At 37.3% G+C, this 103,987-nt stretch overlaps 14 protein-coding genes and 1 pseudogene across 15 annotated transcripts; 9 read left to right on the top strand and 6 right to left on the bottom strand.

The window, feature by feature from the left end:
* The first annotated feature begins 4,363 nt into the window (after positions 1 to 4,363).
* On the top strand, positions 4,364 to 9,378 carry LOC140758534 (uncharacterized). Its single transcript, XM_073094737.1, has 3 exons — positions 4,364 to 4,956; positions 6,410 to 6,825; positions 8,257 to 9,378. The coding sequence occupies exons 1-2, from the start codon at positions 4,436 to 4,438 to the stop codon at positions 6,675 to 6,677; spliced, it is 789 nt and encodes a 262-aa protein (XP_072950838.1). The 5' UTR covers positions 4,364 to 4,435; the 3' UTR covers positions 6,678 to 6,825; positions 8,257 to 9,378.
* A 960-nt stretch (positions 9,379 to 10,338) lies between these two features.
* LOC140758387 (uncharacterized) lies at positions 10,339 to 13,962 on the bottom strand. Its single transcript, XM_073094521.1, has 2 exons — positions 13,781 to 13,962; positions 10,339 to 12,976 (listed from the first exon to the last, which is right to left on the bottom strand). Exon 2 carries the CDS (start codon positions 12,900 to 12,902, stop codon positions 10,983 to 10,985), a length of 1,920 nt encoding a protein of 639 aa, XP_072950622.1. The 5' UTR covers positions 12,903 to 12,976; positions 13,781 to 13,962; the 3' UTR covers positions 10,339 to 10,982.
* Positions 13,963 to 17,850: 3,888 nt separating this feature from the next.
* Positions 17,851 to 19,652, top strand: LOC140758519 (ribonuclease 3-like). The gene is made up of 4 exons (XM_073094720.1): positions 17,851 to 18,023; positions 18,175 to 18,336; positions 18,908 to 19,100; positions 19,226 to 19,652. The coding sequence occupies exons 1-4, from the start codon at positions 17,916 to 17,918 to the stop codon at positions 19,534 to 19,536; spliced, it is 774 nt and encodes a 257-aa protein (XP_072950821.1). The 5' UTR covers positions 17,851 to 17,915; the 3' UTR covers positions 19,537 to 19,652.
* Positions 19,653 to 19,703: 51 nt separating this feature from the next.
* Positions 19,704 to 27,666, bottom strand: LOC140758517 (uncharacterized). The gene is made up of 4 exons (XM_073094719.1): positions 27,296 to 27,666; positions 24,137 to 24,395; positions 21,173 to 21,350; positions 19,704 to 20,320 (listed from the first exon to the last, which is right to left on the bottom strand). Exons 1-4 carry the CDS (start codon positions 27,618 to 27,620, stop codon positions 19,925 to 19,927), a joined length of 1,158 nt encoding a protein of 385 aa, XP_072950820.1. The 5' UTR covers positions 27,621 to 27,666; the 3' UTR covers positions 19,704 to 19,924.
* Positions 27,667 to 34,995: 7,329 nt separating this feature from the next.
* Positions 34,996 to 38,528, top strand: LOC140758159 (protein FLOWERING LOCUS T-like). The gene is made up of 5 exons (XM_073094236.1): positions 34,996 to 35,241; positions 36,021 to 36,082; positions 36,251 to 36,291; positions 36,543 to 36,759; positions 37,308 to 38,528. The coding sequence occupies exons 1-5, from the start codon at positions 35,050 to 35,052 to the stop codon at positions 37,333 to 37,335; spliced, it is 540 nt and encodes a 179-aa protein (XP_072950337.1). The 5' UTR covers positions 34,996 to 35,049; the 3' UTR covers positions 37,336 to 38,528.
* Positions 38,529 to 38,551: 23 nt separating this feature from the next.
* Positions 38,552 to 40,429, bottom strand: LOC140758158 (pentatricopeptide repeat-containing protein At4g38010). Its single transcript, XM_073094235.1, has one exon. The coding sequence runs from the start codon at positions 40,330 to 40,332 to the stop codon at positions 38,554 to 38,556; it is 1,779 nt and encodes a 592-aa protein (XP_072950336.1). The 5' UTR covers positions 40,333 to 40,429; the 3' UTR covers positions 38,552 to 38,553.
* A 2,692-nt stretch (positions 40,430 to 43,121) lies between these two features.
* LOC140758249 (uncharacterized) lies at positions 43,122 to 44,094 on the top strand. The gene is made up of 2 exons (XM_073094345.1): positions 43,122 to 43,340; positions 43,447 to 44,094. Exons 1-2 carry the CDS (start codon positions 43,122 to 43,124, stop codon positions 44,092 to 44,094), a joined length of 867 nt encoding a protein of 288 aa, XP_072950446.1.
* Positions 44,095 to 49,759: 5,665 nt separating this feature from the next.
* LOC140780227 (plant UBX domain-containing protein 11) lies at positions 49,760 to 57,721 on the top strand. The gene is made up of 10 exons (XM_073125639.1): positions 49,760 to 49,916; positions 52,666 to 52,765; positions 53,494 to 53,546; positions 53,645 to 53,726; positions 55,049 to 55,114; positions 55,204 to 55,271; positions 55,386 to 55,595; positions 55,678 to 56,182; positions 56,791 to 57,063; positions 57,233 to 57,721. The coding sequence occupies exons 2-10, from the start codon at positions 52,666 to 52,668 to the stop codon at positions 57,475 to 57,477; spliced, it is 1,602 nt and encodes a 533-aa protein (XP_072981740.1). The 5' UTR covers positions 49,760 to 49,916; the 3' UTR covers positions 57,478 to 57,721.
* Positions 57,722 to 58,179: 458 nt separating this feature from the next.
* Positions 58,180 to 63,855, bottom strand: LOC140780232 (uncharacterized). Its single transcript, XM_073125645.1, has 4 exons — positions 60,708 to 63,855; positions 59,151 to 59,361; positions 58,847 to 59,072; positions 58,180 to 58,735 (listed from the first exon to the last, which is right to left on the bottom strand). The coding sequence occupies exons 1-2, from the start codon at positions 63,687 to 63,689 to the stop codon at positions 59,320 to 59,322; spliced, it is 3,024 nt and encodes a 1,007-aa protein (XP_072981746.1). The 5' UTR covers positions 63,690 to 63,855; the 3' UTR covers positions 58,180 to 58,735; positions 58,847 to 59,072; positions 59,151 to 59,319.
* Positions 63,856 to 64,796: 941 nt separating this feature from the next.
* LOC140758506 (uncharacterized) lies at positions 64,797 to 74,049 on the top strand. 2 transcript variants are annotated; one of them, XM_073094700.1, is made up of 12 exons: positions 64,798 to 65,191; positions 65,368 to 65,462; positions 66,028 to 66,085; positions 66,717 to 66,911; positions 67,015 to 67,091; positions 68,030 to 68,112; positions 68,560 to 68,611; positions 72,539 to 72,607; positions 73,162 to 73,248; positions 73,353 to 73,414; positions 73,498 to 73,619; positions 73,728 to 74,049. In XM_073094700.1, exons 1-12 carry the CDS (start codon positions 65,074 to 65,076, stop codon positions 73,793 to 73,795), a joined length of 1,086 nt encoding a protein of 361 aa, XP_072950801.1. In that variant the 5' UTR covers positions 64,798 to 65,073; the 3' UTR covers positions 73,796 to 74,049. The 2 variants fall into 2 exon arrangements, with proteins under 2 accessions (XP_072950802.1, XP_072950801.1); XM_073094701.1 differs by lacking the exon at positions 66,717 to 66,911 and having other exon boundaries at positions 64,797 to 65,191.
* Positions 74,050 to 74,675: 626 nt separating this feature from the next.
* On the top strand, positions 74,676 to 76,473 carry LOC140780221 (uncharacterized protein ycf20). The gene is made up of 2 exons (XM_073125630.1): positions 74,676 to 74,966; positions 75,823 to 76,473. Exon 2 carries the CDS (start codon positions 75,831 to 75,833, stop codon positions 76,284 to 76,286), a length of 456 nt encoding a protein of 151 aa, XP_072981731.1. The 5' UTR covers positions 74,676 to 74,966; positions 75,823 to 75,830; the 3' UTR covers positions 76,287 to 76,473.
* A 6,284-nt stretch (positions 76,474 to 82,757) lies between these two features.
* On the bottom strand, positions 82,758 to 92,378 carry LOC140780219 (pentatricopeptide repeat-containing protein At2g22410, mitochondrial-like; annotated as a pseudogene).
* Positions 83,399 to 88,757, top strand: LOC140780220 (uncharacterized). The gene is made up of 2 exons (XM_073125629.1): positions 83,399 to 87,067; positions 87,462 to 88,757. The coding sequence occupies exons 1-2, from the start codon at positions 86,780 to 86,782 to the stop codon at positions 87,801 to 87,803; spliced, it is 630 nt and encodes a 209-aa protein (XP_072981730.1). The 5' UTR covers positions 83,399 to 86,779; the 3' UTR covers positions 87,804 to 88,757.
* Positions 92,379 to 93,357: 979 nt separating the features above from the next.
* On the top strand, positions 93,358 to 96,908 carry LOC140780255 (uncharacterized). The gene is made up of 4 exons (XM_073125674.1): positions 93,358 to 93,541; positions 93,680 to 93,837; positions 94,477 to 94,543; positions 96,559 to 96,908. The coding sequence occupies exons 1-4, from the start codon at positions 93,407 to 93,409 to the stop codon at positions 96,655 to 96,657; spliced, it is 459 nt and encodes a 152-aa protein (XP_072981775.1). The 5' UTR covers positions 93,358 to 93,406; the 3' UTR covers positions 96,658 to 96,908.
* Positions 96,909 to 100,221: 3,313 nt separating this feature from the next.
* On the bottom strand, positions 100,222 to 103,692 carry LOC140758184 (AP2-like ethylene-responsive transcription factor BBM2). Its single transcript, XM_073094270.1, has 9 exons — positions 103,277 to 103,692; positions 102,588 to 103,176; positions 102,347 to 102,429; positions 102,194 to 102,202; positions 102,018 to 102,106; positions 101,829 to 101,902; positions 101,674 to 101,724; positions 101,488 to 101,564; positions 100,222 to 101,411 (listed from the first exon to the last, which is right to left on the bottom strand). Exons 1-9 carry the CDS (start codon positions 103,536 to 103,538, stop codon positions 100,573 to 100,575), a joined length of 2,073 nt encoding a protein of 690 aa, XP_072950371.1. The 5' UTR covers positions 103,539 to 103,692; the 3' UTR covers positions 100,222 to 100,572.
* Between the last annotated feature and the right edge of the window lie 295 nt (positions 103,693 to 103,987).

Below are 103,987 nucleotides of genomic sequence, written 5' to 3'. Positions count from 1 at the left end.
CGTTTCACCCTAATTAGAGTTGTTTGTTGTGACTCATTTTTAAGTAAGAGTTGATCAAAGTTATCAAACCTAACATAATTATGGAGGAGGGTTGACTTTCACGGTGTAAATATATATATAGTTAAAATCAATCTCTTTTATCTTTTGAAATTTGTATCAAAAGTCCATCAATACAGCCATAAAGTATAAAATTACAATTTCCCGATGGCCAAAAAGCAAATGATTTCGCTATACTCGTTTCAAAATAATCTAAACGTTTTCAATCCAACGGTCGGCAACCGCCGTCCCCAACTATAACCGCCTCTCTTCCCGCCACTATCGCATCCTTCCAATGCCCCTCTCTCTCTCTCTCTCTCTCTCTCTCTCTCTCTCTCTCTCATACACAAACTGTGGCTTCTTCTCTACTATCTCCACCACACTCGGCTTGCCCTCTGTGTCCACAGGGCCGGCCTGGTGTTCCTCAATCCAACGGTCGAGGTCGAGCCGTCGATCCCCATTCCGGCGCCCTCGATGGATGACATTCAACCGTTGGATTTCCCCTCGCAAAACGACGGCGCCGACAATGACGTCCTCCAATATCTCGAGTTCTCCAATTTCGAATTCAATCAATCTCTTGCTCCCCCGGACTTCTCTAACATAATCCAAGACTCGTCCTTTTGGGACTTTGATCCCATTAATTGCGCAAACACGCAGTTGGTCATCTCCGATGAAGGAAAATGCGATGTCGGAGTACCAGTATCGAACATTAGTGAGGTTCCGGTGAATGGTCCATCGTACATGCCACCGGATAGATTAGATTGCGGTAGATGCCATGTTTTGAGAGAAGTGGTTCATAGTAATGGTATGTTGACTTGATGTTATTTTATTTCTTTTTTCCCCCTAATTTTGCTCGATGAAAAAGTGAAAAAAAAAAAGATGATGTCTATGTTGTTAGGATTGCAGAACATTAAGCTTTCGATTCATGGAGGGCCTGGTGTTTTCTATCACGCAACATTGGAGTTATACGATAGCATTGACGTCTTCGCAGTAGCCACGCATCAATCCTACATAGAGTATGCATTTCATATGTTCATGTAACATCCAATTGTTCAACAAAACTGCATTTTTCACTGTTTTCCCCCAATTTTTATGATTGTAGTTTAAGCACACAAGACCTGGAGTGGGTGAAGCAGTTTCTTGTAGATTATGGCATTATGCGAGTTCGCGATAATTATGTCATTGTACAGGATTCAGTCTCTTTGTTCTACGATGTTCTGTGTACGAGAATGAGCTGCAATGATCCGGCAAATGCCGATACTACAGTTGGATCGGATTTACCGGAATCAGGTTGATTAATTTTCAGAGCGATAACTAGTTGAACATGAACAAGTAAACAAAAATATATCACTAATTCTGTGCTTCCTTAGTTAATGGGTTACTATGAGCTTCTTCTTTGCTTATTTGATAATAGGATTATGTCCATCCAGGCATGTACATGTAGAAGTGGATCAAAGTCTTCATATCAGAACTACTAGAGGTGGAATTGCAGCACAGGTACGCATTAGCAAATGTGAGGAACACTTGAACGATAAAGATTGTTAAATGTCTCTTTTTAACATCTATAAAGGAAGAAGACAAATATGACCATTGCAAGCATAATGCAACTGCAATAACTTATCTGAATACTTGCGAATAGTTTATGAAGTTGTTCATCAATTAATGATATACTTATGAGTTTGCTTCACTGTATTTGTCTGCAATTTTGGTGTATCAGAGGGAAAGGACCGGAAAAGTGCGTCTCAGTGACCTAACTGGATTCTTTCATCTGCCGATAGCAGTAGCAGCAAAGGAGCTCAACATATGTTCTACAGCCTTGAAGAAGATCTGTCGAAAATATGGGATCGCTCGGTGGCCACACCGAAAGGTTTCTCTCACTGTCTCAGTTGATCTATTATAAATTGTACTACAAGATTACCTCTCAAATTCAAATAGCATTATTAACTAAAAGCCTCCTTTGATAACATGCCCCAGATCAAAAGTATAGATAGGAGGATTTCAAGCTTACAACGAGATTTGCATGCTGAAGTTGGCGAAGGAGCTGCACAAATCCAAGCTGAGATTGAAAGGCTCAAAGTTGAAAGGAGCAAAACATGTGCAGGCTTACCACCAAAGAGCTCAGAGAGTGGCTTAATTTAGTTCTTTTGCATCCATATGTCACACTTAAAGTAAATTGTTGATGGAATAATCTTGGCATTGATTTTAGTATGAAACTTGGGAGGGTTTTTAGGGTTAAATTTGCTTATTTAGCTGTACTATCTATTCTGTACTAATTAAACCAAGGTTTAGTAGTCAAAATAGGTGTTCATAAAATTACCTTCAAATCCCCATAAAAAAAAATTAATAAAAACTTAAAGTATTTCCATCTAGACTAAAGTGGTATTAACACTTTAATTTACTGAATATTAGTTGATAGAATCAGAAAATCACTAGCTCCTTTTTAATTCATAAATTCTATATCCAATACAGAGAAGATTTCAATAGCCAAAGGATGAAGAGTAGATCAATCCTGGGCATCAATGAGGATTGATTCATATAATGCATTTTATAATCCAAATCTAACCTGATCTTGGACTAGAACAACTTAATCAGAAATTAAAACTGCAGTTCATCATAATTTGCATAATGCTTTCATCATACCATGTTAGATTTACTACAAGAGAATCTGTTCTGAGACAGAGCTACACAGAAGCCCATTTTATAAACCCAAGTGGCAGAAATCCTTATTAATAGCTTAGGATGTAACATATATTATTCGCATAGTACATATGCTTAGATTCTTTTAGAAAGCTGGAAAACTTCTAGCAGTTGACTCAGCTGGATATCCATTCATGTATCTGAAAATGATTTGTTTTCTCTCCTATGCATCTTGTTTAGGGAGTATGGTATCAAACAAGATCCATTTTCTTTGGTTTGATTCTAAGAAGTCATAACTTATTAAGTAATGAGTCTCTGATATTAAGGTGAGAAGAAGGAAGCACAGTTTCTTTATGAGTTGCGACGTTAACTTTTCGAGTAAAAAGAACTATTGTGTCAATTTATTGGCCTCTTATTTCAATCCTGATGCGGTAATGACTATCCCTGATTTGCATCAATTGAGAGAGAGAGAGGGGCTAGCGAAAGAAACAGCTTTCATGGTATTTGTTGTCTTACATCATAGTATAAAGTTTTTTTCAGCCAGAGAGGATGACAGGAGAAGATAAAGATAAGAGAGTGAACGCCGTTAAGACTTTACAGGGCGGTTAGAACAGAGAACTCATCAAAGCTTATCTTAAGTAACCGAGAAAATAGAGCTTTCAAAGCTTTCAAATCCCCGAGAGAGATCCGAAGACAGAAATAGTAAAAGCTTTCCTCCTAAACACTCTTGCGTTCTCTCAAGAAAACCACCATAGTAATAAATATAAATAGATGGCCACCTTATCTACTACTATTTATATATATATATATATATATACTTCAATTAATGCAAGGAAAGCTGTGTGCTGAGATATTCCAAAGTAGTTACTCCTCCACAATCCTTCTTATAATATTCCAGAGTTGAAAAGATCTAGGCATCATATTTCTCACAAGACAGACGCATGTAGATTGTAGAGGAGGTAGAATGGGTTGGATAGTATCTCTTCTATCCAACTTTAGTATCCAAGGTTTGCTGATTAGGATCTAGATTTATCTATCCAACTTGAATCTGAATCTTTATTCCTATCCTACAGTCTGGTACGGACAAAATTACCATTAAAGTAGTTTATCTGAATCTGGACCTATTCATCTACTAATATTTTTATTTAGGGAATAAAATAGATAATTCTTTTTTAATCTGTTTACAATAAATAAATAAATAAATAAATAAAACGTTGCCTTTTAACTAATTATTAGAATAATATAAATGACTTCTTAATAAAGTGATTCATTTTGATCATCGCTTTCAATGATTTAAATTCGATTATTCTCTTTTAGGCGAATTTGGAAGCATGATCGAACCTATTATTGTAAATAATTACGACTACCATATTCTCTCTTCGGTAAATTTAAAAAACAAACCTAATTTGCGAAAAGTCCACCGGCCCGGACCTAATGCGACGGTCTCCTGCCGCTCACGTGGCTTACTTGGAAAGCAACCACTTGACACGGAACGAACCATCACCGTACCCGAGAAAAAGGAAAGTTTACATTAAAAACCCAGTAAGATTACAATTTCACAACTTAATCTCTCTCTCATATCCACCGTCCGATTTACTTCGTCTTTCTATGACTCTCCTCCATCGCCCTCACCTCTGACCTCTATAAAACTACCATTATTAATTACCCAAGAAGAAAGAAGGAGAAAGAGAGAGAGAGAGAGAGAGAGAGAGAGAGAGAGAGAGAGAGAGAGGGAAAGAGAGAGGGAGAGAGAGAGGAAGGAATGGGATTCAAACCTTCGAAGAGGGAAACCCTCCTCCCACCACCATCCGATTTGAACCCTAACCATAATCTGGTATCCGGCGAGGAGTCGGCCGCGCCGGCGGCGGTGGAGGTGGAGAGTGAGAAAGAAGACCAGTCGCTGCGGGATGCGGCGGCCCTTACCCGGGAGGAGGTGATCCGGCGGCGATCTCAGCGGCTGCGGAAGCTCGTCGCGTGCTACCGGAGGCAGTACTGGGCGCTGATGGAGGAGGTGAGGGTGAAGCATCGGGATTACTATTGGGAGAATGGCAAGAGCCCCTTCGAGGAGGAGGAGGGAGAGGGGGAAGCGGAAGGGGATGGAGGAAGGGTGGCTGAGGGTAATGGGGTGGGTTTAGGGTTAGGGTTAGCGTTAGGGGAGAGGAAACGATGCAGTTTCTCTGGGTGTAAATCGAAGGCGATGCCGTTGACGAGGTATTGCCATCCGCATATACTCTCGGATCCTAAGCAGACGCTGTATAAAGCTTGCAACTTTGTGATTAAGAGGTATTGATTCTTAACCTTTGTTTTTTTTTTTTTTTCAAATTTGGATCACTAACTCCGTGGATTCTGTCTCTTTGGACTTAATTTTTGGTCCCTAGCATATGATTCTTTTTTGGGTTTGGTTTGCAAGATTCTTTTACTATCTATTATTAGGAAAAATAATTAGTTTGTCATTATCTGATGTGAAGCATGGTACCGTTGAAGCTTAGATTTTGGTCATGTGCTTTGTTTGAACGTTTTAATGTTGTAGGTAAAATTTATGACAATGCAGATGCTCAGCTGAGTTTTAAATTTCATTAATGTTGACCTAAATAAAGTATTCTGATGGGGATTGTAACATTGCTTACTGCTCTCATGCCGCGATGGACTTGGTCAAACTTGGAGGAAGGCATCAAGCTACGAGTTTATGTTAGATCTGACTTTTCTTTATCCTGTGGCACTACCATGATTCCTGCCTTATCTAAGGATAAACCATAGAATATGGTTCAGCTTAGGAAAATTATAGAATAGGAGGAAAATAATTGTCTTGCTTGTTATTGCTTTGGATATTTTTAGTGTTCCATTATCTCTTGCATTTCTGATACATAAAATCACTCTTTTGTGGCAAGGGTGTGCCACCATCTATTGGAATAAGTCAGCTGTTGGCTATTCTTGTCGAGGGACTAAATGAGATATATCTGTTATAGGCGTATGTTTCCTGCTCTTTCTTTTCTTTCTTCTACTTGATATTTCTTTCTGTTCCTTTCCTTTGGCTACCTTTTCCCAGCTCATAGTTCTTTGCTTCACTTCCATTCTAGCTCTATCATTTTCTTATTTTTTCTCCCTGTAAGTCAGTTTTTTCCTCGTTCTCAGGTCCAAAGACCCCATCTTTCAGGTTTTCTTTGCATACCGGAGGTCATTTTTTTTTAAATTCTTAAGGATTGTGGCTCCCTTTCCATAGTTGAGAGCAGTTGATGTTGTCTATTTTGATTTACTGTTGGGCCAAGAAACAATGCACTGCTTAAAGGAAAGATTATCAAACAATTTAACTTATCCATCAAAACCATGGTTCACCTGGTGCAGATCCTCAACATAACAAGGCTTTACATTGTCAAATTTTGGACTAAAGTATATGGAAGAGTACAGTCTTAATGGCCCAACGAAACTTAACTTGGAAAGTGCAACTTAATTTGATGAACAATTTGATAAACCTAAAGGTGACTAAATTTGACAATAATGCAGGCCATGCCTAAAATGCATGAGATGTCTTCTTTTGATTTAGAAACCCTCTTTCTAGATTTTAGAATACAGCAGGTTTCATCAGCTGGTGGACTAACATAGTAACATTTATTTAATTACAACCAAATTCTCCTATTGTAGATTAATTAGAATTGGTAATCATGCTCCCTTCGAAAATTCTCTCTTATGACTGGTTACTTTTTTTTAATTACTGATTAGTTCTGTGGTTGTATTTCAGTAATGCACAAACTGGGCAAATTATTTGCGGGAGGCCTGTTTTAACTGCTGCATCGCCATCCCTCTGCCATGTGCACTTCCAGAGGTATCAGAGGAACATTTCACAAGCTTTAAGAAAGGCAGGCCTTAACATGCCCTCTTTAAGCAAGTCTATCCCAAGGCTTAGTGTCTTCATCACTGAATGTGTGCGTCAAATTCAAGCAAAAAGAAGGGAAAGACTGAATGCTTCAATGGATGAGATAGCTCATAAAGACAAAAAAATTGGCTGAGCTTCACTTGTTGAGAAGTGGACTTACTCTGTTGTTGTCTGAACTTTTGAAACCTTGGACATCAATTGTAAGAAAGCATTGGAGTCAATAGAGCTGGACACCAACTGAATGCACGCTTGCAATGACCAGTTGGAACCATTACTGCAATGTAAGGCATTCCTAGAAACCTTCACCATTTATATATTGTGCAAATTTCTATTATTGCAATATTTTGGTCAGCTTGCATTCTTGTCTTCCTTTTTGAGTTCTTTGTTTGTTATCCTTTTCGTTTGTCTGCCAGCGGATAGGCCTTTCCTGCAAGAGTTATCTTCATCATTTTACTTGTATTTGAACTAATCAATAGGTGGGCCTCATAGACTATAAGGAAACTTTAATGGGCCATTTGGTTTCATGTGTTTCAAGATGTAATATTTATAGTGTTAAATGAGAAATCAGTGCAAACAAAGTTTTTCTTCTTCCCTCTTTTCTTCCCAATTAAAGTTCGAGAGAATATGTTTTAACATCCACTGAATGAAAGTGGATGTCAATATACTGCACATGAGCCCATCTTTGCTATTGGAAAGAATATTTTATAGAATTCATAAACTAAAAACTGACTTTCGTGTTACACTTTATATATGTAGATATAGTTTTTCTAAATACATGAAGCCAAATAGCCCCTAATTTGATCATCCATTTAGGAAGCTTTTGAGCAACTTGAATAGTATTGCTCAAAGAACCACTGTTGAGCAACATGGCTATCTAATTTGAGTAATTTCGATACCTAGTCAATTCTAGTATGTGGAACAATATGATCCACTTTACCAAGATTACATCCTGTTCTTTCAAGTATGAAACATGTTATACTTTTTTATTGATGAAGTACACATGTTAGAATTAAGAGGGTTTTTAATAGAAGCCGCCATCTTCCTGTATGTTATATTCTCCAGTCTCCTCAAGAAAATTCAGCCAGAACTAGCACCAGCTGCAAGATCAATAACTTAAAAAGTCATTGATTTGCTTGTATGTAAAACTACTAGTTGCCAGTCAGTTCCATCTTTCTAGTTGTTCTGTTGTTGAGTGACTCATTGGTCGCCATAGTTTCTTCTCTGTTCTTATTGCTGCTCACTGTGTGGATTTTGTTGTGCCTTTCAAATTCTCCAAGCTCATTTCGCATTGCTGTTTTATATTCACACATACACAGACTCACACAGACTCATTCTGGCATCTACCATGATTATGTAAAATAATCAGAGGAACAAGAGGCTGCATCATTGTTTTGATGATTTTTAATTGCAATGTGCAAGTAATATGCAACATATTGGTATAAAAGAAATGAGTTTCCAGATCGTATTTTACCAACTTGACTTTTAATCTTCACGCCACATATTTTACACTGGCTTGAAGAAGATAACTTGACATATTTACTTCCCTTAGACCCTTACCTATTGCCTGCTGAGACTGTAATTTTCTTCTTATGCTTGTACCTATGAGCATCAAATATACTCCATTTGAGTTTTCATGACTAGTGAATAGCCTTGTCATTGCTTCCTATGGTTTATCAATGGCTAACTTCTTTCAATACAAATACATGCTACAGGTTTTCACATGCTTGTGTCCCTCTAAAGATGACAGTCAGTCCACCTAAATAGTGTCGGGTTATATATTGCCATAACATCTGCTCCTTGGTGTATTAGAATGTCATGGTTGCGCAAGTCCTGATCTCTTTGGTATTGGGTGTGTCGGCTGCAATTCACCGTCATATCTGAAACTAAGTTATTCTTTTTGAAACCCTCTCTGTGACTACTGGATACAGAAGATCGCTTGCTGCAGTTAAGTCCAATGCAACGCAATCATAGCGATGCCATTTACTTGGATCAAGAACTAGACAACTGCCATTTAGCAGGTCTTACTTCCAAAGTGTTGCTCGAGTATTTGTGCTCTTTGGTATAAGGCACGGCCACTGCAATTCACCAGTCATATTTGTAACCAAGTTATTCTTCTTGAAGTTTCTCGGTGATTGGTGGATAGAGGAGATCACTTGTTGCAGTTGAGTCCAATGCAACACAATCATAGCAATGCCATTTACTTCGATCAAGAACTAGACAACTCTCATTTAACCGGTCTTACTTCCACGGTGTTGCTCAAGTATCTGAGCTCGCTCTTTGGTACAGGGCTTAGTTACTGCAATTCACCATCATATCTGTAACCAAGTTATTCTTCTTGAAACCTTCTCGGTGACTGCTGGATATAGAAGATCGCTTGGTGCAGTAAAGTCCGATGCAACACAATAATGGCGATGCCATTTACTTTGATCAAGAACTAGACAACTGCCACTTATCGGGTCTCACCTTCCAAGATTCTGCTGTATCTGAAACAATCTTGTGAATTTTCTGACACTATCATGAAGCCCAAAGTTCTACACTGTTTTCTTCAAGTCTGAATTCCACAATGAGATTGCTCTGATCCCCAGAAACAAATGGTGTACAACACACGTAGTTGTACTGAGTCATTTGATATATTTACTAAATGCCAAATCATAGGCTGCAATTTTGATAATCTCAAAGCAATGCAGTTCATTCTCTTATATGGTGTGACATTGTATGTAAAGTGTACAACTGGAGCCGTGGGATTCTTAACTTTTTCTGAAATAATTTTATCTACTGTAACGGCTATCACTGTATATATTTCTGAAAATTGAGATCAATGATAATAATCATGTTTTATCTTCTGTATAAATTTGTTTAGTTTGTCAGTCGGACGGGGCTTTTGCAATTTACTTTCCTCAGCTGCGGACTTTGGGATGTTGAGAGTGGACCATGTCTTACGTTAGGGAATCCGAATCTTTTATTTGATTTTTTTAATTTGTAATAATAAACTAGTACTTATCATATATATTTTTACTGTAACAAAATGTTATATATATATCTTTGAACTAAAAAATAAAAAAACTATATGAAGTTCTAAATCAACCCTTTTTTTTTTTTGGATCAGACGAAGTATGTGATAGAATAACGTTAGAGTATACAGAAAAGGATGATAGTTTAGTGTGCAGAAAATAATGATAGTTTGGACAGTATAAGTGAAACTGTTTCTTATAGAAATTAGAAAATATATATACTTACTTTTATATGCTAAATTAAAAAAATTAAATACAAGTAAATTACAAAAACTGTGGGTAGACAGACTAAGAATCTGCCAATATTAGAAACTAATTTCATGGTATTATCTCCCTCAAAGCCTATATAATGATTGTTGACATACCAACCAATCCACCGCGAACTTTCATTTTTTGACATTTGAACAATTCTCCTTACAGAATGGCAAAGAAGAACTACTGCGTCACAAGTAACAATCTTAAGTTCTAAGTGAAACATATGTGAAAGACAGTACAGATGCCATGCGATCATCTTGTAATAAGCTGCACAGTTTTAAAAGGGAACTGGATATTGGAGGAATGTTTCAGAGAAAAGCACTTCAAACTGAAATAAGCTTAACATTTTATCACTAACTTTCCTGGCCAACAAATCTTGAAGGTAACAATGGAGTACCACATTACCTTTGTAAGACATGTTCCATAAGTCTGAATACTAGCAGATCAACATCTCAAGCATAGATGTGTTGGAAATTTGAACTGTTGCCTCAAAATGTTGAAACCCAGCTTCTTGGTGCTATTGCTTGAAATACATACACTACTAATTACCAACCTGCCGGATGAGTGAAGGTTGAACAAAATAATATCTCGAGAAGTTCAAAAGATTTGCACAGATTGTTGAAGATCAGTCTAACAGTCGGAAGTAATTAACAATCATTTTCCTTTTCTTCATTCTTTTTTTAAGAAAACAGCTAGACAATAAGAACTGATTAATTGTAGTAATACAGGGGGCAGATAAGTAAAAGCTAAGAATTATATTAATTGTAATAACAAATGGCTGGCAATTCATTGATGTCAGAATCACTTCAGCGAACTATCAGCCCTATGTGCACAAAAGGGGATGTACAGCAGAAATGAAATCAAGGATAATCTTGTGGCAAAGTTGTCATGAATTGCAACGGGTACACTTCTTTGACAATCAGCATTTATAACCATAAGCATTCTCTAGTATCAAATATCCCCAAGCTGTAATTAAGCTACCACTGTATCAATCAAATGTAAAAAGTTTGTCTTTCTTCCATCATGCCTGTTCTGGCCTGAGTTGAAGGGTCAGGAGGTAACTCTTAGCCACAAACTCTTTCTTGACAATAGATCATGACCTCCTCCATAAATAAGAATAGAAATACTAATGAACAGTTTCCGATTACAAATCAGCAGGATGGCATGACGCATTACTGAACATTCATTTTCCTTATATTGTACATCAGAGAGTGTAAGGCTTCCTTTATCCTTGTGCCATTTGTGTGACTCACTTCCTGAGATGTGTGGTGCAAGCTCTGAAGACCACGACCCAAAGAGGCAATCATTGTAACCGCTGGCATCGACTCAGCTGCACATTCAATTCCATCTCCATGAACTACAAGGCCAGCGCATGCAGCCATACTGCAGCTAAATGCGACCCATGGTGTGAACCTAACTGGTTGCGTATGTTTCCTCTGCATTATCTCATAGAATGCTGTCCGCATCGCTAACAAGCTAGTCCTCTCTGCTGAAGCTATGGCAGTATGAACCACTGCACGAATTTTCTCAGCAGCTGCAAACTTCAAACTGGATGTCTTCGCCCCAGCACTTGCAATCCCAGGAGAGAGAAGTTTTGATTGGGCAAGGATCTTACTTAGTCCAATAACAGTTGTTCTTTGAAATTGTGCTAAAACACATTGAAGGGCAATAGGGACTTTGTAAGTAGCAAGCTTTAAAATGGTAGATGCATGGACAGCTTTTGACAGAGAAGATGCACCAAGAATTGCTGTTGCACCTGCACCAACCGCAACCATAGGCTTATCAGTTAATAACCCCTTTTTGTCCATGCTTTCCATGAGAGTTTCTTCATCAGTATCAAGATCATCACCACTATCATAATGTGTGAAACAATGAGCAGCCAAATCTGCAACCTCCAGAGGCACCATTGTGTTCCAGTGTCTCCTGATACCAGCTAAGCAACCTGCATCAACTATAGCCACCACAGATCCAAATTTTTCTGCTTGGGTTCTAAGTGCTTGAGCAAAAAGAACATGACACTTCTCTTCAGAAGGGAGCTTAGAGAAGTCGACCTTCATAGAGCTGTCATTATCCATCTTATCAATGGGACATTGAGCAACATTGTTTAAAGCTACTCTGAGACCTTCAATTGCAATTCTGAACATGTGCACATCAGATAAAATTTCAATGCTGACTGGTTGTCCTTCACTGATACAAGCTAGCATTTTCTGAGCAGAAACCAGAGCTTTTCCCATAGATGGAAGATCGATGAATATATCATACAGATCAGCAAGTAAAGAATAAACTGTCTGTCCAAAAGGTGGAGCCTGATAGTTACTTATTAGTTTGCATTCATCGGGTTTGGATTCTGAGACCGTGTCAGACAAGCTTGTTTTTGATACTAATGAATTAAGAGATGGAGTAAGTGACTTTGCCATTTGCAATTGCAGTGTGTCAGTTAGGTAAAACCTCCTAAAATTTGCGTAGATACCTGAAGTGGCTTTTCCAGGAAAATAGCTCGCCTGGAGGTGCAATCCTGGGCTTCCCTTCCCAATTTTAGCATCATCATGTGGAGTTGCACTACTAGAATTTTCATATGGAGATTCAAGTAAGAAAAAATGTGAATCAATCTCCTCTGCAGCTCCCTTGGCTGCCAAATAATGACCATAAAATCCAATCCCAAAAATTTCTTGCAAGACCTGGCAACCAGCTAGTTTTTCATATTGCTCTTTATTCATCTTATCTCTAAAGCACCTTTTAAGCACCCCAAACGGTGATGTTGGTACACTGTTTGCTTGACCATCTTTTAAGCACTTCTCCTCAGCCTGAATATCATGTAGTGCTGATGGAGCAATCTGAGCTACCACAGCTTTAGGCTTAACTTCTCTTATCAGATATACTGCGTCTAATGCAGACTGCTCAGATAAGTTCTGAGCAGCTAAAATATAGACCACAGCATGAGAGTCAGCATCACGGATGGCAAAAACAAAATGCTTTGTGTCTTCTGGGATTGAAAGCCTCCGAACCAATTGTGCTGAAATCCTCAAGTCATCAGGCTTAAAAATGGAAAAGGGCCATAAGTTTTGCAAGTGGGAAAAGAATGAAGCTGCCATAAGTGTAACATCTGCACTACCACATAAGCCAATCCACCCATGAAAAATCGAAGTAACCTACATAGCAACGAACTCTGCAAAAAGCCAATAAATTATTTTTAAGCCTATGAAAAACAAATGGGACCACTTTGATGGATAAGAAGACGGGAAATATCTCCACCTCCAATTATGACAAAGAAGTGAACCAAGCTACAAAAGACTCCACATGAAAAGCAAAAAAGTTCTACACCTTAAAAAAGAAAGAAATTTGTTTCTTCGATTGCAGGCTTCCAATCCAACATCAATTTCATGGGTCAAAAACCAAAAGAAATTCCGTTGACTGCTTGATTACCTTACAGCCCAAGGTGATAATATACAAAGCAAAGATCTCAATTTTCTGTAATCACCTTATAAACTGATCTCTTCTCAGTGGATTTAGCCATTTTCTTCTATCAAATAAACTATGTAATCCTCTTTAAGCCTCATCAGCCATTCATTATCTAGTTATTGTTTAAATGACATAGACCTAACCTACTTCTTATAATCTCAGTCACTATCCAAATTGGGATTCTCCCACGACTAATTACGACCAGTAATTAAGATTATCTCTGCACATACTCATCTAAAACTTTTCACATATATTTCTAAGTACAAACCCTAATCTTTTATTATCCCGCCTCAAGAATTACACCTAAAGGTTCCAGTTTTAATTACATCAACTCCTTTTAATTCGACAACACGACGAATAAATCGAATTCAATTCACTTACTCTCGAATCCCCATCAATACCAAAGGAACAAAAGAGATGGAGCAATCACAAACTTCGAACAGACATTTGAGATTGACGCAAGAAAAAGAGGAGAAGGACGTACTACATCAAATTTCAAATCAAACCATACCAGATCGAGGAAGCCGATCGCGTAATGCCGATGCGAGAGCGAGGGGAGGAGTAGATTTGGATCGGAGACGAAGAGAATCGAGAAGGTTCTGGCGATCAAGGCGCCACTTTTCTATTCCGCTCGTCTTACGTCTTGGAGGAGGCCGGAATACGCTACAAGCATTTTCCCATTTCGCACCCTACCATTTCATTTATTGCGGTTTGTACCCTATATTTTCCTATCTTTCTTATAATATTCTAAAGGGTAATTATAAATTGCCCCTTCGGTTTGCCTAAAATCAAACTACCACGTCCCCCACTGTGGTTTAGAATAATAAAAAACTGTTTAACTATTTTTAAGTACAAAAAAAATTAGAAAATTATTAGAGAAGATTCATAATGTAATGTATAATCTATTTTTTAAATTTAAAAAAAAATATCTAAGATTACAAATATTAAATCTTAGTTATTGTCAAGCTATCACAATTTACACATTACCCCTTTAAATATATGATCATAAAAATAAAAAAAATTAATCATCTTAAAAATATAGAGAAAAGTTTCATACTTACTTAAATAATAGGATTATTAACATCATAAGAGTAATAGGACAATTTAAATTTTTTTATTAAATTTGGGTGGAAAAGTTAATAGATAGTCTAAATAATAAGGTAAAGCTCATGGGTAATTTGATTTTAGACATAACTACTGGAGGTAACTTGAAATTTATCGTAAAACAACCTATATCATCATTAAATTCCAAAACAAAAGGAAAAAAACACGGTGAATTAAGTATTTTAGTTTTTTTAATATTAGAGAAATTTGTATATAATACCTTATCTTTGAATGAAATTACAATTTACATATATATTTTTACTATTTATAAATTGAGCCCTATAATTTAATAAATATACACAAAAATTATCTTCGGTAAGATTTAAACTAACACTATTCGGACATATGACATAAAATGAGAATATTATGTTAATTAAAGATATTTTATTTTAAGAATGACTAAACTGTCATTTTCTTTCTCTTTCTTACTTTTATGGCACAACTGGAACGACGATCTTCTTTGCTTGGGGCATCCCTCCTCATACTTAAGCTGGCGGCATCTGCTCACCCACTAGGACCACCACTCTGTCATTCCCTCTTAGATTCCGACATGGGATCCTCTAGAGGTGGCTGTTTGAGCACTACGTAGATGTCGAGCGAGTCAGCTAATGGTTCCCCACCTCATGTAGAGCAATTACTCTACCCTCCCCTTAAATTTCTTCGTAGAATTCTAACCCCATAAGATCAATGCACCTAATAGCCATGACCTAGATAATATTTTAAAGAACGATGTCTTCTTTGAAGAGGACGGTGATGAATTAGACGACCTTCCTTTCATTCTTGACCGCAATGGTGCAAAAGGGGCCGAGAAAGGGTCCGACATCTTCAACCTTCCTACCTCAATCATTGGTGCAAGGATCATGGTGCTTAGGTTCTCCACCCTTTGTAAGTCCTTTTCACCCTTAGTCAGATTATTCGCCTTTACAAGTCTTATTCTGATACAATTCGATCCATATTGGCTCCATGCGTGGCATTAGGTTCATTGTGATGAGTCTATTTATCTAGTTGAGTTTGTTAGAAGTAATAAAAGCATTTTTGTTGGGGCGCGTTCAAACGTAGGGACCGCGTTCGAACGGGGATGCGAACGCCTGCACATGTTCGCAAAAACAGAGAACACAAATTGCGCATTCGAACGGAATCGGACTGTTCGAATGCCTGCATAGTTCTCATTGACAAAGAACGAAAAATTTCGCGTTTGAACGCGATCGGGCGCATTCAAATGTATTGTAGCGAAAGTGTGGATTTTGTTAGGATTGTTTAGAGTTGTTATTCAGTTGAGGAGTTCTTAGGATGAGCCTTTATAAATATATGGAGGAAATCCTAATTTGAGTTTATCTTAGATAATTGAATTAGCATTGGCCTTTATCTCTCTCTCTCTCTCAACTTGTCTCTAGCTATTGGCGCCTTCTCCTACATCTTTTCTTCCACCGCCTAAGTATTTGGTTGGCCACTTCCAGTTTCTAACCACCCTCTTCTACATCAACTTTTTCTCCTTCACACCAAGGAGTAAACCTAGCATCTATCTAGCCACCGGAGGGCTATCAAGTTAGGATTTAATTAACCTTCACCACTGTTGGGTCGATAACTTGAGATCTAACCGTCTAAATCTTGTGATCTTGGATTCGTTGGAAAGCTTTCTCCAAAAGCAACAACATATCCAAAATTTAGGAGGATCCATTGGTTAGATTGTTCACAAATCTCCTCAAAAATTGTAGGCTTCATCGAGTGCAGAACCATTGCGGATCGGATTAGGCCAATTTGTAACATATTCTTATATGGATGTTGTTCAATAGTTAACTTAACCTAGAAGTTTAGTTAAGTTTAGCTAACAAATCTAACAATATAATGTTTTCCACACATATTCGTTAAGTTATATGACTCAATTTGCAGATAATAAAAATATAGAGTATAAATTATAATTTCATTAAAATACAAGGTGTTATGTACACATTTTTCTTAATATTAAAATCAATAATATTAGAAAGCTACTATGTTACATGTACAACTCCACTTAAAAAATCTATTATTTATGTATATATTATCTAAAGTTGATATTTATATGTATACATCCCAATACGCTAGGAGATTGTTTTATTTTATATATTTTAAGAAGTTAAATAAGAAACAAAAATCTTGTTTTTTTTTATCTATTAGAAATTAAGAGAATATGTTATAATATCCATTTAATTAAAGTGGATGTTAAGATGCTGCAAAGAAGCTCATTTTAGCCCTGCACATATATATATAGTCTTAGAATAATCGAAGTTTTACATTTGTAACCCTTAAAACCTTTGTTCTTTGGACAGTCCACACTTTAATAAAATTAAATTAATCATGTAACCAAATTAACTTAAATTTTAATAAATATAAATTAAGTTTTATCAACCGAGTTTGATCGAGTCAGTCTATGCTCAAGCTCGACTTAAAATTAATTTTAAACATGATCAAATTAATCGAGCTTAAATTGAGCCTTATCTAACTGAGCTGACCTTTGATATGTTCTACTACCTGCTACATCCAAAAATCAATAGTGGCATGATCCAAAATCCTTACCCTTCCAACGATACAGTGTTGTTGTCCATGCCATGATGGTAGGTAGCTTCATAGAAAGATAAGACATTATATTTTATGTCAATCCCATCATCTGAATCTCGTGTCCTAGCAGTTAGCATACACCCAGAATAATTGATCACCAAGGTGGGTGGAATAGTGGGACAAGCTCTCAGAGAAGTCATGAGTTAAAAAGAGTAACGATGCTGTCAATCTCTATACAAAAAAAAGTTGCGAGATAGAACTCACTGAAACTTACGGGCTCAAATCAATTAGAAAAAGAAGAAGTTGAAGTGAAGGTGATCATCAGATGGGAAGAAAGGATGCCCACTCACTATCTTGGATGTGGCAGCTCTGGAAGGCTCGGAATGAACTGGTGTTCACTAGCAAACACCCTACTGTAAATAAGGCCGGGGACTAATTAGCCAACCTAGGGGAGTCCCAAGGGTTCTCTTCTGTCTGTGGCTCTTATCAATCATTTCTCATCTTCTAGCTGTACTGTATAAGAAAACACAGGATATCATTCTAGATACTTGATACAATCCTCCTCCTTTTACCCCACAAAAAAAGGCTTTTGTTCTTGAAGTTGGTATCCATGGTCTATGGTGGTTGGTAGCGTTATAAATACCATTATGTGCCAATCATATCATGGGATAGGAGAGAGTTCACAGGGTTTTCTTACTATATTCACAACAATGTGAACCTCATGCCTACCGTACACCAAAATAATTGATCACCAAAGATGGGTAAACCTACGGCCTGTCAAATGAATGTATATCTACATATATACCTAAAAGTTATAGACGTGGGGACTAGATGTATCTCCCATCTAATAGGGTAGAGGAAAATGGTAATTAAAAACCATGGTACCTTTTAATAGGGTGGGTTGGTAGCTCATTCACATATAAAAAGCCCCTCCCTCCCAGTTCATTAAACCCACCAAAGCAAAGAAACAAGGATACACACCTTCAACCAGAGAGAGTTGTTTGGGAATGGTTACATCCAAAGTTGTTCCTCTCATCTGCTGTCTTGCCTTCTTCTGCCTCTCCTCCTCCCTTATCTCAGCAGCCGAATCCGACTTCTTTTACTTGACCCTCCTGGTACTTTCCTACAAAATGTTCTATAACTTCCAGATTAAACAAAATATAAAAGAAAAGGAGAGGTTAACTGTATAAGTGTAAGCTAGAAGCACTTGTAGAATAGAGATACTATGACAGGAAGGATTCATGATGTTGTCTTGCTTCACTGCAGTGGCCAGGAGCTTCCTGCAATGGTTTCCACAAAGACTGCTGCACCCCCACCACTGGTGAGCCGGCGGAGGACTTCTTCGTGCAGGCTCTGGAGACCTATGACAGCGCCACCGGCAAGATTGTCACAAACTGCAACAGCACATGCCCATTCTTCATCAATCAGGTCTGTCTCTTGTAAACAACTCTCTTGATTCTTGTTTTTTTTTTGTTTGAACATAGTTATTACTACCACAAGTTCACCATACTAAGGGATTCTTTCCACATTTCTCAGAGGTACTACAAGTTACTCACTGATAAGATTGTACTCCAAAGAGTGGTATCTAGTCAACACTGCTTGCAACAACCAACATGCATGCTGTTTTCTTCCAGTTCTTTCACATAGTCTACAGTCATTTAACTGGCATAAGTTTCTATAAATAGCTTAGATTAATGCCTGCAAAGAGTGTTTGCAGAAACAGGAAGAAAAAATTTCAAACAAGAACAGAAGCATTCTACTTGTACCCCTATAACCATATTGATATATAGATAGAACACTCCTATAATCACAACCTGGTTTTCTTTTTCTTTTCTCCCTGGCAACAACACAGGCCAAATCTAATAAATTTGTATCACTGACATCCACACCTACCAAAGTTTAGCAGAATAAGCTATGCATATTGTGTAAGACTTCAAAATCTCTAACCTGATACTCCTATTCTAATGTGGTCTGAATTGGAACATGAACACTTGAGCAGCTGAGAGAGCTGATAGACGATCTGTTTGCCTACTGGCCCGACATCAAGTGCCCCAGCAACAACGGGATGAACCAGTGGAAGTCCGTCTGGTGCACCTATGGCTCCTGCTCCAACCTCACAGAGGTCCAATATTTCCAACAGGCCCTTGCCCTCAGGGGCAAAGTTGACCTACTCAACACACTCACCTCCAATGGTCAGTAAGCTTACTTCATTTGCTAAAACTTTCCCACAGCCCACCAGAAAAAGAAAATAAAAACAAAGAACAGCTACTAGTGATGTGCTAAATATAAACTTTCATGCTATCATCTCATTTTGAAGGTGTCGTGCCATCTGAAACTACACAATACAACCTAGAGGACATCCAGAGAATACTCATAGCATACCTTGGGTTCTCAACGGAGGTGGAGTGCAGAAGGAGCCTGCTGAGAAGGGACTATGAGCTCTACAAGATCCGCATCTGTGTGTCTAGTGACGGGCAGAGGATCATCAGCTGCCCCATCAGCATGAGTAAAACCTGTGGCTCCAAGATCAAGTTCTTACCCTTCTCCACCAACATGCTCCATGATGAGGGGGCAGACGACAAGGCCAACCCACTCAAGATGCCATCTGATAAAAGTTTGGTCATGTAATCGTTAGCCTTTTGCAGAATGGTGTGCTCCTGATGTATCTAGTGAATAAACTTTGTTGCTAGATGTGGTGACTTTGAATGTCACGGAATAAAAGTTGTCGACTAATCTCGGTACAAGACCTGTTTATTCTAAGAAATGAGACTCTCAAAAGTCAAAACAATTAGATGGATCTGAAAAATGATGATCTTTCATAGGCAACCTGTTAATAACATACAGAGATCATCCCTGCTTTACTTCTCTAAGCTTTCTCCTAATCAAGGTATCAAAAACGTTTTCAGGCTATATTACATACAAGGTACAAGCATATACTTAAGAATTAAGATCATGCTGCTTCAAAGAAGTTACAACGCATAGTTCAATTGAGAACAAATAGGAGGCCTAGTTGACCCTATGCATTCTCATACTGTCCAAAATACTTCCCAGAAATTGTGATAAGAATGTTCAACATTGCAACTTCATTATCTGGTTCTGATTTTTCTGAAAGGATGATCGAGCACTTGCGCAGCAAGCACCTTAGAGAAGCGCATGTCTCTGCATCTGGTGGCATATCCACTGCCACGCATAGTGCAAACAACCATAAGCAGTCATTCCTTGACAACGAGCTCATACTCTCAAGCATATCTATATAATTCCTCAGTGTTGCTGCTCGCGAAACAGCATCCATTGCACGAACTATTGACAGTGTTGGAATGCTCTTAGGCTGCTCCTTACAGTTGGGCTGTTTGGAAGAGTTCCCACTACTGAGGGATGGTTCGTCACATGAGCTTTCAAGGCATGAAAATGCCTGCAACAATCAGCTCGTTATAGTCACACATCATTACATTAAGAAAAAAAAGAAAATCTGTATATAACACCCTGTCTTTTAAACAAAATTATAATTTACACCCTACATTGCAAATCTAATCCTATAATTTAGTGAATATTTGCAGAAAATATCTTGCTATTAGATTTATTAGTTAAATTTAACTAAACATCTTTGTTAAATTAACTATACTAAAAAAATTACAAAATATCCTCAATCAAATCATACTAATGACACAACTAAGAGTAATTGCCAATGATCAAATCATACTAATGACCACAACTAAGAGTAATTGCCAATGAGAAAAGATAATATATAATTTCCAAAAAACTTAGTTTAAAGTTCAAATAAAGAACTTAATTCTCACTTAACTATAGATGTTGCACAAGGCCCATAACCTTTTTCTTTTGGTCTTCTTGAGGAAGAAATGTAGAAGTACCATGCACCATCACATTCAGAAATGAAATGTTATGACTAATCCCTCAAATGGAAAATGGAATCATATATTATACGTAGTTCAGAATGCATAAAATAGATCTTTGAAGTCCATAGAACTTAAAAAAACATTCAACCAAAACGGCTAGTAAGATTGAAGATGCCGAGGTAGCATCATTTTATTTTTATCATGAAGATGTATTGTATCTATTTCATTACCAAAAATCCAATATCTATATTTCATTAAGTATATATCATGGGCAAATTTGACAGGCTTATCTTGGTTTCAAAGGAACAAGCACAAGGAACTAGTATAAATTTATCAAGTTCCATACCAAGTATTATTTCAACTAGTAAACATGAATAATAATCTCTAAAATGTCATTAAAAAATAGTTACCTTTCTTATCTCGGAGAACTCAGCAAGAAAAAATTCCTCCCACTTTTTTGATGGCATCAAGTTTGGTGGACATTTTGGTATTTCTGGTATCCTGGGAATATAAGGTGTTTGTTCACTGCCAAATTTACTCAAGTTGAGCTTCGCTACGTTCACTTTTGGAATTTGAGCAGCTTCCCACCTATATTATGTAAAGAAAATAGGTAAGTGTATGATTCAAACTATATTATGGAATAGCCATTCTATAACGTACTCAGGAATATAAGTGACAGTTCCAGGGTTATGTCCTTGAACATCAAAGAGTAGAACAAAAGAAAAGGGTGGTAAATGGTAATAGTATCTATTTGATTAAAGATAAGGTGCTTTGACTATGGGTTAATCACATCAAACTATCAAAGGTAATAGTATCTATTTGATTAAAGATAAGGTGCTTTGACTATGGGCTAATCACATCAAACTATCAAAGGCCTTGTAGTTAGAGTAACAACCTTTAGAATCCAGATATTCATAAACTTGGTCATTCATATATCAAAAAACTTGCAATAGGAGTAACCTAAATCAAGATTAGTTATCATTTAAAGGAGAAACTACATTCACAAAAATAAGATTTGAAACTAAGATATTTATCCATTTGGAGAGACCTTGAACGAATATGGATTTCTCCCATATTTTCTGCACCCCAAAAATGTAATAAGACCGACCCTCAGGTGTGATTGACTGTCTTACATCTTAGTTGTAATCTGTTAAGCAAACTGTCACACTTCACAGATTTATTTTTCACAAATTAGAGTTAAAAACACAACCCAAGGAAATAAATTCAATTTCAGGCTCTTAGCCATTCATCATAGCAATCATGACCATTAGGTTTAACATCATAGAACTTCCAAAGGATTAATCCACATAAGTAGTTAGACAGTTAGATGACATCAGCAGTAGGACAATGCATTGTCTTCTTTTTTTGTACATTTCATAACTAGAAGCTTATTAGCTGCAGCTCAAACTAGCAATCATGAGGAACTACTAACTATTTGAAAAAAGTTGCTTACATAAATCTTTTTAAATTGTCCAAAGCTAAAGAAGGAAATAGAAATGTCGCTCCATAACGAGGGCATAACAAGACCTGATTGAATTAATTCTACAAAGGGAAATGCAGCAAAGCAGCATTATGGTATGCTGTGCCAAGTCATTATAGTATCAAGTAAAGATTTGCATATCATAGCTGACCGTCCTAAGTTGTTAGCATGCTGTAGACAAGATAAATGTAGATCAGTTAATGTCTACCAGATATCTGAGAAGAGCTCTAATGGTAAAACTTGATGGGTTCGCTTCCAGTAAGGAATTTTTTTCATCAGAAACTACTTACAGGAAAATATTATTAGCATTCACATATGCAATTTTTATTCATGTACATTGTACTTAATGCCCAAATATTCAAAACAACGTCAAAGAATGAGATTCCGTGAAGCTAAGCTCACACTGCAATGTTTATGGGTGTAGAACTTAGGGCTGTCAAAATAATCGAGCCGGCTCGAGCTCAGCTCAATAAGGCTCAATCAAGCTTGGCTTGAAAATAAGCCAAGCCGATCTTGATCTTGAAGTTTAGGCTCGAAATTAAATTTGAATTGAGCTTGATCACAAGCCGGCTCGATCAAGTTGGCTCGATAAGGCTCGATATATATATATAACATGAGTGATATGAACTTTTAGATTTTTTGATCTAACGGCTTAGCTTCTCTCTCTTTATAGTTGAATTAGGCTTTATTTCAAGTTTGATTTAAACTTGATTCAAATCTAAATTAATTTAAGCTTGCTTAGGCTAGAAAATGGCTTGAATTGATAAGGCTTGAAATTGCTAATTGAACAGCTCAAATTTAAAATATGCTTGAATTGAAATGATTTCAATTCAAACTTGATCACAAATCTAGGCTCGAAATAAATTTCAATTCAAGCTTGTCAAAGCCAAGGTCGATCAAGCTCAATTCATTTACACCCATAGTAGAACTTAAAAGCATATTATCCTCAATCCACTCCAAATAACTGTTCAAATGCTATGAAGTGAAGAAAATATAATCCTCAGATCAATCAACTTTATAATTAGAGAAAGAAACCTCGAGTTAAGAACCAAGCATAAAAAAAGCCTCAAAGGTAGAGATCTAGCCATTAAAGCAAACAATTATGGAAATAGTACTTCTAGTGGTTTTCAGTCAAGCTTGTACTTCCTCGTTAAATTTTCCATTGTTAAGAAAAAAGAGGAAATGAATCTCACATTTCACAATCCTCTAGTTTCCAAAAGAAAGTCTTCAATCAGGCACAACTTGAATTCTGAACAAGATGATTGATATCTCTTTTATGTAGATTCTTCATCGATAAAATGTGTCTGAAAAATATATCAGCATGCTTGATATGACAAACATTTCTTACACACACACACACACACACACATATATATATATATATATATATGACAAACATTCATAGAAGGAATCAAAAATTTCATTCAAGACTCTAGGAAAGAAATATTTAACATAAGCCAACTCAATTACTGAAAAGTACCCACATAGCAAAAACCATCACTTAAGGTGGCCAACTGTGCACCTCAGTCATTTCAAATTTCAATTATATTATCATATGGACTAAAAAAAAGAACATGAAAATCCTGTCCTGCAAAAAAGACTACATGGCTATGAATATGCTTATTAGATCACTATCCTTTAATGAGCCGTCACTCAAGTTTGTCTCGTTCCAACTTCCAAGGAACACCTTATGTGAAAATGCAAGACAAGGATATAACAAAAAAGATATGAGTACAATTGAAAAATATTTGACATGCTAAGGTAATCTATACTTGGATATAAGCACACTTAAAACATGCAGAGCAGGATTATACATGCATATGAATTCAAATATATATAGATGTAAATATATAGAACAACACATGCATCACAGAAGTAGATATTGATAGGCTACCTGACACGCCTAAGGTATTCCAAACCATCAAGTGGTGGGCCAGAATCAAAATCCGGTTCTCCTTCCACTACAAAAGCAGGCTTCCGGATGCTGTCATACTCATCATCACTACTGTCTTCTTCATTTTTTATGCTTTCATATTCATCAACCAGTTCTGTTACCAAGTAATTATCACTAATTTTATAAGCCTCACTGCAAAGAACTTCATGGAGATTTGGCACATCTAACATCTTTGAAGTACTTTCTGCAAATACTTCACCTGAAATGCATAGAAAAATACAACAAATTTTTAAATTTTTATCACTCTGTCAGATAACTTCATGATAAGACAGTCTTCCTTACAGTATAAATATATGCAACATGATTTGCAAGCTTCTAGCCCATATTCCCTCTGCCATGCATGCCTGTCAGATGAATAATTATGAAATAATGTTTTAAACATTCTCCAGTTTATCCATGGAACATTATCATCAGATTCACGAGAGGGTTCTCTGCATCTTGATGACGTTCAGATAAATGCAACTTAACCAAGGGATCATAATTCAGAACCTGATGCATATTTAAATATCTTTCATAACAGATAGTTTACTAGGAACATACTAACGACTGACTAAGTTTATATGCAGACAATTTTTACAAATAGAACATGTGGGTATTGCTTCATGCATTGCAAGAGTTTTTATGATCATGATGCTTGATCACGATATCAAAAGTCAAAACTCCTCATCTACTCAATCAGATCATCAATATCTAACCACCAAGTGAACTCCTATCAAAACAATCACCGTACAAAGGGTCTAGTCTATCTTTTTATTTTAAAACAAATCATCCAGCTTACCCTCGATGGACAATGGACAATTCTTCTTCTTGTAGTCACTCAATACAAACTAAAATAAGATTTCATGTTCAACCGAGTCATTTCTTGTTTGACTGCAGGAGTCTTAACTTTTTTTTGACAGTAATATGCAGACTTCTTCCTTGTCTCCAAATATTCCATTCTCTCGCGCCTTCTATTACAGCTTTCATCCCCAAAATTTCATCAAAATATTAATAAAATTTAGCCTTTTCACATGTGCATCATTTTATTGTGATACCTACCCAGCAAACTGCTTCCTTTCTCTTTAAGCACTCAATATAGATGCATATAAAGAAAATAAAGACAAAACAGAAAAATATACTATATGCCACAAAACTAGCAAGTCCAAGAGGCAACCCAGTCCATTTGAGATCCATAGGCAATGTCTTTCCATAGGGTTAAAAACTGGCCAAAAGTCTATATTATAGCATGGTTTTAGCCTTTGCTATTTATCCACTGTACTAGATATGTACACAAACGAAAAGGCAAGACAAGAATTTTCTAGGTTTAATATGCTTACAAGATACCCAATTAGTAAAATGATCCAAAAATATATATTCCAGATTTTAATTTTTAACATGTTGCCTTTGTTATTGTTGATTCCACAGTTTTTTTTTTTTCCCACTCAGGACTTTCTTTCTACTATTTCCATTATGTCTTCTCATCTTCAATGCCACTTCCTAAGTTCAAAATTATTCCTTAAACACCAATTGAACTTATAGAGTTCTAGTAGAATTAGGCCTTTTAAGTCAAAGGAAATATAACTGTTGTTTAAGGTTCTAAGTATCGGAATCGAGATCGCGATTGGCCATCCAAAAAAATGATACTTATGAGTCATATCAGAGGTATTGGTATTGGACTGTATTTTAAAAATAAAATAAAATAAAATCTAAAATTTTAAGAAAAATTAATAATAAGATAAATATAAATTATTCATATATAAAATCTAAAATTAAAAAATAAATATTATTTTCTCAATCTCAATCTCAATTTCTCTCCCTTTCTGTCACTCACACACTCTCTCCCTCTCTCACTTACATAAAAAAATCTTACCCTCTCATACTAACTCTCTCTTTCGAACTCTCTCTCCCCCATTAACTCTCTATCTTTCTTAAGAAAAACTCTCTTCCTCATCCTCTTCGACTCCCTCCTCTATCCCTCTCTAATCCCTGCACTCTGTCTCTTTCTGATTCCTTGCTCTCTCTCTCTCTCTTTCTCTCTCATTTTCTCTCACCCAAATCGATGCTTCTTTGACATAGTTTCAGCCTCCATAAATGTCTGGCTAAATCTTGTGATGCAGATCCAACTCTGTCAACCTCCGACGACCTTAGATACACTATATTCTTTCTTCATTCTCTCTCCTTTCGACGAGCTTTCTTTCTCTATCTCACTCCTCTCTCTTTTTGCCTTTCGTTCTTACTATCCTCTCTCTTTCTCCCTTTCTCTCTCCCGATTTCAGTCTATTTCGGGCGATATCAGGCTGAAATCCTAGATCCATTTTGGCAAATCCCATTCAGGATTGGCAAAACTAGCTTCCATGCTGTTGTTATTCACCTTAGACAACTTGCTGTAATTATTAAAGGTCACATAGTACATTTCCAAGACTGGCCAAAACCAAAGTGAAATGAAATTCTAAAAAGTATCAAAAAACAATTTTCCTAAAGCACCACTTGAACTTACAGAATTCCAGTAGAATCAGGCCTTTCAAGTCAAAGGAAATATAACCATTGTTATTCATCTTAGACGACTTGTGTAATTATTAAAAGCCACAGAGTACATTTCCAAGACTGGCCAAAAGCGAAGTTAAATGAAATTCTGAAAAGTATCAAATGACAATTTTCAAATAGTTGTTCAAGGCCCTAAAATCACTTCAAAAGGCCATTATGGCTATACAAGGATGCAACATTATAAACTTTTGTTCAAGAATCAACTCTGTACCAGATTTCGCACACAATCTCGGAATCTCCTATTAGCCCATAAAACTTTAGACCATATCTCTTTCACCATTATCGATAATCATCTTCGAATAGCAGAATATGGGGAAAAAGAGTTAAAGTTACATATTGACCTTCGAGTCAACTTAAGAATACAAACAGATAATGATCTTCGAATAGCAGAATATGGGGAAAAAGGTTAAGAGTTACATATTGACCTTCGAGTCAACGTAAGAATACAAACATATAATTGTGTCACTCATATCTACTTTCTTGAAATCCTCAGCAATTAAAGATTGTAGCATTTGAACCCCATAAAACAAATTAAAAATCCAATCTTGTGCAGAGCTAAATAGAGAAGAGACATACCCACTGTAACGGAGGGCTCTTTCTTCTTTCCGCCACGTCCGCCGCCCTTGTTCTTCTTGTTCTTCTTCGACTCCACAGCACTTAGCCCATCAAGCTCTCTGGAAACACCGGAATCAAGACCCCGGTACACCTCTTCCCACTTCTCCCGCTGCTCCCCAACGCCCACGAATCTTAGGGCTTCCATCTCGCTCCTCGAATACCTCTTCTTGAACCCCATCTCCGAGGTAACCCCACATGCCAACTCCTCATTGCAAGATTTGAAGCTCGTTTCCTCGTTCTCCTCCACGGGTGGTTCTTGCTCGAACCTTTCGATGGTCTCCTCCATGGAAGAAGAGAAAGCGGAGGGTTTTGAACTCGCTAAAAGGGTTTTGTTGCGACGCTTCAGGACTCGAAACAAGCATTAGTCTGCAACTAACACCATTTCAATTAAGATACGGCGACGTTTTGCACGTAAAACTGAAGTCAACGCCGACTATCTTAATTGCCCTTTTTTTGCAAATAAATTTCACTTTATTTTAGATTTGGTAGTTTGCATCCACAACAAAGATGGACTTATAAAGACATATTAATTTGGAGAAATATTATATGTCCAAAAAGTATTTATAACTTCTTATAGTAGTGTAAAAGCATAAAAAAGTTTTTTTTAGAAAAGGAAAAATAAATTAATGTTGCCAATAACATTTGTTAGATTGGAAGATAAATTGGAGGATTATATATAATACATTTAAAAAACAAATCAAGTTGCATTAGTGTCATTATCTAGTTCTATATCTTGGTATTTATTCTTATAGCCCTATCATTTATGGGCTTCAATCCTAATGGGCCATGGGTGTGATGGGCATGGGCCGGATCAAAATTCTCTAGGCCTTCGGCAATATTTTGACGGAGATAACAAGCTAATTATGAGCATAAATTCGATGTAGATTGGACTCCGATCGAGTTTATCTACGAACATGTTGCGCCAACTCATTGGTCGCATGCATTAGATAGTCGTGATCACTCACGTTGTAATCTATGGGTCCCTCTTTATCTTATCTCAAATGTTGATACGCATCTGAGAGTCATTATCAAACGAATCCGAACAAATCCACTTGCATCGGAGACCCTTATTAATTTGCTTGCCTACTAATCAGGTTAACATTTGATTCGATTCTATTAACTATGCTTCAATCAATTATTATTTCAATCTTTATCTCTCATCGCAAACATTTTAATCATATCTCCTAGAAATAGTACTTTTAGTGGTAAAAAAGAGTGTTAATATTTGTTAACCATGATTTAGATTAAAAAAAAGGGTAATAGATGTCATAACCAAGTTTATAGTGGGGGTCATTAATTTTAGCAATCAAAGCGAGTGGTAATATTGGGTTAAACAACAAAATAAGACAAATATTGATAACATGGGTAATGGATGTCAAAACTATGTTTAAAGGGAAACATTAATTTTAGCGATTAAAATGAGTGTTAATCTTGGGGTTAAACTTAAAAAAAAGTTAAATAAGAGACATATTGCATACAAATAAGTCTGCAATGCGAATTAACAAGTCCAAATTTTCCATAACCATAATTTAGAAAAATTGGTATTAAAGCATAAAATAGTAACTTTAGTGATTAAAATGGGTGTTAATGTTAGTTAACATCATTTTAGGGAAAATGAGTGCTAGATGACAAAACCAAGCTTAAAGCGTAAAATAGTAATTTTATCAATTAAAGCAGGTGTTAAAGTTAGGTAACCTCGTCTTAGGAAAAATGAGTATTAGATGACAAAACTGCTCTTAAAAGGTAAAATAGTAATTTTGACGGTTACAACAAGTGTTAACATTCGGTAACCTCATTTTAAGAGAATGAGAACTAGATGACAAAATCAGGTTTAAGGGCAAAAATATTATATTACCATATTAAACTAACCGTTAACATTATAGTCGGTTCACCTCTCATACCACTCTGTCAATTCATGTTCTGATAACTATATCGAACACCTATCACATTAAATATAATTACTATACCCTGTATACTAGTTTACAATCAAGCACAAGAATAACCTGAACCGGTATAATCAAACATATATACCTCATTGGATATGGCTTCTTACATAAAAACCTACTTCTACTAGGGTTAATAATTTCATTAGCATATATAAAACAGTAGCCCTCTAAAGTGAATAAACTTTTACTAGAAGCTTTATATATACTCATTTTTGAATCTGATTCCTTCATATTATTGCCCTAGCTTAGACATAGCTATATAAGTTTATTCCAAAGCTTACTCAATCAAATCAAAAATATACTACCTAAAATAAAGAGTTAATTAATATATTTATTTTCATGAGGACCACATCAATGACCTAATCATATGCATGCACATCTACAATCACTCCACTTTATAGAACTAAACAGTGCCTCGATATGCGTGCTAGAACTCGGATAAATGGACAGGATAGAATGAAAGATTGTGAATAAAAACCTAGGATACATCTTTAGAGCTAGCTCTAAAGTGAATGAGCTTTTCTTTGCTTTCATTCTCATCATTAGTTTGTGAATCCGATTCGTTCATATCATTGTCCTACGTACAGTTAGCATGGCTTTGTTATCCTTATAATTAATTGTAGGATTTTTTTTTTAATTTTAATTTTTAATTTTTGCATGTATAGAGATCTCTTAATTTATTTGTATTTAGTTGCATGAATGTCTTTCAATATTGATTCTTGTTACTCTCTGGTGACTATATATTAAATACCATTCGACTAAGGTGACATTTATATGCCAATAATTATAATATCTTGATAAATAGTTTAGAAACTAAAACAAAAATAGTGACATTTTTTTGCCACAACCTCATCAAAGTTTTGCTTGTGGTTTACATGAGGGCAGAATGAAGATGCTCATGGAATACTCATGGAAAGTTTATATTCTCTTGTCTAATTTGGTTTTGATCAGCTATCTTTAGAGGATTTACGGGACAATAAAAACCAATTTTATTAAGTTTAATTTTTAAATTTTTTGGTTTGTGCATAAATCCCTCTTACTAAAATTTTCTTATCGCCTCTATCACAATTTTCTTATAAGATTTGGCCATCAGAATGGTAATCTTAACAAAATTAGTTTAACCGGTACATTATTAAATTCTTACACATAAAAAACAAAAACAAAAACTCTTATATGATTGGAAAACATGTATAAAGTATGTCGTGCAATTTATTAAATAGAATATTAATTTATAACTACGAATTGCTCATTTTATCTATCATTCTCTTATCATGTAATCAAACTCTGTGGTTATTTCAAGGACTTCGAATTTAAACCTATCTTGATCGTCGAAATTTTCCTTCGGTAACCAATATCTCAGTGGTTATATTATCGACAATCTTACATACTCCAATTGGATCGATCGGCGATCGGATAGTTAGGGTTAGAGAGACTCATGTCGACTTAGAATATTTTTCTATGGCCTATAAATAACAAGCACATATAGCAACTCTTCCACTTAAAAAGTTTTGTGAAGTCATCCAAATGTCATCTTCTCCCCCCAAAAATGGAGCTGTACGGATTATTTGGTGGAGTTTCTTTCCATGGAGAATTAATCCCCCCCTCATTGCATCTGTATGACTAGGATTGTGGTCCTTTTCTGCATATAAAAAGAGCAGTGGTTGGAAGAAGAATAGTCATTGGAGAATAATTTAGGCCCACCTTTGCCAAAAGTTCTATCCAGTTCTGCAATCCTCATCCCCTTTTTGACTACCCCCCCTTATTCTTAATTGAATGCAATTCTTGTACTATTGGATATATGACTTAGTGACAAAAGTTGGTGCAAAAAAGATTTTGAGTCAACAACTTTTTGGGTCTTTATCCACAACCCCTTTATCAACATCAAATATTTGTTAGTAAATGGGTGAATAAATATATATCATGCCTTTTTAAAAAAAATTATTAAAGTTTATAAACAGAATTCATTCTACAAAGAACTAAGTACTAGATAATCTAAAAGTGGATCTACTTGTATATCATCCGTTGATCAATATATCATTTCTTTAACATGCCAACTTATGGGCCGACAAAGTTAAATCGTATGACCTATGAAAACATTGGCTCTGCTACTTTGTTATATATCGAATTGACCTAAAAGCTTAAAGGTATTATCGTTTCTCTTGCATAGCTTGAGATTATACCAATGAGCTTGTTCAAAAAGATGGTGTAAGTTTATTCATAGTGGTTGGGAGGGGGCCTAGGGCAAGACTTCTCATAATTGATCACTTAGGTTATGCCCAATGGCATATCTCTATAGATTTTGGATGAGGTTGATAAATTATTTATGAATAAAGGGATGCCTAATTAGCTTTCAGAACTTGGTTGGGATTCTATACTTGGGTAGTTGACTTGAGAGAAAAGCAATATATGCAGCATTAGCACATATTAAAACCACAATATTTGTATAGGGCTGGTCAGTGTGGGGTTAGTTTAAAGGTGTTTTGTGGTAATTCTATGTTTTATTCATGGAGTTTAATGAACTATACATAGTTCAGGGTTACAGGCTGATAGTCAAAATAACAATTGAGTATCATATGCAAACTCTTGAAATAAAGGGTAACAATTTTTTATCTGACTAGCTGAATTCTGAATACTTTAAATGAGTTTTGGGTTTTAGTATAATTGGGTTGGGTGGTTCAAAATGGTCGTGCTTGTGTTTTTATCTCAACCCATTAATGACCCGCCAACTTGTTTTATAATCCGATAACTCATTTATGATATCATAACTAGATTATAATCTGAATAATTTATTTATCCTTCAAATAACTCATATAAAAACTTGTGTAACATGATAATCTGTTTATGACCCACCAATCTGATTTCCAATATCACAACGATTATAATTCGAATAACTCATACAAAAGCTCGTGTAATCTGATAATCTATTTTATAACTCATATAACCGGTTTAATAAACAAGTCTATGATGTTCGCATTTTATGACTTATATAACTAATATTGTCGTCGTGTAAAATAGGGGGATCTAATTATAAATAGCTCAAGAGTGAAATGACAATCACAAAATTACTAGGGTGTTGTTTGAAACTTTCCCTCATAAAAAAACACAAACAAAATGATGTCACTCCATTATAATCATTCCTCAATCTTTACATCTTTCTATGACTCTAATTTCTCCACCTATGCCATGCCCATGTGATGAACCACTTTATTCTCAACCAATATCCATATCCATAAAGCAATTGGTAGATTCCTCTCCTTTACTTTGCACCCATGTAACATCTTTCACATCTCATCTCATATGCCCTCTTAGCCATTTTTTTTCAATAAAAAATTATTTTTTAATCATTAAAAAAAAAAACTATGTTGTTTGATGTAACTTACCAATATTAGAGTTGAATAAACCTTTCTTTTGTTTTCATCTTTGCCTCCTCTCTCTTGACATGAAGTTTCTTTCACTCTACTCTCCTTTGCTGTTTATCTAAACATACTACATCTCTATTTTTTCATAACAAATTATATTCCATATGATAAAAAGCTCTAGTGCTCAGTTGGTCCTCAAGCACTACATTGTTCCTATATCAAAGAATGTTCAACTTAAATTTGCACAACTAAATCTATGGCATCATCAATTGTTGTTAAAAAAACAGCAAATTTCTTTTGTAATTAGGCCTTAGGTTGAGGGCAAGTATATAATGATGATGATGGAGGTATCCAAATATTTGGTATTAGTGATCACATTCAATTTGAGAATATATTTGCTAACTTTTGGTAGGAATGATTCTAGAAAGGGTTATTATGTTGTATATTTAGTTCTAGCCATGCATATGAGCAAATCTCAATAAAATTCTGGCAGGAGAATCCAATGGCTTTCCAAAGTAGTCCAGAGAGGGACAGGAACCAGAAGAATGAAGGCCAATGGCTATTAATTAAGTGGCAAATCCAACCATCCAGTAAATGTATTTGGATTTTTTTTCTCTTTTCTTTTAACAGGAGATCCAAACTTTTAACATCACTTCCTTTTCAGTGCCATCAATTATAAGTTAACATCATTGGCACAACACTGTCAGTACATAGCTAGTACAATGCAGGAAAGAAAGCGAGTTATTAGAAGCTAAAACTCTCATATGATCACTAGATTAAAAGCTTGGAAGTGTTCTCAGGAGGCAGAAATGTGAATTTGAGCAGAAAGGAGCTTTTGTTGGAGAATTCTTGATTTGAAGATGTGAAAAAGGAGTTGCTTAACAAGATGATAAATCCTCATATTTAATCCTCCTATTTGTCATTATATGTATCCGTCACCGGTGTACATGTATACCGAGAAGCTAATCAGACTAATTTGCCAATACACGAGAAAAAGTTTAGAATTTAGGGTTTAAGATTTAGAGAGAGATGTTGGAGGAGATTTTGGTCGATCTTCAATGTCAGTGGAGCGCGCTACGTAATCGAGACAATTAATTTATAAAAATTATTTCTTTTCTTAAAAAAAAAAATATGCTTGCCATTAAGCTTTATTTAGGTTAGTTTGCTGCATCCCAAGCTTATCACATCACAATATTATATTTGGTTGGATATAAAGCTACCCAACATCAAGTATTTGACATTTGATTCACATGCACTCTTCTAGTAGTAACAGGTGGAGGAATTTTTACCTCCACCACCGAAAGCAATTTGAGTTAATTAAAAGGACCAAAGAAGAAGTTCCAAAAAGTTGGGAAAAAGAAAAAAAAATAAACACACACACACACACACACACACATATATATATATGTATATATACACACACACACACAGAGGCAGAGAAACACACACAGAAGAGGAAGTGGGTTTTAACAAATGTCATCTTCAAACAATCTATGCTAGACTAAGAACAATTTATGCATCATTCAAAGGAGACAAAGATAGTTGTATCTCGAATGAATGAAAGAAAACTAACAACTCCATACACGTGTCCTCAGGAATCACATATTAATTCAAATCTCTTTTCTAACTCCACCTTCTTAGTCCAAATGGTTGGAAGACAAGCCAAAGGGATCAACAAACAGCTTATTATAAGTTTATCCTCGTATTCCAGTGGTTGAGACATCTAATTCGCTGTCGAATTTGAGATTTTCTTTAAAAAGAAACGAATTAATTTGAGCTCGTTGTATATATATATATATATATATTATTGGTTCGCTATCTAACATAATGTCACCGAGGAAACTTTGATAACTCCTAATCAAACAAGGGCGGCCCCTAAAAGAAAGAGAGAATCTAATAGGCTCAAAAAGCCATTGTAGTTGTGGTTGCTTGCCCCCATGAGCTAAAAACTCTGGTAATTTAATGGGCAGGCCCTCGTGCTCATAAGACTTGTGAGGCATCATCACTGGGTCAAAAAGTGGCTGCTATACGTATCATTCATTCAATGGTTTGTAGATTTAGAGAATATGTGGCATGTTACATTAGATTTTATTCACCATTGGTGGAATTAATGGCCAATGCCCACTATCCCTTGTGGAGGCCCAAGGAGTGGAGAGAGCCTTCACACAAATTTCTTAAGTGTGTGATAGCTACCAAAATCTTTCTATACACATGAGAAGAGGAAAAAAAGTTAAGATTCCCAATCCTTGGGAGAACTTACTCACGGTGTTCTTTTTGATGACTTAGCTATGTGTGTCTGGTGTCTATATATAGAAGGGTCCTGCCTTCTATCATTTTCATCCAAAGCTCACACCTAAGTCCACATTGTAGTTTCTTTGGCTATCTACTAGAAGTGTTTCTATTGGTGAGCATGTCGAGGGATCCTCTCGTCGTCGGGCAAGTCGTCGGCGATGTCTTGGATGCTTTTGCAAAGTCTGCGTCAATGAGGGTTCTATACAATAATAAGGATCTGACAAACGGGTCCGAGCTCAAGCCCTCGCAGGTCGCAAATGAGCCGAGGATTGAGATTGGAGGGAGGGACATGAGGACCCTTTACACTCTTGTAAGTGTTAATTACTTTGGTTCTCAAACAGCTTAAACGTTTAGAGTAGTATGCGAGTTATAACACTTTATAAGAAATATAAATTTGGCCAGTCTAGCTAAACCTTTCATCAATGCCAAGTGCTAACTAGGCTAAGTCTCCAATTCAATACAAATGTAACTAAAGTTGTTTCTCCACTCAGAACTACTGGCATGAAAAATAGAATCTTAGACTACTAATTTTGGAGTCCCTACACATACCTTTTGGCTTTATTTCAATTAAGACCCTTTGACCTTCTATTTTTTGAGCACTTGCATCATGTATTTAATTGAAAAGTTTAATCTTCTTTTGCTATCAAAAGAGCAGGCACAGCATCAGGTCCAGATGATGAACATATTGCATATCAAAAAGGTGCATTTATTTCCAAACCTTGTGGGCTCCCTGTTGATTATAATGATAAATCCAATTGAAAAAAAAATGGAATGAAAAAAAGAAGAAATTTTCCCCATCAGCAAACTCTTTGTTCACCCTCTTAACATATGTACTGAAAATTAGATAACTATCCTAAAAGTAGCATTATTCATCTGAGAACAGCACACAACTAATTGGTGACTCTTTCTGTAACTCCTGTACATATAGCCTTTAGTATCTCTTTCCAGAAAGGAAATAGGTTCAACTTTGTAGGATGACATGGCTCTGCAAGAGCCTTTACAACATATTCTATGACCCATGGCAATATCATCTATCAGTCTAAAGCTCAAGAATTGCTAAGAACAGTAGCATGATTATCTTCTCACCAGGTAATGGTGGACCCTGACGCACCAAGCCCAAGCAATCCAACCAAAAGGGAGTACCTTCATTGGTAAGCTTTAACTTTCTTGTCAAATCTAAAAAGAGAACAGCCACCTCTTTATTATGCGACTTAATGAACATTCCTAATGTTTCTTTCCTTTTATTACTCGAAAGGTTGCTCACTCCTGCAAAGAGAATTATATCAGAGAATAACTAATCAATTTTCAATGTCATATAGGTTGGTGACAGACATTCCAGAAACAACTAATGCCACTTTTGGTGAGAGATCCTGTTTCATTATGGCCACCTTTTTATTCATTGAAATTTGTTAATCTGTACAAAAAAAAAAATCCTTTCTTTTTTTAAAATAACAAAGAACATGTTAATATGTTAAACAAATTTTCAATTATGAAAACAATGCTCAGTAGTATGTTCAACAAGTTCAAAACTTTTAAAGTTTAAACACATACCCATGTATGAAATAAGGTCTCTTCTTCTTTATTGTGTTTCATTTTGATCATCTGGTTCAGGAAATGAAATTGTCTGCTATGAGAGTCCAAAACCAACGGCTGGAATTCATCGTTTTGTGTTCGTGCTGTTTCGCCAGTCCATACGACAGACCATTTATGCACCCGGATGGAGACCAAACTTCAACACAAGGGATTTTGCAGCACTTTACAACCTCGGCTCACCTGTCGCTGCTGTCTACTTCAACTGCCAGAGGGAGAATGGTTGTGGAGGTAGAAGGTATGTTAGACAATAATTGAAACTATTCATGTTTTTCCTCCATAGAGCAAGAGGCAGTAATGCAGTAACAAAACATATGCATAGTCAAATGCATCAGACTGAACATTAGTAAATACCAGGTGCTCAGATAACTTTGGTCATAATCAATCTTATACAACTTATGTTAAGAATCTTGAATCTTAAGATACATTAATCATTTAGGACTTTTGTAGTTCTCCGATCATGATTCAAGATGCTACAAAAGCCCATTGTCTACAAGCCATTACTTGTACTTATGTCCTAGGTTTCATGCTTCCTCACAGCAAACTAAATTCTAAATATGATTAAGTGACTAGTAATGGATTTTGAGAAATCTTCTGTAAAGATGTTAACAGTGAAAAATGAACTTACAGATAAATATATTCATGTAAATCTCAACTTTTTTTATTGCAGAAACTAGAATGAAGCGAATAATGCTTTCCCTCATACATATACATGAAATTTGTTAAATATACAAGTTACAAACAAACTTTACATAATGTCTGAAGAAAATGTTTGTTGCATGAAAGGTACCAAGCTGCCAACGGATGGACTTGATGACTGCTCACAGCATGACTAAAGATCTAGTCTTCTAGAGGTTGGTAACAGTTATATGGGATGACTGAAATACGTGGCATGGCATAGACTCCAATTTCAGGATCACTTGTCATGCAACAAACAAGAAATGTTTATAAGAAGCAGTTTCTCTAATTTCATTTTCTGCATGTACAAGTTTCTTCTGTTTATCTGAAGTGAGTTTGCAAGTGCACATTTGCTTCTCAACTAAGTGAAAGATAAAATGTTGTTGGTTCCTTCCTTCACATATGCCAATTAAACTTGTGATGTGAGGGATTGCTTTCAGAAATAAAGATCAAGATTGCCTTGAGCATGGGTTGGCATCATGTTAACTGTTTCAACTAGATTCTGATCATATGTTTGAGAATGTGAAAGCAATGAAAATTAATCCAGATCAAACAGGCTAGTAATGTATGATACATATAAATATAACTGTAGTCAACTCTCACATCAAAGAAATGAGGAAAGTGTAATTAGAAAGTAAGAAACCATATGAGAACAAATATGAAGACGTTCTGATAATATTATGTAATGTAACTTGTACTTATGCAAATTCAGAACTTCTAATGACATTAGGAAAAACAGCACAATTGGAACCTTGAAGTTGGACAACTGAGAAAAAGTAAACATGAACCAGACAGATGCAATCAGAAGTACGCAAGATGCAAAATGCAATCAGAAGTATATATATAGCCTAATCTTGCTCTCCCTAGGAAAAACTTGTCACAGAGCTGTCGATGAAGTCATGAAATATGATTGTCAAATACATTGAGAAGCAAAAATTTCCACTTGTCAGATTTCTACAAGGTAATTATTTGGACGATCATCAGAAGAAATATTTCCTAATATATAGCCAAGTATAGCAAGTGTAATGGTCCACAAAAAGATGAAATCATCAAATAGCTAATCAGCTGCAGCAGTATTCCATTATGTTTCAAACTTTTCACCAAGATCTCAGTTGTGATGGGACATTTCCAGTTTCTCAACTTCTTTGCTGCTTGTGTTGCTATCTTTTATGGAAAAAGTAGAATTTTGTTATAATAACAGCTGCCCTTGAAAACTTAATAGTCAAAATATTACCTCAGCCTAGTTTTGTTCTACCGATGATAAAGTGTGTCAAGAATTGATTATGTGAACCATATTAGGAGTGTATACAGCAGCCTGATTGTAACTCCCCAAGGGATAGTGGATTGGATCTCGTTAGAGCCCATCAAGAGGAACTTGCTTTGCTAGTACGCCTAGCACCAGAAAAATCTCTTCCTTTTGGGGATGATCATAGTCTCCAACTAAGAACTCATGAGTCTTGCCATTCACCTCTATGACACTGGACCCTGGTTCCTTCTTTACACCCTTCTTCCTCATCAACTTCCTCAGTGCTGTGACATCTCCCCACCTATCATTCGTAGCATATATGTTGGAGAGGAGCACATAAACTCCACTATCAATTGGCTTCAGCTCAAGAAGATGGCCTATGATCTGCTGGGAGAGATCCACATTCCCATGAGCCTTGCATGCACTAAGCATAGCACCCCATATAAGCATGTCAGCTGCCATTGGCATGACTCTGATGAGTTCATAGGCTTCTACTAATAGCCCAGCTCTGCCAAGAAGATCAACCATGCAACCATAATGCTCTATCCATGGTGTGAGATTATAGAACTTGGTCATGTAGTCAAAAAGATAACGGCCTTCTTCGACTAGGCCAGAGTGACAACATGCACTAAGGATAGCAATAAATGTAACCTCATTAGGCGTAATACCAACATGAACCATCTGACCAAAGTACACAAGGGCTTCTTTACCATAACCATGTATTGCTAGTCCACCAAGTAGTGCATTCCATGAAGAAACATTCTTGTGAGGCATCTTACGGAAGATAAGCATAGCAGCATCCAAGCACCCACATTTTCCATACATGTCAACCATTGAAGTCCCTATATGTACATCCCACTCAATGCCTTTACGGTCGATGTACTCATGGACCCATCTCCCTGAATCTAATGCTCCCAAGCTCGCACAAGCTGACAGAACACTAGATAGAGTTACCTTGTCAGGCTCCATCCCTGTAGCTTGCATTGCATAAAATACCTCTATAGCATCATTTGGTTTCTTGCATTGCACCAACCCACTAATCATACTAGTCCACGAAACAACATCCTTCTCGTGAAGCTCTTCAAAAACCTTCTTTGCGTCATCCAGACATTCACACTTTGCATACATATCCAAAAGTGCATTGCAGACAATCACGGCCACCTCAGCTTCACGCTTAAAAATCATGCAATGAATTCCCTTACCCATACCCAAATTCCCTAATCTCCCACATGTGACAAGAACATTAACCAAAGTTGCCATGTTTGGTTCCACATCCATCAAACCAAACAATTCCAATGCCTTGCTGAACATTCCACCTTTAACATAAGCCGATATCAACCCAGTCCATGACACAACATCTCTTGCACCCATTTCATCAAACATGCTACCCGCATCCGAGTACCTGCCGCAAATTCCATACAGATGAACAAGAGCATTCTGAACATAGAGGCGGCAAGCAAAACCTATCTTAATGGAGACACCATGAAGCTGTCTACCTTCATTAAAGCCTAAAAATTTGACGCAAGATTTGAGAACTATTGGATAAGTGTACTTATCAGGACGAATGTTATCGCAAAACATATGGTTGTAGACAGCGAAAGCCCATCTTGGTTTCTTGCTTCGGGCGTATTCAGAGATCAAAGAATTGAAGGGGAAGGCATTTGGATAGTGGTGGTGGATTTGGTGGAGAGATTTGTACGCAAAGGAGGGGTGGGAGAGCGTGGCTAAGTATTTGACGAAATTGATCAGCACAAAGTAGTCTTGCGTGATGCCGGAGGTGAGAAGCAAAGCATGGATTTGATTGAAGGAGTTGATGCTTATGCGCTCATTGAGTAGGGTTAGAATTGCTGACTTAAAGTGATGATGGGTGGAAGCTACACTCAGCATGTAGAAAGAAGCTAAACGTGCACAAGAAGAGCAGTACGAACTGTTTGACGAAATGGGTTAGTAAAGTTTCGGAGTTCACAGGAGTGTATGCTATATTTGACTGAAGTTTGGATAACATAAATATTAACCGAAGTTTTGGAAAACTAAATATATCAAATCAACCATGTTAAAAACTTTTTGTTTACTTGAGAACATCATGATTAAATTCCTAATATCTATTAATCCTCTCCACCTATTCAAATGTGTCGTTATGTCCGCTGCTAGGCAGGGTAGCTCCTTGGAGATTTGGATCATGTAGGCCAAGTGCGGCCACCTCCACCCTTGGGCCTTGGTCTCCAGCGGCAAAGCAAGATGTGTCGTGAATATGGAGGGCTTTCTACCAAACGGTCATTGATCTGAGAAGTATTCGCTTAAAAAAAAAATGTTTCGAAGGTTGTAAAGAAGAGCAGTATCTGAAAGGAAAAATCCCCCGGGGACGACGATGGAGCCGCCACTAGTGAAGACGGGAGGGGAAGACGTACACCAAAGAAAGGCGTCCTCCTCGAAGGCGTCGGAGCCGGAGCAGGCGGAGCTGGACAGAGGAAAGGATCAACAAAAGAGACCTGAAAGGACTTGGGCCTCGGTAGCGGCTGGCAGCAAGAGAGCCGCAACACGCACAGGAAGCATTCCGGCGGAGATTCTAGGAAAACTGAGGAACCAGTTGGTGGACAGTGTGGTGATAGACCCTGAAATACTTGAGAAATGTCGTGCAAGATGGAAACTCTCACTGTTTGGAAGATTCCTAGGGAAAGGCATACCGCTGTTTCGACTGAATGTTAGCCAGGCTATGGGTCGGAATAGATGGTTTTTCGATTGCGGACATGGCTGATGGATACTATGTTTTCAGGTTCAAGAATGAGGATGACCTTAACCATGTTCTGACGAACGGGCTGTGGACTATCCAAGGACAGGTTGTCAACCTGATACCATGGCGCAACAATTTCAGGCCTTCTCCGGAAGCTTTCACTACTGCTCCGGTGTGGATACAACTGCATAACTTACCACAGGAATACTGGGAACTTGAAGCGTTGATTCTTGTAGCAGCATTCTTTGGCAGGCCACTGAGAGTGGATGAGACCACCTTAGATCACACCAGAAGCATATTCGCCCGGGTGTGCATAGAAGTGGACCTAAGCAAGCCACTGAAAACGGCAGTCTGGCTAGGGCCAAAAGAAGAGCAAGTAGACCAAAGAGTTATGTACGAAAGCATCCCTAAATTCTGCTTCAAGTGCGGCAGGATAGGTCACAAGGTGGAAGCTTGTGACTACACGCCCAAAGATGCCGAGGAGGAGCCGCCGGAGGTCAAGGATGGTGGAGGGGAGGGTGCTCCCCAAGGGACAAACCCTATCCCGCCAGCGGAGGAAGATACCTCGTACTACGGGCCATGGTGTACGGTCCAAAGGAAGCCTAGGAGGCAGGCTACAAAGGGAGGCCAGGGAGCTAGCGCGCCCAACCGAAGCAATACAGGGGCTTGGAAAGGAAAAGGGACAGTCTTAATGGAGGATGGAAGGACGTCCAACATGTCGGACTGGGAGCTTAAACAGAAGGGCCAAAAGGTAAAGGACAAAAAGAAGATCTATGGCCAAAGTGGCAAAGATCATCAGCTGAGAACGGAGTTCAGGAGAGCAGATGGAAGCAGTAACATGGAAAATACTAACCTACGTCATACGTCCCATCCCTATGCAAAAGGAGTGCAGGGCGAGAATAGAAAGGAGGCTACGGAAGGAAACTATGGAGAGTGGGTGGCTAGGCAATCCACCTCGAAACAAAAGCCTATCAAGCTTGGGGAAAGATAATAGGAGAGCAGGATGAGGGGCCGGTGCTCAAGTGGCAACCCAACGAAGGGAGGCAGGAGGAAGCGCGGATGGCGGTGCGAGATGGTGACACAATGGGAGAGCAATTAATGCATGACGAGACTGGGCAGAAGGAGGTGGCCAACCAAAAGACGTCGAGAGGAGATCCCACGCTCACGAGACATGCCGTGATACAAGGGATAACAGTGCTGTTGGGTACCGGTAACCAGCGTGTTAACCGGTCTGCGTACGTCAAAACATTAAGACGACAAGATGACATGCGAGGGACCACCGGAGCCTACCCTGCGCACATCACACATGAGGGGATAGCCACAGTTGGCCATGTACCCACCTCAGCTCAGGAGAAGAACCCGCCGGACAAGCACGGGGAAACGGCAGACAAGATCAAGCGAATACTTCTCCAGGCAAAGCGGGATGAGAAGAAGGCCAAGAAAGGGGAAGAGGAGATGATGCAGTTGGCTATGGTGGAGTACAATGGAACTGCCACACCTGAAAATGAAGATATGGACTTGGAATGTCCAAGAGAAGACCTCACTGGAGGTAGCAAGGATATGCCAGCCTCCAAGAGAGGACGGAACCAATGACAGGCCGTCCTCTCCGCTAGCTATCAGTTATAAAATGATCAAAGCCGTAGTGTGGAACTGCAGAGGTGCCTGAAAGAAGGAGCCACTGGACAGATGTAGAGTTATGATAAAAGAGCTAAAGATGGATATGCTAGCCCTGTTGGAGACGCATACAAGCTGGGATGAAGCCGAGCAAGTGACAAGGTCGCTAGGCCGCTGTTGGGCTTGATTTGCCATCCCAGCCCAGGGCAGATCAGGAGGGATCCTGGTTCTCTGGAAGAAGGAAATCGGGTGGGTTGATGTGGCTGCAATATCTAGATACGCGGCGCATCTCACCGTCACCCTACAGACCGGGCAAACATGGATCTGGTCAATGGTATATGCCAGCAACCACCTCGACGCACAGAAGGAGCTGTGGGAGGAGCTATTATCCATGGCTACGATAGATACGCCGTGGATATTGACAGGAGACTTCAATGCTTTTCTTTCTCCACAAGAGAGATGCAGTGGAGGTGTGGAACTAGGGCCTAAGTGCAAAGCATTTGCGAAGTTCGTCGACGACGCGGGGTTGTGCGACTTGGAGTATGAAGGAGTACCCTACACCTGGTGCAACGGGCGAAGGTCGCATGTGGATTCACCTTGACAGAGCACTAGGGAACACGGAGTGGTTAAGTGCTAACCCGACATGCAATGTTCAGCACTTGGATAGAGCTGCCTCGGACCACGCATCGCTCCTCCTCAATGTGTCGCTAACCAAAGCAAAAGTGAGAAGGTCATTCAGGTTTGAACTCTACTGGATGGAGTACGAGAAATGTCATAAGATCGTTGAAGACACTTGGAAGAGTCGGGCCGGGGGCAATCCTATGCAAGCCTTCATGCACCACATCTGTGATATGAGGCGAAGCCTGCGGGAGTGGAGCCGTACGGCAATAGGGAGTGTTGAACGAAGACTGAAGGATACCAACGCTCAGCTGGCGGACCTAGAAGATCTAGACGCTAATGGGCAACTGACAGAGGATGGACTACAGATGCTGAGAAGCGCTTACAACCGACAAGCTGCTCTCAACCGGCAGCTAAACATCAAGTGGTTACAGAGATCTCGCCTCAGGTGGGCGACCGAAGGGGATCGTAACACCAAGTTTTTCCACATATCTGCAACCACTAGAAGACAGCGCAATCAGATTCCTGGAATAACGGGCGAGGGTGAAAGATGGATGCAGGACCCGGTAGAAGTTTGTCAAGCTTTCACTGCCTTCTACCAAGGGCTCTGGGGCACAGAGGAAGAGCATAGCCACACTAGACAAGAGTGGCCCACGCTACCAAGTATCTCAACCGCAGAAGTATAAATGCTGGTTAGGCCTATCACGCCGGAGGAGATCAAAGAAGCAGTATGGAAACTATCGAGGGGCAAGGCGCCTGGCCCGGACGGGATGCAGGCGGAAGTATACATCAAGTATTGGGACACCATAGGGGATAGCCTATGCAAAGCCATCAACCATTTCTTTACTTCTTCGACCATGCCAAGATCCTAGGGTGAAACCTTCGTAACACTAATACCAAAGAAGGAGCACCCTACCATGGTGGCAGACTATAGACCCATTGCTCTGTGCAATGTGGTGTATAAGATCATTGCCAAGGTAATGGTCAGCCGACTTAAACCAGTGCTTCCCAAACTCATAGGTCCAGAACAAGCGGTGTTTGTCGCTGGGAGAAGCATCGCCGATAATACCTTAGCGGCGCAAGAGGTGGCTCACTCCATGGAGTCGGAAAAAGGTGGGCAGGCGACCATGATGATCAAGATGGACATGGAAAAGGCGTACGATCGAGTCAGGTGGTCGGCGGTTGTAGGCTCACTCCAGCGGATGGGTTTTCCGCCGGCATGGTGCAAGTGGGTGTATGCGTGCATCTCGTCTCCTCGCTTTGCACTGCTCATCAACAGGAACCCATCAAACTGGATTACACCGCATAGTGGACTTCGGCAAGGGGATCCACTGTCTCCCTACCTCTTCATAATAGTCACCCAAATTCTATCGAGGATGCTAAACGAGAAAGTGGACAAAGGGCAGCTGCAGGGATACAGGGTGGGAGATGTCCAACTGTCGCACCTGCTGTACGCAGATGATCTGCTCCTGATGACCAAGGCTGCTGTTGATAACGCTCAGTGCATTCTGGAAAGCCTAAACCAATATGGGAAGATCACCAACCAAAGAGTTAACTTTGGCAAGTCAGAGATGTACCTGCCAAGGAGGGTCGGAGTGGATGCCAGCAAACAACTCAACGATAAGCTTGGGTTGAAGGTGGCTACCATGCCGTTCAAATACCTCGGAGTACTAATCTCGAGTAAGAGGGTGAAGGTAAAGGAGCACCAAACCATGGCGGAACGCATCGACAGGAGACTAGCAGGCTGGAAAAGGAAACTTCTCTCCCAAGTAGGCAAGCTAACCGTGATAAATGCAACGTTAATGGCGATATCAACATACTAGATGGGCAGTACCTAGCTGCCGAACACAGTTCTGGAGGAGATGAACAAAAAAGCTTGCGCCTTCCTTTGGGAAAATAGCACCGGCCGCGGACTGCACCTGATAAACTGGGATCAGGTCACAACTGCTAAGAGACAAGAGGGACTTGGGGTTAGGAGGCTTACAGATTCGAGAACGGCACATTTAGGTAAGCTGGTCTTCAAGGTTCTCAACAAGGAACAGGTGCCCTGGGTTAATCTCATGCATGCTAAATACGGAAGCCTGCACCCGTGGGAGACTAAGGCCGCTTCTAATGCATCTTGGGTGTGGAAAGTATTAACTCGCATAGCCAACCAACTAAAGATGGGATGCCGGGTGATGGTGGGGAATGGCAGAAACACGAGAGCTGCCTACGACCCCTGGACTCATGAGGTCCCGTGGAGGAGACAACCCAGGGAGATAGCCGAGTCCCTAATGGTGGACAAACTAATGGTGGCGGACATCATTGGCAATCATCAATGGTCCTCGGAGAGACTCTATAGGGAGGCGGGTGCAAACATGGCCTATGAGATATCTACCTTTCTCAGGGGTGCAGCCACCATGGAGGATAGGTGGATCTGGTGGCCACACCCAAGGGGAATACCTTATGTAAAGGCTATCTACTCCTCCATGCAGCCTAAGCAAGAGCAACAATAGGAAGGGTGGAAGATCTTTTGGCAGCTACCGGTGGCCCCGAGGATCAGAATATTCTGCTGGAAACTAATCTGGGGTAGGCTGCCAACGAAAGCCTATCTTCAATATATCCACCTTGGAAACGACGATAGATATGTCATGTGCGGGCTATTCCGAGAGACGGCAGATCATCTATTATTTGCATGCAGATATAGCCTGGAGGTGTGGCAGCTACTAAGCGACAGCGAGGGGATTGAGAGCGCTTGGATGGACTAGGACTGGATAATGAGAGGATGGGATATGAACAAGGAGGAAGACTTGAAGATCAAAGGAATGATTGCTTGCACCCTGTGGTCAATATGGAGACAGAGGAATGCGGTTGCTTTCGGTGAGAAGAAGACGTCAGAGCGAGTGGTGGTAAGAATTGCAGTAGCTTTAGCCAAAGAGCACAGGAAGACCAGTAAGGAAAGGCAGATGAAAGGAAGAAGAATCAGTAAGAGGTGGGAACCACCTCCGAAAGGGTGGATAAAAGCTAACACTGATGGGGCGTGGCTAGCAGGAGCGAGCCAAGGCGGTGCAGCGGCAGTCTTCCGGGACAAAAATGGTGACCTTATTCAGGCATTGTGGGAATCATGCCCGGGGAACTCGGCGCTGGAAACAGAACCGTGGGCGATCCGACTGGGCTTGAGGGCGGCCTACCGAGAATGGAGAGTGGTCATAGAGTCGGACTGTCTGGAGGCCATAAAATGCCTGCAGAGCATGGAAAATAGTCCTTGTCGCACTAGAAACATGGTGCATGAATGCCTTAGGCTAGGAGAGGAATGTTTGGAAGTTAAGTTCGTACACGTAGGAAGAGAGTGTAATGCTGTAGCTGACTGGGCAACGGCTAGGGCCAGTGTATCCTCCGATTCTGTTTGTATCAACCGAATAGGACACGCCCTCCCAGAGTTCTGTAATCTCATTGAGTCCGATGCAGCTAATGGGTCGGTAGCGTAGCAATACCAAGCTGGAAACAGCTCCTTGACTTCAAAAAAAAAATTGCTTCTAAATCATGGGCCTCCACGGTGTCGTGGAACCGGCAAGAAAGAGTGCTTCATGCCTCCCTTCTCCATGAATACCTCCTTGTTGCGGATCTCATGTATGATCTGACATGGAAAATTCCTCGCATACTCAAGGAAAGGGATGCTGATCTGGCCTTCGTTGTAGCCTCTCTCTCTCTCTCTCCCTCTAAGGGATGCCACCAAAGCTAGCATGTGGATTTAATGGACTCATATGAGGAGAGCCGATTGCTAGAGCGATTTACACCTTTCTAAACCCGTCCCTCCTTGGTAGGTGGAATGGGTGGAAGTGATTGTGGTCATTGTCGGTTGCACCTCGGGTGCACACTTTCTGTTGGAAGCTGCTGTTGAATAGAATTCCAACCCTTTCTTGCACAGCCTGCATATCAAGCTTGATGATCCATGCTGCCTCTACAGTTGGCACCCTAGAACCTAGCCAATCTCTTCTTCACTTGCAAGTATGCCTCGAAAGTATAGGTTGCCTTGCTAGTAGGCTCGACAGGTGTTTTAAGCCTTGCTAGGAGTGTAAACGAGCTGAGTCTGAGCTTGAGCAAGCTGGCTCCAGCTCAGGCATGGCTCGAAATTAATTTCGAGCCTCAATTTTAGGCTCAGAGACTCAGCTCAACTCAATTCAAGCCGAGCTCGAGTTGAGCCAGATCGAGCCTGAGCCAAGCTCGAGCTTAAATTGAGCCTATTATCAAGTCTTATTCAAGTCAAGTTGAATCGAGCCCGAGCCAAGCCAAAAATTAGTTAAGCTAAATTAGCTAATCCCTTCCTCCTTCCCGTTGGTCTCCTCGCCTCCTCTCATCATTCTCAAGGACGTCGTCCACCGTCGTGTCCACCTCTCCGACAAATACTTCCTCGACTTCGAGCTCGATGGCAGCGAGTTCAGTGTTACCCACCTCTGCACCGACAAGCAGATCTCTGAGGTTTCGAAACCCTAGCATGCAAATCTATCCCCAAGTAGAAGCTTCGAACAGCCGTTGACGTCGACAATGTTCATCGCGAGGGGAGATCAAGAGGTTAAGTAAGGCCGTTGTTGGAGAGGAGGTGGTCCACGAGGGGTGGCACGGCCCCGGCATCACCCCAACCTCATCCTCCTTATGGTCGCGTACGAGGACACCAATGTAGTGCACCTTGTCATGGACAAGGCGACGCCCCGAAGGAGGACTCAGAGACGCGGGCCTACGGCTTGACAAGGAGGAGGAGGATTGAAAGGGATTGGGATTTGGGAATTAGGGTTTCAGTATATATATCGAGCCTATTGAGCCAAGCCTAAGCGAACTGGCTTCAGCTCAGGCTCAACTCAATATTAATTTTGAGCTGGTTTTAATGACTCAAGCTTGGCTCATCTCTAACCAAGTCGAGCCTGAGCCAAGCTCGAGCTGCTCGTTTATTTTGATAGCCTTAAGCCTTTGTAGACAACTTGGGTCATAATTAGGTCATGACTATCTGGGCTGTGGACCAAGTTCAAAGCTTGAACATTAAAGCCCTTGTATCCTCTACTCTGTAGCTCATCTAGAAACAACATAAACAAGTTGCATTCAGAGGTGAACCAAACCATCTACATCAAGCCCTTCGTAGGGTAGTCCACTATGCCAACAGCTATGCCATCCTAGCAAAGCCTTCGTCTATGCAGAGATCATCGGCCCCATGCAACCTAGAAGCCTCCTCTATGGCTAGCTCAAGCTTAACACTGATAGGCTTTTTGTGCCTCACAATCGCTAGGGAGGCACTAGAGCCATTTTATAAGCGAGCCATGGAGAAATGCTTTCGTCAACCTAGAACCTACTCCCAGCGCTTCTACATTGCTCTCTAAAATCTGGGTTGTCAGGCTGGGTCTCAAAGCAATTACAGCTCATTGCAAGCTCATCCTAGATCGACTGCCTTTAGCTGGTCAAAATCCTTTGCAAAGAGACAACCAGTTCTTGGCAGCTTAAGAACTTGGTAGATGAATGTCTTTCTCTACTTCAGTCTTGTGAGGCTATAAAGATCTCCCACATGTTTGGGGAAGAAAATCGCATAGCCGATTGAGCGGCTAAGCATGATAGAGGTTCCTCCCGTGACTATTTTTTAGGGATTCGTGACCCCCTCCCCTAGAATTGTATAACTTGTTACTTTTTGACATGTCGTCGGCATCAACTAGTTGACATGCCTTGTAGCTGAGCTCTGTGCTCTTTCGCTCCAAAAAAAAAAAAAAATCTAGTAATCACCAAAATAGAAAATAAAAGGAACTTTCTTAAGGTTAATTTAGTAGTAAATGAAATCTAGATCATTTCTGGCATTGTGATCTAAATCCGATCTGATAGCTTAGCAGTAGAGATAATCATCGGGAGGGCTAAGCCGAGTTTGGGCCAAGACTTTTTAGGCTGACCAGGCTTAAATATTTGGTCATGACTCAACCCACCAATTACTCAGGCCGGGCCGGACTCGAGCAGGACTAGAATACTATAGCCTGTTATCGCGCACTAGCCCATTGTATATCGAGCTTAAGTCGGGCATAATGAGCCTAACATAACATGCCAAATTTAAAATTGTATTATATTCTATCGGGCCAAGTACAATGGGTTTCTATGAAGATATTTTAGTTATCTTTCATAAAAACATATATATATATTAATATCTAGTTTATTAAATATGTGACGTGTGATTAACAATCATGGGAATGAATATATATAATGGGCCGGGCCATGGATGGGCATAGCAGGTCAGGCCGGACCGGATGGGCAAAGATGTAGTCCATGTTGCTTACTATCATCTCGGGATCGGATCGGGCCGAGCTTGGCTCAGTTAAAACTGGACTGGTTCGGACTCTAGGTTGGGCTACATAGAACATGATAAATTGGAGGTATCATACACGTGCACTGCACGTGTAAACTGTGCTGTCGTCGGCGCTCGGAGGACCGCGCTCTGGTGAAGGATTCGAGGTTTTGAGGCCTCTCCTTTCTCGAAGTAAACCCTAATTGATTGCTTTCGAAGGTGCGATTTCTCTCCTCTCATCGCGAAATTTGTTCGTTGAGTTAAAGATTATATCGAGGTTTAGGATCTTGTTCTCGTATCTTGAGATCTCTGGCGTTCTCCTTGCAAATTTGAAGCCAAAGAGGGGTGTTTGTTGTAAAGGAATTGGACAGGGGGCGTATAATTCTTATCACAGCTTGATAATTGCGTGTTGATTCGTTTGATGCGTGGAAAAGCTTCTGCGTTTGCTCTTCTCTTTACTGACAGATTCGTCTTTTTCCTGCTTTATATGACGCCGCCCTGCATGAAAATTTGCTTCTTTTGGATCTCGTGTTTTGTTACTCTTTTCATTTGTTACAATTTTACTTATAGGTTAGATGATGATAAAATGAATCAAGAACATGGATTATCTTACCCACTAATTCGAACTTGTAAGTATCATGGCAAAGCAGAAGGTCTCACTTGCCTAATTTGCTTTAATCAGCCACTCAGATCAGGTCAGGTTGTAGACGGAATAATAGAAGTTTAATAATTCTTCTTTGAAACCTTCTCGATATTGGATTTTGCACTAGGCGAAATAAAAGAAATGTTAGTTGAAAATTCCTGTTTTTACGTAATCTATTCTACTGCAATAAAGAAAAGAAATGAGAAATTTATGGGTGTGATGGAGTCATTAACAAGGATATCCCTAGTCGAGTTTGCTTGGCCCGAAAACTATAAGAGATACATCCCAGAGAAAAAAGAAAAGGAAAAGAGAAAAAAAGGAAAATTATGATACATACTAGCATGTATAATAGTTCACTTCCTATATTGCTCCCTATATTGAAATACGAGTACTAGCTAAGAAGTACGGATATGAGATACGGGATATGGATATGACACGATAATGGATGCAGGGATACGATAATATCTTGAAAAATTAGGTCACGATACTTTTAGGACACAGAATAAATAAATAAAACATTATATATAGTATTGATACATTTAAAGAAATATATTTTTTAACTTATAATATAAATACACATGCATACATAAATTATTTATAAAAGAAAAATAAAATGTACACAATACCATAAAGTCAAAAAAATGATAATGCTTATATGTGGCAATACAATCCAAGTATTATGAGAATAAATAACTAACTAACATTACTTATCTATAGTTGATGGCATAGGCGAATCCGATTTTACAATAATATGCATTTGTATTAATTTTCTTGGATGCACCAACTTGTGATTGCTGTATTATATTTCTATAGCATACACAGGAAATTTCAGTAATAGATAATTTCTATTATAAACTTTATAGCATATGATAAATTTTATATCCAAAGGTATCTCAAGAGTGTTCAAAAGTGTCCAAGGAGTGTTCAAAAGTGTCTAAGGAGTGTTCAAATTTATTCTATAGTTTATTAAATATTAGATGCGTTGTAGAAGTGTCTGACACGTATCCAACAAATATCTGATGAGTGTTAGACGAGGTATGGTGTTTAAAGTGTCCATGCTTCATAGAGTACTAATTTACTACATGTGCTACGGGTTAAGAAGTACATGTAAATATTTGCACTCATGAAATTCCTTGTGCAAAATTCATTTCTATGAGAGCTCTATTGAATTGTTTATATATAAGTTGTATTCCTCCTACTCAAGTTGATTATTGATCCACTCCTGTTTCTTTTAGCATATGCATGATTTCTAGTCTCGGCCAATCTTATCCCACCCCGAAACTAGTCTATTAACTAATTTCAATGGGGTATCAATCGTTACTTGATTTGGATTGAGCAAGTTTTGGTCGAAATTGGGAGAGAGAAAGGGAGAAAAAGAGGGAGGATAGTAAGAAAGAAAGGGAGAAAAAGAAGAGAGAGAGAGAAAAGAGATGATAGGGAGCTTATTGGAGAGAGATAGAGTAAAGCAAAAAATTATATATCTAAGGTCGACGAAGTCGGATCTATGTCGAAGGTTGATGGAGCCGAATCTATGTCGGAGAAGTTCCTCGTACGTTGATGGAGGTTGGATCTACGTCAGAGATGCCGGTCGAACAAATCAAGGATGGATGGGGTACTTGTTCTTGACGGTCACCTTCTTTCAGACGTTGATGGAGGTTGGATATACATCAGAGAAGCATTACTTAGGAGAGAGAGGGAGTAGGAGAGGAAGAGTGAGAGTGCATGGGGGAGAGGGGGGAGTCTGAGAGTGAGAGGGAGATTGGTTTTTTTTTTTTTCTAGAATGAGAGTGAGAGTGCGAATAGATATAAGAAGGAGATGGGAGAGAGAGTTAGTGGGAGTGAGAATTAGAAAAGGTTCTTTATATGTGTGAGAGGGGGAGGGAGAGAAAGTGTATGTGAGTGGTAGAAAGGGAGAGAGAAATTGAGATAAACAAAATAGTATTTATTTTTATTTTGTAGACTTCATATATAAATAATTTATATTTATATCTTATTATTAGTTTTTCTAAAACTTTTAAGAATTTTTATGTATTTTAAAAATTATTTGAAAAGGCCGATTCCGATCCTAATCCTAATACTTGGAATCTTGTTCTCTTCTCTTTTTTCTTGTGATGCACTTGTCAATTTGTTTGGTGGAGCTTTCTCGTTTTGTATATTTATATGAAAGAATTATTTCCTATTATCTATTATGTGTATACTCGTGTGAGAAAACCTCTTTGGCATTGTAGTTTGCTCAAAGTGAGATTTAACTGTAGTTGAAAAATGTTACTTCTCGTATTCTCCTGAATCAATTCTTTTTTCCCATTGTTTGTCTGATCAATTCAGATGGAGAGATCCACTCATGCTTTGACGTATAAAGGTTCCATTCCTGATGCAATTAATGAAGCAAGAAAGCAAAAAAAGCTCTTTGTAGTCTATATGTCAGGTGAATTCACTGATTATGATTTTACATTTTGCAAGTATTTTAAGTTTTCTGTGTGGTTGCCAAGCTGTAGAGAACAGAGGCTTTTTAGTGTATTGGCTGTTTGCGGGGTGAACAGATTAACACATTCTGTAGGCCATATCTTGCAATTGGGCTTTGACTTGATACGGCCAAAACTTTTGCTTGGAAGATGGTTATAGTAAAGAACATCAAATGTAACCTTTTTTTTTTTTTTGGTAACTAACTGTTTTCTTCTTTTTTTGCTTTGATTCTGGTAATTATTCAAGTAGTTCTTGACAGTAAAATAGTACTTTGGGCTGATGTTTAAAGGAGCAGAAACTAAATTATGTTTCCAGATAAAAAGAAAATCCAACTACAGCCTTGAAAACTTAATATATGGTACAGGGGTTTGTTTTCATTAATAGACAACTGTCAATTGGCTGACACTGAAGCATTCTTATTGGTGTATTTATGTGGAACAGTAATATTTGTATTTCTGTGCTGCCCTACTATTATAAAGCAGAAGAAGAAAAGAGAGAATATGTGCTCCAATCTCCTATTAAACTATTTCACTAAAGTATTAAACAGTCCTAACAAACTCCTTTTGTTTTGAAACAATTCTGAACTAAATGAGTTTGATTTACACACGATGACAATTTATATTATATTATTATGTGCTCCAATCTCCTATCTCCTATTATAACTGGTATGCCTTGTTGCTCCATTTTCAGGTGAAGACGAAAATTCAGTTCTTCTGGAACAGTCAATGTGGGTGGATCAAAGTGTAAGTTCACTTTTAATGCCTGAGGGACTTGGCTGATCTTTGCCCATATTATATCAATTATCCTATGGTTGCTACAAGGTTGATGGTTTCAAATGTAGGTGGCAGAAGTGATATCAAAATGCTGCATCTTCCTTCATCTCATGCAGGGAAATGTTGATGCATCCCAATTTTCAGCCATCTGTATCCTTTATTAGCTGACTTTTATTCACTATGATTATAAATTCATAATAACAAGAGAATGAACAGTGCAGAATTATTGAAGTTTAAAAGGTGTTACTCTATGCATGAGTGAAGGCTTGACTTGTTGATGCCTTTGACCAGTGACCATAGGTTCTGTACTGGCTTGCCTGAGAATTAGCTAAACAGATGTCTTACGGTTAAAAAAATCAACATGTGTGATTAGTATTATTGCATGCTTAGATTCAATGATCTTGTAGCCTGTTGCTTTAGTCAGTTATGCAAATTATTCAGTCAAGACATACTTACCCACATTGCAGCATAATGAAGTGCTCTGTGCAGCTCCTGCAGCATAATAAATTTCAACTTGAAATGTTGGATATTACTCTTTGGTCTTTATAGAGTTAAGTTATTTAAACGTAATAGACTGAATTAGAGTGCATATTGTGAACAGGGAAAAAAGAATCTCAATTTGAGAATCAGGATTTTGTTTTTTCATCCATTCTTAATGTAAATAGAATCTCACAGTTATGACTGTACTGGTAATAGAACAATCTGCACAAAAGCATGCTGAAGAATCAGAGTCTCGGAGACCCCTCTCTGCCCTGGTTGCATTCGGATAGGATATGCAATTTCTCTATAGTAATGATTGTTCATTGGGAACAATGGTACCACATCTGGAGTTCATCAGTCAAGGGACATGATAACAAGGAGAACTGGAAAGTTCAACAAACATATTAGAAAGAATATAAGGTCGTGCCAATTATGCATTGTTATGTTTTTCAAACTCTTCTGCAGCTTTATCTATTAATAAATGAAAGATTCTCTAAGCAACTTCTCGGCGCAAATTTTCTCCAGTCATGTTTTCTTGTCTGCACCATTTTTAGTAGAATGGAATGGCACTATGCATCATATTATTTATCATGTTTTATTGAGTTTCCATGGTTTGTGATGCTCAATTTGTGCATGGGGAAGATAGATCTGGATAACCATTTGATTTGATTCAGTTGCATATCACAGTGTTATTAAACACTTGCGGTCTGATATAACCTCAGAGAATGCTTAGGTTGCTTGACTTGCTTATTTTGACATGTTTATTAGTTAACTTCTATGCATGGGGAAGATAGATCTGGATAACCATTTGATTTGGTACAGTTGCATATCGCAGTGTTATTAAACATTTGTGGTCTGATATAACCTCAGAGAATGCTTAGGTTGCTTGACTTGCTTATTTTTACATGTTTATTAGTTAACTTCTATGCTTTAGGATTTGGTGTCAAAGATTATACCAATTTCCGGTGTTGCCTTTACATGACCTTGGTCAGACCCACAGAATTCCATCCCAAGTATCTCTGTTATCGGAATAAATGGTGTTATGCTATGGCATCATGGTATGAATACATCAAATTAATTCTTTCACAGCAAAACCTTTCTTTTTGCTACTTCTAATTATCACTTGCCACACATTTGATTTTTGTAGAAGGGTACATCAGTGCTGAAATTCTTAAAGAAAGTATTGAGAAAGCTTGGGCTGCTCTCCATCTACAGGTGCTGTACCATTCTAGGCTCGGCCATATTTGCTTTTCTTTTTCTGGTATCATCTGGATGACTTTTTGTCATACTAGTATGCTCTGCACATTTGAAATGATTGAACCATTGCAGGAAATAGCTGCTCTGTTAACAGCAGCAGTTGATTCAAAAGAACCTCAACCTGTCGGTTATCCCTCTAATATCACTCCATCTAGTCAAGGAGGTTCATCTAGCTCCATTACTCCGTCATCTTCATCTGATAGAACTGCTGAAGATACAAAAGTTGAACAACTAACTGATTCTGAAAACTTAGTGAAGCAGAGACTTGAATCAAGTGATGATGTAAGCTTTCTGCATCTTCCCATTTACGTGATTCCATTTCTGTGCTTTCCTCTTTATGCTTGACATGCTTGTTATATGGCAGAAAGATCTAAAACCCATGGAACAAGCATGCTCACAGTTAGGTGATGTCAAAGATGTTGAGAATAGTGCAGATGAACAGTCACATTCAACAAGTAACAGAGGTAAAAAAGTCTTGCATGAAATATCCAGCGATGTTAACGACTCAGCACTTTGCAGTGAAGCAGATAAACCACAAGAAAAGTCTAAATGGGTCGACAGTAGCATCACAGCTTCTCCTGAGTCGGCTGCTTGTATTACTTCAAGTAGTGAAATTTCCTCAGTGACTCCCATTGAAACAGAGAAAAAACCTCATGCTAAATCAATTGATGGATCAACTACCCATTCAAGTATTGCAAAGCTAAATGAGGTTCATCTTAACATCCGAATGCCAAATGGGACCAGTCTCCAGATGAAACTTCTGAAATCAGATAAATTAAGATCTGTGAAAATTTTTGTAGATGAAAATGGAAATAGTGGGACTTATGATTTGGCTGTTCCTTATCCACGAAAGGTGTTTGTTGATCAAGGTATTTGAACCTTTCACCTCGATTAGCCTTGATCCTTCATTAGTACCTGCATTCGCTAGGGATGCTACTCTGGATCTAGCTTTTTATGATTTTAGTAGTTCATTGTGAAGACAACTTTTCATTTCATTTTGACATTCTATTTATGTATTGTCCATTTCATTTCAAAGCAAGTATTGTTTCACTATTTCATGAGGCACTGAGATATATGTTTCTTTCCATTTTCTTAAAGAAGTTTTTCTTTGGCATCCTAAAGTTGCTGGCTTGTAGCTTTTACTTGAGTTTCTTTTGCAGTATCAGCTGATTAAGAATGACTATCTAAAATGATAATAATGTTAGTATTAACTTAATATAATTACTTGATCATGTAAAATTTCAGCAGTATAATTTATTTCTATGTATTGTCACTTCTCTGCTAAACTATCTGCCATGTTGAATGGTGCTGCCTTTTGAATATTTTAGTCCGGAAGCCTGTTGCGGTTTTTCATTCCTGATAATGGCACTTCTAGTGATTTGAACCATGACTCATTGGGCTTCTTTTCACACTTTTTCTGTGTTTTGAGTTTCAACATACTCATTAAGCTTTAAATTGGATCTGTTCTCATATGCAGATATGAATAGTACATTATCTGAACTGGGCTTTGCAAACCGGGAAGCATTAATTGTTGTTCCGCATCGTCAATCTACTAGAGCCTCAGGGAGCCACTCATCATCATCTGATAGTAACAATAATGTGAGTGGGAATCATTCCAGTGACAGCAGTTGGAGTTACTTTGATTATGTAAAAAAGATGTTGTCATACATGAACCCGTTATCTTTTTTTGGTGGAAATGCCACCACGTCAAATTCAGAACCATCAGACAATGATCGCCCGTGGCAGTATAGTAAGTTTTCTTTATTATTTCTCATTCCCATCCTTACAGTAAGTGCTTATTATTTGATCCTCAACTGCTCAAGATAATTGCTTACTCCTGATGTTGAGGCTCCTAAAGTTTTAGCTTCTATGCAAGTTTTTGAGCAAGTTCATTGTTGAGTTACATGGTTGTCCTATAGGTCCAGATCCTAGCCTTCAGCATCGTTTCACAGGGGCAGAGGCATCTCAGCAACCATTTCGCTCTGATCGCGGGAACCAACCAGCAGATGACAGTGTTAAAAACACAAAGAAAAGAACATCTAGACCATTTGGCAGCAATATCCACACTCTTAGACATGATGAGGATCAAAGTCCCTCGCGCGACCGAAATGTTTTCTGGAATGGGAATTCTACGCAGTTTGGGGGTGATGATGATAAGAAGTAACTAAAATGGATCACAACCTCTGCAATTCGAATAAGTGGCTTTTAGCTGCCCTTTCTGGTTTCTTTGATGTGATTCCAAAAAGCTACAATAGACCCGAATAGTTGAAGTCAAAGAACAGAAACTCGGATATTGCTATTAAGAATTACTTGTATTGTTCATGTTGTTTCAAGATGCTTGTATTGATTTATCCTCATCTAATGGAATTCACTGTATAGCAGTAATAGAATGACTTTGAAGTTTGATATATTACATTTTGTAGGAATACTTTCGCTATTTTCCTGAATATCAACATTTTGCATACTCTTCCTCATATTTGCTATCCATCTGGTACATATTTGTTACTAATATTATTGACATCTATCATTATTGTTGATTTGTTATTATTATCTTAAGGGGGCAGAATCATACATCCGTCCAAATTACATCTTCACCTTTCCTCCTTTCCTGCTTTTGTTTTATAGAGAGAGGTGCAAGTTTCATGTAGGGAAAGAATTTCATATCAGCACCGCCCTGAATTGGGTTCAAATCCACAACCTGGAGTACTGGAAATTCCCCAGACTAATCCAGGAGGCTGATTGCCAAGGCCGATCTCTTAAGGTTGATGACACTACACTCGATGATCTTTCCAGAGATGCGAGGACGGTGGAAGGATTGAATGCTACTTTCTCACAAATTTAACAAAAATACAACAACCAATAGAAGTAAACAAAGAACTCTGATTCCATTTCATTCTTCTGAGAGAACATTTTGGTTACAACATGATTGTCAAATAATAGGGAACTTTCCCAATATTTTTTCCTATAACAATCCATAGTCTATTATAGTATAAGTGGAGAGTTGACGAGGAAAAAAGAACCGAGAAAGAAGAACAAAGAGAAAGCTGAAGGAAGAACAGAGGAAGAAGAAGATCTACCAAAAAAATCAGCTATGGACCTATGGTTGATGAATAGAAGCAATCTTGATCGGCATGCTCTCGCTCAATATCTAGCCAGCCACAGTCACTCAATGAAGACCAGAGGAGAAAAGAAGAGTAAGGAGGATGTTCGCCAATCGGGAGAATAGAGAAAAATGGGGGCTTATAGAAGACAGTGTATCTCAATAGTTTTGACAGATAAAAGAGTATTCTTTCAGTTAGTTTACCGAATTGGTGGTAACTAACAACTCAAAATCAAGAATATTCAATGGAGTGTTCTTCCTGGAGAGAACAAGAAAAAACTGTGAAAGCCTCCTGCTAATAACTTGAAATAAGTGTGCCGACCTGCGAAGACCAAACAATTCTGAGATTAGACATAAATTCCACGTAATCATCATGTTTCTGCATAAAATTCTTGAACATGTATATAGGACAGGTTGTGCCAGGAGGTTTTACCTAAATCAGGGCCTGCCTCGAAAAGTATTTGCTTCGTGATTTCTTAATCTTAGTCCTGGCATGGCCTATGTAACCAAATCCTTCCCACCAAAAATTAGACTAGATCCAGAGGAGCGGGCTTGATTTGCTTAGGCATGTCAGGGTATTTATCATTTTAAGCAAAGAAGAAATCTCTATTGTCCGGTAAACCAAACAGGATTTTGTAGCTGAGCATCAGAAAAGGCAGCTGCAGATAATGTAGACAGTTAATGAGTCTTCCTTTTAAATGATGCTGACATAATTATGAGAAGAAGAAAACTAGTACCATTCAAAGGGAATGCAGTGGTAGATGCACCGAAGATCCAAATCTCTCAGATCATTTTACTCAATCAACCTTGTCAATTTATGCTTCAGAACAAGGTGCTTTTCAAATAATGGCTCACAGAATCACAGGCAACCATCACAATTATGAGGAGATGAAAAAAGATAAGTCTCTAGCCTCCATCAAATGGTCTGCTGCTATGCCAGATGATGCCCTAATCCAAATGACAGGAGTTAGAGATTAAATGCACAAAAGACAAGTCAGAGATAGATTCTGCATCACAAACACAGACACATATGCTTTGTTCGAGTGGCATGTTTAAGTCAACTTAATTAGATAAAGACTATACAAATTCACATGTAATATAATATCATACCTAATAATATCACAGAGACCCTTGGAACAGCTAGTCTAGGAGTCCAGACCAAATTTTGGAGCAAGAGTGAGGTTCTAAGAAGTTCGCTAATGCAAATTTTTATAACTCCTGGATTACTAAAATATGAAGACTATGAAATCATGAGTTAAATGAGGTTAAACGCATGCTGTTTTGCCGCTACATTCTCCAAGTATCATACTTAATTTTGGAAGTTATAAATATTAGTTGATTCGGCTCTTTTGTGTGATCCAGGATTACTGGAATGACTTGAGATACTTGAGCACTTCTTTGGTTTTATGCCAATATGGAGCCTAAAATGGAGATTCCTTAGAACAATCAGGATGATAAAGTTCACAGCCAACTGCCGACATTAATCAGGAGTACCTCCAAATGATCAGCTTAAACAAGAAAAAAACTAACAAATAGTTTGCTTGATTACCTTAACATGAAACCATTTCCTCAAGAGCTGTGAAAATGTGTCATTCGCTATATATCTATCTATCTAAATTTAGGGTTTATGTTACTTCTGTCACACCAATGGTAGACCACAAAGGAGACAATATATTTGATAACTATCAAAGGGACCAGCCAAAAGAGTATCAAATGTTGTTCAACATAGAGAACAGAGGAGTATTATAGCTTGAATCTCTTGCAGCCAGTAAAGCACAAACAAAATTCTACTATAAGTACCATTAACCTAGGAAAGCTTTCTATGTTGGAGATCATGGCCAGTGATGCAATGAACAAATCAAACAATTAGGAGGGCATTTGCACAAAAAAAAAGCCTTTTACTTTAAAAAAAATAAAACTAAGTCCTTGTGTGTGCGCATTTCTCATGTAAATTTTACACATTTCATTATAAAAAAGTGTGCAGTTAGTATAAAAAATAAACACATTCAGTTTCTAAGAGCCTGATCTTACTATTATTCTTAAGATTTTTTTTTCCTGCAAATAGCCCAACAAATGACATTCTTCACTGAAGATTATCAAGAGGAACAAAGATGAAAGGATGATTTCCTTTTTCAAAGAACACAAACTAAAGGATCTAAAGCATGTGAGAATAATTGTTGAAAGACATTTTCTATCATCTATACTCTGTCAAGCATCCGGCAAATTTAACCAAAAGAACTTCAATGTGTGTTATCTGTGATATTAGAGAGAAGGAGGTGGGCTGCATAACTGACCTTGTGATATATGCTATAAAGAAGTTGGAGTGCTTCATCCCACTTATTCACTTGGAACAGCCCTTTGATGAGATGGACAAGGATGATCAATTCTGGAACATGGCTTCCCTTTGTCATATCACTGTACAATTCAAAAGCTTTCTCGATCTTTGATGTAAAGCAAAGACCCTGAATTAATGAAGAATACATGTTATGGCTAGCATTAGATGGACATGATGAAGTCTCCATCATCTCTTTGTGCAACTTCAAGGCTATCTCCAGCCTGCCAGCTTTAGAAAAACTATCAATAAGCATACTATAAGAAGGGGCAATTGGTACTGAACTGTATGTTGCTAATTCTTCCAACAGGCCAAGGGAAGTGATAAATTTCTTGCTGAACCCTTGAATCACATCACGATATCCTGCTATATTTCTTGGCCAGTACATCTGCTTCATCTCCTCTAGCAAGTTGTAAGCCTCATCCAAAAGACCAGCAGCACAACAGTGGCTTATCAATACTCTATAGGTGATGAAATTTGGGGAACAACCCTTCGTGCTCATTTGCCTAAAGAGTGTAAGACACATGTCAGCTTTACCTGCTTTTCCAAACCCATCTATTAAGGCAGTATAGGTTACTACGTTGGGATTGCATCCTTTCTTTTCCATCATTGTTAGAAGCTTCAAAGCCTCTTCAGTTTTACCTACTTTACAGAGACCATCGATCATCTCAGTATAAGTAACAACATTGGGAGCACAAGAGTTCTCTAACATTTTAGAGAGAACCTTCAAGGCAAGATCAAGTCTTTTGTCTTTAAATAATTTATCTATCAAGGAACTGTATGTGAAAACATTAGGTGTATATCCACTCTTAGACATTCTTATGAATATCTCTTGTGCATCATCAAGCTTTCCAGCCTTGCAGAAGCCATCAATAAGAGCATCATAGACAACATGATTTGGCTCACAACCAGTAGCTAACATTGCATCCAATAAATCACGTGCCTCAGCAACTTTATGAGCTTTGCACAAACCATCTACCAATGCACCATAAGTAAAAACATTTGGCTGTGTAATGGCACAATCATCACCTTTAAAGTACATATCAACTTCTGCAGTCTCACATGTTCCGATCATTTTCGCATAAATTTGGCAAGCTTTTTGAGTCTCCCCAATCTTGCAAAGGCCATCAATCAAAGCAGAATATGTAACGACATTTGGAAGACAGCCAATATTGATCATTCTCTCAAAGAGATCATTTGCCTGAGAGAGTTGCTTAGCTTTCAGGTAGGAATGTATAAGTGCAGTATATGTCACCACTGTTGGGGTGCATCCATTTCTTTCCATTTCTTCAAACCAACTCCGAGCTTGTTCAGTGAGCCCAACCTTACAAAAACAGTCAATCAAGATAGTGTACGTATAAACATCAGGAATGATGCCAGTCCTCTTCATTTCCTCAAATAAAAGGAGAGCTTTTTCCACCTTGTAAGACTGGCAAAGAAAACCGATGACCTTAGAGTATGTGCTAGTATCAGGTATAAATCCTTTCCTCATCATCTCTTTTATGATCTGAAATGCCTTCTCAAATTTCTGGGCACCACACAAGCATCGAGCAAAATTACCTACATTTACCTTGTTAAGAACGAATCCAGCAACTAGCATTTCCCCGTAAACATTCTCTGCCAACTCCAACAAGTCATTACCCGGCAAGTCATCACTCCCACATATATTTCCAATAAAGATATTGTATGCAACATAACCTGGACGACAACCACAAGCAGCCATCTTCTTCAAGAGCTTGTAAGCATAATCATAGTCTCCAGTGCTACAATAAGCATGAAGAAGAGAATTAAACAAAGAAGGGTTCGGATTGCAACCCTCAGTGATCATCATATTAATGATTCTCTTGCACCAACCAAGCTGCTTCTTCCTCAAAAAACCCGAAAGTAATGTTCTATAAGTCACAACATTTGGGATGCAAGAGTTGGATCGCATCCGATGAAGGAAAGACATGGCTTCCTCAAAAAGCGAAGCTTCCAACAATCCATGTATCATCTGGGTACACAGTACAGTGTCAAGTGTGAAGTCTTCCTTTTCAATAATATTAAGAGCTTCCACCCACCTCCTGGCTTTGCATAAGGAGTGTGCAAAGCAGCCCATAGTGAACCTATCCATACAAAAGCCCAAGTCTGACATCTCCTTATGAACTAAAAAAGCCGAATCCAACCGCTCAGCACTCAAAAGAACCTGAATCAGGGCATTATATGTCACCTGTGATGGTCTATAACCATGATCCTTGAGCCTTCCGAGTTCCTCGAGAGCCTCATTCCAAAGACCACTGCGGCAACACTTCCGGACAAGGACATTAAGCAATCTACCAAGAACTTCCCGGTCATTCTCTCCAATCTCCCTCAAGAACTGCTGAGAGACCCTGCTCTTCTCATCAAAACCTAAACTTTCTATCAGGGAATCATAAGTCCTTCCAGTATGACTATAGCCAATTTGGCGGCCAGCCCAGATGAAGAATTTAACGCACAATTCAGGAACTTTCAGGAGAGTAAGAACCTCGATCGTCAGGGACTCGCTTAGCTTTCCTCTAAATTGCCTCAACAACTTCTCGGTTTGATCATTTATGTCAGGCCCATTAGCTTTAATTGCCTTGGAGATCAAAATAGCCTCTCCGGAGAACTCATCCGAATCCACAGGCTTCTTATCTTCATGCAAAAAAGAGAAGTCTTTTGGCGACACGGAGTGCTTTGGGCGTTCCTCACGACCGTTCAAATCTCCGCTGCACGGAATAGAAAACTCTCGATCGACCAAACCGCTCAAGTCGTCGTCTCGAGAGGAACAGCTGCTGCTGCTGCTGCTGCAGAGATAAAGGCGCGGCCTTTTGAACGGATTCACGCGGGAAATCGCGGATTGCGATGGCGGGAAGCGGCATATGGCTCCGGCGAAGGATACGGCCGACGATTGGTTGAAGAGGATCGCCGCCGCACGGCGGCTCATGTTGCGGCGGCGGAGAGACGAGGGATCCTACGGCTTGGGTCGCCAAGGTGAGGCCTTGACCATCGAATTGGGAGGGTTTCAGGGAAGGATTTGGCGAGGAAGAGAGGAGATGGGAGCGCCATAGTTGGAGGTTTAGGCGTGGGTTCCCATAAACCCTAGAGAGAAGGAAGAGTTGGAGGTTTAACCAGTTTATGTGATATTGGAAAAGGGTATTTCCGGAATTAAGTTGGAAAATAAGCTCAATTAGATATAAGGGGATAAATTATATATTTTTATTATAAAAATATATGCATCTAATATAAAAATAAATATATTTAAAATTTAAAATTTAGGAGTTTTTTTTTCTACAAATAGCCCAAAATAGAATATTTAAAATGGAATAAAAGTTTCATCAATGTTTTATAAACAGTGTTGATGTAGTAGCATTATCAAATAGTTTTATAAAAATTAGGAATAATTTTACTTTACCCCCTTAAACTATGATCATTTTTAACATAAAACTCATGAACTTTACAATTATCCACATATATAAAATATCTGAACTAAAAAACAATTTTTATATGAGCCCCTCAACTAAAAAATGGAGAAAGGAACTTCTTAACGCAGAAGATAACCTACTCAGATAGAAATTAAAACTAAATAACTAACCGGCATAGGGTTAAAAATGAACAAGATATAAATTAAACTAGCGATAAAATCATATTTTTTTTTCCTTCGAATATGGATAGTAAATTTAATTATCCTGTTATCTAAGTATATCCATAGATATCAAATATATAGATAATAATAATAGACTAGCAAATTATAAAAGTCTGAACCAAGCTTCACACAACCGATCAAATTGGCAAGGGGATCAATAAGGCCCGACTAAATCCAACCTAATCCGTCCGCTCTTCGTCCCTACTTGATACTTGGCCTGAGTTTCTCAAATCTAGTTTTTATATAATTTTTAAGTCCTTCAAATCTATTTTTTATATAATTTTTAAGTTCCTCAAATCTGTGCATCTACTAATAGAGGAGTAAAAATATGAGGGTATTTATTGGAAAATTCTACTCATACTTGCAAAGAAATGCCAAAACTGATAACCGAATTGAAGTTAAAAAAAGGAAACCTAGAACGTGAGATTGCCCTGCCCCAATTGCATTCCGAAGTCCAACCCCACCTTAACGGCTTAACCTTTCCATTCCTCGACTCCTTTCCGAATTCCGAATCCAATCGGTTCCTTTCGTACGACGGCTCAAATCGAATCGTACCTATTTTCTTAATCCCATCCGTCCATGACCTCCAATCTCAACATCACATCTCACTGCTGCTCGTTACTCCCTCGGGCTTGCACAGCTTTGCTCGTGATTTCTTAATTCATCCGAAGCTTCAAGTCGTTTAATGGCGAGCTTTGAGGGGTTCTGGTCGAAGAATACTCTATTCGGGCTCGGGTTGGGGCAGTTCGTCTCGTTGCTGATCACTTCCACCGGCTTCTCTTCCTCGGAGCTCTCTCGACGAGGTTCCGCTCGCACTCTTTATTTCTAAAGAATTCTTTTATTGAAGTTCTTTTTTATTTTCATTGAATAGGATGTAAAGTTGCAATCTTTGGTTTCCTGGTTATACCATCTTGGTAGTTTGTCGGTTTTTGCTTTGTATTATTTTTGATTAATTTTTTATTGGTTGCGTGGTTTCCAGGGATCGATGCTCCGACGTCTCAGTCGTTCTTGAATTATGTGTTGTTGGCGATTGTCTACGGTGGATTCATGATACATCGGAAGAAGCCTCTCCAGGTTTATCCATCTGTTCCTATAATCCTATTTAACTGCTTCTTACGACTTTAGATTCAGTATGCGTGCAAAGAAGAGGTTAAATGTGTACGAATCAAATTAATACAGAAGATTTGTGTACTAATAAGTAATAAGGATCAAACAACGTGTTATGTTATTGGATCAAAGCATAGCGGGGTTAGATCATAAAGATGTAGCAATAAAGGTGTAGACTTATGCTTGACTTATTTGCATCTCTCTTACTTTGCAGGAGATCTTTACTTTTTTCACATTCAAAAAGTAAACCCGCTGGATGCAGTTATGTTGTTATTTGGACCATTAATACTGATGCCTGGACATTGCAGTTTGTTTATACAAGATAAATAATCACTATAATTTCCCGAAAAATAATAAATCTAGTTTCATGTCAAATTTTAAGCCCCTAAAAGGTTTTCTGAATTGCTCAATGTACTTGCCTGCTTGGTGTGGTATAATTTTTTCTGGAAATTATGTGTCATCTTTTTCTTTCCATGAATAGCTAGTTATACTTATGCTGTATTTACCTAACTTTGTATTTTATTTGGAGCAGATAAAATGGTTTTACTATCTACTGCTTGGCTTTGTTGATGTGGAGGCAAACTTTCTTGGTGAGTGCCAGTTTTGGTGGCATATTCAAGAAAATCTTTTAAGAGTGGGCTTTGTTGACAAAAAGTCAAATTGGTATTAAGGATATTGGTAAAGTTTTATTTATGTAGCTAAGCACATGTGCTCATTTATTAATTTATTATTAAACTGTGTAAAATGAATCTTTATTTGGATGGTCAGGACTTGTGCCTTTATGTATGATTTGGTAGTTTGAAGCTTAAGAATTCCGTATCCTGGCATCTACATCAAATACCAGCAATGCCTTTTCTCCCAACTGTGCTAGCTGTTGAGATTATTGGGTCACCTTAACAATCTGATAAATAATCAGACTTGTTAAAATGTTTCTTCTACTCTATATTTTCTTGAAAATGGTGCTTGTTGAGCTTGCTATTCTTTGCTTTTCGAGGTACAAATGTACCTGGTTCAAATCCATTCACACTCATAAGGTCCCATACACATGTCCTGCAAGGCAATTCTCTGATTGGCCAATGGGAAAACATCCTTGCCTTGTTTAACTTAAAAACCTGTAGTGTCTCATCTCCATTTCTCAGCTATTAGTGATGTAAGGTGTTGTTTGCCTAATTCTTTTATGTGGGAATGCTAACTCTTCTTCCTTCTCCTACCTTTATGTAGTGGTCAAGGCTTATCAGTACACATCTTTGACAAGTGTCATGCTTCTGGATTGTTGGTCTATTCCATCTGTTATTTTTCTTACTTGGATGTTCCTGAAGACAAAATACAGATTCAGAAAGTTTGCTGCCATAGCTATTTGTGTGTCTGGACTTGTATTAGTCATATTTTCTGATGTACATGCTGGTGATAGAGCTGGTAATGTTCAGTGATTCTCCTAAAGAATTAATGCATAACATATTGACAGTATATTATCAGTGCAAGTATTTCCATTAATTTCCCCTGATATGATGCCATGCAGGAGGAAGCAGCCCAGTGAAAGGAGATATGCTTGTAATTGCTGGTTCTACCCTTTATGCCATTAGCAATGTTAGTGAGGTAAGCTTTTATGTTGTTTCCTTTTTCTCATATATACCTCAAGCTATTTTTTTTTAATTCTTGAATTTCTTGTAAGAATTTGATCTTTAGATTCTATTTGACATATTCAAAACCTTTTGCATATGACACATTACTGCCAGGGAAAGGATTAGATGCTTAGCGGTACATAATAAATAGATTTTTGTTTGCGTGAATTGCGTAACCTTCTCCTGGCCATTCTATAGAAAGCCCCAGATACCATTGCTTAATTTACAACTGGCAATTGTTTCAGCTTTTAATGTAATATTCCAACAGCACTTTTCTGATTTTCTTTACTTCTTTAGTTCTTTTTATTAAGAAGTAAGCAGACCTGAAATAGTTGGGATCAGTGACTTGTTATTGTTTTATTAGGAAATAAGATTGACATATTCGGTGATGTTTGAAATTGTACCTGGTAAATCCATATATATAGTGTGTGCAAGGAACATAGGACAATTTTAGGATTAATTATTATTAGAAGAAGTTTCTTATATTTTATTTGATGGTGATAGATATCACATATTTCTTTTCTTCCTTAATGTATCTGAAAGAGTAGCTGTGACAAAATAGGGGCTAGTACAACCCTATGTTTATACGTAATTTGATTGATCATATAGAAAGGTTGATTAGTTAATAATCTTTGTTTCAATTTTGTCGATTTATAAGTTTTATGTGTCTCTATTTCTTGGTTCACTTTGTTGCGTTCTCTTTTGTTGTATCTTTTGTCTCTTCATACTAAATTAATAATCAAGTAAGAACATAAGAAAGAAAATTTTTCTTTCTTTCAATGTGGTGCCACATGTTACTCATTTTGTGGTTTGTTTTCACCCAGGAAGGCAATCAGGTCATTTCTATGATCACACTGTAATGTTATATTATAGTTTGCATGGGACTTATATTCATATGAATTTACCTCTCAGGAGTTTCTAGTGAAGAATGGAGATAGAGTTGAGCTGATGGCAATGCTGGGCTTATTTGGAGCTGTTGTCAGTGCTTGTCAAATGTATCTATCCTTTGCCTTTCAATCTATATTTTACCATAACTGTGACATGCATACAAATTTAAAGCACCCATCGCTAATGAGATGGCTGTGGCTATGCAAGTATTCACCCATTTCTGATGGCATTGGTCCTTATTTTTTCTACTTTCTCAGTCTAGACCTTTTACTAACAGAATATTGAGTTAGTATTTACTATTTAACATATTATGCGTTCCTCTTCTTTTTCCCACCTACAAATTGTTACTATTCTTTTGCTTCTTGTTTTCCTTTCTTAGTCTTTTCCATGCACTTTTTATTTCATGATTTGATAATTCAAAATGAAGCTAGGAAGTGAATGTTCTGCTGATGTTTTTATTTCTTTTCCTCTTAGGCCAGTCAAGTGGTCAAATCAAAAGGAAGAAGAATAATTCAAGTAACAAACTAACAATGTTTCGTTAACTTTTTTTTCAGAAGCATATTTGAGTGGAATGAGCTGAAGTCTATCCACTGGACACCTGGTGCTGTAAGTGCCCTAGCTCTTTCTTCTTTCTGTCCTACCCTGCAAAAATACACAACACAAATATCAGACAAGAGTTAATCCCTGGTAGATTGCCTGACTTGTTTCAATAGTGTGTTATCTTCTTCTTTTCCTAGATAAAAGCAGTAAATGAATCAGCAGTGCGACTGGTAGTAAGCATGAATTTTTGTCAGGAATTTATCATGGAACAGTTTGAAACCTTGTTGAGCTCATGCAGTGACACAGATAGTTTCTTGTAATGTTTTCTTCAGTTGAAATGTTGGATTGTGGCTGACCAATGTTACGAAGAAATATTAGTATGATGTCCAACTTCTTAGCATGATTTTTCTTTAGTTATTAACAGTTAGAAGGTAGGAAATGTAAGATTTCAATTGAAATGCAGGATTCTTATATTTGGAGTTAGGACTACTATTTTGGAACTCGTGCTAACTTGCCTTCAGACTTTATTGGAAGCATGTCAAACTTGCCTTTTGATTTGTATTTCCAAAATTGAAAATCTATATGAAATGAAATTACTAATTGATTGTGTCGGAGCACACTTATCTGAAGATAGTCATTCTGGAAGTTCATTTTTGCATACTGGAAGTTCAATGTCATTTGTTGGTGAGAACCCTCTCTGGAGAGAGGTTACATAATTATTTATTTAGTTGAGTGTTCTAGTACAAATACATTTAACGTACAAGTTGCAATTGTGGCAGTTTGCACTAGTTGATGAGCTAAAGCATACATTGCCAGAATGGTGCTGTGCAATCTGGATCATCTCTCTAGTATCAGAGGTGGAAGCAAGTCCCAATGCTTAAAAGATTGAGCTGTAACATTAGAAATTCAGAATGCACTAAGATTAAGCATGATGACTTGATACAATAGGTACCCTGTTGGAGTCTTTACATGTTCCCTGCTATCATACCTTGAAATTGTTTAGATTATAGAAATACAAGAGCTCATTGTATTACCTGAATCAGTGGTATTTCTTTCCTTAGTGACTCTAGATTTTTCCTCAGTAGAGGTGCAGCTTTTCTGAGTGGACATAAAAGTATAGGTGAGAATTGATGATGACCTATTCTTTTATTGGTTGATCTGGTGGAGATAGTGAGCACCAAAATTATGAGAAACTTTGTAAGGCCTTCCATTGTATCAGATATATACGAATAGAAAGCCTATGATAGGGCACATGTGATTTCTATATAATTATCTGAAAATATAGATAATGAGGTGCCCAAATGAGCATTTTGGTGCATGAGACTATCATCAATGCTAGGTCTAGGGAACGCAAGATGTCACGCTATTTTATTCTAACATTTCCCCTCTTTTTATAGATAAAATAAAAAGATACGTCTTAATAAGGTAATATTTAATCTCCTTTCTTATTTAATTAGGGAGTCTAATTAATTTAGATCTTGATTTGATTTAATTTGAATCATAAAAGGTAATAAAACTAAATCTATCATTATCTAAATAATATCTCTAATTTCTTACTTATTTTATAAATTTCAGGTTGTCATATTCTACCCTCCTTAGTTGCATTCTTGAAACTTCGCAACATCTTAAATGATACTTAAAATTAATAATTATTATCAATTAATTTCTATAAGAATTGTGCCTGAGTCTACATATTTGGGACATTCCTTAAAATTTTTGGACAAGTTACTAAAATATCTAGATTGCAATTCTTCGACAAATTGAAAAACTTCATATATATCGCACACTTAAGTAAATTCACTTCTCAATATAATATTAAGATTCTATAGTTTTTTTTTCACATATGGATCTTCCATATGAATTCAGTGAAATTGGGACTGTTATGATCATAATTCACAATTGCCTATAAATCTTGAAAGATATTATTATCAAACATGTAGTTTTCAGATTTACTTTCTCGAGATATTTCTTATATAATGCTCAACAATTAAATCATAATTTGGTCACTTATATAATTTAACAAAAACAGATAGTTTTGGACCTAATAATGATATGTTCATACTATTTCTTTCTATGTTTTGTAATTGGTGTCAAAATAAAAATTATCTATGGTCCTCATGTTATCTCCTCAAGAGTAAGTAACCCCAATATTCTTCTGCAAGCATAAGTTATGCATATGCATAGCTAAAATATGTTTCTGTCATTCTGACATTATAATAATTTGTCTGAATTTGTAATAATCAAAACATAAGTTCAATTATATCCATAATCAAGTCTGGGCTTTTCTCTAGAAATACCCAGATCTCTTAATCAAATACAAAATTCCAATAGTCCTCCAATTTATATTTCTAAGATAGATCTAAATTCAAGCGACCAAAAAAAATTCAATCTATAAATCCATATCCTCATAATGGTAAATCACATAAGCTATTTTGATCTTAATCATTAGAAATAAGCTGTCTTCCACGCTTTCGCTAGCTACTTCAATAATCATATATTAAGATTGATCTAACTATCTAACTTAAATATTTTATGGTTCAAAATATTGATTATTTCATTTGAAGGACTTTGAGTACCAAACCTCCATAATAAATTTACTAGATAGATCTAAAACTTAGCTCAGATACTATTTCGAGACAACTTTATTTAGGGATGTGATGACTGCAAATATCTAAGATAAAACTCGAAGAAACACGAAAGCTCAAAAGATGTTCAAATCCTAAGTGAAGGTTAATACAGTCGAAAAAATACTCAGCTTTTAGAGGTCTCTTTAATTCACTTCTTGGTTTTCTGAAATGATAAATCCTTATGTTAGACGCCCAATAGATAAACCGCCCTACTATGAATATGTCTAATAATAAAAATCAGCATGTAATATATATAGTAGCAAAACACAAATCATACCGATTTACATAAGTCGTCTTAGAAAATAAATAATTCTCTTATCTCTTACAAAATTTAAAAATCCAGTATATGTTAAATTGAATTATAAATCATCTCATTTTGAATAGATCAATCTAACAATAGAACTAATGTCCTTTAAAAGTGTACTATTATGAAAACGCATCAAAACTTATAAATATGTCATATTGTCTTTTTCTAGGTATTCTGACTTATGGCCACATTGCACTATTAGTCACAATTAGGTTGGTATTCGAAACTTTTCTAAATAACGGATTGACTAGCGTCACAATAAGAGCCTATACAAAGCTCCGCTAACTTTTCCAGTAGCTATTAAATAAAATTGAAGTCCTGTAGACCAGAATTCGAAACTCTTTTCTCTAACTCCGCCAGAATTAGTTGATAACATGTTGTGATATTATATTCCATAAATCTTTCCCTTGAACTTATCTTCTTTAAAATTTAGGTTTGAGTCTCATTTTTATTAATAGTTATTTATACTAATTCATTTTGAACTTGAGATGTTATCAAGATTCTTATTCTTCTTCAAATAATTTATGTATGAATTATTCATAAGCCAAAATTTTCTAAAATATATATTCAATTCTTCTTTATAAGTCATGTATAGGAAACATGAATAAATTGTAATATAATATTTGATCTTATAAATTTTTTTATCTCAAAATAATCTTTTTAAATTTTATTTTCTATTAAATAAATGAATTCTTATATTTTATTTGGAAATAAGATATGTCAAATAAAATCTCTTCTATTTTATTTCATATAAATAAAATATTAAAATAGATATTTGCACAAATTTGAAAATTCTTTTTAAATCAAAATATTTTCAATCTGTTAGAAATATAAAGACATCAGAATCTCCTTTTATTCTGGAAGTATAGTAAAACCTGAATTTTCTCTCTTGTACAACACTATAGCTACAATGTTGAACTAAATGTCCTATGCAAACCACACCGGAATTCTGTTGAGTTACAGAATGCTTCTGCTCATTTTCTCTGGTTTTCACCCAGTTAAATGAATATTTGAAAATGATGTCTGAACTTTAAGATTGTCACATCTTTTGTTTCTCAGGTGCTTCCATTTCTTGGATTTGCATTAGCAATGTTTGTGTTTTATTCTACAGTCCCAGTTCTACTTCAGGTATGGTTCATTACTTTGTTTCAGTCGCCCATATATCAGCTAGTTTTTCATGCAATACCAATATCACCTAGATTGATTTATTTTTTTTCTACTATATAGTATGTATATATTAGTATGTACTTGCCATATATGAGGTACTGCGTATATATCCCTGAGAAAGTGGTTATTTGAATTTATAAAACATTTATTTTCTGCTCCAGAGCTCTTATAGTCCAAAAATCTTCATCATGAAGAGACTATTAGATGGTGATGTACAGGAGTTGCTAATCACCCACTAGGTCAATTTTATTAGTTTGGTATAATTCTTGGATACATTGTTAGGAGCTAATAATAGCTATAAAACACTGCTACTACATTGTTGCTCTTTTGCCTCAGTCTATGTTTTCTTATATTTATCGTGTTTAGCTTGTATTGACTTGTTCTTATTCAATGGGGTTCAAGATGCTTTATGCCAATCAATAATGTAAAAGAATGTAAAAAAATGCATAGATTGTTTTAGAATTATGCACCATCAAGTTTGTGGATCATCTCTTTCCCTTTGTTATCTGGTGCAGATTAGTGGATCTACCATGCTAAATCTTTCACTGCTTACCTCAGACATGTGGGCTGTTCTCCTCCGCATCTTTGCATATCATGAAAAGGTTTCCCATCATCATTTATCATTTCCACTTCTGGCCAAGTAATTGTAATTTGACACTAGAAGCTTATGCAATGAAGCCTCTTCTTTTCCATAATTCTGTTACAGGTCGACTGGATGTATTTTGTTGCATTTGCAGGTGTCGCAGTTGGACTTTTGACTTATTCAGGGTATTATTCATTAGTCTCTCCAAAATCCCAATTTCAATCTTTGAGATTATATCCATCACTTTCTTTGCCATCTTCAAATGCAGTGACTCGAAAGAAGATGACACAGGAGCTCAGGTTGCTGAAGCTGGTGACGTTGAGAGAAAATGGAGGGATGATCATTTGACTCAAATACCTGGCACATCTGCGAACTTAAACTATGAAGATGGTAAACACCCTCTTGCTCCTAGTGATTGGGCTAATAGATCACTTTCTAATTAGGAAACCAACAGAAAAGCTCAAGGAAAACTTTGACGTCGGATTTCTATTTGTGTAGAAAGGAGAACCCTTATTGCTCCCTCAACGACGACGGCCAACGATGGAAGCAGCTTCAAGAGCTTCTAACAAATAACTAGTAGGAAGGATTTCTGGCCATCAATTATGAGAAATTGTTGATCCACCTTATACTGCTGCAACAGCATGCTCAAGGATCATTTTAATTCTACTGCTATTTTAACCAGCCATCAAATGCCAAATGGTTCAGGGTTTCATATTCCATGGCTAAGTGATCTCCTATTTATTCCAGAATATCATCAGTTGTAAGCTATTCAACTCTCATCTGTAATAAATATATGAGAAGTTATATGTGAAAACGCTCATGGTCACTGACTGTAGACCAGCTCAAAATCATAAACTGGTTAGATAAATGAGTTCACTCGAGCTCACCTGAGCTCGCTAAGCTTGCCACTCGAATTGAATCGAGGTCGAGCCAGCTCGAATTGAATTTGTGCCAAGTATGAGCCAGGATCTTGAGCTCGATTTCTAGCTCGGCTCATGTTAAATATAAGCCCCTAAACTCAAGCCAAATTAGGAATAAAATTATGATAACACTAAAACAAATTTGTTTAACATTAGGGCTCCATGTTACGGAATTTATTTATTTATTTTGTTGTTGAGAGAAATAGGCTATGCCCAAATATAATGTGGGGAAAATTTCTAATGATATTTTTGTACTTATCGTAACTTATATTCTGTATGACTGTGCACATTGCTTATAGATTCTTTAGATTACTAATGTCTTGTTCAAAATAAATGGTTAAACAGAACCCTTATTGGATTTTAGTTGATATATATATATATATATATATATATATATATATATATATATATATCCTCTCTCTCTCTCTCTCTCTCTCTCTCTCTCTCTCTCTCTCTCTCTCTCTCTCTCTCTCTCAATTGCTATGGCTTTTCTTTTTCTTTTCTTTTTTATTATTTAACCGTCAATCGCCAATTTTGCGGTCAGAAAAGAAACTTCGTCTAACCCAAATAAATAGTTTAGATTCTCTAGTTTTGGCGAGAGATTAGGGCATCAATTGCTGGTTATATTAGTATTTTCCAATCTATTTTAAGCAAGAATCTGGAGTAATTTAACGGTTAACGGGTTTTGAACTAAGCCGGTTTTTTAAGAACAATCCCAATTCTCCGCTCCTTTCCTCTTCCCTCGATTTGAGCCCTAACCTGCCTCATTCCTCTCTCGACGCCTCCTCTATCGACCGGCGGCACAGTGTAGCAGCAGGTACTGCCTCCTCTCTCTCACTCACTCTCTCTCTCTTCACACCCCCACCGGTGGCCACCGCCTCCGACCTCCGCTCTCTCTTCACACACCCACTGGCGGCCACCCCACCGGTGGCCACCGCCTCCGACATCCTCTCTCTCTTTTTCTCTATTTCACTCTCACTCTCACAGCCACAGATGCACCCTCAGGGTAAATAACTAATGAGTAATTACTAGTTGTTATGGTTGTGAATTGTGATCATGTTATTTGGTATTTTGGTGTAAAAATTTATATGTATTATACTAGTAAATATTATATATCGTATATGATTATTTTTTTATTTTTATATATTAAAAATGCTAGATCGCACCTGCTATGCTGTGGGGTGACGTCTGTAACCCTCGGCTGTCTTTCGAAACATTGGTAATTAGTACTAGAAAAAAAAAAGTTGCGATTTGATTAGGAACAAACAGAATAGATGACAATGAATGTTACGAAACAAATTTCATAGAGTTTGGTACGCATTCATACTTAGTCGCCTGTTACCTTGAATCCATTGGATTTTGGAGGAACCAGGTGACACGGCAGTCCAAGTAAATGACTTTCTATTGGCTTTTTTCTATTTACGTAAATAATATTCTGCATGACTGTGTGCATATCGCTTATAGATTCTTCAGATTACTTATATTTTGTTAAAAAGAAAAGGTTAGAAAGAAAGGTTATTGGATTTTAGTTGAGCTTTTTGTCTATGTCTATGTCAATTGCTATGAACAATTTATTTCTTGTATTATATTTCTGTAGTTTCATTTTGCCCAATTTTCTTTGCTTATGCATGTCTTGGGTGTTTGACATTCTTTTTCATCTTATTGATTTGCAGTATCTCTAATGGCATGTGCTACAAATTTTCTTCCTGCGGGGTTTGGCAACACTGGTCTAGTTACATATGCAAAAGTCCAACAGAGATCCAATATTCGTCCTCGACAAAGATATATCAGTGTCCGTGCTGCACAAGGGACTGAAGGGCCTCGAAGATTGGTTGACCTTATTCGTGTGATCCCTGAGATTTCGAGGAGTTACTTCAAAAGTCGACCTAGGCGAGCTCTTTTCGGAGGCATTTCACTACTAGGTGGCTTTTATGTTGCACAAACCATATCTCTATCATTTGGTGCTTTGGGTGTGAATGATGTCATTGCTGCTGTAGTGTGTGTTCTCCTTACAGAGTACACAACTAGATTCTATTATAGTCGGCCTAAAGTAACCTTTCCTCTTGCACTCCTGAATAATTTCAAGATGGGCTTCACTTACGGCCTTTTCATTGATGCTTTCAAACTTGCTAGTTAATGAAGATACTCTTGGCCTTCAGTAACCTTTCCTCTTCCGCCTTCATTTGGAGAAAATTTCTTACTGGGGCTCAGCTGTGACCATTTTTGAGCTCTCATAATTGCTGCTTAAGGATAGTCATTCCTAGTTATATATTGTCTTATCCTCTTAGCTACCATGAAAGAAATTCAGTTTTACTGTTTCTGATTGCATAATTGTGCCATATTGTGACTAGTAAACCTTTGAAATCCTCATGCTTCTCAAGTATTCAGATCAGGTCTTCAAGACAATTTGTTCTAGAAATTTCCTACCTGTTGTTGCTCATTATGAAGCATACTACGACTACGATAACATTTGGGTCTATCGAAGACAGATTGAAACCAAGCATAGGAAACCTACAGGTTATTGTTTGGTTAATTGTATACGTTTGAGCATCTCTCCAATCTCTCTAGGATGTATAAATATGGGGCTAGAACTTCAGATTATTGGAACTGTTGGAGTTGCATTTACTTGTTTATCAAAATATCTATGTTGAGTGGTTCAGAGCAGACTGCAATGCCCCTTGAAATATATGTGAACCACATGACTATCTTCAGTACTTGTTGACTTGGGTATGCTGCTGCTATGCCTAGTTCAGTTGGGGGCCTGGGATTAAAAGTACTCTATTGTAATCATATTCATATACTGACTACTGAGGTGTTCGTGCTGATTGTTCCCATCATAGAGGCCTCATGAGATCTCCTTTGGGAGATAGTCATGAAAATTTGAACATGGTATTCTTCTTGTAATTTTGATATCTGTACTATTCTTGTATGGACAACGAAATACATATAGATATGTAAATAATATTCTTTGGAAAAGAAACTATTTTGATATTGTTTGAACCATTATAGTTCATTTTGTCACGATGCTTCTGTTAGTGCCATGCATATCCAGCATCATTATCTAAGAAAAGAATGCATATATATTGATTTCAGAAAATGCTTCAACAACCCAGTAATGCTTCACACTAGCTTAAGTAAATATTCCACTTGGTCTAAACTTAAAACCTATTGGTCATGTATCTTAGAATCTAATTTATCAGTATCTTTTGAGTTTGAAGGTTACTTTTCTTTTCTGGATTAATACGAAGTAAAACTGTAGTTACTACCCACCCTTGGTTCAATATTGATGAGGATATTTTGGTTTTGCAATGTCAAAGTCCATGTCACATGGAATCAAGATTGTGCTTCTTTAATAACTGACATGTGCAATTACGGTCATATTCCTGAAGTAGGATGTTTAGTATATACAGGCTATTCAAGTTTGTAGCCTTGGTTTAGGATTATTGATTTGCTAATACAATTGCTATAAATCTGTCTGTCACGAAAACTAACATTACGTACTGAAAAAGTTTCTCCTTAACTACTTTTCATGGATAGTTCGTCATGATATAGTTGAATTCCACGCTTAAAGTTATTTTTGTTTCTCTTTTTAAGAGTTATCATCCAGTTAATCTGAATTTTTAAGTTGTATTAGAATCAGGTATATCAAATTTCCGCAACTATAGTAGTAAGTGTAAATTTCTTTAAAAACTGTGTATTTGTTAGTGTGTATATGTGTGTTTTTATGTGCTTTCTTTACAGAATTAATTAACTTCTCTTATGTGCTTTAATGATGCTTTTGAATTGTTCTCTGAGATTAATGATGAAGACTTATAATAATGTAGCATCCATTTTTCTCAAAGAGTCAAAATATTTGGTGGAAAGCTAGGTAGTTCATATTGCCTACAGGGGACCCCCTAGGATGGATACATTCCATACAGTCTTCTCATTACAAGTAACCTGCTGAGTTCTTACATCTCTTTTAAGTAGTGACATTTGAAATATTATATTTTGAATGATAGACTTAACGCTTTTGTGGCAGCTGGTGTTTTTGCTTTTACCATAATGAACCCATGGATCTAGATGACACCAACCTTAACAAAACACTTGGTGTTAAATATCATTTTGTTCAAACATTGTAGGATCAGTTTCTGGATAGAATTGTTTACATCAGCATCTAGTGTCTATGAGGGACTTGCATGGTAACTCTTAAGAAACCATTGAAATCTGAAGGTTGCTGTTTATCAGATTTTATCAACTTAATGTCAATTTTCCATGATATGGTGCATGAAAGGACAATTTAACTGAAGGTATTAATCTACCATATGTACTATGTAGCAAATCTGTCAATTGTCATTTTGTCGAATATAGTTGGCAGAGTATGCATGTACCAGTTAGGAAGTTTCTCAAGAAGTTTATGCCACCCCTTTTACCAAATCAAACAGTAACACAACACATGAAACAGTCAATAATTCATCCTTAACTAAGTTTATGATACCTGATAAAACCATAAAGATATCTGGAGTAGATGATAATTCTATATTTATTACTTATGTTCAGAGTTTGTCATAGTTTTAATTCTTCAACACTGCCCATTTCCATCTTATTATTTCTTCTTCATTCCATTCAATTTTGGATTCTAATAGTTTCAAGGCTGGTCCATAAGTTTGCAACAATATTTGCTCAAATTTGTTCTCGTTCTTTCGACTTCCACAGTTTTCAATTTAACACTAAGATCTGAGATTTTCTATGTTCGCAAAGCTAGCTAACTCAATGGGTGCTTGCCCTAACAACAAACTATATGGAGCTGTTTTGACAACCTTTGACAATCTATCAAAGGCTATCCAACTGAGGGATTTGTAAGTTTTTTCTGTAAAACTAAATAATATTTTGTTTGGCTGTCCTAGTTTCAGTAGATCTATGTAATCCTTCTTGGAACTCCTGGTAGGCTGGTAGACAAAAAGAAGTTTATGCAACGTAAAGCAGTACAAAAAAACCTATTGGCCAGATTCTCTCCCTATAGAGTAAGCTATGCTGTAAACCTCTGAATTAGAGGGTTATCGGCTAGGTTCACTCCATTTATTTCTGAAGTATTTAACTTTTGGCCAACGGCCAACTAGTTAGTAACTTTACTAATGTACTTGTGCTGCAAAATTGGCAGATGACTCCTTTCTCCAATTTACTGCACATTTAGTATGCTGTTTTTGATCTTTATTACCACCGTACGGCTTCTCAATATATTGCAATTTAACAACCTTATTCGTTCCATTTCTGACATGAGTAATTATTGAAGATTTGAACTGCAGCTGGGTAGAAATCTAAACCATCTCTAGTTTTCTGGCAGAGAAGTGAAGGTAGTAAATCTCAGCTACAAGCATGTGGAAGTCTTTTAGTGACACCAGCATGGTAAGCTTTTGGGAACAACCAGCTAAATTGGTAAATTACTACATCTTGCTTAGAACCCTTATCTCAAATGTGTTGCTATGTAGAAATGAAGTGGGTAGCCCATGTTTTACACTTAGGAGTGTGCATAAATGCTGCATTTAAATTGAGGATGTCCTTTAGGTGAAAATTTTTGATGTCTTGCTGAGTGGTGAATTTATGAATATGAGAATTTAATGCAGCAGAAGGTCATCAAACCAAGTAGAACTGCAGTAGGTTGGATTTCAATGCCCTGCCTCATTTTTTTATTTAATTTTTTGGGTAGCTGAAGTGTTTTGATGAGGTCCATGAAGCAGTAAAGGAGGAAGGGGTTGTTTCATTTAATGATCAGTACTCACTTTGAGGCAGCTTATTTTCTTGGGAAACCTTCATCTATTGCTTCTGACGATGCATCACCTCACGTGAGGATTATTATTATTGGGCTCTGCTTGTTAATTTAACAAAGAAGAATATCTTACATTCAAGAGAGAGAGAGAGAGATATCCTAAGGCCTACCTCAAATAGTTGGGCTACCGGCTTATTGCTGCTATTTATTACCAGCTTTATGGAAATATTATATTTGGAAAGTTGTCATTGCAAAGTATTAAAATATTATGATTGCCATTAAAATTATTGAACTCTTTAAAAAGTATCATTTTGTTAGTTAAATCTAACTATTCATTATTCAAATTGAACTTAAATTATAAAAAGTTATTTTGTCTTTATATTTAGTGTTGACATTATATTTGGGATAATTTCACTTAAATTTTCTAAACTATTATCATTTTCTGCATATATTCTTTGAAATTTTATTTTTACCAAATATACTCATAACTTCTTTTTTTTAATGTTTAGAGGTTTGTATAATTTTTTTTTTTAACTTCAAAAGGTATACATGAAAAAGTTTAGGAAATGTGTGAGAAACATTGGTTTGAGTGGAATTAACCCTATTATATTATATGAAATGATATTGTTTATTTTTTCCTAGAAAAAAGAATCAATGAGAAATAATTTACACTCTAAACTTTAAGAAAGACGCTATTTTAGTCATTTATATACATTTATTAACTTTAACAATCATCTGTTAATGGCAATTTTGATAGTTTAAGTTTTTGGTTGCAGTTTTGTTTAAAAGAAAACCCTTGCTTTGGTGTATGCTTAAGAGCTGCTATTGAGAATTTCAACTTGTTTATACTTCATTTTTGGTTAATAGGAAGCTCTTCTCTACTCCATAGCTTAATCTTTATTTTTATTTCCATAATCATTAGATCTTTTTGCATGTATGCCATTTTTCTTTATGAGCCCAAAAGTTAGATATGGGCCGGATAAATGGCCAACCATTCTTAAATATAGAAGCACGTAAGTTTCACTAAGTTTTAGCCAATATAGTAAGCTGTATAGTTTAGGCTTCAGGTCATGTGCGTTGTCGAACAACTGCTTCGAATTAAACGTCACTGATATCTGCACCAAGCCGTTACGTTGTCGAACTGGTCCTCTAAGACAATCGTAGCATCGAGTCATCAATCGATTCGAGCTGTTAAGTCAAACCACTAAACAATTTTCTTCGTAATAATTATTCGGATTGAAGTTGATGGTACCTACCTAACTCTAGTTAGTTAGTTTTCCGATGTATTCCATTCTTAGATTCCTTACATATCTTCATGCTTAGCACCGGATCGTCTACGGACTAGAATGAGTGAATTTTCTCTCCTTCATCATGGTACTTGGGTAGCTGTGGCCGGTTTCCATACAAGTAATTTTCTGACTTAATCACTTTATTAATTATTTGGATTATCTGGCAGTTATTAATGTTGCAGAAGTAACCCAATGCAGAAAATTCCTGCATTGGGCCTGCAGACAATCTGCTACCAAAATGTAGTACCTTTGCCGGGTGGGTTTCTTTTAGCATATATACCTTTCTTAAATCTTATTTATGTGTATACTCCCAAGTTAAATTTTGCCCTGAATATATTTTTTTAATTTTTTTTGTGCATAGATACCCCTTAAAATCCTTAATTTTTACATGAATACTGCTCAAATATACTCAACCATAAAAATTCCATTAAGTTAACACTAAACAGACATAAATACCATTATTTGTATCTGCATGCATGTTTTTTTTTCAGTTAAAAGTGTGTTTCTTGCCTGCTAAATTACTGGGATTAAAATAGACTAAAAAATAATCTAAAGTTTATCCATCTAAGAATCATGTGTTTTTAGAAGAAATTTTAGAGGGAAAGATAAATAACCCTTAATAGGATCTAGATTTTACGTAGATGTTTATTATTCTCGTCTCTCTCTCCAGCAAATTATATAGCTCTTATTTCGTAATCTTAGTAAAGAAAAGGTTCATCTAAACTTAGCACACATTTAATGGGTATAAATGTTGAAAGTGAGGAGTCTCCCTAAAAATAATAATAAAATTGAGGGAGTTGATGCATTATATTATGGCCAATGGATTTGATAGGATCCATCAAATGGCCCCGCAGTGTAATGACATTAAGTTGTCTGTTTGGGATAAAGATTAATAATGGTTGCCAGTGCATATTACTATCTTTTAAGGAGCTATTTCTACGAAAGAATAATAATTTTTAAGTTTTCAAAATAGTAAGATTAGAATCTTTGTCGACATCACCTATATAAATTGATTATAGGAAGTTGTTTGCATATATTATAAAAAATAAATGTACTTAATTCTGAATTGATTCAGAATATCTCTAAACTAGTTTAATAATTAAATATATTTTTATATTTTTTATACTTAATTAAGTTTAGTCTTTATAAAATTAAGATTACAAAATGAGACTAACTAATGGAAAAAGAGGTTTTTTTAACAAAAATATTTCAAATTATTGATATCTTGCTGCTTTCTTTTTGTTCAATAGAGCATGATATGGGTGAAAACAGATTAGTTACAAATTGAATAGTGCCAAGTTCTTGTCCATTTTTTTAATTTCTTTTCCTTGGTTCATTTACACCAAAAAATAATAGATTTAATTTTTGCAGTTTTTTTTTTCTGCTAGAACTAACTACACAAACCCTGATTACTGTCTATGACAAAGAAATAATGATATGGTGATGTATAACTGATTAACTTGAATTTAGAGTGAATAAAAAACCAGATGATCCTACTTACCAACATGAATTCTAAGTAATTAATCAACTTAAATACTAAGAGAGAGAGAGAGAGAGAGAGAGAGAAAGAGAGAACAAGATGTGAGTTTATTTCAAACAAAAATGACATAAAATCGATTAATGCATCCACATTTCAGCACTAAAAACTCAATAAATTGATTAAAGCATTCACAATTTGATCTATGAGACATTTGACTGACAATGCAGATACATACATTGATAGCATGCTCTTAATATGTCCACAAGTTTGAACCACCCTCTTGAAATCTTGTACATCCTTTAGATCATGGCAACCAAGTGGTCCATAGGCAGCCCTAATAAATAGCACCTCCTAAGGTGGTATACATTGGGACTGGATACATGACATCAGTCCATTTCCAGAACTGGCAAAACAAGGCCCTGTCTCTCTCTCGTGGAGGATAACAAGCTTGTCTTTGATGTCTTCTGACCTTCAAGTAGTAATAGTTTGATCTTAGAATGACATCATGTTGTGTGGCCTCTCTTTTCAAGTCTTAATACCTTGAAAGCATGAAAGACACCTGAGATGTCCATACTTCCTCTCATGTACACATCTCCTTATCTACTAGCACATTAAGGTGCCTTTGTCCTGCATATACACACATATACACATGATTTGTCGAGTATATAAGACTCTTGCCTATATTAGGTGTGTAAACAGAAGATGTATGCAGCCTTACCTTTATTATTGAAGATGTTATTTTCATGTCTTGAGCTAATTATCTCTTTAGATGCAAGGGGTATATCCAACCTGTGTCACCAACTTACACCCTCCGTTAGGGTTACACTTTAAGAGGATAGAAACAAATAGAAGTGACAAAAATAAAAGCATAGCAGATTAAATAGAAGGAATTTATTGTTAGTGAAAAGGAAAGTTTCCTGTCCTTCTACCCATGACCCAATGACTAAACGAAGTTGTCACCCAATTCCTTGGAAGAAAATTTTACTTCTGTAAACATCAAGAGGAATCAGAAACGATAAATGAAGGTACCTATGTCTCGCATATAATAACACACTTAAAATTGTATGACTTGTGGCTATTTGTTTGCAACTAAGAAGATAGATATCTCTAGCCATTAACTAGCACTATAGCTTATGGCAACTCACCCTATTATCTAAAACTGAAATAATTATGTCCTAGAAATGAATGATAATGGCAAAGCAGCATTAAGAAAGTCATAGAGCTTTTGTATCTCCTTGATGCCGAAGAACAGATGAAACAAACAGCGAATATGAAGACAACATAAAAAAGATCATATAACATGCTCAGGGAAAGTAAAAAAACCACTTACATTATAGTAAAGTAAAAGAAAATAGCTTGTTTAGCAAAACTTTAAATTATTTTACTTTTTTCAAGAAAATTGCAGTAGTAACATGATTGGCTGCAATCTTTTCATGGGAAACGAACATCTATCTATATAAGCAAAGCTGAAAGTGATAAATCTCCAACTTTCCATAACAAAAAAAGAATGTCAAACCCCATGCCTCTTTACAGACTACTTGTGACCTTCAACTCATACAAAGTATTGGATATTAAATTCAAGTAACAAGTTTTGGCCATAATTTGCCGTAGACGAATTTTATTATTGCTAAACTCGAATTTTAGGATGAGGTTTTGATCTTTCTTTCTAGGAAATATTTTGAAGTTCAGTGTCAAACAACATATGTACATAACAGCACATCCCTGTGCATCTCACCTAGTTATGTAGTATAAATAGAGATTTATTAGCAGTGGTTAAATGAAGTTTGAACTCAAAATCTCCTGAGAATCTAAAATCAATACCATGTTGATGCTTGATACCAGCTTGACTAAAAGTTAAATCTGTTAGATGATAAACTGACATGGAACTGTTAAAAACCGTATAAACTAAGAACTGTCTATCCAACATAAAGTAAACAATAAGAACCTGAACTACAAACAACCATTGGGATGTAGCTTCACTCCGTAATCTGAGCAGTGGTCCTAAGAATTAAGTTGAAAACAGAACTCGTGTCCATCATGCTGCATGATCGTAGATGGATGAATGGATATTTTCCCATTAATGACATATTTAATATAAACCGGCCGAAGAATACACGTCGCTTTTATGAATAAATGCCGTGCAGTTAGAAAGAAAGCAGCATGTTATCAAATAACCAGGAAGTCTATGTATAACCAACTTGACTGTACTGTGCTTCAATCACTATTAGATCAAGTTAATATATCAAGTTAATGTCACAACCTAAAGTTGGCTGAAATTATATATATTAAGGTTTTGCCAGAAAAAAAACCTATATTTTGTCTTCTTGTTGAAGTGTAAAGACCTCCTCTGTTTGCGATATATGCAAATCAACTCTTCTTTTCAAGTTATATTTGCAAAAAAAAAAAGAATACCGCTTCTTATTTTTATAACTTCAAGGACTCATAAGAAAATAGTTATCACGAGCCTGAATCATATGCATATATCAATCTAGTGAAAAATCCATTAAATATCAACTCCAAAACCTACAAGAGGAATTAAACATCATAACTTCTGTCATGAGCTGATAGAATTGACCGCTAGGCTACGGTGGTAGTCTAGTGAGAATATTTCTTCTCAAATAGATGTTGAAAGAAAGGGGCCAATCTGCAAATATGTCGAAGAGAGGATATTTTTGCAGTAAGACCAATATATGGGGGGGTGCTATGAAAAGAACCCTATATTTATATGTAATGGAGGATATAACATCAGACATTAAATTGGGTTCATGCCCCAACAACCAAAGAGGCGCGCCTCCATTTATTATTGTAGTTGGCACTGGTAAGTAAGAAGGCCCAACACACCCTATTTATTCTCTCCTAATGCTTTGGCCAATTTACTCCACGGGGGTGGGGTGGTGAGGCTGCTGTTGTTATTAGTATTTAAGACCTCTTCTCTCGCGCAGATACATAATTCTTCTCTGCTGCTTTAATGGGAATTAGAGTTAGGGGATGGCCATGAATGCCCACCCGCAAGGAACAGTTCATGATTTCATGGTAGTTAATGTTATTGGTATGCAAGAATGATGATCACATGGTGCGTGAGAGACTTAAAGACATAAGAAGCTCAACAATATTCCATTACCTATATCGTAGATTCAAATGAAGACAGCAGCCACCATCCTATGAAAGCTCCAAGTTTCCTACATTCCAACTCCAACGTCAGATGGCAATTACACTTCAGAAAATGATCTTCTATATTCTCTAAGTTGTCCAGTATCATAACCAACATAGTTATAAACAGATAAAAGTAATACATTTTTGCGTGGTAGCGATATTAAGTGGCAAGTGGAAACTGTTCATGTTGGTCCAAACTGTAGCATTGCTTTTGTCTAAGATCATGAATTCCATATTATTAAGTCACAAGTCCATGGCTGGTGAGAAAGAACAATATGTGGTCTGCAAGTAAATTAAATAGGGAACAGACGCAAGTAAATGAAGAACTTTCAGGTCATACCAGCCTGGTGTTTTAAACTTTTAACAAGTACTGTTGCAAGAAATTCTCTGATCACTAGCTGAAAATTGATTCAATAATGAAGATGATCATATTTTGCAAGAGTAGGGACTTCACATCTCAAGAACCTCATGCATGAATTACACTCATTTGAAGGGGGGAAAAATAGCACGCTATCGAAGTTAATACATTCAACTGTTGCAATCTAAGAGCAGATCATCAATTATCTAAGCTAAACTCAACCCAGAGCACATGAGGGTAATGAAATATTGAGCCTTAATAAGGTAAGTGTCCTTGCATGGGATTAGCTAAGAGAGATTTGGTAGTTCGTGGATGCATTATTACGTGAATAGTCCGGCCATGTAGGGAGGTTTCTTAAATGGTGTGGAGGAGCGATTTGAGTCATTTAAGGTCACTCTACTTGTCAACTTTAATGCTCGGCCTGCCCTCCTCTTAATGGGGTTGGATGAAGGCCATTTAAGAACCCTCTTAAGTATCCACGCCCTCTTCTGCATGACCCCTTCAATCAAAAGGGAGAAGAAGCTACTCGTTCTACACTCAAGCTAAGAGCTCACTTTCTCCATCTTTCTTCACTTCTTTTCCTTGTACCATTCTTCTTCTTACAATGATCAGTGAATTCCGGCAACCAAAAAGAGAGTTCGGTTTTGGAGAAGGCAAGGAGGAATTTGAAACGCTGAAGAGTTTGAGGATGATCGATCAACCGGAGCTATCTCTTGGCCCCTCTCTATCCATCTTTGCTAAGAGCACGAATAGCTCATCGTCTGAGTCAGACGGCAACTCTAGAAAGAAGAGGAAGCACACATGGGATGATCAGCCAATATCTCAAACTAGTGTGGAGCTTCAGCTTAATGATCCCTTGCCTATGGATTGGGAGCAATGCCTAGACCTACAAGTGAACATCTCTTATCTCTTAATCTCTCTCATGCAGACATATGAACACATATTCACATGCATATACACACACATACACCAATAATAAGCATATATGTTGCTATGTCTGTCAAGTTTAACACACACCACTAGTATTAATAGATTACTAAAAAATTACATAGAATTCAGAACATAGTCTCATAACTTTATCAACAACCGCCTCTCTTTCTTCCCTCTCTATGTGCGTGCAAGTGCATGGTTGCTAATTTTGGTTTACTCAAGTGGTTGCAGACTAAAATTCAGAAATATTATGACATGTTTTGGTACTAATTTATTCAAAGATATTACTGTGATATTGTCATACTAGGTTTCATCAAACTTTTTAACTCTTCTAACATTGTCCTAATTTGTGGCAGTCCGGGAAGATGTACTACTTGAACAGGAAAACCTTGAAGAAGAGTTGGATCAGGCCCAAAGAGCTAGACCTAAACTTGGAGCTCAACATCTCAATTCTCCCAAATTCAGAAGGCAACACAAGCATGACAGCTCTAGAGGATCCAAAGAAGCATTTGAGTTCAAGTGGCAGCATGATAGCTGTGGTGTGCGTTAACTGCCATCTCCTCGTCATGCTGTGCAAGTCCTCTCCCTTATGCCCCAACTGCAAATACGTGCACTCCTTACTACCACCAGCACCACAAGCACCTCCTCGAAGGATGGATTCTGCCAAGTCTTTGGAAACTCTAAGCCTTCTCAACTAGTTGGCATCTGATTCTGACAACATGATCAGGTGCAAGGTAAACATAAGTTTGTCAATACTATGATAGACCTAGATCGACATGTGTAGATATAAAGTCTCAATGTTAAAGGACTTAATGGCTGTCATAAGGTTCAAATGAATGAGAGAGAGAGAGAGAGAGAGAGAGACAGGGAAGTGATAATGAAGAGTCATGTCTTTCATTTAAAGAGGAAGTGGAGGTTCCTTCACCATAAAAGCTTCGACTGTCTGCAATCCAAATTGTACGTGTTTGGATGGTAGCTTGGGTTAGTTAAGTGGCATGAATGCCACCTACACTAATTAAACATTCCATTCCATTCTTTACCCTCTGTTTCCACAGCATTTGGGTTAAGACTAACTCAAGTGAGTTATTATTTGAGCCAATATTATGTGTCAATCAGTGCTAAGAGAAAAGAAGGATACCAGGTGGGGTTGCACACTTGCATCTAAACGACTTAGTTTGGAACACCTCCCTAAGCTGATGCCCATTTGAGATGATGGAGCACTTTCCCATGCAAGGGCAGGGTAGTTGCATCATAAGTTAACCTCGTCAGTGTGGAATCTGGACTATGAAAAATATGGGCAGAAGTTGAACAGAGGGTGCAATGGGCGTACCATTGCACCAATGGAAGGGTTAGATGTAGATATTGATGGTGGGACAGTGACTTCAACTGGATGATGCAACTAGACCACTGCTGTTGTTTGCTGTTAGATGTGATCACCAGTAAGTTTGGTGATTCCGATGGGTCCTAGTGGGCCTTGCTAACATAGACTAACTGGAGAAGCAATGGTCAATGCTAAGTCTAATATTTGAAGCCTAAGGCAATTGATTGGACTTTAGGTTTTTTATGTGTATATACCATAAAAAAAAACCTCTTAGTTACTTGTATACCCTCTCTAAAGTTGATATTTGCATGTATACCTCTTAAAACATACATTTGTATAGATACTCTTGTGGCATTTTTCTAGTTAAGTCTGAATATTTTAACACAAAAAAGAAAGAAAGACAGAATTATCCTTAACTAAGAGAAATACTTGAAAGTAGAATAATAATATTTTTATCTTTGTATAATTAAAATCTTCAAATTTTAATAGTTATTAACTCTAAGAAGTACTCCCGCAAAAGATAAGTGTTTTGAAAAGTATACATGCAAAAACCATGCATTTTAAGGGGTGTGCATGTAAATATCAACTTTAGAAGGAGCATACAAGTAAAAAAAGAAATTTTTCTGGCATATAGATACAAAACAACCTTGGACTATTGTGGCTAAGTGTTCTAAGGCAGCTCATCAAATGGAAGTCAGAATTTAGTATTAATTTCTCTAGCTTGTGGATCAACAAGATTCAAATGCTGACTAGAAAGAAGAGTTTAGAATGCTCCAATTATATGAATGAATTATTTCCCAACATTCAGCTACAAAATTTTGAGTTCACAAATAAGTTTAGATAATGCTTCTTCCTTAGGATACTTAGGGCTCAAATCTGTCATGTGAATCTCTGAAGACCAACGTCCTATTTAGATTTAAAAAAAAGTCTTAACTCTTAAGTGATATTGCATCCAAATTACAGTCTATAAAGCAAGAGACAACCAATAAGGATCACTGAATTAACAGAAGGATTTGGACCTCCAGATATTCTTTTGATATCAAGAAAATGCATAGCACATTTGAACATATTCTTAGACAAAATGAACATGTCAGAGATTAATATTGCTCACTTCAGTCATGAATTTAATACTCAAAACTGAGATGCAAAGGTTACCTCTAAGTGCTAACAATAGTAACAAAAGATGCAAAACTAATTAAAATTTTGAAACAAGATATTTCAATTCAAAATGACAAGTTTAATGGATTTATTTATCTGACTCACCTTGAGAATTACAAAGTACATTACATCATTGAAGATGTCGGTTTGAAGGCACTCCCCATATACCCTATTTAGGATGCTACATATTGGACCTGTGCATAAAATAACAATAAGGGAGATCTTAGGTAAACTGAATCAACAAAGATAACAAATTAATAAAAGAACTCACAATTTTCCTAGGAACTGCAACTTTTACCCAACTATCAATATTCATGTGTTACCAGGATGAATCCTCTGATCCTATCGTGCAAGGCAATCTTATCCAAAAATAAGAGGTCTTCTAAGAAGAATACTGTATCTTCTTGTCTTCCATATTGAGTTATGCCTATATATACTTTAAGGTTCATTAAAAAGATACAATATATACCTTTGCTGGGACTTCATTTTAAAAATGATGTCCCAACCAAATCATTTGCATGTTGACTTCAGAATGATTCACAAATAAATCATCACTAATCTCATGCATGCCTACTTAAGTCTTGGGAACATAGCCTTCCCATCTTAGCTGCAAGTATATATTGCTTAAAGTTGCATATATTTCTTCCGATTGGACATGTGCGATATCTGCAACAAAGAACTCATGGAACTTGCCATCCACCTCTATCAAGCTACAGCCAGGAGTCTTCTTTACTCCTCTGTCTCGCATCATCCTCCTCACCTTCTTGACATCATCCCATTCACATTTAATTGCATACATGCTTGACAGGAGCACATAGATTCCACTGTCCCCAGGGTTCAGATGTAAAAGCTTATCGCCAGCAAGCTTACCCAACTCTACATTACCATGCATCCTGCATGCATTAAGAAGAGCACCCCACCCTGCTTCATCTGGCTCTTTTGGCATGCCCCTTACCAACTCATAAGCATCTTCCACAAGTCCAACTTTTCCAAGCAGGTCTATCATGCATGCATAATGCTTTGCTTTGGGTTCTACGCCAAAAACTGTTCTCATGTCTTCAAAATGCCTTCTCCCTTCAAAAACTAATCCACCATGACTACAGGCAGATAAGACACCAAGAAATGTGATATCATTTGGCACAATCCTAATTCTTTTCAGTTCCTCAAAAAGGTTGAGTGCTTCTTTAAAATAGCCATGGATTGCATATGCCATGATCATCGAATTCCAAGTCACTATGTCTCTCTCTAACACCTCACTAAATAACCTGGCAGCAGCATCAACATCTCCACATTTGGCAAACATGTCTATAAAAGCATTTGCTAGATTCACACTCACTTTTATCTTTTTCTTATGTATGTAATGATTATATATCCATCTACCAAGATCCAAGCATCCAGACTGAGCACATGCTGAAAGCACACTCGCCAAAGTAGCATCTATAGGTTCCACATTTGCCATAATCATCTCATGGAACAAGTTCAATGCTTCTTTAGGCTGATTTGCTTGGGAATATGCTGAAATCATACTACTCCAAGATACCACATTTCTCTTTGGCATTCTATCAAAAATCTGCACAGCAAGTTCCAAATTACCTGATTTACCATACACATTTAGCATACTCGTCCAAGAATAAACATCCTTGACTTCCATACTATCAAAAACTTCCCTAGCATAGTCAACACACCCACACTTGCCAAACATATCAACCAATGCATTCAGCAAATTAATGCTAACATCTACATCACCCATTTCAATATACTTGTGGACAAACTTGCCCAAACTTAAGATGCCGACTTGTGAGATAGCCGAAAGCACCGTGATCAAAGTCACCTCATTTGGCCTAACATTCGCCAACAGCATTCGATAAAACATCCTCAATGCTTCATCCGCGAGACCATTCTGTCCATACCCATCAATCATTGTAGTCCAAGAAACCACATCACGCTCACACATTCCACCGAATACCTTTTTCGCACAAGCCAAGATCCCATTTTTCACATAAAAATGCATTAGCCCGTTACACACAAGCAACTCCTCATCAAAACCCAGCTTCCAGATCAAGCAATGGACCTCTTCCCCAGCCAAACTTCCAGCAAGCCGTTCACAAGCCTTCAGCGCAAAGACGAAGGTCCGGCAATCTATCTCAGCTCGCTCTCGGACCATTTGGCGAAGAAAAGAAAGACCCAAATGGGGAAGATTGGATTTTGTGCATCCCCTGATCATAGTATTCCAAATATACGAATTGGGTTCTGGAATTTGGGAGAAGAGGAGACGCGCATGGGTGATATCGCCAGAGTCAGAGAGGGCAGAGAAGGCGAGGACTCGGCTCGCGGGGAAACGGTGCGCGATGAGCCCTGTGCGGGTCATGTGGGCTTGGATTTGCTTGAGCGTCGCCATGGAGTCGCAGGACTCCATGAGGGAGAGGACAGGGTGGGTTACGATGAGGTTGTGGTTGGAATTCCAACTGGGTCTTGGTAAAGAGGAGGAGCAGAGGAGGCGAAGGGTGTGGAAGAGGCAATGGGGTTTGAGAAGAGAGGCGTTTGGGGAGGTGGGAAGAGGTGGGAGGAGGAGAGGTGGCGGTGGCATTCTTCATTTCATATTCTGCGGCGACTTCTTCAGACGACGGACGACAAAGAGCGACGAGGAGATGGCGGCAAGTATAATAAGGTTCAATTGGGTTGGACTTGGACATCATCAGTTATTCGACTTCCTTATCCGGGTTTTGCCCGATTAGATTGATCTTATCCGTCTTAAATTTATATAGAGCTATTCTATTCGTATCCGACTATTCATTTTTTCAAAAATGTCTTCTGCTTTTATATAAAATTTTAAAAGTATTTATATTTAACGTATTATATTCTTTCAAAATTAAACACGTTTTACTCTTCTATAATATTTTGCACCAATCCAATTCACTCCATAAGTATATGACTATTAATGTGAAATTGTTACTAAAATACCTCGTTATAATATATTATCAACATGCCAAAATCACTGTTCTCCCTATTTGTTTAACAAATATATACTGCATTTTGATAATTTTGACGAGCACTTTTAATTGGATGAAAACTCTAAAGTGATAAATATAGAGATTGAATTAGTGAAAAAAAAAGAAGCATAGTTAAAGTGATTTTATGTATAAATACATAAACTTCAATGGTGTTAACAATAAAAGGATAAATATATTATCGATCACATCCTATATTTTACCCAATCTATTATTCACGCTCTGTCTTTAAGAATTTTATAACCTAACTCTTTATTTTTTTCTATAATTATCACTTAACACTCTGAGTTAACTTATCAGGTATTTGATAAAATTTTAATTATAATTTATAAAATAATTTATAAGCACTTAAATTACTCTTATCTTCTTCGTACGTTCTTTTTTCTTCCCCATAAAAAAAAGAGGAGGAAGGAGGAGGGAGGAAAAGGCGAGATAAGGTAAGGTGGCGGTGACGACGACGACGACCATGACAATAACAATAATGGCGACGGTCACAGTGGATAAGATGGGTAGAAAGATAATAGAGGAATATAAAACATAAAAGGAACTTATGATAGTATTTTAGTAATTTAATCGACGTTAGTTAATCAAAATAATACTACAGTATTAAATAAGAATTATAGAAAAATACGAGGAGTTGGGTAACAAAATTCTCAAAACTTAATGTGAATGACAGATAAGGTAAAATATGAGGTAATTTTAAACCTCCATTCTAAATTTTAAACAATTTTAATTATAAATTTCCGTTGCTTAATAATAAAAGAACCTCCTTCGGCCTTTGGGCCACCGCGGCGCAAAAGAAGGGAAAGGAAAGATGGGGTCGGCGCTGCTGCCGACGCTGACGCGGAAGCGCGAGGTGGACGTCATCATCCGCGACACCCTCGACAAGGTCTTGGTCCTCAGATTCGGGCGCGCCTCCGACGCCGTCTGCCTCCAACTCGACGACATCGTACGCTTCTTTCCCCCAAATTTTATCCTTGCGCTCCAATTCAACAAATTCTCTTCGAATTTTCTGCAAGATTACTTCTGTTTTTTCTTTTTTCTTCCTTCTTATCTTGTCATAATTGTTGGCTCGTCGCCGTTGCAGCTCTTCAGAACTTCTCAAGACATTTCGAAGTTTGCGACGGTTGCGTTAGTCGACGTAGATGCTGAAGAGATTCAAGTTTATGTGAAGTATTTTGATATTACATTGATACCGTCAACTGTTTTCTTCTTCAATGCGCATCACATGAAGATGGATTCGGGGTAAGTAATTTATATTCCAAAGTATTTAATTGTGTAAACATCTGATTTCATTTGTTTTCCGTTTAGTTATTTTTAATTTGATTTAGTTTTGCTATATTTGCTATGACGAGAAATAGCCAATCGATCAATGTAATGACAAGCATCGTGGGATCCATTGAGCTCTAGTTTGTTATATTTCTAAATAAGTAACCTCCAATCAAACTGATGGGCCTCAGACCTTTTCTCGATAACATGGAGACAAGCATAAATTTATCATTTATGACTAAAATAATCACCAATTTACTTATTTAAATCTATTTATTTGGCATTTAAATTAGAATGGTAAACAAATCGGGAATTCAAGTCTTTGCAAATTGATCCCAGATTATCCTAAATTTGGCTGAATCAGTACGAGCTGACCTGTTAAAGGATACATCTTCATGATCATCTGATCATCAATTTCACTTATGCATATTTATTTATTGTCTTCCAAGTTTTGGTAAGCTTGTGATATGTTTCATCTTAATTCCTTCATCTAAGAGGTAGTCTACTATATTTGAACCTATTTTTGTTTTCCAATGATCTGCTTTTGTGAGCATCTATGTTCTCTCATATTTTAGTAGCTAATACTTCTGCTAACTGCTATAGTTGACTATCTAGGACTGCGGATCACACAAAATGGATAGGTTCTTTTCACAGCAAGCAAGACTTTATCGATGTAGTAGAGGTGAGAGTAATTACAATAGACTTTTCTTTCATGTTGTTTTTACAAATTTGTTGCTCAGTTCCTCGTAGGATGTGTGTTAGTTGGTAAAACTTTGAAGGTATGCTTGCTAGTTGCTACAATCTTGGATGAGTGAAAGAGTCAAATCTCATGAAGGAGGGTTTCACACGCAAATCTCATGAAAGAGGCAAATCTCAAAATTCTTCATTCATGCATTAACTCTAACTGGGTAAAAGTTGGTGTATATATAGGCTTTACAATGACAATAAGGAAATAGAACTCTAAATAACTAGAATAAATAAGTACAACTCTAAACACCATAAATAAATAAATACATAATAATAATAATATTAAATGACTTAAGATTAAATTCCTGAAGGAGGGATCATTAGTTGTCTGTGCTGATCAATGTGCATGTATGATATATTAGTGATGCCCACATCAAAAGTTTTTTTTGTTGAACATATAGCTAGAATAGGAAGTCTTATCTTTTTGTATCCTTTTCACCATCTTGTACACCACTGTTTGTTATCTTTTATACCATTGCATCATCTTGTACACCCTTGTTAGTTATCCTTCGTACGTAATATGGACAGGTTTGATTAGCTAGATGCGCGAACTTAAATAGGGCATTTTTTTTTACTCGGCTGACTAAGTGATCACATGTCAAGCTAACTTTAAGCAAAGTAGGATCTTCTTGTGGAAAGTTCTTTGGTTCATACCCGGCTTCCATGGCAAGCATCTACGTGCCACTAACACGCATTGGCACACCTTTGACACTTTTTTAATAAAAAATTTAGTGTATTTAAACACATTTTTGGGTCTTTAGCACGTCAATATTTAGTTTTTGATTTGAACATATGTATCAAAGGATATATTAGAGTCTTTTATCTTTAAATTATTTTTGTAATTGACATATTTTATTAAAACTATAGCAATAATCAAATATAAATATTATTCAATAAATAATATGATTGAATATATTTATTAAAATTAATATTATTGAATACTCCATAAGATTAAATACTCCATAATATGATTGAATTAGGAAAAAGTTCAAAAAAAAAAAAAGAGTTCCACATAACATATCATGCTTGTCACATGATAAAAAAGAGTCAATATAATATTTTAGATTCACCACTCTAATGGATCTGTTTCGGATCAATAAAATTCGTTTTGAACCTTATGTGACCTATGCCAGTCGTCACACACTTTGCTAGTATAGCACGGGTCGGCACTTATTCGTTCTGGTGCAGCACGCATCAGTGTCTGTCGGCATGGCTCGACATGGGATGTGCCAGCGCACCTGTGTCAGTACAGCACGGATTGACACTCACTTGTGCTAGTTTGGCATGCATCAGGCCAATGGCATGACCATCATTGAAACTAACAATGTGTTAGCATTGTATACCTTTTTTGTCCTTTACATCAAGGAGATGCCACAATAGATTGTTTTCTCATAATACGAGGAGTTTAACTTTGATAGACAGCTGCATTATCTTCATTACATCTATAGTAAATAAATATTTTTTTTTTAAAAAAATCCTATAATAAAATATATCTCTTTTTAGTTGGAGCAACTACAGTATCACCTTAATTTCCCATTCTTATGCAGTAAGATTTTTTTCATTACTTTATGAAGTATATGAGATGCCTTGCCTAGAATTTACTGTTGACGTTTACCCATGCACCCCGGCATGATTTCAAATTATTAAAAAGAAATGCTTATCGGAGACCTCTTCTGAACATTGGATCAGTCTATGTACCAGTTTCCTCTGTAGTCCTGCATCAGTGGGAACATCATAGACTACAGTACCCTTTTTTCTACTGTTAGGTGCATTACATAGAGTGCAGGGTTGGTAAATTGTGTATCATTCTCATCAGGTGAATTCAACTGCTTGCATGACCAATAGCAGATATGGGAGATATTCTGTGATTCTCTGAAATTCTCATTCTTCTTTTACTGAAATATTATTGTTTGGGAGGTCCTTTAGCTAATTCCTCTGATCTGTCTGCAGGCAATATTTAGAGGAGCAATGAAGGGGAAACTAATTGTGAATTGTCCACTTCCACCTGAGAGGATACCCAGATTCCAACTTCTTTTCAAGGACTTGTAAAGGTTAGGGAAATCCAAACTATTTTTATTTGCTAAGCCTGTAAACTATGTACATGCTTGCAAGATTATAAAGAGAATGCAGCAGCTTGTTAGCTGCGACAAATGCCGCGACTTTTCCTTAAGATGCACAAATTATTATTTTCATAGATGTGTGAGAAGTGGAAAACATAGCGTTCATCCCTCTTAATAATGCTTGTATCAAACTGCTCAATAATTGTTAGATAATTTGTTAGGAAGAGACCATTCATGTCACTTGTTTTTCTGGTGAAGTTCTTCAATATTTTACTATATGCTATCGTGAACAGTCCTTGCACGTCTCTGAATGCCGTGGGAAGTTGGATTTATCCAATCCACAGGATAGGAATACAAGTCCACAGAAACTACTATAATATGGATTTATTCCTTGTACCCTTATCTGGGCCTTGAACAGTGGAGAAATAAGGACTACGGGCTGATAAGATTCCTCCTCAGCAAGAAAGCTATAATTGGGGTTGGAATAAAGAACGTTATCCGATACTAGCCATCTCTATTCGGTACACAATGAATCCCTGTATCACTGTATATTTGATATCCTACTTCTTAGGTCGTCTAACAGGCCAAATTTATCCTTATAAGAAAATTCATATCAGAATTTAAAACTTTTCCATTTGGCATCCTCATATTTTGAATGTCTAAATAATAAACTCAAAAATCTAATTTCTAGTCATCAATACTTCAATAGTCATCTACTGATCTTTATTGCTATGTTTGAAAGGAGTCTACCATGTCAGTACAAGCCTGTCAGGTTAGGATGATCATAAAAAAGGGTGTCATTTTGGATCCAATCACACAACTAAGAACAGGACATAAAATGTAATAAATCAGAAAGATGCAGTGTTAAATAAATAAAATTTTCTTTCACATCCATCTTTACTGGTCACTAACTCAGAAACTAGCTTTGTTTCAATATTTTTAATTAAAATAAATTATTCTTTAAATTTATTATTAAATAAAGTCTAATTTATTATAGTTCAAATAAAAATCGGTATCTTTTATGTATATAAATCTCTTTAATTTAGTTTTTTAAATTATTAGGTTATGCTAAATTAGATTTTATTTAGTAATAAATTTAAGAGGGCATTTTATTTCGGTAAAAAGAAATATAAAATGAATTTAGTTTAGTCAAAAACTCCACTAACCCAGGCATGTTAGTCGAACCTAACGCCACCTGTCACTCATACAAGAGGAAGCAAAGTAAAGTGAAAGGGATGACGACACGTGTCCAGGTCAAATTGGTGGTCAGGTGTGGTGGTGATGCAGTTAGCTCCATTGGTGAGCCCAAGCGGTGGAGTCGGTCCTCCTCCTCTATATAAAACCTATATATATATATATATATATATATTTATATATATATATATATATATAATTAAAAGTTAATTACTTCTTTAACTATCTAATACAAATAACCATATCACCCTTAAATTTTTTCTTTTTTTCTCTCTAAAATAATATTAAAATAGTTTTTTTTTTCTAAAACTAATAATCCGGTGACATTTGACAACTAATGAAAATTATATGCTTGGATTAGGGAGCGTAGGCGTAATTATCTCCGTGATTAACTAAAATAAAAATAAAAGGTTAAGACGTGACGTGGGCCCTGCTGATAGGAGGAGGACGTGGTGGTGGGCCCCGCATTTTGTCTCGGTCGTGTCAGGGTCGTGCGGGGCCCACACAGCTCAGTGCGGCCGAGGAGTTGTCGTCGTTTTCTGCCGTACACGTGGCAGATAATCGGTTCGACGAACCTACTCGGGGGGTTTTGAATTATCAGCAAGTTTTCATTTCACACCCTGCGTTAGTACTTATTTTACTTTCAGACCCTTTTCTAAACCATCTCTAATTTAAGCTATTGGATTTATATGGCTATTATTTTTTTTAAGAGAGGAATAAGGATTTAATAACGTCATAATTAAGCGATTAAACTGATACAATACGAGCGTTTTTTAATCATCTGGATGTAATTTTCGTTGGCAAATCAAACGTCCACGTCAATAAATAAATTAAAAAAATTAAAAAGTACTCAAGATTTTGGCAATAAAGGACAAACCCATCTGTGAAGACAAAAGAAATGCATGCATGACACTCTCATGTGTAAGATATATATATATATATATATATATATATATATATATACTCAGGTGTCCCTTCTTTTTTATTAACCTCAAATGCTAGTAGCTCTTTCCCTTCTCCTTCCCTTGTCCTGTGACAGGCAAAGAATGCTATTTTGAATCATCTCATACCCTGCCTGGGCTAAGATCTTTTATCTAATGTGAATGTCTTGACTCACTACTTCTGACCATAGTGAATCTATGTGACATGTCATAATAATATATATATATGACCACCACCCTCTCTCATGACTACTACTTGAGTTCTACTCTCTCTTTCAATTAATTTTAAGGAAATTTATATTACCTTTTTCTTTTTTAGTGTTGTGCTAAATATGCGCCGAAAATACACCGTTGTTACTTCTGCTAATTAAATTTAACTAAACTTTTAAATTTGTTTAATTATACTAAGATGATTACTAGAATATCCTTACTTGATACCTTACCCACCTCAAAATATTCTATCCAACCCAAAATACTCTTACCAAATTATATTATCTAAAAAAACCTTACCCAAATTAAACAAAAAAAAGAAAAAAAGAGAGGAGAAACACACTGTTGGATTCTAAAACTCATTGTGCTCTAAAAGAAAGGTGAAAGAAGAAGAAATAGTGTTAACAGTTAACCTAACACAGGGTCTTTGTTGCACCATATTTAATAAAACAAAGGGCTAGATTTTTAAATATTAAGAATGCAAGGTGTAAAGCCAGAAGGCAGTGTTATGTGAGTATAGGTCTGGGACCATGCATGATGACTCTCTTCTTTGGCATATTCACTTGTAAACCCTAATTAATACTGCCATTCCATTTCTGACAGTCAAAAGCTCCCTCAGTTGGATGACTACCTATTTAATATCTTTGAAGAGATGGGCATCCTTTGTGAGTTTTGGCAAACATATGAAGAAGTCATTGTTAAAACTTAAAACTACATCTGAAAATGAGACATGCATGATGGTCATTGCTACAAGAGTTAAAGAAATTAGAGGTGTTCTCTAAGTGAAGCAAGGTCTTTGACTTGCATAAAGAGTGTTCACATGGGAAAGGAATAAGTTGAATATATAGTATATAGTAGAGGATCTTGAAGCAAACCTTGTGACATTTAATCTGATGGATGAGACTGGATTCACTCTTTATGATTCAACTTGCAGGCTACTCTAACCTAGACTAGTAGTGTTCAATAAACAATTTGTACCTCTAGAAGATCCCACTTGACTACCATGATAAATGTGCTTTAAAATTGTGAGCATTCTCTTGCTATATTGACTACTAATTATATGTAACACTGGGCAAATCAGATGGACCATAGATATGAACTTTGAGATGGCATTCCTCAGTGAAAAGGAAATAGAAATAGTTAAAAGATAATTTAAGTGGCATTACCTTTGAATCCAAGTAATTAACTATTATTAATTGGAGGTCATAATCATGCCCATCTATACCATCATTTGAATTTACATAGCCCCCCTCTCCAAGGGATTCCCCATCTGAAGCTTCCCAAAATTCATAGCAAGTGAGTGAACCTCACATGCCATAACCAACACTTCAGTAGAACCTTTTTAAGTTAGAACAAGAGTTTTAGTAAATAAAAAAGAAAGAAGAAAAAAGAGAAGCATCATCTAGCTCTACTTTGTTTCTCCTAAAGAAGAAGAAGAAAAAAATATATTGCTACTAAAATAACAACAATAATATCAAAATTAGTAGGCAAGTAATTATACCCTTCTTCTCTTTCTTCTATGACCATGATCAGCTTCCCTACTACTACTAACCCTAAGCCTAAGCATCATTCCACACTGTGAAGAGAGGAGTACCATGGCAGACACCCACATTGCTACCTCTATTTGCCATGGCCTGCACTGTAGTTGGCATCCAGTTGTTACACCCATCACTCTGCTGATCATATCCATTGCTCTCCTTCATCACCCCGCTCGACGTCGACGACTGCTGCGAGAGGTAGTAAGCATACATGCTCTCATCTCCATAGCTACTACTCACTTGGTTATTATTCTGGCTTTGATCCACCACCATTGTGCTTATGGGCATCAGATAGCCATTACCACCACCGCCGCCACCCATAACACCTTGATAGCCACCTCCATTGTACATAACTGAATTAGACCCGGTGCTATGCTCCATGGAAGTTGAATCCAAGCTCATTAGGTTGTGATGAATTCCCGAGGTTTGGAAGAAGTTATGGGTGTTGTTACCTAACTGTAGTTGTTGCAAGTCCTGCAGGCTTTGCACCGTAGTCACGACGCCGTCTTGCTCCTGCTTGCACCAAACCCTAGGTTGGCCGTAGGGATAGTGGATGCCGATAGACTGCGGTTGTTGAAATGCGATGGTAGGCCAACCATGGTGGTGGCTGTGGCTGTGGTGGTGGTGGTGGCCGTAATTGCTCATGTTGTCCTCCACGTCGGTCCTGCGCCCGTCGACGCTTGTCTCAGTGTGCTCAGACACGTCTTTGAGGCGCTTGGCGGCGCCACCGATAGGGAGTGTGCTGCTCTCGAGGATGCTGTTGACGTCGTACCGGCTCATGTCGAAGTTGGTGACGGCGTTGAGCCCTCGGAATTTTATCGCCGCAATGTCATAGGCCTCCGCCGCCTCCTCTTGGGTGCCTATGTATCAGTATGTATGCATATTTAGGGTTGTGACAATGGAAGTTACAGAGGTAGAAGGAGTATATATACTTACTAAATGTTCCTAAGTAGAGATCTTTATTTCCTGCCACTCTTCCTATTCTTGCTTGCCATCTTCCATGCTGATGATGCCTATCAAATAGTTGAATACAATGCAGTTGATAAAATAAAAGGGTAGATATCAAAGAAAATGTTACTACTTATAGTAGGCATTAATAAAATCTAGGAATGTAAGTGATACCTTGTAACTCCACGATAAATAGAAGCACCACGAGAAAATCCACTGCTCTTTCTGCACTCATCCATATATATATATATAACTTTTGTCAACCGAAAGATATTAATAATACTTAACTTTTTGTTTTAACAATCTTAATAAAATCAAAGTCTAGATACCTTCTAAGGGATGCAACATACTCCTGCCTCGTCATATGCTTCATCTCCTCCAACTCTTTCTCATAGTTACTTATCTGATATAGATTAGAATAACACCTTTGGAGTATTAATAAACAAATCAAAAAAAAAAAAAAAAATCTAATCTCACTGATATGATCAAGAAGAGGAGAAATAAAATTAAGAACCTACTGGAAAATTGGTTGTTGTAGTAGTACCCCAGTACTTAAGAGCAGCCAAATCATAAGCCCTAGCAGCCTTGTCTTCCTTGTCGTATCCACCTATTTGAAATCACGTTTAGTCCCTCAGCAAATTCCTTTCACTCAGATGAGAAAATTAAGGGCAATGTCAAAGTTTTAGTTGCTCACCCAAATAGACTGCATGCAATTGGAACGAGGCCCATTTCCAATCATGGCAAAAGATGCAAGAGAGGAAGTCAATTAGTATAGGTAATAGCATGTAAGAATGTAACAATGAGATAGATATATAGTTGGGAAAATACAATAAATTGTAGCTTATACCTTGTCTTCCCTTACGTGTCTGACCTTCTCTTCTGCAACTATTGTCCCATAGATGTGCCTCATACCTTCCTGTCCATCTATGCCTGTTAGGAATAATTAGGATAAATTAACAATCTTGAATTCAAATGAAACCAAGTTGATGTTTTCACCATAGTTGGATGCTGATTTATGAATGCATGGCAAAAAGATATTCACAGAAGAGAGATCAATTAAATCAAATAGATATAGAACTTATTCAAACCTCGTTACGCCCCTATAAATCGAAGTCCTTTGCCCAAAAGTATCGATCGACTTCCTCGGCGCCGCCTCCGTCACCGCAATACTTTGTGCGTCGATCTTATTCTCCGACGACGAGCTCTCCCCCGCCACCGTCACCAGTGGCATCTGCGAGCTCGACTGCGATCCCGTGCTCATCGAAAGCGACAAGCTCTGCGAGCTACTCCTCGCCGCTCCTACGCACCCCGCAATTGCACCACAATTAGGGCTCCCTCCCTCCTCTTCGCCGCCCTTGTCATCGCCGGACGGCGGCACCGGCTGGTTCCGCAACCAATTCTTGATCATAGACAAACCAATAGTGCTATTGCTGTTGTTATTATTTGTATTGCAATTGCCATTGTTACTTCCATGATTACCACCATTGATATTGATAAGTCCTCCGCTCCCTTCGCTCGCCGCCATATACATGTATCCGCCGCTCCCGCCGCCGAGGAAGTCTTCGAGCTTTGGTTGGTCCTCTTCCATGGTGTTGCTTTGATTGCTACTTGATCCCACTAGTATGGATAGCTCCGAAGTGCTGCCTTTGTACTCCATACTGCCTCTCATGCTCCAATCTATAGATGAGAGATTACAGATAGTATATTTATATAAACAATAAATATAAGCAAAGTGATCATCTATAACTATTAAGGGATATGGATCTTATAACCATACCTTGAGGAGGTTGGCAGATAGGTCGGTGGAGGGCTTCCAAGATGCCAAAAGACCCATCTGGCCTAATTAGGGTTGGAATGGGAAGAGGAGGAGGAGGAGGAGGAGGAGGAGGAGGAGGAGGAGTAGAAGAGTCCATGGAGAGGCCATAGCAGTCGTTAGATACGTCATCGGCGGCGGAGATTAGAGAAGGTGAGGGGTGGGATTGGTGAGGGTGGTCTTGAGGGGAGAGAGAGAAGCCTAACCAGTTGTTCATAGAAGCCATTAGAAGTGTTGCAACCAAAAGTAAGTGTAGTGGTATGTATAGAAAGAGAGATGGGAGAAAGGAGAGGAGGATGGTGATAAGGGGGAGTTGCAGAAGGGGCCGGGGGCAGTGCTTTGGGGTTTGGAAGAGAAGAGGAAAAGGTCAGAAGGACCTGAAAGAAAGTAACATTTCAAACAATAAACACACACTGTGATGACTTTATAACTATCTGCAAGCAAGCAAGCAAACAAACAAACAACACTAGTACTCCCTCAAAGTGCATGCAAGGGCTTGGTTAATTAACACCAAGATTGCTAGATTATAAATGAATTAGATTAGATGTAGCAAGAATGTTAATACAACTAATGATTCTTTTATCCTAAAGGCTGCTACAGTTCAAACGGATATTTGTTGGCATTTTGTAACATTTTTGACCAAACATTTGTGAACATTGGAAAAGTTGAAGTGGG

Source organism: Typha angustifolia, chromosome 3 (genome assembly GCF_048772165.1).
Source record: "Typha angustifolia cultivar Huaian chromosome 3, ASM4877216v1, whole genome shotgun sequence".
NCBI classification, from domain to species: domain Eukaryota; kingdom Viridiplantae; phylum Streptophyta; class Magnoliopsida; order Poales; family Typhaceae; genus Typha; species Typha angustifolia.
The sequence above is the reverse complement of the archived record's forward strand: the minus strand, read 5'-3'. Positions and strand labels throughout refer to the sequence as shown.

Coding starts and splice junctions, on each gene's coding strand:
- LOC140758249 (XM_073094345.1), top strand. CDS start 43,122: ATGGTATATGCCAGCAACCACCTCGACGCACAGAAGGAGCTGTGGGAG. Junction 43,341..43,446: donor GCGACTTGGAGTATGAAGGA/GTACCCTACACC, acceptor TGCAATGTTCAG/CACTTGGATAGAGCTGCCTC.
- LOC140758519 (XM_073094720.1), top strand. CDS start 17,916: ATGGTTACATCCAAAGTTGTTCCTCTCATCTGCTGTCTTGCCTTCTTC. Junction 18,024..18,174: donor TCTTTTACTTGACCCTCCTG/GTACTTTCCTAC, acceptor GCTTCACTGCAG/TGGCCAGGAGCTTCCTGCAA. Junction 19,101..19,225: donor CAACACACTCACCTCCAATG/GTCAGTAAGCTT, acceptor CTCATTTTGAAG/GTGTCGTGCCATCTGAAACT.
- LOC140758158 (XM_073094235.1), bottom strand. CDS start 40,332: ATGCTGAGTGTAGCTTCCACCCATCATCACTTTAAGTCAGCAATTCTA.
- LOC140780232 (XM_073125645.1), bottom strand. CDS start 63,689: ATGAGCCGCCGTGCGGCGGCGATCCTCTTCAACCAATCGTCGGCCGTA. Junction 59,362..60,707: donor TTTATAGCATATATCACAAG/GTCAGTTATGCA, acceptor CATTTGGATTAG/GGCATCATCTGGCATAGCAG.
- LOC140758534 (XM_073094737.1), top strand. CDS start 4,436: ATGGGATTCAAACCTTCGAAGAGGGAAACCCTCCTCCCACCACCATCC. Junction 4,957..6,409: donor TGCAACTTTGTGATTAAGAG/GTATTGATTCTT, acceptor GTTGTATTTCAG/TAATGCACAAACTGGGCAAA.
- LOC140780220 (XM_073125629.1), top strand. CDS start 86,780: ATGATCAGTGAATTCCGGCAACCAAAAAGAGAGTTCGGTTTTGGAGAA. Junction 87,068..87,461: donor AGCAATGCCTAGACCTACAA/GTGAACATCTCT, acceptor AATTTGTGGCAG/TCCGGGAAGATGTACTACTT.
- LOC140758517 (XM_073094719.1), bottom strand. CDS start 27,620: ATGGAGGAGACCATCGAAAGGTTCGAGCAAGAACCACCCGTGGAGGAG. Junction 21,351..24,136: donor GAATACCTTAGGCGTGTCAG/GTAGCCTATCAA, acceptor TACATAATATAG/GTGGGAAGCTGCTCAAATTC. Junction 20,321..21,172: donor AGTTCTCCGAGATAAGAAAG/GTAACTATTTTT, acceptor TGATTGTTGCAG/GCATTTTCATGCCTTGAAAG.
- LOC140758159 (XM_073094236.1), top strand. CDS start 35,050: ATGTCGAGGGATCCTCTCGTCGTCGGGCAAGTCGTCGGCGATGTCTTG. Junction 35,242..36,020: donor TGAGGACCCTTTACACTCTT/GTAAGTGTTAAT, acceptor TCTTCTCACCAG/GTAATGGTGGACCCTGACGC. Junction 36,292..36,542: donor AACAACTAATGCCACTTTTG/GTGAGAGATCCT, acceptor CATCTGGTTCAG/GAAATGAAATTGTCTGCTAT.
- LOC140758387 (XM_073094521.1), bottom strand. CDS start 12,902: ATGGCAGCTTCATTCTTTTCCCACTTGCAAAACTTATGGCCCTTTTCC.
- LOC140780221 (XM_073125630.1), top strand. CDS start 75,831: ATGGCATGTGCTACAAATTTTCTTCCTGCGGGGTTTGGCAACACTGGT.
- LOC140758184 (XM_073094270.1), bottom strand. CDS start 103,538: ATGGCTTCTATGAACAACTGGTTAGGCTTCTCTCTCTCCCCTCAAGAC. Junction 101,903..102,017: donor CTACAACAACCAATTTTCCA/GTAGGTTCTTAA, acceptor AATCTATATCAG/ATAAGTAACTATGAGAAAGA. Junction 101,725..101,828: donor TATGTTGCATCCCTTAGAAG/GTATCTAGACTT, acceptor GGATGAGTGCAG/AAAGAGCAGTGGATTTTCTC.
- LOC140758506 (XM_073094700.1), top strand. CDS start 65,074: ATGGCGAGCTTTGAGGGGTTCTGGTCGAAGAATACTCTATTCGGGCTC. Junction 66,086..66,716: donor TGTGGAGGCAAACTTTCTTG/GTGAGTGCCAGT, acceptor ACCTTTATGTAG/TGGTCAAGGCTTATCAGTAC. Junction 73,415..73,497: donor GGACTTTTGACTTATTCAGG/GTATTATTCATT, acceptor CTTCAAATGCAG/TGACTCGAAAGAAGATGACA.
- LOC140780255 (XM_073125674.1), top strand. CDS start 93,407: ATGGGGTCGGCGCTGCTGCCGACGCTGACGCGGAAGCGCGAGGTGGAC. Junction 93,838..94,476: donor CACATGAAGATGGATTCGGG/GTAAGTAATTTA, acceptor TTGACTATCTAG/GACTGCGGATCACACAAAAT. Junction 94,544..96,558: donor ACTTTATCGATGTAGTAGAG/GTGAGAGTAATT, acceptor ATCTGTCTGCAG/GCAATATTTAGAGGAGCAAT.
- LOC140780227 (XM_073125639.1), top strand. CDS start 52,666: ATGGAGAGATCCACTCATGCTTTGACGTATAAAGGTTCCATTCCTGAT. Junction 53,547..53,644: donor CAATGTGGGTGGATCAAAGT/GTAAGTTCACTT, acceptor TTTCAAATGTAG/GTGGCAGAAGTGATATCAAA. Junction 56,183..56,790: donor AAAGGTGTTTGTTGATCAAG/GTATTTGAACCT, acceptor TCTCATATGCAG/ATATGAATAGTACATTATCT.